The sequence below is a fragment of the Urocitellus parryii genome, chromosome 2 (genome assembly GCF_045843805.1).
Source record: "Urocitellus parryii isolate mUroPar1 chromosome 2, mUroPar1.hap1, whole genome shotgun sequence".
Lineage (NCBI taxonomy): Eukaryota > Metazoa > Chordata > Mammalia > Rodentia > Sciuridae > Urocitellus > Urocitellus parryii.
Genome location: NC_135532.1, coordinates 140,318,765 through 140,462,943, shown reverse-complemented (window position 1 = coordinate 140,462,943; position 144,179 = coordinate 140,318,765). Strand labels below are relative to the sequence as shown.

General features: G+C 36.2%; 1 long non-coding RNA gene and 1 pseudogene across 7 annotated transcripts; both read left to right on the top strand.

The window, feature by feature from the left end:
- Window positions 1-6,957: 6,957 nt before the first annotated feature.
- On the top strand, window positions 6,958-7,227 carry LOC113178447 (non-histone chromosomal protein HMG-17 pseudogene; annotated as a pseudogene).
- A 30,150-nt stretch (window positions 7,228-37,377) lies between these two features.
- LOC113178735 (uncharacterized) lies at window positions 37,378-122,226 on the top strand. 7 transcript variants are annotated; one of them, XR_013343268.1, is made up of 7 exons: window positions 37,381-37,543; window positions 62,935-63,016; window positions 67,339-67,484; window positions 69,238-69,305; window positions 69,778-69,903; window positions 95,428-95,501; window positions 122,016-122,226. It is a non-coding gene; the product is annotated as an uncharacterized LOC113178735 (long non-coding RNA). The 7 variants fall into 7 exon arrangements; XR_013343272.1 differs by lacking the exons at window positions 95,428-95,501; window positions 122,016-122,226 and adding exons at window positions 70,544-70,618; window positions 71,773-74,297; XR_013343269.1 differs by lacking the exons at window positions 95,428-95,501; window positions 122,016-122,226 and adding an exon at window positions 40,071-40,129 and having other exon boundaries at window positions 37,378-37,543; window positions 69,778-69,923.
- Window positions 122,227-144,179: the final 21,953 nt, after the last annotated feature.

Below are 144,179 nucleotides of genomic sequence, written 5' to 3'. Positions count from 1 at the left end.
TCTAGCTATTTCACAAAAATAGAAATGTGTAATATATGATCTTTTATGCCTACCTCTTTTCACTTAGCATGTTTTCAAGATTCATCCTGTAGAAGCACATATTGCTACTCATTCCTTTTTGTCAAATACAGTATACCACTGAATGGGCACACATCATTTTATTGTGATTTGTGTAGAGGAGGTGGACTGATACTGGGGATAGGAGCCCAAGAGAAGCCCAGGTGCTAACCATGAACTCTGGTAAGCTACAGCCTCAGCTCCTTACATCATTTTATTTACTCATTCATCAGTTTACAGGCATTTGGGTCAAATCCATTTTTTGGCTATTAGGAATAAGAAGATTCCTGTACAAATTTTTTTGTATATGACTTTTTGGTTTTTTGGTACTGGTTAAATCCAGGAGTGCTTAACCACTGAACCATACATATCCCAAGCCCTACTTTTTTTTTTTGGAAACCAGATCCTGCTAAGTTGCTTAGGGCCACACTAAATTTCTGAAGCTGACTTTGAACTTGTAATCCTCCTGCCTCAACCTCCTGAGCCACTGGGATTACACACATGTACCACCACACTGAGGGAAGGTCTTTTTTTTTTTTTTAATCATCTTACGAAAATATTCACTATTAAAGTATTAAAAGGAAAAGAAGTCAAAAAACAGAATGCATAATCACATTTAAAATTGTGTGTGTCTATAGAAAAATAAATAGTCTGGAACTTAATATTCCTAATATTAATGATGGATATTTCCATAATGTGAATTCATGGTTGACAAAAAATATATAATTTTAAATTCTTTGCACTTTCTAAATTTTTTGTAATGAACATATCACTTATTTACATATCACTTAATCATTGGAAATTAAGATGTCATTTTTTAAAAACTATACCATGGAATAATCAACAGCCAGTAGAGATTAATTTATAGAAGGTATTAATTTATTATAGAAGAAATGTCTCAGAGAGAGATAGAAAATGTATTATAAAGACTTTTACAGGAGTGACTGTATAGCTTAGTGGTAGACTACTTGACTAATGTGTGAGGTCTTTGGTTGATTTCCAGCCTGGCTCAGGAAAAAAAAAAAGAAAGAGACTTTACCAAGATGTTAACTATGGTTCTCTTAGGGCAGCAGCATTATGAATTATTTTTCTTTGAGCTTTTCTATGTTTTCCAAGTTTTCTGTATTAAAAAGCAGCATTTCAAAAAGAAAAAGTAGCTATGTCTCTCTCTGCAGATAGTCCACATTCTCCCTTGATTGCATATTCTTTGCTTTACCCCAAAGGTGTCTCCTTTTGAGATTGCCCCCATTCTTCCTTGAATGTGTATCTACTTTCCTGAATAAACTTCTGCTATGCCTTTGAAAAAAAAAAAGTAAGAGTTAATAAAAAATAAAAAACAGTATTGTTAATTTTTAAATTATAAATTAAATAGAAAAATATGTTTTAACAATAAAATTAAGCACGCAGTGAAAACTTTATTAAAAAGAAATTACAGAAGACATAGTTTTGGACTAAGCTGCTGCAACAGACCAGACTAAAAATCAAAATGGAGAAACCAATATTACAGTCATACACCCAAACAGACCAATGTCCTGGTTACCAAAAGCTTGGTCCTTGTCCTTGATGTTAATCCAATAATGAGGACATAGTTTTAAGAAGAAAGAAGGCTTACTGCTTTGCTATCAATGGAGAAACTCAGGGGACTCCAGTCCCAGAGGCTGTGACTCAAAGGTTACATTCCAAGTGTTCTCTCTTAGAGTTGTAATTCACTTGCTAATTTGGGAGATAGTCATTTCTGAGATATTCTGGTACCATGCACAAAGTCTGGATTACTACATTGCTATGGTGGGTGGAGGACAGATAAATCTGCCTTGGATAGGGAAGAAAGGTAATCCTATTTCCCCTGAAATTAGGGAGGCGGGAGATTAGGGAGGAGCCGGGAGAGAGGAAGAGAAAGAAACATGACCTTTTTAAAAGTAAATTTTAGTGGCAGAGCAGCAAAGGCTATATTCAATGCATAAAGTAACCTCTGTTACATTAAGATGTGGAAGTTTCTGCTGCTTAAATCCTTTCATTTACATCAGTAATAATGTCAATTAAGACCTTAAAACTAGCTTTTGTAATTCTGGCTTTGTATTTGTTTTTGTTTTTGGTGTATTGATCTGTAAAACATTATTTTGAATATTTTCAAAGTAGTATACTTGAAAAATAATTTTAATTTGTCTAAATTGAGACCAGAGTTTTCCTTCAAGAAACCAAGAATTGAGAATTCTAAAATAACTTTAAAATTTTCAAAAGGCAGTTCCTAGAACAATTCAGTCCCACAAATTGTGCCTCATTTTCTAAATAGTTAATGAGTGAGTGATTCCAGAGACATAATTTTAAATATTTCAAGCCAGGTGCAGTGGCACATGTCTGTAATCCCAGCAACTCTGGAGGCTGAGGAAGGAGGATCATAGGTTGGAGTCCAGCCTCAGCAATTTAGCAAGACCCTATCTTAGAATAAAAAATAAAAAGGCTTGGAGATGTAACTCAGTGGTAGAGGGCTCCTAGATTCAATCCTAAGTATTGAAAAAAAGATTCAGATTCTGAATAGCATCTTTTGTAAAATGTAAAATTTCTAAGCTGATTCTAAGCTGCGAAAGTCTGAGTTAAAGTGTAAAAGACCAGGCATTGTACAGTTTCTAAATGGCAAGGCCTGGGCTAAAAAGTAAAGACTGGGTATTGTTAAAATTCTCCTGCTACCCCCGGAACCTGTAATCCCTGTAGCTGTTAGGACAATACCTGAATTGCCCAGTAAATATTTCTCCTGGTTCCCTGGTTGTTTAATAGCTAAGGGCTCCAAGTAGCTTGGCACGTAAGCATCCAGGTCCCAAAACCAATCAGTTTAAATGTGTACCCCAGTCTTAGTGCCCAGAGTGTTCCTGCCAATGAATGTACTAATCCTGTCTCAGATTTGTTGTTCAGTTTTCCCGTGCCTCATGATGATTTGTTCTGATGTATGCAAAGCCCCCCGCCCTCTCCAAAAAGTGTACTTAAGCTCTGCTTGACCTCTGCTCTGGGCTCTGGGCTGCTCTCCCTTCTTGAGTGAGCACAGAGCCCCAGCGCACTGGAATGGATCCCCAATAAATCCCCTTCTGCAATTGCATGAAGCTAGTCTCTTGTGTGGTCTCTCCCTCCGACGCTCCGCCGGACCCTTTACACTTTGATATTTTTAATCACAGCATGTTATTAGCTATGGAATGTAAGAAATAGTATCGAGGCCTGGCACAGTGGCACATACCTGTAATCCCAACAACTCAGGAGGCTGAGACAAGAGGATCATAAGTTCAAAGCCAGCCTCAGTGACCTAAAGAGTACCTAGGTAACTTAGCAAGACCTTGTTTCAAAATTAAAAAAAAAAAAAATTAAAATGCTGGGGATGCAGCTCCATGGGTAAGCTCCCCTGGTACCAAAAAAAAAAAAAAAAAAAGAAAAAGAAAAAGAAATTAATATTGAGGTTGGGGACTTAGCTCAGCAAAGGCCTTGGGTTCCATATCCAATACTGCAAAAAAAAAATAATAATAATAATACTGTAACAGGCATTCACTTGATACTTGGACTACATATCCCATGGCTTTGAAATGTACATGTTTTTTGTTTTTTTTTTCCCCTAACCTTGTTCTCCCTGACCTTCTTTCCCCTGATATTCTGAGATGCTTTTCCCTAAACTTCTCCTCCCTGAATTTCTTCATTTCCCTGAATTTGTCCTTCCTAATCTCTCCTCTCTAATCTCATTTTCTCTGAATCACCTCTGTAAAAGCGCCCCCCCCCTTCCTGTGAGTAGGCAGAATCACAACCTTTGGGCAGAAGTCCCCTGTGTTTCTCCTTTTCTAACAAAGCAATAAAACTTTTTAAATTTTTTTTTCAAGGCCTTGTCTTTATTATTGGATTGGTGTCCAGGACAAGGACCAAGCTTTTGGTTACAATATTAAGGAAAATTACTTTTTAATTTTGTGTGTGTGTTCAGGCTTTTTTGTGTACAGTGGTGTGTTTTACCACTGAGCTATATCCCCAACCCTTTTTTAGTTTTTTATACTGAGACAAGTTCTCACTAAATCACTGAGGCTGGCCTCAAAACTTCAATCCTCCTGCCTCAGCCTCCTGAGTTGCTGGGATTATAAGGGTACCACCACACCCAGATAAAGTAACCTTAGCTCAGTGATACAGCGGTTGCCTAGTATGTGTGAGGCACTGGGTTTGATTCTCAGAATGTAATAAGAGTTCACTTGATGCTCTGACTATATACCTTGTGGCTTTGAAACTTAAGTGTTTCTTTTCCTTGAACTTCTCCCTGATCTTCTTTTCTCTAACCTTCTCCATCCTGATCTTCTTTTCTTTGATCTTCCCCTTCCTGATCTCTCCTCCCTAATCTCATTTCTCTGAATCACCTCTACAGATAGAATTACAGCCTTCGGGACAGGAGTCCCCTGTGTTTCTCCTTTGCTAGCAAAGCAATAAACTTTTTTCCTTTTTCTCAAAACCATGTCCTCATTATTAGATTGGCATCAGGGACAAGGACCAAGCTTTCAGTCACAAAAAGGTAATCTAGAGACAAAATAGAACACATATGAAAGAAAAAAGGCTATGTTTTGTACCAATGATCTAAATAATCCCATAGGAAAATGGACAAAGCACATAAACAGCTGAGATCAAACTTAATAATGGAACTGGAAGTGTAGCTCAGTGGTAAAGCACTCATCTAACATGAGCAAGGCCCTCGGTCTATAAACAAAGGACTTAAAAACAGCATACTACAGGGACACAGCCACATCAATTCCCAGTACCACAAAAAATAAACAAATAAGTAATAAATAAGTAAAATGATCAAGCTGTGAGTGGTGGTGTTACAGGGCTAGGGACTGCCACAAAACCAAGCCAGCTCATCAGCCCTCCTTCAAACACTGATTCTCCTAAGCAGAGCAAACGATTTCACACAAGTCACTCAGAATAACAAGCATGAGTTTATTAGAAGGGATAGGAAATGGGGAGAAGGTGACACTATCACGGGTGAGATTGGGTCCTCTCAGAGAAAGGGACAGTGTGCCTCTTCTGCTCTCCAATTTCATTAGGGTGTCCCAAGGACATTTCCAGAGAGTACAGCAGGATGACAATAGACTTTCAAGTCCCCATTGTTCATGACAATGCTAGATCACTTTGGCCCAAGCTGACCAGTTCTAAGTGGAAGCTGTTTTTAATTGATTTGATGGTGGAGGGGAATTGTCATTATCTTCCTGAGTTCTGAGATCTGATCTGTCTGTGTAAATGTCACTAAAGTCCTGCTTCAGAGTAGCTTGTGTGCTTATCTGTATTTTGGGACAGCATTTACCCTGCAGATAACAGGTTGTTTGCTAAGGAAGGTATTGTATCCTATGGACTTAAGCCAGGCGGGCTTTACTTTTTAGAAAAGAAAACAAGTGAGCCAGGTGTTGTGGCACACACCTGTAATCCCAGCAATTTGAGAGGCTGAGGCAGAAGGATTGCAAGTTCAAGGCAGCTTCACCAGTTTAGTGAGACCCTAAGCAATTAGCAAGAGAACCTGTCTCAAAATAAAAAGGGCTCAGTATGAGGCTCATTGATCAGGTACCCATGGGTTCAATCCCTGGTATTAAAAAAAAAGAAGAGCTTCTGTAGAGCACAAGGCAATTTAATGACATCTTGAAGATTAAAATTACTGCAAGAATGAAAAAGGAAAACTTAGTTCAGTTGAAACTTCTCACTCCTTTCACATAGAATATTGAAATATTTTTATTTCATTGTACTATATACATTTTTTTTTTTTTTGGTACAGAAATTGAACTCAGGGGCACTCAACCACTGAGCCACATCCCCAGCCCTATTTTGTATTTTATTTAGAGACAGGGTCTCACTGAGTTGCTTAGTGCCTCGCTTTTGCTGAAGCTGGCTTTGAACTTGTAATCCTCCTACCTCAGCCTCACAAGTCACTGGGATTACAGGTGTACACCACCACATCATCCTTAATTGTTGTTATTATTGTTGTTGTTGTTGATTGAAACCAGTAGTAGTAGTACTCTACCATAAAGCCACAACCCAAGTCTTTTTTATTTTATTTGGAGACAGGGTGCCACCAAGTTTTGAGGCTGGCCTCAAACTTGTGATCATCCTACTTAGGGATTCTTTGTAGCTGGAATTATAGGTGTGGGCCACCACACCAGATTTATATACTTAATTGTCTACAACATTTTTGCTCATAATATTTTCCAGCAACCCATATTCTCTTGGAAGTTGTTTGTTTTTGCATTGCTTGGGATGGAACCCAGGGCCTTGCATATGCTAGGCAAGTATGCTACAACCCAGCTCCCTTAAAAAAAAAAATCTAACTGTATTTAGTATTTCATAAATATTTATTGTGCAATTAAGAATTAAGCTTGGGGCCTGGGGTTGTGGTTCAGTGGTAGAGCACTTGCCTAGCACGTGTATGGCTCAGCACCACATATAAGGTTCGATCCTGGGCTGGGGATGTGGCTCAAGCCATAACGTGCTCCCCTGGCATCTGTGCGGCCCGGGTTCCATCCTCAGCACCACACACAAACAAAGATGTTGTGTCCGCCGAAAACTAAAAAATAAATATTAAAATTCTCTCTCTCTCTCTCTCTTTAAGAAAAATACAATTGAGACATAAATTGCTATTAATCTTTAAAAAAACAAAGGTTCGATCCTCAGCACCACATAAATGTAAAATAAAGATATTGTGTCCACCTAAAACTAAAAAATAAATTTTAAATAAATAAATAAACAATGGTATTGTGTTCATCTACAACTTAAAAAAAAAAAAAAAAAAAGAGGAATTAAGCTTGTGGAGCAGTGTGAAAAAGAGGCAAGAATGACCAAGAATGACCCTACACCAACCAAAGCCATGGGCTGCTGCATCCCGGCATCTAGCGCCTGCCTCCCCCAGCCATGCCCAAGAGAAAGGCTGAAGTGGATGCTACAGGAGATAAAGCCAAGGTGAAGGACGCAAAGTTATCTGCTAAACCTGCTCCTCCAAAGCCAGAGCCCAAGCCTAAAAAGGCCCCTGCCAATAAGGGAGAGAAGGTACTCAAAGAAAAAAAGGGAAAAGCTGGCCCTGGCAAGGATGAGAATAACCCTGCAGAAAATGGAGTTGCCAAAACAGACCAGGCACAGAAAGCTGGAGGTGCTGCAGATGTAAAAAGGAGTGTGTCTTTTTGATAACTGTGTCTTTCTGATGACTGTACAGTTTGAAGTACTATTTTTTATCAAGTTTTATAAAAATGCAGAATTCCATTTTGCTTTTTTTTTTTTTAAACTTTGTTATTAGCACACAGAATACTTTGTTCTTATTTGGGGGTGTGGGGAGCATATGTCACTAGTAGAATGTCTCCAAAGCTGGATTGCTGAGGGGGAAAATACCTTTCCCTGCTAGTTTTGAGAGACTTCCTCCTGGCTCCCAGGAGGAGGGATTCCCTGATGTAGACACACATAACAACCTTGGCACAAATGCTTTGTGATATGGAAAACTCAAATTCATCTTTATGTCCTTCTCTCCCCCTCTGCCATCCACATAGAGTTAACTCCCCTAAACTCAGACCTGTAAGGACCTGACTCTCCAAAATTGGCTTTACCAGTGTGTCAGGCAATCTGAACTTTCCATGATATCACTGATATGGTTAGTGTCCCTCAGAAAAGCAGCAGTTCCTTTACATTGTGGATCTTCAGATTAATAATTCTGCCATTTTCAGAAAGTCAAGGTCACTCATGAAAAGTTGTTAAACAACATGTAAATGTGAAATGTCAACCCTCACTCTAAACTTTCGTTACTCAGAGCTTACTCAGTGGCTTTCTGATTTTGGTGGCCTACCCAAGAAGGAATTTTGAAAGTTGTTGTATACTGTTAACAATTGTCTGCCCATGTCTTGTCTGAAATACTATGATTGTTTATGAAAAATACTTTTAAGAAAGCCGGATACAGTTTGGCTTGAAAAAAAAAAACGGAATTAAGCTTGTTGCTAGGCATAGTGGCACACATCTATAATCCTAGTGGCTTGGGAGGCTATAAAGGAAGATCACCAGTTCAAAGCCAGCCTCAGCAACTTAGCGAGGCCCTATGCAACTCCGTGAGACCCTGTCTCTAAATCAAATATAAGTAAGGCATGGGGATGTGACTCAGTGGTTAAGCAATCCTGGGTTCAATGCCTGGTACCAAAAAGAAAAAAAAAAAAGAATTAAGCTTGTCTATTTTAACATTGCTGTGGGCTGGGGATGTGGCTCAAGCGGTAGCGCGCTCGCCTGGCATGCGTGCGGCCCGGGTTCGATCCTCAGCACCACATACCAACAAAAATGTTGTGTCCGCCGAGAACTAAAAATAAATAAATAAATATTAAAAATTCTCTAAAAAAAAAAAAAACATTGCTGTTACATCTGAAATAAACTTTCATGATGTTCTGGTAGAATAAATGTATATTTAGTGAATGGATGGATAGATTTTTTGATCCACTTGGGAAGAATACAATAAGTCACTCTAAAAAATTTGAAATTAATGTATTTCTAAAAGGCAGCTGGAATATAAGTTAAAAGCAAGGATTGTAGAATCAAACTCTCTGGCTCTTCCACTTACTAGCTCTAAACTTGAGCAAATTATTTAAACTCTCAGTGCCCTGGTTTTCACAATAGTGAAACTGGGATAAAAATAAGTACGTTTTACAATATAAGCAGATGTAAAGATTAAATGAAACTACATATAAGGTGCTTATAGTAATGTGTCACATATTAGGTATTCAATAAATGTTAAATATGGTGATGATGATTGTGAGAATCAAGCTCATCTATCCAAACCCAAAGAATGGACTGAGAAACAAAAAGTACACAGAAAGTAAGGCTTTTAATGATGGTCTTGCAAGATCTAGTGTCTGGATGAGTTGGCACACCTAGAGCAGTTACCATCAGCATTTAATTCCCTAGTGCACAGGGTTCCTCCCTTGATTCCTCATTGGCTGACTACATGGGGTGTAGTATCTTCCCAAACATCACCTAGGTTTTTGCTGTCTCCTCTTGGGTTATTTAAAGAAATGCACCTTTAGTTATCCCTACCTCCCCTGTTGTCTTGCATCAGGAAGACCTTCTTCGGGTGAGTGCATTTTGGAACATGTATAGTTTATCTTTTTGGACAGGCTGGCCCCTTCCCTTTTACCTTCTGTTTTTCAAGGGACTATGTATTTGTTACACTCCAGTGTTAACTGCTTATACCTTCCTACTCTGCTCTCCACTCCAGTTGCTTTTCTTATATCCCAAGTAATTTTATTTTATTTTATTTTAAAGAAAATCCTGTATGATTGGAATCTACAGTTCATTTTTTTTTAAAGAGAGAGAGAGAGAGAGAGAGAGAGAGAGAGAGAGAGAGGGAGGGAGAGAGAGGAGAGAGAGAGAGAATTTTTAATATTTATTTTTTAGTTCTCGGCGGACACAACATCTTTGTTGGTATGTGGTGCTGAGGTTCGAACCCGGGCTGCACGCATGCCAGGTGAGCGCGCTACCGCTTGAGCCACATCCCCAGCCCCCCAAGTAATTTTACATTTTAAGCTAAATACTGTATTCTGAAAACGGACCACTGAAATTTCTTTTCTTTTTTTTAATATTTTGTTTATTTAGTTGTAGTTGGATACAATACCTTTATTTTATTTTTATGTGGTACTGAGGATTGAACCCAGGTCCCTGCATGTGGTAGGTGAGCACTCTCCTGCTAAACCACAACCTGAGCCCCTGGATCACTGGGATTTCTATTTCTCACAAAGTCAGTAAATGAACAAGCCATCACATGTTTAGAGATGGGGAGAGAGGGAGACTCTGTGATTACGGTTGAGTTTAACAAGAATTCTGTGTGTCTGTGGTACTGGGGATTGAACCAGGGGCCCTTGTTCATGCTAAGTAAGTGCTCTACCATTGAGTTATATCCCCACCCTTAACAAAATAATTCTTTGTTGTTGTTATTGTTGTTTTAAAAAGAGAATTCTTATCAGTAGAGAAAAATAAAGATTGAAAAATCACAAAAAATGGAAAAAGAAAGTACTGGGGATTGAAATGAAAGAACCTAGGTTATACACATTTATTTTAATTTTTTATTTATTTTTAAAAATATTTTTAGTTGTAGGTGGACACCATACCCTTATCTTGTTTATTTAGTTTTATGTGGTGCTGGGGAGCGAACCCAGTGCCTTGCATGTGCTAGGCATATGTTCTACCACCGAGCCACAAATTCAGTCTGTTTGTACTTACTTCTCAGTAAGTACAAATAGACTTTTAACCGGTTAAAAGGCAAAAACCGGCTAAAAGTCTATTTGTACTACTGAGAAGAGATGAGGAGAAACTGAAGAAATAGTGTGGGTAGGGCTCAGTGGTGGATCACTCGCTTCGCACAAACCATGCCAGGGTTCAATCTCTATCACCATACAAGAAAAAAATATATACTGAAGAACAACAATGAGAACTAAATGATAAGATGAAGTGGAGATATTTAAAATATGGAAGAGATGAGGCCAAGTAGCTAGGGATGTGATAAGAAACGGGGAGAAGCTGGGTATTATGGCACATACCTATAACCTCAAATCAAGGCCAGCCAGGGGAACATAGTGAGACTCTGTCTCAAAAATATAAATAAATAAATAAATAAATGAATAAATAAATAAATAAGTTGATCGGGCATGGGGCACATGCCTATAATTCCAGTGCATGCCTATAATCCCAGCAAATAGGAAACCTGAAGCAGGAAGATTACAAGCTCAAAACCAGTCTTAGCAATTTAGTGAGACTCCAAAGTGACTTAGTGAGACCCTGACCAAAATAATAAATAAGTAAATAAAATGAAAAATAATTAAAAAGGGCTGGATTATAGTTCATTGGTAGAGTGCCCCTGGGTTCCACCTCTATTAACACACATACACATGTGATATCAAGCCAAAGAGACCCCATTTTGTTTAGTAAATCCATTTTGTAAAACAACCATGCCAAGTAGAAGGATCCTGGCCAGGGCAAGATCTTCTTTTCCTTTTGCTATAGAAACCTTTAAGAACACGGAACTACCTAATGGGGCATTGTTTCTGAAACTAGGGAAACAGGGCTCTGTTTCTGTAACTGGGGTGACCGGGCTAACTGTGATTGGTTAGGCTTCCCTCCACTTGACTGCACTCTATTACTTCTGTAACCTGGCTTGCTTGCATTGGCTAGACCCCCAAACTCCCTTTTGCAGTTTTCAGGCTTATAAGGAGCGCCCTTGCTATTGTTTGGGGCTGATCAGGGGAACGGCTTTATGTTCTGGTTAGTCGCCACCTGTGTGCTTCAATAAAAGCTTGATTTGATTATATGTGAGTGGTCTGGAAGTCAATTTATGAAACCTGGACGATGCTTTAACTATAACACACATACGTACATATGCACACACACACACAGTGCAAAAATTACCTGATTGTGTGGTCCTGGAATAGTAATATGAAGTTGAAAAATGTCTTGTCCACTCACCTGAACATTTCTCTACTTCTCTTCATCACCACTGGGGCTACCAGAACCCGGATTCCCAGTTCTATGTTCAATGCATCCCAGTCCTGGATTCTCTGCAGAGCAGACCAGGTAGATTCTCATTCTTCTGAAAAAGTTACTTCTTTCTTTTTCAGTGTTAATTTTTGTACCTTATTAAAGAATCAATTAATTTTCAAGAAATTTTTAGAAAAATTCAAGATCTCATTCCTCTAAATAACCATTTTTCCTTTCCCAGAGAAGAAAGGAAAATTTTTACATTTTCAGCTTATTATTTTTGCTATCTTCCATATATCTAAATAATGTGTGGGCATTATCTATTGACACCCTAATGTAGAAGAAGGGCCCTTTGGTTTCTTCCCTTACTGCTGCTATTTACATATGCATCCTTGCTATTGCTCTTCCTACACTTCACTCATATTGGATTTAGGCTAGATTAGTATTTTAGTATATTCATTAATTCAGATTTAAACCATAAGATAAATGAGGATTACTTCTCTAGAATGAATTTGTATTTTTCCTACAGTTTTCACTTGACTTTTTTAAGTTGGTTAATGTCCTACCTACTTAGCAGTAATACAAACCTAAGTTACTAATTGTCTAAAGGGTCACTAAAGAAATTCATCTATAGCTGGATGTGGTGGCACATGTCTGTTATCCCAGCATCCCAGTGTCACAAGTTCAAAGCAAACTTCTGCAACTTTAGTGAGGCCCTAAGCAAATTAGTGAGTCCCTGCCTCAAAGTAAAAAAAAATAAAATAAAAAGGGCTGGGATGTGGCTTAAGCACCCCTGGGTCCAATCCCCAGTGCAAAGAAAGAAAGAAAGAAAGAAAGAAAGAAAGAAAGAAAGAAAATTAATTCACAGCAAGCATTCTATCAGGGGTTTATATTGAAGAAAAAAATCTATCCCAGAGATTATTGTTGTTATTTATTATTATTATTACTGGGATTGAGCCCAGGGGTGCTTTACTACTGAACTACATTCCTAAACCCTTTCACTTTAATTGCTCAGGGGCTCTCTAAATTGCCAAGGCTGACCTTAAACTTGTGATCCTCCTGTCTCAGCCTCCCAAGTCACTGGAATTATGTGTGTGAGCCACCATGCCTGACTCTCCCAGAGACTTTTTACCTTCTCAAAACTGGTCTCATTACACCCATTTCAACTATCATTCTGATATCTCCCTTAACCAACATCCCAGGAACTTACTGACTTCATTTCTTCTCTTTTAGAAACATTTGTTTATTCCCCCTCTGCACTTTTTGTTGTTGTTGTTGTTACTATTTTTCTGATACTGAGGATTGAATGAAGTGATGCTTTACCACTGAGCTACATCCCCAGCTCTTTTTCCTTTTTTTTTTTTTTTTTTGAGACACGGTCTATCTAAGTTGCTGAGGGTCTCACTAAATTTCTGAGGCTGACCTCAAACTTGTTATTCTTCTGCCTCAGACTCCTGAAATGCTGAGATTACAGGCCTGCACTACCACACCCAGCCAGTGTCCTGGAATTTCCTGATGATGTGCTTTGGTGTGTATCTGATGTATCTATTTTTTTGGCACTAAATGGTATCTATCAATCTAGTACCACATGTCCTGCTTCTTTTTTAACATTTATTTTATTTTTAGTGCATTATAGTTATGCATAATAATGGAGTTAATTTTAAATATTCATAAATGCATATAACAGGGCTGAATTTGTGGCTCAGTGGTAGAACATGTGCCTAGCACATGCAAGGCACTGGGTTCACTCCCCAGCACCACATAAAACTAAATAAACAAGATAAGGGTATGGTATCCACCTACAACTAAAAATATTTTTAAAAATAAATAAAAAATTAAAATAAATGTGTATAACCTAGGTTCTTTCATTTCAATCCCCAGTACTTTCTTTTTCCATCCATCCTCCCTTTCCTGATCTTCTTCTTCTACTCTATTGGTTTTCCTTTTATTTATTTATATATTTATTTTTAATTGGTACATTATATTAATATATAAAATTGGAATGTATTGTGTAGTACTTATGCTTGCACATAGCATGAGTTGGTCAACTTCATTCCCCTGTTCTTTCCTTTCCCCTCCCTTTGACCCTTGCTTACATTCTACTGATCTCCCTTTTATTTTCATGAGATTCCCCATTTTTTATTTCATTTTTCTCTCTCTAGCTTCCACATATGAATGAAAAAATACATGTTTTGTCCCTAGACTTTCTGAGTCTGGCTTATTTCACGAAGTATGATGTTCTCCAGTACCATCAATGACATTTTGTTCTTCTTTATGATTGAGTAGAACTCCATAGTGTGTGTGTGTGTGTGTGTGTGTGTGTGTGTGTGTGTGTATAATATATATATATATATATCATGTTTTCTTTAACCATTTATCTGTTGGTAGGCACCTAGACTGGTTTCATAACTTGGCTGTTATGAATTGTGCTGCTCTAAGCACTTGTATGTATGTGTCATTATAGTATACTGATTTTAATTATTTTAGATTAATACCAAGGAGTGGGATAGCTAGGTAAGATGGTCATTTCAATCATAGTCTTTTAAGAAATCTCCATATGCGTTCCAAAGTGGTTGTATTAATTTGCAGTCCCATCAACGATGTATAAGCATATCTTTTCCCCACATCCTCACCAGCAATTATTATTATTATTATTATTATTATTATTATTATTATTATTTTTAGAGAGAGAGAGATGAGAGAGAGAGAGAGAATTTTTTAATATTTATTTTTTAGTTTTCGGCAGACACAACATTTTTGTTTGTATGTGGTGCTGAGGATCGAACCCGGGCCGCACGCATGCCAGGCGACTGCGCTACCGCTTGAGCCACATCCCCAGCCCCAGCAATTATTATTTTTTTATTTTAAAATTTTTTATTTGTTTTAATTAGTTATACATGACAGTAGAACGCATCGGTGCACTTTGATATATCATACATAGATGGGATATAATTTCTCATTTTTCTGAGTGTGCAGAATCATATTGGTCATGTAGTCACATATATACATACAGTAATAATGTCTGTTTCATTCTACTATCTTTCCTGTCCCCACATCCCCTCCCTTCTCCTCCCATCACTTCCCTCTACCTAATCTAAGGTAACACTATTCTTTCCTAGTGCCCTCCGCCTTATTGTGAATTAGCATCTGCATATTAGAGAAAACATTTGGTCTTTGGTTTTGTGGGATTGGCTTATTTCGTTTAGCATTATATTCTCTAACTCCGACCATTTACTGGCAAATGCCCTCATTTTGCTCTTCTTTAAAGCTGACCAATATTCCATTGTATGTGTGTGTATATATATACCGTATTTTCTTTATCCATTCATCATTCATCTATTGAAGTGCACCTAGGTTGGTTCCATAGCTTACCTATTGTGAATTGAGATGCTATAAACATTTATGTGGCTGCATCACTATAGTATGCTGATTTTAAGTCCTTTTGGTATAAACTAAGGAGTGGGTTAGCTGCGTCAAATGCTGGTTCCATTCCCAATTTTCTGAGAACATCTCCATACTGATTTCCATAGTGGTCGCACCAATTTGCAGTCCCTCCAGTAATGTATGAGTGTACATTTTTCACCACATCCTTGCCAACATTTATTGTTTCCTGTATTCTTGATGATTGCTATTCTGGTAGGAGACAAAATCTTAGAGTAGGTTTGATTTACATTTCTCTAATTGCTAGAGATGTTGAACACTTTTTCAGATATTTGTTGATCAATGTGTTTCTTCTTCTTTGAAGTGTCTGTTTAGTTCCTTAGCCCATTTATTGATTGGGCTATTTATCTATCTATCTATCTATCTATTTATTTATTTTTGGTGTTAAGTTTGTTAAGTTCTTTATATATCCTAGAAATTAATGCTTTATTGGAAGTGCATGTGGTAAAGATTTTCTCCCAATCTGTAGGTTCTCTCATGTTATTGTTTCCTTTGCTGAGAAGAAGCTTTTTAATTTGAACTCATCCCATTTATTGATTCTTGATTTTACTTCTTGTGCTTTAGGAGTCTTGTTAAGGAAGTCAGATCCTAGGCCAACATGGTGCATATTTTGGCCCAATTTTTCTTCTATTAGGGGCAGGTTCTCTGTGCTAGTGCCTAAGTCTTTGATCCACATTGAGTTGATTTTTGTACAGGGTAAGAGATAGAGGTTTTAATTTCATTTTGCTTAGTTTTGTCAATTTTCCAGTTTTGCCAGCACCATTTGTTGAATATGCTTTCTTGTCTCCAGTAAATGTTTTTGGCACCCTTGCCTAGTATAAGATAACCGTATTTATATGAGTTTGTCTCTGTGTCCTCTATTCTGACGTTTGGTTTTGGTTCTGTCACCTTTTTTAAATTTATTTTTCTTAGTTGTTGATAGATCTTTATTTTATTTATTTATATGTGGTGCTGAGAATCGAACCCAATGTCTCACACTTGCCAGGTAAGTGCACTACCACTGAGCCACCGTCCCAGCCCTCTGTGTCCTCTATTCTGTACCTTTGGTCTGCAAGTCTATTTTGGTGCCAATACCATGCCATTTTTGTTACTACAGCTCTGTAGTACAGTTTAAGGTCTGGTATTGTGATGCCTCCTGCTTCACTTTTCTTGCTAAAGATTGCTTTAGCTAAAGCAATTAAAAGACCAATATTCTTGGTCTTTTATTTTTCCAAATAAATCTCATGAATGCCTTTTCTATTTCTATGAAGTCAGTCTTCATTGGGATTTTAATAGAAATTGCATTAAATCTATATAATGCTTTGGTGGTATGGCCATTTTGACAGTATTAATTCTGCCTATCCAGGAGCATGGGAGATCTTTCCATATTCTAAGGTTTTCTTCAATTTTTCTTTAGTGTTCTGTAGTTTTCATTATAGAGGTTTTCACCTCTTTTGTTAGATTGATTTCCAGGTATTTTATTTAATTTATTTATTTTTGAGGCTATTGTGAATTGAGTAGTTTTCCTAATTTCTCTTTCAGTGGATTCATCACTGATGTATAGGAGTGCGTTTGATTTGTGCGTGTTGATTTTATATCCTGCTACTTTGCTGAATTCATTTATTAGATCTGTTCAGTAGTGAGAGAGATGTGTTAAAGTCACCCAGTATTATTGTGTTGTGGTCAATTTGACTCTTGAAATTGAGAAGGGTTTGTTTGATGTACATAGATGCTCCATTGTTTCGGGCATAATATTTGTAATTGTTATGTCCTGCTTATATATACTTCCCTTAAGAAGTATGAAATGTCCACCTTTGTTTCTTCAATTAATTTTGGTTTGAAGTCTACTTTATCTGAAACAAGAATGGAAACCCTTGCTTATTTATGCAATCCATATGAGTGATAAGTTTTTTCCCCATCCTTTCACTTTTAGCCTGTGGATGTCTTTGCCCATGAGGGGAATCTCTTGAAAATAGCATATTGTTGGGTCTTGCTTTTTAATCCAATCTGCCAATCTATATCTTTTGATTGATGAGTTGAGGCCATGAACATTCAAGGTTATTATTGAGATATGATTCGTATTCCCTGTTATTTTGATTTATTTCTGGTTTTTGATTTGTCTTAGTTTCTCCTTTGGTTGAATGTCCCTTTAGTGTAGATCCTCCCTTTGCTGGTTTTCACTTTTTTTTTTTTCACTTCATCCTCATGGAATATTTTGTTGAGAATGCTCTGTAGTGTAGGCTTTCTTCTAGTTGTGAATGCTTTCGATTTTTGTTTATCACGGAATGTTTTAATTTCATCTTCAAATCTGAAACTTAATTTTGCTGGATATAAAATTCTTGGTTGGCATCCGTTTTCTTTCAGAGATTGAAATATATTATTCCAGGACCTCCTAACCTTGAGGATCTGGGCTGAGAAATCAGTTGAGATCCAAATTGGTTTCCCTCTGTATATAATTTGATTTTTTTCTCTCACAGTCTTTAAGATTTTATCTTCATTCTGTGTATTAGTCATTCTCATTATAATGTGTCTTGGTGGGGGTCTGCTGTAATTTTGTACCTTTGGGGTCCTGTAAACCTCTTGTATTTGGTATTCCATTCCATTCTTTAGGTTTGGGAAATTTTCTGCTATTATACATTGAAAAGATTGTGCATTTTTTGGTTTGTATCTCTGCTCCTTCATCTATTCCGATAACTCTTAAATTTGGTCTTTTAATGTTATTCCATAATTCATGGTTTCTTATCATCTTCTCTGCATGTTCAACTCTACTTTTATGATTATATATTTTGTCTTCATTGTCTTCCAAGTGGTCTAGTCTGTTGGTGATGCTTTCTATTGAATTTACAATTTGGTTTACTGCTTACTTCATTTTGAGGATTTCTGCTTTTTTAATTTTTTTTATTTGTTGTTCACAACATTACAAAGCTCTTGACATATCATATTTCATACATTAGATTGAAGTGGGTTATGAACTCCCAATTTTACCCCAAATGCAGATTGCAGAATCACGTCGGTTACACATTCACAATTTTACATAATTTTTTTTCATCATCTCTCTTTATTGAAGTGGTCTTTCACTTCCTGTATTTTTTCTTTAATTTCACTCCTTATACTATCCTTTATTTTACATATCAATTTAAGTATATACAACCTGAATTCCTTTTTGAATATTTCTTCTACTGTGTTATCAGTGGCTTCTGTTGTTGAAGCATCTTGGTTTGTTGGGGTGCTTTATTCCCTTGTTTTTTCATGTTGTTAGTGTGTTTTCCCATCTAAAAATATGGATCTAAGGCAGGATAAATTCTACCCTGTAGACTTATAGTGTCCCTGAAGTTTTCCAGCACTTCACCTTACTGGTGAGAACAATATCAATAGCACCCTATGTACACAATATATATATTTAAACCTAATAGCTCCCACTAAGGTGTCTACTGCTTTCTCATATTAAACCAAAATGATAAGTTTAATAACTATCTATAGTACAAACGGAATATTTGTTAAAACAGTTTACAATTTCGAATGGTAGATGAGAGAACAGAGGTAGTGTAGTATGAAATATTGACTTGGGAGGAAGAGAGAAGCTAGAAGTTAAAATTCACAGGAAGAGTGGAAGAGGAGCCGACAGAGATTGGCTGTTGGTTGGAGAAAAGTTTTAAAGAAAATCCAAGAAACTAGACAAGAGAGAGGAAAAAATGCGAACAAAAAGAGAAAAAATTAAAGACATAGGAATACAACAAAAATGCAAAACACCTTTCATACATCATCGACCTCCACATACTGATGCATAAAAAGCATCCTGTTCCAAATATGGTACAGAGTTCAGTGAATCAAAAAATAAAATAAAACAAATCTTGCTGGAAAGTCGAATTGTCTCTGTCAGTGTTCAACAGTTTCTCAGCCCTGTCTCTGATGTCTCTCACCAAACCCAGATCAGCTTGGATCACCAAACCCAGATCAGCTCTAGTAAACCCAGTCTCTATCCCACCCATTTGGGCTTCAGATACCTCAGGATTGGCCACGCTGCAGTTCCAAGATCTCAATGCTGCTCCTACTTGCAGAGAGACCACCAGCGATACACTCATGCAAAAGAGCAATCCTGAGATGCAGCAGCAAGACAAGGGCCACCAGCACTCTCAGCAGGAAGACCCCAGGCTCCTCCAAACCTGAAGGCACCCTCACACTGGACCTGCAGGTCCCAGCTGGAGTTCCCAGACAGAGGCTCTTGTGGTGGTAAACCTGCTGGCACCCAGGCTCCAGGCCCTGGCTGGTGTCTCAAAATGGGTGCAGCCATGTGCAACCAAACCTGGAGTCACCCCCAAGCAGTCCTCTAGGCTATAGTAGCAGCGGTAGTGGTGGTAGTTGTTAGCAGCAGGCAGCAGGTCAGCAGTAGTGGTGGCTGCAATTGCAGCTGTCGGGGCAGCGTCACCAGGCGATCTCTGGGAGTCAGCAGCAGTGTCAGCTTCAGTTGCATCCAGGGCAGTGGTTTCTTCTGTGGCAGAAGCACCCAGAAAGAAGACCTCCAAAGATCTCAGGCTGGCAGCAGCAGAATCAGAGGCAGAAGCAATAGAGGTAGTGGTGCAGGAGGTGGTTGATTGACTCCACCTGTCTTTCTTTTCTGGGAAATGTTCTTGAACTATTTCACTGATGATTTCTCCTCCTACTAATTTGTTACCTTTTTATAATCCACTATCTGAATATTTTGTCTATTAGACCAATATTCTAATTTTCTTTTATTTAGTGTCTATTTTTAAATATATTTGCTCTATTTTTTAAAGAGTTCCCTAACTTTATCTTTCAACTTCTCCATTTAGTCTTTCCATTTATAGCATATTGCATATTACAAATTTCTACAAACTTTCTGATTTCTAAAATACATAAATATACAATGTATGCCCTTTAGCCAATAAATTTCATAGAATTTTACATATATATGTGAAAATGTATATATTCTGTTATATTTAACAATATTATTGAGTGGGTGGATCTCTTATAAAGCTGTACTCCTTGCATTATTTTTCTGTCTTCTAAGTTAATCCACATTACTGTCTAAACTGATGTTTTGTGTTTTCATTCATGGCCTTGCTCACTGACTTTATTTAATTAATTAATTAATATCAAGGATTGAACCCAGGGAGGCTTAACCACTGAGCCACATCCCCAGCTCTTTTTATTTTGAGTCAGGGTCTCATTAAGTTGCTGAGGCCTTGCTAAATTGCTGAGGCTGGCCTTGAATTTGCCATCCTCCTGTCTCAGTCTCCCTAGCCTCTGGGATTATAGGCATATCACCATGCCTGGTTTCACTGACTTCTCTTAAAAAGGCTCTTTTAAACTGTTGGGAGAGCAAGATTGTGGCATATGAACTCTGTTTAGTTAGTGTTCTCCTTATGAATATAGCAGTAGCAGTATATATTCTTTTCTGTGTACATCTAAGTTTAGGTTTGCTACTCATTTATGGAAACTGAACAATAAAGCCAGGCATGGTGGTGCACACTTGTAATCTTAAAAAGCTTAGGCAGGAGGATTGTAAATTCCAGGCCAGTGGTAGCAATTTAACAAGAACCTGTTTCAAAAATGAAATAAAAAGGGCTGGGGATATAATTGAGTGGTTCAATCCTCAATATTGCAAATAAATAAATTAATTAAATAAAAATAAATAAAATTCAACTAAACAATAAGCTTTTAGAGATGGGTGAGACACTCACTAACACTCAATAACGAAAATCAAGGGCTGGGGTTGTTAGCTCAAAAGTAGAGCGCTCGCCTAGCACATTCGAGGCCCTGGGTTCGATCCTCAGCACCACATAAAAATAAATAAGTAAAATAAAGGTATTGTGTCCAACTACAACATATATATATATATATATATATATATATATATATATATATATTGACATTGAAATTAAAATTGACATTGAAATTGACATTAAAAAATAGCTGTTACTTCCTGGGATTTTTAATCTGGGAAGAGCAGATTCTCAGGCTTCTCAGATATTAGTAAGGCTTTATTTTATTTCAGTATTGACTGGGGATTGAACTCTGGGTGCTCTGCCATATGCCACATCTCCAGCCCTTTTTATTTTTAAGTTGCTGTGGGTCTCACTAAATAGCCAAGGCTGGCCTTGAACTTGTGACTCCCCTGCCTTAGCTTCTCAAATTGCTGGGATTACAGGTATGTGCCCAGGCACTCAGCCTCAGCCCTTTCTATTTTTTATTTTGACTCAGGGCCTCACTAAATTGCCCAGGCTGACTTCAAACTTGTAATTCTCTTGTCATCACCAGTTGATACTACTGAGGTTTTAAATTTTGAGCTAATGGGTTATTAGGTTCATTTTATTACATTTTATTCCTTTTGTTTTCCATACTACCTGATTATAAACCTTTGTGAACATATGATACACTTATAAAAACTAGATGTGCACTTATACAATTAAAAATTTTAAAGATGATTTACAAATTAGAAAAAGGCTTCTAATTTTCTAAATAGAATTTCTTATGTTTTTGGACATTTATTGCCTTTACTAATTTTGATTGCTCCATTTCGAAACGTAACTACATATGATAAAAATTTCGTAGTACTTGCTTAATATATTTGGAATAAGAAGTAATAGTCAGGGCTGGGGTTGTGGCTCAGTGGAAGAGGGCTCGCCTAGCACATGCTAAGGCGTTGGGTTCAATCCTCAGCATCACATAAAAATAAAATAAAAGGTTTTATGTCCAACTACAACTAAAAAATAAATATTAAAATAAGAAGTAAAAGTGCTTTAAAAAACAGGTGAAATTTAACAGTGTTTTCCCCCCAATTCTCAACATAAAAAAGTCAAAACCAAAAAGATAAACAATAAATAACTTTCTTTTTTGATTTTTGGTACTGGGGATTGAATCCATGGGCACTTCACCACTGAGCTACATCCTTAACCCTTTTTTTTTTTTTAAATTTTGAGACAGAATCTCGCTAAGTTGTTGAGACTGGCCTTGAAATTACCATCCTCCTGTCTCAGCTTCCCTAGTTACTGGGATTACAGGTATAAACCACTATATCTGGCAGAAAACAAATAACTTTCAAAATTTTTACTGTCCAATACTTTCAAGAGTTAATAAAGCAGGAGAGGGAATTGGTTTTATAAAACACATTTGTAAACAGGCCAAGTCATTTCATTATGATATGAAATGTGCATCAAAGAAAATTATTCTAAAAGTCTATAAAGCATGGCAGTACCACAGTTCTGGTGGGTTATCATAAGAGGAACTGGCAAGAGCCCATGGAATCTGCATGTGAATTTGATTAAAATGTTTTGCTTTAAATATATACTTTGTGATGTTGAGAGGAGACTACTTCTATATAAAGAACATTAGATCAGGTAGATGCATTTGGTCAATAATGAAAAGAAGACATTTGTTCCAACTGAGAATACGTAAGGATTTTTCTTTCTTATTATTTTTTTTTTTTTTTAGATTTCACGTAGCATATGACCTAGTTTACCTGTTTTGTTTCTTCTTCTTCTTTTTTTTTTTTTTTTTTTTTTAGTGGTGCTAGGGATTGAACCTAGGGCCTAATGCATGTGAGGCAAGCACTCTACCGACTGAGCTACATCCCTAGCCCCTTCATTTTTTTGTGTGTGTGTGTGAGTTTTTCATTCTATTCTTTGTAAATCAACAAATGAATTTTAAAAATTGTAGCAATCATAATGACACATTGCTATCCAGAAATAACAAGAGCAGGGAAAGGGAGAGAAATATCAAATTTAGTCCACTGAATAAAATTTGACTCTTATGCACAAATAAGCTTCTTTATCCTTTGCCAATCATCATCATCATTATTATACCAGAGATTGACTCCGGGTGTGCTTAACCACAGAGTCACATCCCCAACCCTTTTCAATATTTATTTTGAGTCAGGGTTTTGGTAAGTTGCTTAGGGCCTCACTAAGTTGTCAAGGCTAACTTTGAACTTGCAATCCTCCTGTCTCATCCTCCCAAGATGCTGGGATTACAGGTGTGTGCCTGAGTACCCTGCTCTGCCAAACATTATTAAATACATAATTTGACATAAAAAAGTTACCAAAATTCATATTTGGTATACAGATTAAGATTGAAAAGCTTTTCAACTCTTGTTTTTAGATTTTTTTTGAAAATTTTAGTTGTGATATTCTAAATTTAAGAGTAATTCTTATTAAGCCAGTTTTTCATTCACTCATCAATTAATGCATTTCTGTAATGCATGCAACATAATAAGTATTTAATAAGTGCAAAGTATATAAACAGCAAAAAGACATGGATAGATAGAATATTTGCTTATTTATTTATTTATTTTTTAAATTTTTTTGTACTAGGGATTGAACTCAGGAGCACTCGACCACTGAGTCACATCTTTTTTGTATTTCATTTAGAGAGAGGGTCTCATTGAGTTGCTTAGTGCCTCACCATTGCTGAGGCTGGCTTTGAACTCGCAATCATCCTGCCTCAGCCTCCCAAGTTTCTGGGATTATAGGCGAGTGCCACCTTGCCTGGCTTGTTTATTTTTCTGTGGTACTGGGGATCAAACCCATGAGAGTTCTATCTGTGAAGTATATCCTCAGCTCTTCTTTTAAATTCTATTTACTTATTTATTGGTACCAGGGATTAAACCCAGTGGAGCTTAACCATTGAGCCACATTCACAGACCTTTTTATCTTTTATTTTGATTTTTAAAAAAATATTTATTTATTTTTTTTTTAGTTATCGGCAGACACAGCATCTTTGTTTGTATGTGGTGCTGAGGATCAAACCTGTGCCGCCCTATGCATGCCAGGCCAGCGCGCTACCGCTTGAGCCACATCCCCAGCCCCAATTATCTTTTATTTTGAGATAGGGTCTCACTGTGTTGCAGAGGTTGGTCTCAAACTTGCCATCCTGCTGCCTCAGCCTCCTCACAAGCTGGGGCTGTACATTTGTACTACTGTGTTTAGCTTCTATTTTTTTTAACTTAATAATCTTCAATACTGAAAATAAAATGTTTTGAAAAGGAGAAAGAACTCTAATTTTGACTCTTTATTCACCACTTAAGAATTTATTAGACTTCTGTTGTGTGATAGACTGTGCCAAGTACTTGTGGCATATAATGGTGTTAATAATGGCCAGAGTCTCTGTTCTCTAAGGGCTTTCAGTTTATCAGGCAAGAAAGGTGACTGACTAGTTACTTATTGTCATCCATGCTGCTTTGTCCTTATTAAAATATAAATTATTTCTATGATTAAAGAGTATAAACTTGCTTTCAAAGAAAGAAAGAAAGAAAGAAACAAACAAACAAAGGTAACAAGCAATTACAATAAAGTAAGATAGGGTCCAGATGGAGAAAGGACTGGGATCTGTGACAGAGGAGGGTATCATAAGTCACTGAGGACGCAATGCACCATTCCCAGGAGGGAGTATTTTTTTTTTTTCTTTAAAGATCCTAGAAGAGACATTACTTTGGAAGCTGGCCCATTTTATTTATTTTATTTATTTATTTATTTATTTATTTATTTTGAGAGAGAGAGAGAGAGAGAGAGAGAGAGAGAGAGAGAGAGAGAGAGAGAATTTTTAATATTTATTTTTTGTTCTCGGGGGGACACAACATCTTTGTTGGTATGTGGTGCTGAGGATCGAACCTGGGCCGCACGCATGCCAGGCGACCGCGCTACCGCTTGAGCCACATCCCCAGCCCCAGGAGGGAGTATTTTAAACTGCGATCTTACAACAAAAAAATCATACTATGAAAAAAAAAAAAAGGAATCACACTATGCATCTATAATAATAATAATAAGACAGGAATTATAATGATAATAATTACATACATTTTATAAACTTGACATTTATCAGGTAATTATATTAATAAACTGATGTATTAACATGATCATCAAGTCTGCATCATTATCTCCACTTTAAAGAAGAACAAACATGTTTAGAGATGAGAAGGCATAACTGGAATTCTAACCCCTTGAGTCAATGTATATGGAGTTTAGACTTATTTCCCAAAAGTATAAATATATAAAGTTTAATCTTCCCTGCATGTATGTTTACTTTTGGTTTTGTAGTACTGAGGATTAAACCCAGGAGAACTCTACCACTGAGCTACATCCCCAACCCTTTTCATCTTACCTTTTTTTTTTTTTTTTTGCGCGGGTGGGGGTGGGGGGACATTACCAGGGATTGAACTCAGGGACACTTAATCACTGAGACACATCCCTGGCCCTTTTTTGTATTTCATTTAGAGACAGGCTCTTGCTGAGTTGTTTAGGGCCTGTTTAAATTGCTAAGGCTGGCTTTGAACTCATAATCCTCCTGCCTCAGCCTTCTGAGCTGCTGGAATTCAGTCATGCCTCATCATACCTGGCTCATTTTATCTTTTGAGGCAAGGTCTTGCTAAATTGCCCAGGTTAGCCTCGAACCTGTGATCCTTCTGCCTCAGCCTCCCATATCACTGGGATTACAGGCGTGAGCCACTGCACAGCCTCACAAGTTAATTTAAAAAGCATGCTTGTCTAGCACTTGTGAGGCACTGGGTTCTATCCTCTAAAAATAAATAAATAAATAAAAGTATTGTGCCCATCTACAACTAAAAAAAAAAAAAAAATTAAAAACAGAGAGAAACAAAGTTGTATAATACTTAATTAGTTAGGAAATCTCAAAGCATACTTGAAAACATGTAGGCTTGCCGGGCCCCATGGCATTCCCAGTAGCCCCACAAGCTGAGGCAGAAGGATGGGGAGTTCAATGCCAGCCTTTGTAATGGCAAGGCGCTAAGCAACTCAGTGAGACCTTGTTTCTAAATAAAATAAAAAATAGGGCTGGGTGTGTAGCCGAATGCCCTGATTTCAATCTCTAGTACCAGAAAACAAACAAACAAAACAAAACAGAAAACAGGTAGGCTCATTTCATCCATCAAATACATTGCTATTCCAAGACAAAAGGTAAGGGTTTGGGGGTATTGTCCATAAATTTAATATTTCAAAATAATTTATTGATTCAACTTTAAGAGTTTATCTATAAAGTCACTTGGATAAGGTGAAAACTAATTTAAGAAAAAGAAGTTGAAGCCAGACATGGTAGTTCAGGCCTGTAATCTCAGCAACTCTAGAGGTTGAGGCAGGAGGATCATAAGTGATCCTCAGCAACAGCAATTTAGAGAGGGCCTGAGTAACTTAGTGAAATCCTGTCTCAAAATAAAAATAAAAAGATCTGGGGATGCAGCTCAGTGGTAAAGTGCCCCTGGTTTCAATATCCAGTACCAAAAAGGGTGTGTGTAGGGGGGTAAAGCTAGGGATATAACTCAGTGGTAGAGGGCTCCTGAGTTTAATCACCAGTAATGGTAAATAAATAAATAAATTTAAATAGAAATATGTTGGTACTCCACAGTTTTGGCCAAGTTAACTAACCTCATGGCCACAGCTTTATACCACAAAAGATTATTGTGAAAAACAAAATATAACAATGCCCTTTGTAAACTTAAAAGTTATTTAAGTTTATCTCCCTATCCAACTTTCTCTTGCTTTCTGAGGGTTGGCACCATATTTTATTTCTCTTTCTGCTCCCAGTACCTAGAAAATAATACAGAAATCAAGGCATATCAGCCCTATTAAATTATTTCCAATTATATAACAATTGTGCATTGTTGAATGGGGAAGGGGGGTAGTTTGCTGTTACTAGCTTGGCTCCATGATCAGCTCTACATTTCTCTCTTCTCCATTTTAGACTTCATTATGAGATTGATGCAGAGGAAGCTGTTGGTTTTGTACAATTTTGGAAAACTGCTAAAGTAAATTACAACTACTTGACACTAATATTCTCAGGCATTCTGACCCAAATTTACATAGTTCAGAATTAACTGAGATAATGTAGGAAGGCACAGAAGCAGTATTTTGCTTTTGTTTGTGGTACTAGGGCTTCAACCCAGGAGTGCTCTCCGACTGAGCGCCACCCACAGCCCTTCTTTAGTTTTGAGACAGGTCTCTCTAATTAGGTTGCTGAGGCTGATGTTGAATTTGTAATCCTCCTGCCTCATCCTCCCAAATTACAGGCATGTTCTACCATGCTTGCTAGTTTGGTATCCTCTTGAGGCCAGACTTGTCCAAAGACTTGTGGGACCAGAACTCCTTGTGGGGGTCAGGTACATCGGGAGGGCCTGAGTCCCAGGAGCTACATCGTAGCACTTCTTATTTTATTTTGTGATAGGCTCTGTCTAAGTTGCTAAGGCTGCCCTGAAATGTGGGATCCTTCTGCTTCAGCCTTCTGAGTAACTGTCATTACAGATATGAGCCACTGTGCTGGCTAAGCAGTGTTTCTTAGGGATGCAGTAGGTTTATGTTACCTTATGGGTGCTGTGACTTTGAAAGGCTTTTTGTAACCAGACCTCCTGTCTGACTTCAACAACAGTTTTCATAAAGTCCGCTTCTCTGGCAATTGATTTTGTCTAACCTCATAGCACTCCTCAAATTAAGGAACTTTCATTTGGTTATTTTACACAGTGACCAAGCATACATATACACAAAAATAACGACAAAAAAACGTTTCATGAAACAATATACACTTTTCTTTTCTTTTTCTTTGTCCCCAGAAATGAATCCAGGACAGAGTAACCACTGAGTCACATCTCCAGCCCTTTTCTATATTTTATTTAGAGACAGATCTCACTAAGTTGCTTAGGAACTTATTAAGGCTGGCTTTGCTGAGGCTGGCCTTGAATTTGTGATCCACCTGCCTCAGTCTCCTGAGCTGCTGGAATTACAGGCGTGCACCACCATACCCAGCTGTACTTTGATTTTTTTTTTATTCCATACTCTTTCACTGTTTTTTGGTCAATTTTTTAAAATTCTGGAATCAGCCAAGGAAACTTAGCTTCTGATCCATCTGGGTCATGACCTGTTGTTTGGAAAGCATTGATCTTATTAGATTACTAATAACATTCTTTTGTTTAATCTGTGATAACATGCCTACTATGCTGTCACTTTCTGGGTCCATGAAATTTACAGATAATATAAAAATTAAACATTCACAAGCAATCATTATGTGGGAGTCAGAAACTGATTCATAGAAATAAAGTTAAAAAGGCTATGAGTATCTAGAAAACAATATTCTAAGGCCCAATGATCTAGGCAAAGTCAACTAGAAAATTGTGGAACAAGAGTGGTAAAGAAAGCATTGTCCCTAGGAGCAGGGAGGATAAAGTATCATTTAATGAAACAGGAGCAGACTTGGAAACAGAGAGGGAAAGTGGCTGGTTCAGGATATTTGAGATGTGGAATCTGTGAATAGAAGCCAGGGAGAAAGCAATTTGACCTAAACTTGTGGACTTGGAATGACTCAAAACTACTTGGTAAAACTGCAGAATAAAGAAGATAAAATAATCAAGCTAATATAGAGATTTTGAGGTTGAGTGTGGTGGCATACGTTGATAATCCCAGTGACTTGGGAGGCTGAGGCAGGAGAATCACAAATTCAAGGTCAGCCTCAGCAATTTATCAAGAATTTGTCTCAAAATAATAATTAAAATATAGCTGAGGGTTAAACACCCGTGGGTTCAATTCCCAGGTTATTTGTGCATTATCATTATACATAATAGTGGGATTTATTTTGCCATATTTGCATATGACATAACATAATTTGGTCAATCCCATTCCCCAGTACTTTCCCTTTCCCCTCTGCATATTCTCTATTTTACAAATAAACAATAGAGCAAAAGGTTCCATCACCTTTTACCTGTTTGAGTCCCTGACTGAGGATCAGAATGCCTGCAGGTTGACACTGTCCACATAGCTTTCTGTTTCTCAAGGTTCTGAAAGCTACGACTTCCCAGCCTTCAAGCCTAGTAGTGGCAATAGAGCCTCAAACCTTACTTTGCGCTCTGCCCGCCTCCACATGGTTTCCTTGTCTTCTGAGAACTTTTCTTGTCTTCTAATAATCCTTTAAAAATTGTTCCTTTCAAAGTAGCTCCTTAAATTACCCAATATGAGTATGTCATCTATTCCCTGCCAATCCTCAATGATAAGATCCTTTGTGATTCTGCTGTTTTTTTAAGCTTCTCCTAAAGAATTTGCAAATAAATCAGAAATTTTTTTCTAGCATATCCATGATGTATTTTTCCCTAATGTACTGAAAAAATATTTGTTTTCTTGTGTGTGTGTGTGTTTCTGTATTGGAAAAGGAACAAAGGAAGGAAAAGGTGGGTAAAAGAAAGATAGATGAAAATAAAAAACTGAAAACAAACCAGGAGACAAAAGGAAATTAAGATCATAAAGGTGAACAGTGGAGTTCAGCAGTTAAGGACTCCATGTGGTGAACTGAGATCCTCCATGGCCACTGGCTATTGTATGACATTGAAAAAAAATCACCTTCCTTTGTCTAAAAACTGTTGTAAATAATACTTCCTATGTCAAAGTAGTGTTGTAAGGATTCATGAAAAAAAAATTGTAACCATTCTTGACAAATTTAGGTCTTCTGTAATTGCTATTTATTTATTTATTTTCCTTTCCCCCAGCATTATTGAGATTACTAAAATAATGTAAATTTTGTTTCTGTATTTTCATTGACATTAGGTTAATTTAGAATTTGAATGAATGTGAAAATCTCCTAGATGGACTCACATCTGTAATCCTAGTAACTCAGGAGGCTGAGGCAGGAGAATCACAGGTTCTAGGCCAGCCTCAGCAACTTAGCTGGGCCTTGTCTCAAAATAAACATAAAAAGGGCTGGGGATGTTGCTCAGTGGTATAGCACCTCTGGGTTCAATTACTGGTACCAAAAAAAAAAAAAAAAGAAAAGAAAAGAAAAGAAAAAGAAAGAAAGAAAGACATTTTTCTTCAGTAATGTTATTTTGGTTTGTTTCTTCATTCATTAGTTGAATAAATAAAGAAAAACCATCCAGGTGTGGTGCTATATACCTATTATCTAAGAAACTCTGAAGGCTAAAGCAGAGCATCACAAATTCAAGGCCAGCCTCTGCAGTTTAGCAAGGCCTTAAGAAATTTAGTAGGTAGACCCTGTCTCAAAATTAGACAAAAAACAAAGAAAAGGGCCAGGGATGTAGTTCAATGATAAAGCACTCCTGGCTTCAATCTCCAGTGCAAAAAAAAAAAAAAAAAAAAAAAAAAAGGAAGGAAAAGAAGAAAACAACATATGCAGAGGGTATATGTTTATGATGTTTTGACTCATACTTTTTCAACTCCTTGATGATGTGAAAGCAGTACACATTAGTAGAAACTATATTTCAAATTTTAAATTTGGCTCTTTTCCCAGCCTAGCAATATAGCAGTATGATACAGTTTTCTGATGCTGAGCAGTAACAATGAGTGCAGCTCCCAGAAAACCATGAGATAATGAAGGTAAACAACTGATACTCTGTGGTGTGCGATGCTGCTAAGCAAGGGTAGGTCATGTTGCTAAGCGAGGATAGGTCAGTAGGTAAGGTATATTAAATGCATGTTCAACTTACAATTGTGTGTTTGTGTGTATGTGTGTGTGTGTGTGTGTGTGTGTGTGTGTGTGTGTTTTGCCGGAGATAAAATCCAGGGACTCACATGTGCTAGGCACATGCTCTACAGCTGAAGTACATCCCTTGGTCAACTCAAATATTTTCAGTTTGTAAGGAGTTCATCAAAATGTAACTGCATCATGAGTCAAGGATCTTTGCATCTGTATACAATATACAAAGATACATATAAGCTTATATGTAAATATATGTATTTCAGAATCCAGCATTTACAGAGTGACAGGTGAATGAAGGCATGATACAGAATTTATCTTCCTATGTGCAATAGCTCTCTATTACATCATTTATGTTATTCCATTATGTTATGTGTGAGTACTTCCTTCAGTAAGTCCTTCCTTCAGTATGACTGCTTATGTGCAAGATATATACAGCATTTTCCTTTTCTTTCATTCCTCTCTTCTTCCCTCCCTCCCTCTCTTCCTTTCTTCCTTCCTTTTTTCTTTTCCTTCCTCCCCCTCCCTCTCTTTCCCTTCTTCCTTCTCTCTCTCTCTCTCTCTCTCTCTCTCTTTCTACCAGGGATTGAACCCAGGGGGATGCTTAACCACTGAACCACATCCCCAACCTTTTTTTTCCCCCCACTTTGAGACAGGGTTTCACTAAGTTGCATAGGGCCTCCTTAAGTTGCTGAGGCTGACCTTGAACTTGTGATCCTCCTGCCTCAGCCTCCTGAGTTGCTGTACACAACTATATCTGGCAGCATATACAGCATTTTGAAAACTTTGTTTTAGCATTTAAAATCAAATCAAATCAAATATATAGTGCATCATGTAGTAGAGAAAATCTTCCAGTATAAATTTAGGAACAATTAAACGTGATTGAATCTTCTCCGTGAATCGAATGGTATTCATATACATTTCTTAAAGACATTTCAAAAATACTGTTTGTACTCATAAATTTAAAAAATCTGTCTTCTAATTGTGAACCATATAAGCTGCCTTTTTGATGATGAAAAATATTAAATCATTAAAGTGAGCCACTCTTGTAAAAAGGGAAACAATTTTTTAATTAAAGAGAGATTTTGAAACAATCATTTGACCCCTTGGTTTATTCAGTTTCAATGCAGTAAATGCCCCTGCTTTGGAATATTTTCAGTACTTTGTTCAGCAAATTAGCTAAGCCAGTTGGGCTAAGATTCAAAGGCTCAATTCAGTTTGTAATTTGTTATATTCGCATTTCCTTCACAGGTTTCTTCTTCTGTCATCTGATAGCCACATTACAAAAGATAAAAGCTCTCTCAAATGGGTAACAGAAACCATTTTCTGCCAAATCCATATTTCTGGTTTAAGTTTTGTGATTTATTCTTCAGAAAATTTTGTGATATCATAAAATGTGCATAGTAGTCTGTTTATTCTGGTGTTATCTGTCACTAATTCTGTTTTTTTAATTTGTTTTAATTAGTTACACATGACAGTACAATGATCTTGACATATTATACATTTGAATCAGATTCTGTTTTTGTTTTGAGCAAATAAAAACACCTCACTGTCACTTTCCTCAGTTGGGAAAGAAGTTTCCTTTGCTAATTTTTTTCTTCTACAGTTGTTTGATTTAAACTTGAATTAAGGATGTTTCAGCAATTTTTTGAAACCTGTGATAACAGAAGCTAAATGTAAGTTTCATGGCAATGGGAATTTTTGTTTTATTCACTGATATCTTCCACGTATATTGCTGGCACACTGTGAAAGTTCAATAAGCATCTTTTTTTTTTTTTTTTTTTTTTTAAGGTGTAGGCAGTGGAACCCAGGGCCTCAGCTACGCAGTTCTGTAAGCATTTTTTCAATGTAATACTTTTTAGCTGTAACAAATATACATTATACACTTCCGTTCTTTGGCACCAATAAGATTCTTTTATTTTTTTAGTGTCAGAATCAAACCCAGGGCCTCACACATGCCAAGCAAATGCTCTACCACTGAGTCACGTCCCTAGACCTACTTACATTGGTTAGAATGAATCAGATTAGTGTGAAAATCTCTTCTAGATTTGCTAATGCATTTCATTCATTCATTCATTCTTTCTTTTTTTCGATTCTGGGGACTGAACTCAGGGGCACTTAACCACTGAGCCACATCCTTACCCCTTTTTATTTTGAGACAGGGTCTGGCTAAATTGTTTAGGCTTTGCTAAATTGCTGAGGCTGCCCTCAAACTTGATTTTTAAAAAAATATTTTTTAGTTGTCAATGGACCTTTATTTTTTATGTCTTTACACACAGTGCTGAAAATTGAACCCAGTGCATAATATATGCTCAGCAAATGCTCTACCATTGAGCCACAACCTCAGCCTGCTTGAACTTTTGTTTTGGCCTCTCAAATCCCTGGGATTACAGGTTTTTAAAACCATATCCAGTCTACTAATGCATTTTAGAAGTATTTCGTATCTGGAAGTAATCTCAGTGATTTGGGAGGCTGAGGCAGGAGGATCATAAGTTTAAGACCAATCTTAGCAATTTAATGAGACCCTCTGTTTCAAAATAAAAAATATAAAGTGCTGGGGATGTAGGTCAAGTGGTAAAATATCCATGGGTTCAATCCTCAGTCCCAATAAATAAACAAATAAATAAAAAATTCCCCCTAAATTTACTGGGCACAGTAGCAGTAATTCTAATTCCAGTCTCAAGAGGTGGAAGCAGGTGGATCAAAAGTTCAAGGACAACATCAGCAATTTAGCAAGACCTCAGCAATTTAGCGGAAACCCTGTCTCAAAATAAAAAGGACTGGGGATGTAGTTCAACAGCCACTGGATTCGATCCCCAGTATTGAAATCAAAGCAAAAAACAAAACAAAACAAAAAATCTCCCTAATTTTGCAAATGCTTTTGCAAGTATAAATTCAAACTTAAATCAAACTCATTACATTAAGAAAAAAAAGTCATTTATTTGTTTTGGCATTAGGAATTGAACCCAAAGCCTTGTGCATGCTGTGTGTCCTCTACCACTGAGCTACACCCCTAAACCCTTATTACATTTCAAAATAATCTGCAAAGTATGAAGAGGTTGCGTTGTATATTAGTATAAAAATGTGAAAGAGTATAATTTATTTAAGGTTTTAAAAAGATACTGAGATACTCAAGCCAAGTTTATGACCTTCTAAGAAATCTATTTATGAAATAAAAAAAGAGAAAGAAATGTATTTACTGTTTGCAAAGTCCCTGAAGGCTTTTTCTGTTTTCTTTTTGTTAGTGTGCTTCAATTAAACTCAACCTGGTAGGAAATATTGTTTAACAAAAGTTCCTTAGACACGTACACCAAATGTTATTTATTGCTGCACTTGACTGATATCTAGCCTGGCATTGTGCTAATTGGCAACAAATAACAGTGTCCATTCCTTTGCAGGCTCTTGCACTGCCAAATCACGGAGGCCATTTACAACTAGCTGCCTAGGAAGAGCAAGGGCACAACAGCAAACACGTTGACAAATTACTTGAAAACAATTTGGAATTAAAATTTAAATGCATCCTTTGCATTTAAACCCACCTAGAGTGGGTTTTCATGATGCTTGTTGACCTAAGGACTTTATGAAGTTTGGAAAACTAGTAACTGAACTTTCATGCATGAAATCCACACCTAAAAAGAGCAGATCAGGACTCCATAAGAAGTCTAAAAATACTCTCTGATGCCTTTGGACCTTGATTCTGTTACAATATTCTTCTTAGGTTGCCAAATTAAGAATTATTGCTAATGCAGACTAATGTGTGAGGGAGATTTGGTGTCGACATTCCGTTTGTTGACCCATGAACCACAAGGAATATTTAATATCTTATGTAAAACTTATCATATTTCTGCTTCCTTTCTGCTGAATGAGAAAACCTATTTATAGACTACATAACATGAAAGGCATGGCAGAGTTTTCTTTCAGGCAATAAAAATGTAATGCAAGCCTTCCCTTGTAAAGAAAAACAAATGGCTTGACAAGTGATTCTGTAACTGTTTAAAACAGGATCACTTATGAAAACAGATCTTTTAGTCTTCTACTGGGTTGGGAAAATGAGCAACACCTTAGTGGTTGTTATTCCTCACAATTATCACACAGACGCGTTTCCCTGAGTAATGGAAGCACAAGACTGGAAAGGTGGATTCTAACATTGAATAAATGGTTACTGATAGCCACATGTGTGAACAGATGGAAGAAAGGAAGGATGGAAGGAAGGAGGAAGGGAGGGCATAAAGGAAAGAGAGGGAGGGAGACAGAGAGAAAAAAGGAATCAAGGAAAGAAGAAAGGAAGAGCCATAAGGAAAAATTGAAATTATGGCATCTGCAGGAAAATGGATGGAACTTGAGATCATTATGTTAAGTGAAATAAGTTAAACTCAGAAGGTCAAGGGTCATATGTTTTTTTTCTCATATGTGGAAAGTAGAGAGGAAAAAGGAAAAGAAAGGTAGGGAGGAGGAAATCTCATGAAAATCAAAGGGAGAGCAGTAGAAAGAAGGGACCAGGGGATAGAAGAAGAGAAGGAAGGTGGGGAAGCTGGGGAGTGGATATTGACCAAATTATATTGTGTTTTTTTTTTTTTTTAAGAGAGAGAGAGAGAGAGAGAGAGAGAGAGAGAGAGAGAGAGAGAGAGAGAGAGAGAGAGAATTTTTAATATTTATTTTTTAGTTCTCGGCGGACACAACATCTTTGTTGGTATGTGGTGCTGAGGATCGAACCCGGGCCGCACGCATGCCAGGCGAGCGCGCTACCGCTGAGCCACATCTCCAGCCCCAAATTATATTGTTATATTGTATGCAAGTACGAATGTGGAATCACAAATTCCATCATTACAGATAATTATAATGGATCAAAAAATGTGGATAGTGAAACACATTTTTAAAAAGGCAGGAAGGAACAATAAACTTCACCTGAAACCATCTTGCATTCTCAATTAGATTGGTCATCCTGTATATTTGTTTTTTGCAGTTCCATTTTGAAACATGACACATTTGTGAAGGGCATGTTTAAGATAATATCTTTGTAGGCGGTGATCTATTTGTTCAATTGGTATCTTATTATTAATGTGCTAGACAATTCTCTATATGTAATTAAAGTAAGCGATCATATATAGAGGCTAGCTGAGAAAACTTGTGCTAAGCATATACTCTTTGACTTACTTTTAAAAATTTTATAGAAAGATGTGACTAAAAAAAAAGAAAGATGTGACTAAAGGAATGTTTATTATTCATCCAGTATTTTTATTAAAAGCTAAACACTGGAAGGAATCTAAATGTCCATTAATAGATATGATCTAATAAATTCTATGCACTTTACTATTGAATGCTATACAGTTGTTAAATGAGCTTTATAGCTAGGTGTGATGGTACATCCCAGTGACTCAGGGCTGAGAGAGGAGGATCAAGTTTGAAGCCGGCCTCAGTAAGTTAACAAGGCCCTCAGCAACTTGGTGAAACCCTTTCTCAAAAAACAAAAAGAGTTGGAAATATAGTTCAGCAGTAAAACACCATGGATTAAATCCTGAGTACTACTACTTCCAATAATAATGATAATAATAATTGTTATAATAATAAAGATTAGTTGTCTTTTTTTAAAAAATGAGCTCTGTGAAAACTTAGAAAAACTTCAAAACAAATTATAAACTAAAAGTGGGAGTCACAGAACAGTATATATACAATTATTGACTTATGTAACATTTTAAAGTTATAGTGTATGTGTATGCAAATATGTACAAAAAGGAAAAGAACTTTTAGAATGTTTTGTAATATAATATGTATTCATGAGTTACTTACTAACTCGAAAATAGCAGTTATATTTGGGTTCAAATTGGTTCATGGTGTGTTTAGTTTGCTTCTGGGTACAAAATCATTGCCCTTTTTTTGAGTTGTTTTGTTTCTTGTTAGTTTTAAGGCAGATACATTACAGTTACTACCTTAACCATATGAGCATTCCATCTAATTTTTTTTAATTTCCAGAAAATAAAATCTATCAATCTCTGAAAAAAAACTCACTTAGGGAGGTTTAAAGAGAAAAATCTGAGCATTCTGTCCTTGGTTTTGGGATAAGTTTCTCAATACATTTATTTTACATTTTGCAGTGCTGGGAACTGAACTCTGGCCCTTGTACATACTAAGCCAGTATTTACCACTGAGCCACAACCACAGCCCTTAGTACTTTTAAGAATAATTCCTTATTACTATATTTATTCCTAATCCATCAATTCAGTAGGTTTCTGAACATTCTTATGCAGGAAGCGTTTCTCTGAGGCTGTGAAGACACTAAACTTCACCTTCTTAACCAAGACCACTGAAATTTTTTAAAGAGGAGTCAGGCACAAAATTAGCAACTCTCTCCCCATACAGTAAGCAGGATACCAGGAAGAGAAAAATAGAATTTAAGCATCAATTAATTATAATTTTTGTGGGGAGGATGTTATGGGGATTGAATCTAGAGGGCTTTAGCTACTGAGCCACATCCCTAGCTCTTTTTATTTCAAGACAGGGTCTCACTAAGTGGCTTAGGTAACTTACTGAGGCTGACTTTGAACTTGCCATCCTTCTGTCTCAGTCTCTAGAAACATGGGATTATAGGCCTATGCCACCATACCCCGCAGTTACATAGACTTGAACTATCAGTGCACTTAGCTGCAGATAACCTAAAACTATGACTCTATGGACTTTAACAATACAGAAAATGCATAATTCCACGTAGCAAGAATTTTTTCCAAGAGGATTCTCTGGGAAGGTGACAGGGCTCTAACAGAGATTCTGAGAAGTCATCTTTTCATTTCTAGCAGTAGCTAAATAGTGGATCCAGAGCTATAACAGAAGGCAAGACCCATGTCATGAGGGTTGCCGTTGGAAGGGTCCAGCAGGATGGTCTCCAAAGAATCCGTGAAACCATCTTTAAAAAATGACTCAGCTTTACACATCTGCCAAAACCAGAGAGTGCAAAGCCGTCTTAAAATAGTATCAGTCAAGGAAGAACTTTCTGCTTCCCTTTTCTCTCCTGCCTCTAGTGCTCCAACAAAGAGGGGTCAGCAACAGCAGCTGAGAATGTGAGAGGAGTGAACAAACATGAAAGAAGCAGCTCACCACATTGTGTTTTGCCAAGTCGGGTGGCCTGCCCACAGTTACGACCTAACTGCGGAAAGTAGTGAGTGTGTGTGTGTGGGGGGGATCCTGTTTTTAATGAAAGCTGAAATGTTGATTAACATCACTGTCTGGGCTTTGGAGTTTCATCTTCTAGTCTGTGCAATGTGATTTAAAACAGCAATTTAACTTTTTATTTCCTAAGCATGAGGAGGACAGTTAAAGGAGAGCCTAGGTTATTTTCCAAGGACCTTGGAAGAGGTTTCTTTATTAAATATATTAAATATTAAAATATATTAAATATATTTTTCTGAGTGAGAAAGGAAAATAATGATTTCTTAAGTTCTCTGATTAGGCTCCCTCTCTATTTGCCTCTGTGCACAAGCAGTTAAACATGTGCAGTCACCTCTATTCTATTTTTTTTCACAGCCCGTTTTTTGTGTTTTATTTTACTTTATTTTAAAAATTATTTTTAAAATTTATATATGAAAGCAGAATGAATTACAATTCCTATTACACATCGAGAACACAATTTTTCTTATCTCTGGTTGTATACAAAGTATATTCACACCAATTCGTGTCTTCATACATGTACTTTGGATAATAATGTCCATCATATTCCACCATCATTGCTAACCCCATGCCCCCTCCCCTTCCTCCTCTATTCTTAAAAAAAAGAAAAAAAGAAAAAAAGAAAAAAAGAAAAAAAGAAAGAAACAAGAATCCTCCTCAGAACTGGGTGTAGTGGTACATGCTTGTAATCCCAGCAATTTGGGAGACTGAGGCAGAAGGATTGCAAGTTAGAGGGCAGCCTCAGCAATTTACTGGCCCTAAGCAACTTAGAGAGACCCTGTTTCAAAATAAAAAATAAAAAGAGCTGGGGATGTGGTCCAGTGGTAAAGCACCCTGGGTTCAATTCCCAGTAGCAACACCACCACCACCACCATCATTATCAATATAAAACCTCTCCCAGTTCTGATCTAGTTATATTGATGTAGTCCCCTTGCCTTTTTTTTCTTTTGAGAGCAGATTTTTTCCCCATTTTTTTTTTATCAGTGCATTATAATTGTACATATTGATGGGATTTCTTGTTATCCCCCCACTGAGAGTGGTTCAGGAATCAAACCCAGGGTCTCTGGCATTCTAGGCTTGTGACCTGCCACTGAGCTATACCCCAGCCCTTCTTCCTCTTTAGGGTCAAATTTACAGAAAAAAAATTGGCTGTGTGTCAGAGGTCTGTCAGGTCAGTTCCAGAACCGTGAATTCCTGATCTCAGCAGCAGGCACATGATTCTGACACCGCAAATCACAGTGGCCAATATCTATGAACAGCAACTGGTCTAAGGAATGCGCCTATGGCACATGCAGTGACAATTAGAATATTTACTTCAGATTGCTACTCAGAGTTTGGAAGGACTGCTGGGAAACCCAGTTTCTGGTCCTATTACCACAATGAACACACTCTTGTAAGATTCATCATTTCTAATATTTGTTACTATAAACTACATCATACTACAACTTAGTGAGGCCCTAAGCAACTTAGTGAGACCCTGTGTGGAAATATAAAATAGGGACTATAAACTGGGACTATATAAAACTGGGACTACATAGCTCAGCGAAAAAGCACCCCTGGGTTTCAATCCACAGTGCAAAACAAACAAAAAAAAAAAAAAAAAAAAAACAACAAAAAAAAAACCCCAAAACAAAAAAACAATCTAAATCAAATCAAGGGGTCTGGACTGTGGCTCAGTGGTAGAGTGCTTGCCTAGCAGGCATGAGGCATTGGGTTCGATCTCCAGCATAACGTAAAAATACACAAATAAAATAAAGGTATTATATTCATCTACAACTAAAAAATATTAAAACAAACAAAACAGATTTAGCTAGACACAGTGGTTCATGCCTGTAATCCCAGAGACTTAGGAGATAGAGGCCAGAGAATCACAAGTTCAAGGCCAGTCTTAGCAACTTAGTAAGACTGTGTCTCAAAAGTTAAATAAAAAGAGCTGTGATGTATCTCAGAGATAGAATGTCCCTGGGTTTGATCCCCAATACTAAAACAAAACAAAACAAAACAGCAGCAGCACTACCAGCCAGGTTCATTGAGATATAATTCACATGTATCATGTAGTTTACTTATTTAAAGCCATGTAACATTCAATGTGCTTTACTCTATTCATGGTTATGCAACCATCACCGCAATAAATTGTAAAATATTTTTGTCACTCCCAAAATGTAGTCCATGCCTACTAGTAGTCATTTCCCATGCCACCTCCAGTCTTATCTTTTTATTATTGAATTTTAACCATACTTTATCCATTCTGGTTACTAGATCTTTATCAGGTATATAATCTACAAGTATTTTTCCTACTCTGTAGCTTGTCTGTTCATTTTCTTATAGTGTTCTTTGATGCATAAATGATAATGATGATGATAATGATGATGATGATGATTTTGCAGTGCTGAGGATTGAACCCAAGTCCTCCTACATGCTAGGCAAGCTATCTACCACTAAGCTACATCCCCAGCCTCATGTTTTCTATTTTGATGGTATAATTTGTCAAATTTTTCTTTGGTTGCCTGTGCTTTTAGTGTTGTATATGAGAAACCATCAAGCAAACCAATCTGAGGAAAAATTAATAAAAACCAAGGTAAAAATTTTATTTCTATATTTTATTCTAACAATTTTTATAGCCTTTTAAGGTTTTACATTTATACCCATGATACATTTCATGTTAAGCTTTGTAAATGGTGTGGGGTTGGTGTCTATATTCCTTTTAGTACCAAATGGTCTCAGTGCCATTTGTAACTATTTGTTATTTTACTCATTAAATTTTACTCCAAAACGCTTGGCAATCTATTAAAAAGTCAGCTGACTGTAAATGTAGGAATATTTTTCAATGTCAATTCAAGTGGGCCGTTCTGTATGCCTGTCTTTGTTCCATTAACCACACTGTCTTTATTACCTTAGCTTTGCTGTACTAAGGACAAATCCCAGAGGCTCCACTCAACCATTGAGCTACAATCCCAGTGCCCTCACCTTTTCTTTTAAGACAGGGTCTCACTAAGATGTCCAGGCTGGCTTCAAACTTGAGATCCTCTTGTCTCATCCCTCAGATTAGCTGGGATTACAGGTGTGTGCCACCATACCTGGCTTTTATTACCTTAGCTTTATAGTAAATTTCAAAAGCTGCAGGTGTGAACCTTCAATTTTGTTCTTTTTTTTTTTTTTAAACTAAGACTGCTTGTTTATTTTAGGTTACTTGAATTTCCATATTACTTTTAAGATCAGTTTGTCAATTTCTATAACAACTCCAGTTGAAAATTTGATAGGGATTGTATTGAATCTAGATTAATTAGGGGAATACTGCCACCCTAATTATACTGTCTTTCAATCTATGAACATAAGATGTGTTTCCATTTACTTAGATCATCTTAAATCTCTTTCAATAATGTTTTATAATTTTCAGTATCTGTGTTTTAGACTTTTCTTATTATATTGACTCCTTAGTATTTTATTCCTTTTTAAAATATTTATTTTTAAGTTGTAGTTGGACACAATACCTTTATTTTATTTATTTTTTTGCGGTGCTGAGCATCAAACCCATGGCCTTGTACTTACTAGGCGAGCGCTATACTGCTCAGCCACAACCCCAGCCCAGTATTTTATTCCTTTTGATGTAATTATAAATAAAATTGTCCTTACCTTTGTTTCAGATTATTCATTGCTAGGATTAGATACATAATTAAATGCACTTTTTACTTACTTTTTTTTTTTTTTTTTTAGTAACAGGAGTTGAACCCAGGGGCATTTTACCACTGAGCTACATACCTAGCCCTTCGTACTTTTTTTTATTTTTGAGACAGGGTCTTGTTAAATTGCTGAGACTGGCCTGGAATTTACAGTCCTCCTGCCTCAGCCTTCCAAGGAATTGGGATTATGGCTGTGTGCCACTGTGCCCATCCCAACTTACTATATTTTCAGTTTACAATGAGTTTATGGGGACATATCCCCAACCTAAGGGAAGCATCTGTAATGATATTGTATCTTGAAATTGTACTGAACTTATTTGTTGGTACTTGTAGATTTTTAGTGGAATCCTCTGGATTTTCTACATACAAGATTGTATCATCACTGGGTATGGTGGCTCATGTCTGTAATTCCAGTGGCTGGGGAGGCTGGGGCCGGAAGATCCAAAATTCAAAGCGAGCCTCAGCAATTCATCGAGGCCTAAGCAACTTAACAACACTCTGTCTCAAAATTTCAAGATAAATAAAAAAGGGCTGGGGATGTGACTCAGTGGTTGAGCACCCCTGAGTTCAATCCCTGGTACAGAAAAAAGGTAATATCAAATAGAGGTAGTTTTTCTTCTTTCTTCTCAATCTGGATAACTCTTATTTCCCCCCTTCCTTTTTTTTTTTTTTTTTTTTTTTTTGCCTAATTGCCCTGATCAGAGCCTTTGGTTTGATGTTGAATGAAAGTGATAAAAACAGATATACTATCACTTTTTAATTTTTTTTGGTACTTAGTGCGTTTAACCACTGAGCCACATCCCCAGCCCTTTTTGTTTTTTTATTTTGAGACAGGGTTTCACTAAATTGCTGAGGGCCTCCCTAAATTGCTGAGGCTGGCTTTGAAATTGCATCCTCCTGCCTTAGTCTCCTGAGTCATTGGGAATACAGGCATTCAAGACTGCACCCAGCTGTCACTCTCAATCTTAGGGCAAAGCATACAGTCTTTCACCATCAATTGTCAGCTGTGGGGATTTTTGTAGATGCCATTTATCTGATTGAATAAGTTTCCTTCTGTACCTAATTTGTTAAGTGGTTTTATCATGAAAGGGCATTTGATTTTGGCAAATTTGTTCCAAATCTCTTGAAATAATCATGTGGACTTTATTTTTTTATTCAGTATGTAAGTATGTTGAATTTGATATATAATACTAAATCATCTTTAAAAAATTGTAACAAATTATATTCTAAAGAGAAATTATAAAATTTTCATTTGCTCATTACCAACAATGGTTATTACTGATCTCATTTTTCTTTTATGGTGCTGGAGACTGAATCCACAGCCTTATGCATGCAATACAAGCACTCTACAAACTGAGCTATATCCCCAGCCCAGCAATGGTTATTATTAAATACTTGTTAATTTATCAGATTAAAACTGCTTATGTTTTACTTTTAACCACTGGGCTACATCCCCAGCATTTTTTATTTTTTATTTTGAGACAGGGTCTCACTAAATTGATTATGGCCTTCCTACATTGCTAAGACTGGCCTGGAACTTGCCATCTTCCTACCTTAGCCTTCCGAGTTGCTGGGATTGTAAGTGTACTCCACTGCATTCCTATCAGGAATGGAACCAAGGGGAGCTTAGTCACTAAGACACCCCCTTTTTATTATTTTATTTTGAAACTGGGTCTCGCTATGTTACTTAGGGCCTCGCTAAATTGTTGAGGTTGGCTTTGAACTAGAGATTCTCCTGCCTTAGCATACCATGTTGTTGGGATTACAGACATGTGCCAAGGTGCACAGCTTAATATTTTTTTTAATTTACAGATACTCATAATTTTTTCTTGTTAATTGTATAATTGCATAATTTCACTTTAACCTTGTTTGTAATTTTTTGTTAATTTGTAAAACTTTTTATAAATTATAGCTATTTACTTCATGTCATTTATGACAATTAATAGATACTGTGTCAAAGAACATAAAAAGGTATTCTGGAGGCTGGGGCTATAGCTCACTGGTAAAGTGCTTGCCTCGCATGTGTGAGACACTGGGTTGGAGCCTCAGCATCACTTAAAAATAAATAAAGATATTGTGTGTCCATCTACAACTAAAAAAATTTTTTAAAAATTTAAAAAAGGTATTCTAGAGAATACAGGAAATCATTCTCTTTGCCTCATCATGGTGTCAAAATTATTTTCTTCTTAAGATCTTAGTTAAAAGTACATAAAACTCAGTAGCTTTTATTTAGACCTTAAAAATGTCAGATATTTTCCATAACATCTTTGACACATTTAAAATTATTTTCTCAGATTCTACTGATGCCTTTTTTTTTTTGCTAAAGAACTGATCATAAAGGAACTAAAAATTTCTGGGTGTTCAAACTGTCTTTATGACTATGCCCTATAATTTTCCATGCTTGCTTTTTTTTTTTTACAACACACATTTTTCTTTCTTTTTTTTTTTAAGAGAGAGAGAGAGAGAGAGAGAGAGAGAGAGAGAGAGAGAGAGAGAGAGAATTTTGATATTTATTTTTTTACTATCTGGCGGTCACAACATTGTTTGTATGTGGTGCTGAGGATCGAACCTGGGTCGTACGCATGCCAGACGAGCGTGCTACCGCTTGAGCCACATCCCCAGCCCCCCATGCTTGCTTTTGGTTGCTTTCAATTATATGCTCACCTGTTTTTGCCTACTGAGCAGAACTGCCATTTCTGGGAATGCTTTGGTAGTTTGTGTCTCTCAAGGTTTTAATATTTCATTAGAGTTGTAGAATTTAGCAGCACAAAATTGTTTATAATATTTCCTTCATATATATACATCTATATATATTTATTTGTGTGTGTGTGTGTGTGTGTGAGAGAGAGAGAGAGAGAGAGAGAGAGAGAGAGAGAGAGAGAGAGATAGATGCTGGGGATCAAACCCAGGGCTTTGTGCATGTGAGGCAAGCATTCTACCAACTGATCTATATCCCCAGCCTTCCTTTATATACTTTTAAAATCTGTAGAATATTAAGTTAGTCCTGACCTTGGTCATTTGTGTTTTCTCGTTTTTTTTCCCCCTGATCACTATACTGGGATCATAGTTTGTTGATTTTATTGATCTTTTCACATAATGTGTTTCTGTTTTTATTTATTGTTCTTCAATGTTTTTCTTTTTTTGGGGGGGAGGGTGGGTACCATGGATTGAACTCAGGGGCACCCAACCACTAAGCCACATCCCCAGCCCTATATTGTATTTTATTTAGGGACAGGGTCTCACTGAGATGCTTAGTGCCTCCCCGTTTCTGAGGCTGGCTTTGAACTCATAATCCTCCTGCTTCAACCTCAACAGGCATGAGTGAAAGCGCCCAACTGTTTCCTATTTTATTGATTACTGTTGTGGTGTTATTTCCTTTATTCTGATTATTTTGGGTTTCATTTGATCTTTCCCCTCTCTTTTTAAAGATAGAAGTTAAAGCTGGGCATGTGGGGCATGCCTGTGATTCCAGTGGCTGGGGAACCTGAGGCAAGAGGATCCTAGGTTGGAAGCCTGTCTAAGAAATTTAGCAATTTAGCTGTAAGCTACTTTGTGAGACCCTGTCTCAAAATAAAGATTAAAAAGGGGTGGGGATGTGGCTCAGTGATTAAACACCCTTGGTTCAATCCCTGCTACTAAAAAAAAAAAAAAAAAAAAAAGCTAAGCTCATCAATTAAAAAACATTCTTTTTTAAAAATACAGATGTTAATGCTATAAATGTCCTTCTAAGTTTTGCTTATGTTGTATTCCACAAATTTTGACATTTTATATTTATATTAGCTCAATTCAAAAACTTTCTATTGATGTCTTTGACATATTGATTATTTAGAAGAATGATTTATTTTAGCTTCCAAGTGCTGAGGGATTTTTCCAGATCCTTTTTTGTTATTGAAATCTGACATAAAATTATATTTAAGAACATACTTTGTATGATTTCCATTCATTTAAATTTTTAAGTTTTGTCTTTTGAACCAGGAAATATAGCTAATTTCATCAACATTTTGGGTGCATTAAGGGGAGTATATTTTATTGCTGTTGGATGGATTGTTCGATCATGACAATTGGTCAAATTGGTTATTACTGCTGGGTGTTGTGGTACATGCCTACAAGCCCAGCAGCTCAAGAAGCTGAGGCAGGAGGATCATAAGTTCAAAGTCAGACTCAGCAATTTAGGGAGGCCCCAAGGAACTTAGTGAGACCCTGTCTCAAAAAATAGAAAGGGGTAGGTATGTGGCTCAGTGATTAAGTGTCCCTGCTACCAAAATTAAATAAATAAATAAATAGATAATTGGTTAATACTATTGCTCAAGTCTTCTATACCTTTGTTTGTTTTCGTATTGGGGTTGAACCCAGGAACACTTTACCAATGAGCCACATTCCCAACCCTTTTTATTTTTTATTTTGAAACAGGGTCTCGCTAGTTTTGAATTTTCAATCCTTCTGCCTCAGCCTCCCAAACTGGGATTGTAGTGTGTGTACCACCATGTGTAGCATGTCTTCTATAACTTTATGGATTTTTATCTCTTCTTCTATCAATTATTGAGAGAGGGGAATTGAAATCTCTGACATTAATGGTTGACATCTCTAGATCTCCTTTAAGTTCATTAATTTTTGCTTCATGTATACTAAGGCTCTATTATTGGATATGTAAATGTTTAGGATTATTATGTCCTCTTGATGAACTGACTCATTTATCATTGTAAAATTATCCCCTCAATCCCTGAAAACATTCTTTGCTCTGAAATCTGCTTGTCTGATATTAATAAAGTCTGTATAGCTTTTTTTTTTTTTGTTGTTGTTGTTGTTTTCTGATATTGGGGATTGAACCCAGAGGTGTTTTACCACTAAGCCATATCCACAGCCCTTTAAATTTTTTTTTTTTTTACACAATACCTTTAATTAATTAATTTTTATGTGATGCTGAGGATTGAACCCAGTGCCCCAGCTGTTCTAGGCAAGTGCTCTACCACTGAGCCACAACTTGCCACAACACCAGCTCCCCCCAACCTCATTTTAAAAAAGAATTTTGAGACAGGGTCTTGCTGAATTGCCCAGGCTGGTTTCAAATTTGCAATTCTCCTGCCTCAGTTTCTCCAGTAGCTAGGAAGATAGGCATATGCCACTATGCCCAGCTTTTTTCTGTTTTTTTTTTAACATTTAGTCAAATTGTAAATTTGTATTTAAAGTGAGTTCAGTATAAGTAGGACACTTGCTAAATCTTATTTTGTCCAATCCAACAATCTCTGCTTTTTACATGGTGTTTTTAGATAATCTCTAATTGCTTTGAGCATTGAAACATTTGGGCTTAAATAAATCATATTGCTCTTCATTTACTGTTTTTGCTAACATTTTTTTTCTAGTTTACTTTTCCTATTTTGGATTATTAAATACTGTTATTCAGTTTTGTCTCTCTTGTTGGTTTATTAACTATAATTCTTTTTATTTTTGGTAGTTTTTTTTTTTTTTTGCTTTGAGATTTACAATACACATCTTTAATTTACCATGGTCTATCTTTTTTTTTTCTTATGTTCTATGTTAAAGTGATATTAAATCACTTTTCACGCAGTATAATATATTGTAACATTATACTCTCATTTGTTTCCTTCCAGCTTTTGGGCTACACATTTTACCTTTTTATATGTTATAGGCCCCAAAATATGCTGTTCTGCTTTAGCCAGTTAGTTATCACTTAAAGAGATTTAAAAAACAAGTGATAATAACTGTATAATTACCATGCAGTTACCACTGCTGGTGCTTTTCTTTCTTTTGTATAGATAGAGATTTCTATCTGGTATCATTTTCTTTCTGATTAAAGGATTTCATTTAACATTTTATATAGTAAAGTTCTGTTTGCTAGTGATAAATTCTGTTAGCTTTTGTATCTATGAAAGAGTTTTTTATTTCCTTTCTTTTTTGGCAGGTGAGGATGGGGTACCAGGGATTGAACTCAGGAGCACTCAACCACTAAGCCACACTCTCAGTCCTTTTTTGTATTTTATCTAGATACAGGGTCTCATTGAGTTGCTTAGTGCCTGGCTTTTGCTGAGGCTGGCTTTGAGTTTGCAATCCTCCTGTCTTAGCCTCCTGAGCCACTGAGATTACAGGAGTGTGCCACCGCCCACCTGGCCCCTTCTTTTTTAAATTATTTTTTTCCTGTGTATAGAATTGTAGGTCAATAGCTTATTCCTTATAGTATTTAAAAAATAGTCCTACCCTATACCTGTCTTCCAACTTGCATTATCTACAATAAGAAATCTATAATCTTTCCTCTCCTCTTCCTCCTTCTTCTTCTTCTTCTTTTTTTTTTTTTTTTTTTTTTTTTGGTACTGGGGATTGAAGCAAGAGACACCTTACCATTGAGTTACATCCCAAGAACTTTTCATTATTTATTTTGAGACAGGATCTCACTAAGTTGTTTAGTGCCTCCCTAAGTTGCTGAGAGTGGCTTCAAACTTGCAATCCTCCTGCTTCAGCATCTGAGTTGCTGGGATCACCAATATGCACCATGGAACCCAGCAAAAATTCTATAATCTTTAAAAAAAATCTTTATCCCTTTGCATATATCTTTTTTCTTAGCTTCTTTTAAAGTTTTTCTCTTTTCAATGATTTTTTTTCAAGCAATTTGTTTATGATATGTCTTCTATTGTTTTTTTTCATATCACTTATGCTCACGGTTCAGATATTTGGATATATGGGTTTATAGCATTTATGAAATTTGGAAAAATAATTCAGGTTTTATTTCTTCTAAGTTTTTTTTGGTCATCTCATCTCTCCTTCCCTTTGTAGACCCTGATCACTTGAAGCTCTTCTTTAGCTTACAAATGTCCTGTTATTCTGTTCTTCCCCCCTTCTGTATTTTAGTTTCTATTTCTAGGCTATTTCACTCATTAATCTTTTCTTCTGTGCTGTCTTGCTATAGTTAATTTCATTCAGTATATTTTTCACTTCAGATATAGTAGATTTCATATACATTCGATCTTTCCTTAAACTTGCTAAATGTGAAATATAGTTAGAATGCTCGAAATACAGATTTTAATGTCTTTCTGTAGGATTTCTCTCATCTTTGAAAATTTGGGGTAATTTTCTATTAATTTTTCTTCTTAATTATGAGTCGTTATTTTCCTTCTTGTGTGCATGCTTGGTAAATTTTCCCTGTATGCCCAACAGTGGAGTTTTATCTTATTGGGTACACGGATTATTTTGCCATCCCTATGAAAATTCTTGAACTTTGCTCTGGGATATAGTTAAGTTACATGGAAACAACTTGATCCTCCTGGATCAAATTTGGTTAGGTGATATTAGAGTAGCATTTGCTCTAGGACCAATTTTGCCCGACTTCTGAGGCAAGACTCTTCTGAGTACTCTTCCTTATAATTCAGAAATTATAAAGTTTGCCAGTTTGAGCCATGAAAGCAGGAACTGTTTTTAGTCCTATATTAAATCTGATGCTTGCTTATTGTACCTTTAAATCTTTGTTTTTTTTCCCCTGGTTTCTAGTCATTTCCTTACATATGCACTGATAAACTTCCTGAGTTCATTCAATAGAGATCTCTTCTGTCTGTTAATCTGCATTATGAACTCTAGCTTGCTTTGTCCCTCAGATTCTCAGCTCCAACTCTTCAAATCCAGGAAACCACTTGGATTCCTCTCCTTGTGCCACAGCCTGGAAACTCTTGCAGGCATTAAAATGGGCAGTTGTAAAATTAGTTCAGTTTGTTTTCTGCTTCTCAGATAGCACTATCCTTTTGTTACCTAATGTCCAATGTCTTTTAAACAATCATCTAGGGGCTGGGGATATAGCTCATTTGGTAGAGTGTTTACCTTGTATGCATAAGGCCCTGGGTTCAATCCCCAGCACCAAAAAAAAAAAAAAAAAAAAAAAAAAAAAGATTATATCTAAATAAAAGTCTTCTGGGCTTGGTGGCCCATTCCTATCATCCCATCTGTTTGGCAGGCTGAGACAGGAGGATTTCAAATTTGAGGCCAGCTGCAGCAATTTATCGAGACCTTGTCTCAAAACCAAAGAACAAAAATCAACCAACCAAAAACAAAAACAAGCCCAAAGGCTTGAAGAGACAACTTACAATATAGAAAAAAAAATATTTGCAGCCCATACATGAATAAGTGATTAATATCCAAAATATAGAAGGAACTCAAAAAGTTCAATAGCCAAAAAAACAAATAATCAATAGCCAGAAAATAAATAACCTGATTTAAAAAAGGGTAAAGTACATGAATAGATATTTCTCAAAACAATATATATAAAACGTTGGCTGGGGTTGTGGCTTAGAGGCAGAGCGCTTGCCTAGCATGTGTGAGGCATTGGGTTTGATTCTCAGCACCACATATCAATAAATAAAATAAATGTCCATTGACAACTAAAAAAAAATACATAAAACATCCAACAAGTTGCTGGGTGTGATGGTGCCCACCTATAATCCCAGTGACTCTGGAAGCTGAGGCAAGAGGATGGCAAGTTCGAAAGTTCGAAGCCAATCTTAGCAATTTAGGGAGGCCATGAGAAACTCAGTGAGCTTCGTCTCAAAATAAAAAAAAAAATATAAAGGGCTGGAGATGTGGTCAGTGGTGTATATATATGTGTGTGTATATATATATATATATATATATATATATATATATATATATAAAAGCCAACAAGCATATGAAAAATATGAAAAATTGTTCAACATCACTAATCATCATGGAAGTCCAGATCAAAACCACAATGTGAAATCACCCTACATTTGTTAGAATGGCCATCATCAAAAAAACAAAAGATAACCAAAACTGGTGAGAATGTTAAGAAAAGGGAACACTTGTATACTGTTGGTGGGAATGTAAATTAGTACAGCCATCATGAAGAACAGGATTGAGAGTCTTCAAAAAAAAAAAATAGGACTATGATAGGATCCAGCAATTCCCCTACTGGGTATATGTTCAAAGGAAGTGAATCATAATGTGGAAGAGATATCAGTGCTCCCATGTAAGATGTGGCACTACCCAAAACAGCCAAGTGTCTATTAAAGCACAAATGCATTAAAAACTATGGTCTATACATACAAAGGAATATTCTTCTGCCTTGAGAAAAGAAGGAAATCCTGACATTTATAATAATGTGAATAGATCTACAAGACATTATGTCAAGTGAAATAAGCCAGGCATAGAAAGACAAATACTGCGTGATATTGCTTAGATGTGAAATATAAAAAAAGTCAGACTCACAAAAATAGCATAAAATGGTGGTTACTAGAGGGTGGTGATGAGGGTGGGGGTGAGGATGGAGATGCAGGGGAATGGGGGGGTATTGTTGGTTGAAGGACATAGAATTTCATTTATGAGCAATAATTTTAAGAGATCTATTGTAAACCCCAGTGACTACAATTAATAACATACCATGTATTTGAAAATCACTAAGAGTAGATTTTAAATGTTCTCATCACAAAAAATAAGTATGTGAGGTAATGCATATACTAAATAGTTCAATATATTCATTCTACAACGTATACATATATTAAAGCATCATATTGTGCATCATTAATATATACAACTTTTACCAGTCAATTAAAAAATTAATTTAAACAATTCAGTCAACATTACCTGTTGATCCTTGTTGGAAAACAGAATTTGGATATAATATAAACATGGCAGTTTTAGCATGTGATGCATGCTAAAAGTGTGATACTTTTTGTGTGTGTGTGTGTGTGTCACTGCAGATTGACCCCAGGGCCTCATACATGCTAGACAGGCACTCTACTGAGCTATATCCCTAGCCCTAAGAGTAGGAGACTTTTAAAGGTCATTCATCCTTTGACTGGAATCTAGCCAGGTTTTAAACTTTTTGCCTTATATTCTAGATAGTTTATTTGCAAAATTAGGTAAAATTTGGGAATCTTAGGGATAATTCTTCTCAGATGGCATATCTTGGCAAGGTTTATGACATTTTATACCTATTTTTCACTGACATTATGATATCTTGTGAGGTTTTATTTTAGTATTTAGTTTAAAGAATAAGATAAAGACGCTATGATGAATCTCATGAATAGCCTTTGCCTAGAAAACAAACACAGTGATTGCTCTTTACACATAACCTGAAATCAAGAACAATACCAGCATCTAAAGATACAGGAATTTAAATCACAAGTGCATAAGGTTTGAATCCTGATATACCTGAACCATGTTTTGTACTACCTCAGCTTTCAAAAATCTGTAATTTTTCTATTGAATTGGGAGTTATTCATTTTGAGGGTAATAAAGAAATTCCAATTTGAACTTCTGCGTATCTTTTAATCGGAATTTTCCCAAAGCACAAAAGTAAAAAGTGTAAAAGTTGCTGTGTTTCATTAGTTTCATTCTTTTGAATGTTGCTACCCTGAAAGCTCTGTGTGAAATTATTAGAAGACAAGTTTTCAAATGGTGGTAAAAGAAGATGCATATGTGGGGACTCACTCAAAGGGCATTATTTAAAAAAGAAATTTTGTAGCCACCCAGATCTCAGGGTAGCTATGTCCATTCAAGGATAGAGAATCTGCCATCCGTGTGATTATTTTTACATCTGAACTTTTTTTTATACACCAGAGAGACTCAAAACTTTCAGGGTCATTTGCCCAGCATGTAGTGGAATGTCCTGTGCAATAGATTCCAATTAATATGACCATGTTCAATGGCCCTGTATCACCAATGATGTATAACTTCTTTCCACTTGGCTTTATATGGCACTTCTTTGTTGCAGCTGTAACCAGGTCTATCGCCCCTTTGATAAAAATTTCAGTTACCCCAGAGAGAAGCTTTCAATTTTATTAAGCATTGAAGTCCACACATTTGTTCTTTTTCAGAAGAGCAGATCAAAAGCACTCTTTCTAAGGAAGTAATCTGATAAATTAGGATAGTACTGGTGGACTTTGGCAATAATGTTTTTCTGTAATTGAAACCTAAGAACTTGTATAAACTGACTAGACTATCATGAACTTTTTAGCATTTAACAAAAGTTTCTTTCATTTTTTAAAAAAGTAAATAGGGTTCCTTGATTCTATTTAACCAGTTCTTTAGCATGCTGTGTCTTTTTGGTTGTGGTTAGGAAAACCTCAATCTAGGTTTAGTGATAGGGAACTGACAATCAAGGAAAAAAGCAATTAGATCATCAAGTTGTGGTATAGAGAAAAGCCTGTGGTTTTTCAGTCCTATCTTTCACATTAATTCACTGTAAAAACTGGAGCAGGAGACTCAATTTTTTTCTGGGCCACAGTTTCCTCATCTTTGAAAAGGAAGGATTAATTGTATGGTATGTAAAACTTCTACTGAATCAGAAATTCTCTAATTCTAAATGCCATACTTTGTATTTACATATAGCCATTTCTTTTTCCTTTGTGTCTCCTGCCTGCTACAATTTCAGGTTTAGTTTGGCAATGGAATAATATGATGTAGTACTGCTTCACAAAAGAGCCCAGACAGAGTCTCATTTTTTTCCATAGTCCCAAACTGCAAGAGTTTGGAAAAGACACCAGACAGGCTCTTGTTGAGAAAATTCTCTCTCTCATACACACACACACACACACACACACACACACACACACACGTTCACACATATCAGATTTCTTCACAGCTGATGAGACAAATGTTGCCTTCTGTGTAAGTCTGAATTTGAGTGCTACCCCCTGTTATTAGCACCTTCAAAGGTTTAGAATGAGATCTTTAAATTCCAGTTTGTGGTATTTCAATCCTTGGGAGGGGTATCCTGAATCAAAATGCATGCCACACACTGCCTGTAGACTGAATATAATTACTTGTAGTGGTTTGTCAATGGGTGCTTAAAATATCAGCATTACATGTAGAAGTCTTAAAAATATTTTATCACTAAATGGAAACTATTTTGTATATGGATTCTTTCTAAATTTTAAGCTCTGATGATTGGGATTTAGAGGGGATCATGTTCTTCAGAAACTAAATACCACCAATATGGGGGTAACATTATTAGAAACATTTTCTTAGGAAGAAGAAATTTAGAAATCAAGTTTCTAATTTAGACCCTTGCCAATCCATTTCTGGTATTAGGCAATTCTCCAAACATCAACAAATGCTAGTTTGATACTGGAGATTGAATCCAGGGGCACTCTACCACTGAGCTATATCCCCAGACCTTTTTAAAATTTTTAAATTTTGAGCTTGGGATTCTCCTACCTCAGTCTCCAAAGCAGCTGGAATTTTGGGTATGTGCCATCTCACCCAACTCTGTGCTGAATTTTTAAAGGTTAATTGTAATGTGGAATCTGAAACCATATAAATAATTTTTTTCTATAGGATTATGCCAAAATTCACTGATATTTTTCAAACTGAATGGATCTTTTACTCATGCATGATTTTGTAATATCATTCATTTATTATTGAAAAAAAGTTGGTTCACTGACTTAGTTTGATTTTTCTGAATGCTGATTCATTTCATTATTACTATACCAAGAGATCTTTTTGTTAAAACCACCACCAATCCTGTCAGGAAAACCTGTAAATGTGAAGAAAAAAAAGAAAAAAAAAAAAAAACAAATTCATGATGACAGATTAAAGTCTTCCAAATATGTTACTTTTTATCTTACAGGTTCAAATTTTATTTTAGGCAATAAATACCCTTTCTTTTTGTTTACCTATAAATATAAAAAGGTCTGCCAAATACTTGATGTGAGAAATCCACGTTTGTTTACTGGTCTTTTTCTCAAGCAAAAATAATGTTCCATGAAAACAGGTTGATTCCCCCTCTAACTCAATTGTGCCATTTTTTTCCCCAGAGACAACCATGTTACTTCAATATGCAGCAATAGTGTTTCATGAACACTTTTCATTTCATTATGCAGAATGCTAATAAGACATGTACTCAAGGATCTAGATTTATAAAAGTAATATTTTTATTGCTTTTTTTTCTTACTCTTTTTCTTTTTTTTGGCAGGGGCAGGGGGTGGGGTGTGGGGTGGAACTGCAGATTGAACTCAGGGATGCTTTGCCACCAAGATACATCCCCAGCCCTTTTTTTATTTTTTATTTTGAGGTAAGATCTCACTAAGTTGCTTAGGGCCTCACTAAATTGCTGAGACTGACCTCAAACTTGCATTCCTGTTGCTTCAGCCTCCCAGGTCACTGAAATTATAGGTGTGTGTCAATGTTCCTGGCTATAAAAGACATTCTTGAATGAAACTGGCATTTTAGGGCTCTTGTTGTTACTCAGTGGTAGAGCGCTTGCCTGGCATGTGCTGCGGGGCCCTGGGTTCAATTCTCAGCACCACATATAAATAAAATAACTACAACTAAAAAATAAATATTTTTTTTTTTAAAAAGAAAGAAAGAATGGCCTGTGTCCCCTAAGGAAAACCTCCACGTGTGACCCTCAAGGCCCCTGCAAGGGAGGACCATGGGGGTGGAACTGCCACCAGGGGGACATCTGGGTGTCAAAAAGAAAAAAAGAAACTGGCATTTTATTTTTGATGTGCCTGTCTGATGGTGAAGTGTGTGATAACTACCAATGTAGTTTGATATCAGTCCTTGAATCTTCCTAAGGACCACTCCTCCCGCCCGTTGATTTTACACCATTGGTAATTATTAACACAGTGAAGAAAAAAACTAACATCTTAAATTTATTATAAAAATAGCTTTGTTCTTGCAGACTTTTAAAAGGGAGCTTGGAGACCCCAGGAGAATGCAGATTGCATTTTGAGAATTTCTGGACGAGAGTTTAAGATTGTAATGGTCTTGACTTCTCTCTTTTAGTTGTCAGAAGAACGGGTCAGCTTCTCACTGCTCCCTTTGACACAGAATTGTTTCATCAGGAGTAAAGAATTATTGACACTGAGGTCCACTCATTAGAAGAGGGACCTACTTAATGACTGAGGCAAGATGTAAAAGCAGAGGGAACTTGAGCTAATGTAGTTGGTACCAGTAAGCAGCACATAACTGCTCTCTTCTAACTATATTTGACTCTTTCCCCAAGTGGGACAATAATAAACAGACCCTTAAGAAATTCTTGGTATAGGGGAAAGGTCAGAATTTTAATCTGGACTAAAGATAAAGTCCATGTACTTGAACACTATCTTACTCAGATCTCTATGCAACTACTTAGCCCTGAAAACCAAGGAATTTAAAAGATAAATATCTTCCAGAAATGACGGATGAAGCTGCTGGTAGTTGAAACAGACTCTATAGACACCCTTGAAAGAATTTAGTAATAACAAAAGCCCAAAGGATTTGGGGAGAAACTGGAAGGATTTTAATAAATGCAGTAAATGGAGATTTTTTCTAGCCATTTATAGAGCGTATAACAGCCTAGGGGTTAACAGTGCTGTTTTTGAATGATTCCAAGCCTGAAACTACTACCTACCACCTGTGTGGTTATGGGCAAGTTATTTAACTTCTCTGTGCTTCATTGTACACAAAAATAAAGAAAACTGGGTGCAGTGGTGCAAGCCTATTATCCCAGCAGCTCAGGAGGCTGAGGCAGGAGGATTACAAGTTAAAAACTAGCCTAAACAACTTACTAAGCATCTTAGTAAGACCCTATCTTAAAATTTAAGGCAAAGGACTGGTGATGTAACTCAGTGGAAGAGTTACTGGGCTCAATACTAGTATATATATAAAAAAAAAGAATGAAAGAAGTCAGAATGATGAGGGATCATGATAATAATGCTGACTCTTGAGTCTTCTATTAGGATTGGTCTGATAAGGAGTAGAGCACATGACAGGCATTAGTGAAATTTAGCTATTAGAGTTATTTGTAATGCTGGGAACATGATAACCATTTAAAACAATAGGGTATTGTTACTTTCTTTATTTTAATTTGGTACTGGGGATTGAACCCAGGGGAGCTTTACCAATGAGGTACATTGTCAGACTTTTTATTTTTTCTTATTTTGAGACAGGATCTTGCTAAATTGCTGAAGGTCTCACTAAATTGCTGAAGCTGGCCTCAAAGTTGCTATCCTCTTGCTTTAGCCTCCAGAATTGCTGGGATTACAGACACGTGGAACAGTGCCTGGTTCGATTTGTCTATTATTATTGAACACACTGCCCTCTGCATCTCAATACTATCGCAAACATAGCTTTCATTTATTTTTCATTTATTTTACAGATTTGTTGGTTCCCAATGATTTACTGAACACAAACTGTGTAATAGTAGCTGTGCTGAATGATGAACCTATGGTTAGCAGCTCTAATGTAGCTATTTTTTTTTTTTTGTGGTAGATTCTAAGACAGACAATTAGCATAGTGATTTTTTACAGGCTTCCTCAGATCATGCAGCTAATGTCAAGCATTCCACCTTTTTCCTCTATTCATTTTTTTAAAAATTTTAAATTAGAGGCAGTCTGCTGATAACTGTGTCTTGATCTTTTGTCCAGCATTTGACAGTAAGAATTTTTTTCAGTGTTGGGAATCAAACCCAGGGCCCTTGAACATGCTAGGTAAATGTTCTGCCACTGAGCTACACCCCCAATCCAAGGCCAACATTTTAAATCAAACAATAGATATGAAAGTAAGTGTCTTTCTGATATTATCATAAAGGTTTTTAAAATTCAGGCCCAAAACACTTTACATAGGATGTGGTTCTCTTACAAAAGTTAAAATATAAAGTAATATTATGCCAGTGATACAAATAGATTCTTTGATAGGAAAATCTCGATTCATTTCTCACCATGGTGATGTATCTGGTGCTTGAAAATTTCTTAAGAGCTGCACATTTGCAGATGAAAATGAAGTTCTTTGCTCCTATCCTTATCAAAAACAAATTTCTTGAGAAGTTGAAGCTTCTCCCTCAGAACTGAAGAACGTAAGTGCCAACAATTTATTCACTGAAACTGAAAATAAGATTGAAAATTTAAAGAAGATAATCTTTGAGTGGTAGGAAAAGCTAATCGTTTTTCTTTAACAATCCTTAAGCTTCATTCTTCCTGAAAGTTTAAATTCTCCGTAATCTTAGCAAACACTGGAATGTATGAAAATCATAGTACAGGTATACAGCAAATTTGTCTTCAAAATTTCTTGTCTGACAGATTGGAAAATTGAATAATATTTTAAATGCATTAGCAGAAATCCTTACATAAAAGAATCCTAAGATAAATCCTATCCATCCTAACGAATTCTATTATTAACTACAGAAAAATCCTCTCTAAATTATATTTTGAATGTCTGGCTTTGTGTATTTCATGTATTTTAAGGCAAGATGTGTTATAGTAGAAGCTATTATAAATTTTTTTTATTTATCAATCGAGAATCAATCATACGGTGTTATTGTAGAGTAAAGGATTGTGAAGGAAATAAAACTGTGAGGTGGGTCATGACTGAGTGATACCAGTGATAGAATTAATTTCAGTATGTGTTTTCCTGAACTTCTCAATACCCTTCAATGCCACTGGCCACTCCTTCTTTCTTGAGTGTGCTCTTTTGTTGTTGTTTTTATTTATGCTTGTCTCAACTCTTTCTTTTTTGCTTCTTTATTTTCAGGGTTCTCTTCTGTCTTTCCTTTTATGCATTAAGTTATCTGTATCTATGGATAGAGCTCTATTGGTTGCAGTCTTGGGGCTGTCTTGATTTCACAGAGCCAGACTTCATGGATTCAAATCCTGACTATAATGTTTGAACTCCGTATAGACAAAACTTTAACTTCATGTGCGTTCCTTTCCTAATTAAAAAAAAAAAAGAGAGAAATAAAAAATAAAAGTACTTCATGGGGTTATTATGAAGGTTAAGTAAATAACATTTAAGGAAGTTAGATTAGTATTTGGTACATAACAGGCATTCAGTATGTTTGTTTGATTTTAGTACTAGAAATTGAACCCAGGGGTGCTCAACCCCTGAGCCACTTTTTATTTTTACTTTGATACAGGGTCTCACTAAGTTGCTTAGTGCTTCACTAAGTTGCTGGGGCTGGTTTTGAACTCCTGTCTCAGCCTCCCGAGCTGCTGGGATTACAGGCATGTACCACCACACCAGGTTTCAGAATGTTTTAATTCTCCATTAAAAATATTTTTATTTCCTAAGTAAATGCATGAATTACATAGGCTGAAAATCCTAAATTTGTAATCTATAATCACATACTTCAAATTGTGTTTAGAAGTGAAAGTTGTTAATCTACCTTTTTGTAGATCTCTTTCCCATTCCTAACTTGATCCTCAAATCATTCCAATATGAAAACTTCATAAAATATTTTTTTAAAAGAGGGGAAAAAAAAACCTGTTTTCAGCAATTAGCATAGTTGATCTTGTTTTATTTATATTGCCATGCCCAAACTAGAGAGTTTTTGGAAGTGAATCCCAAACACCATATTATACATATATATTTTTTTATGTTATCTATAAAATCATTACTTTTATTTTTTCATTTTTTAAAGACACTTAAAACCTTTACCAAAATATCGTGAATTGCTTCAAAATTGTACTTTATTTGCTGTTGATTTCAATTAGAACCCCAAGTGGCAATGATTGATAAACTTTTGTTCCTCTTCATCCTTCTCATTCTGAATCTTCCCTCCCTAAACATTTTTGTTGAAGAAAGAGTCATTCTCCTTGTAGTTTTTCTCAGTCCCTAGAGTTTCCTGTGAAGTGGTCCTTAGAGTTAAAGTCTTGGCTTGGTTTTTTTTTTTTTTTTTTTTAGGTTATTCTTTGACAAGATTTCTGCATGGGAAATGTTGAGCATTTTCATCAGGAAGCACAGAGGTCTGGTTGTCCTCTCTTTATTTGTGATATTAATATCTGTTTATGGCCATTGTTTAGAGTAGGCCCGTTATACCATTAATTGTTATGAAATGTTAATATTCTTTTTATAACCGTTTCATGTATTAGCTGAAATATTTTTGTACAGAGACTCTGCTCACAAATTTTGGTTACCCTCCAGTACCTACCACATAGGAAAGACAAAATACTCAGTTCTTTCACTTTATCTGTCCCTATCTTCTCACAGTTTATCCTCTCTCTCTGTATATGGTCATTTAAAAACCTTTTTTTTTTTAAGCTTTCCATTAAAAAAAAATAATAAAAAACTTAAAAAAATGGTAACCATAACAGTCCTTGAACTTGTTCTTTTCATTTACTTGTATATCGTGGAGATCACTTTTATAGCAGTGTATAATAACAGCTTTATTTCCTTTTATAGTTTCCTAACACTTAATTGAGTGGCTACATCATGCTATTCAACCAGAACACTTTCTGACGGATGTTTGCTTTGTTCCCCGGTGTGCGCTGATCAGTGTTCCACAACCAGCTCTCTACAAAGGAAAAAGTCCTGATTTGGAGTATTTGCAAATTTCTGTGGTATAAACATTCCCACCATGGCTGATTTCAAGCTCCTACCATGATGCCCCTGAGGTGAAGTTGGGGAGTGATGTACAGTGGCACATCCTTCAAATACAATACATGTAGATTACCTTACTATGCTTAATAAAGCCTAGTAAATCAATTAGGAAATGAGGAATTTTGAATGCTTATTACTTTTGCTTTTAATATTATTTAATTGTTATAAGTTTATGTAATTTAATTTCCAATGCCGGCTGTGTTTTAACAACCAGCTTGCTAAATTACTGACAGTTTCACGGCTGGTTCTCACAAGTGGAGAGAAGCCAGCTCTAGTATTTTCACTTGGTTGCTATTACAAATATTTCTTTGATGAATAGTTTTGTACATGTGTCAGTTTTCAGTCATTGCCAATGTATTGTTGGCTCAGAATCTCAAATGTGGAATTATTGAGTCAAAGGATAAATGTGATACTGTGAAATTATTTTCCAAAAAAGCTGTATCATTTGGCACTTATCACTAAAATTATACAAGAGTGTTTCCCTGAATCTTACTATCAGAGCATATTCTCAAGATTTTGGATTCTTTTCCCCAAAATAGGTGAGAATTGTTATCTCATTATAGATCACATCTACATTTATGTTAGTATGAGTGAGGTTGATCAGATATCTTTTTATATCTGGCATGACTGATACCTTCTTTGCCCCCCATTCCTCATATCTAGCTCATTACCAAGGATTTCTTTTTCTTTTTCAGTCTCAATTGCTACAATTCCAGGTGATGCTACAATCCTCTTATCTGGATTAATAATTAATCTTCCTATTTTTTTCTTCCTGCATCCAAAATTGTTGCCTTCCTTAATTCATTCTTTACAGATCACTCAGTCCAATTTTTCCAAGAAAAATGGAATCATATCACTCACCTGCTCCACATGCTAAAGTAGTTTCCCATCATCCTTTAGAATCCAATTCTTCCTTAATCTGACCTACAGGCCTTGGCAGAGAACTTTGTCACAAAACACACTTAACCATATAGGAAGCTTGGAAATATAGTGTGGAATGGAGGACAAAGAGAATTTTCTTATACTAGCACAGGTTAAATACGTAATTAATTAGACAATGGTTAAGTTAGTTTACAGTTTATTTGGGAAGATGTCTTAAAACAGGTGGTAAACATGAGCTGGTGGAGAGAAAGTAGAAGAATGTAAAAGGAAGTAGCAAGAATATCTTGGCAATAGGAAGCAAATGGGAGAGGTTCAAGGTGCAGAAGGAACTACTGTGTGGAGTCTCTAAGAGGCTCAGAAAAACCACAGCTCTTTCCAATTTTTGAGGTTTCCAGAATGTTATAATTAAAAAAATTCCAAAACAGGGCCTCAAAATTTATGGTGTATTTCAAAGACATCTGTTTGATACTTGTAAGTCAATTTGCAACATAATTCCATCATTCAGAAGATGATTACAGGATTTACAAAAAGATATTAGTTTATAACACACCACAGAAGATGTGCTGTGGCAACAGAGCGCAGGTTTTAAAGTTCTACGATGTATATTTCTTTTCAGTCTTACTAGAGTGTCCTTAAGATGGCGTTACCAGTTGAATTGTGTCCTCCTCTGGATTTGCCAGGGTTCTTTGGAGAAACAGAACAAATAGTGTGTGTGTGTGTGTGTGTGTGTGTGTGTGTGTGTGTGTGTGTGTGGTGTTTATGACTTATTGATTTTGGTATTGGGAATTGAACCCAGGGGTGCTTTACCCTGGAGCTACATCTCAGTCGTTTTTATTTTTTATTTTGAGGCACGGTCTTATTTAGTTGTCTAGGAAAGCCTTGAACTTGTGCTCCTCCTTCGTGGAATCTCAGGTGTGTACCACTCCACCGGTCTGTTTATAATTTTATATAAGTAATTGGTTCATGCAATTATGTAGGTGTCCAAGTCCAAAATTTCAAGTGTGGGCCAGCAGGCTGGAGACCTGAAGTACTTGATGGTGCAGATAAAATTTGAAGGCTGTCTCCTGGAAAATTCCTTCAGTCTGTTGTTCCATTAAGTGATTGGATGAGCCTCAATCACGTTCGGAAGAGCAATCTGCTTTATGCAAAATTTACTAATTTAAGTGTTATTCTCATACTAAAACAATCTTCAAGATGATACATAAAATTAACCTTCATACCCCACAATAATGATGCCTTGAAGTTCTGATCCTCATCATCTCAGAATGTGAACCCATTCTACTAACACCTTGAGTTGAGACTTAGGCACCAAAACTGTGAAACAATAAGTTTCTATGGTTTTTAACCACCCAGTTTGAGTTACATTGACCCAGCAGCCCCAGAAAACCAGTATAGACTGTATGTATGACTTCAGTTGCAGATATTAAAGAAATTTCTAACTTGGAAGCCCTTTATTATAAAGTTGATGTTTGTAGGTCAACTCACTAAAGGTCAGTTTTCTAAAAAACTGTTAAGAATAGTTTAACAATAATCATCTCACCAGTGTCAAGGGCAAGGTTAAGTTTTTCAAAATAGTTTTTAATAGTTTACTAAACTGGCCTACATCTATCCCTTCATGCTAGTAGCTGTACAAGTTAAAGTTCACATCCTACAAAATAAGCATGAGCATTTATGGCCTCAGGTAGCTACAATCCACAGCAGTGATCAGGCCTCCAACTAGCAGTAAATCGAGTTGAGTTCAAGGAACCATCAGTTAATTTAACCAGAATTTTGGGAAGAAAGATTCTGCCTTATGTAGTGAGTTAAACATTCCCTTAAGATTAAAGAAATCCATATGACTTTCTCCAGATCTAGATTCCCATGGATGTTTTCAGTTGTAAAAGTCTGTGTCTTTTCTTCTGTTTGTTAGGGAACACCATAGTATTGTGGATTTTGTAAGGAAAGTTTGACACCAAGTTGGCTCACACTAAGTAATATATATATATATATATATATATATATATATATATATATATATATTTTTTTTTTTTCCCCCTGGTGCTGGTGATTGAACCCAGGGGTGCTTAACCACTGAGCCACATCCCAAGCCCCTTTTTATTTTTTATTTTGGGGTAGGGTCTCACTAAGTTGCTTAAAGCCTTGCAAAGTTGCTGAGGCTGGCCTTGAACTTGGAATCCTCCTGCCTCAGCCTCAAGCATAGTTGTTGGAGTTATAGGCATGCACTACTACACCCAGCCCACACTAGATATTTTTGAAAGAATAACTCGGAACTCTTGGAGTCAGGCTGGCTTTCAACTCCAACTCTGCCAGTTTCTAACTGATAGCGTCATTGAATCTGACTCTCAATTTCTTCTTCAGTGAAATGTGGGAGAAAAATCTCCCAAGTTTTTCCTTCTTTCTATTAGCTATGCTATTTGCAAGAAATCTATTCTACTTTGGTAAATCAGATAAAAGTTAATGTGATTTTTTTTAAAAAGTAATAGTTTTTGTTTTGTTTATCTTATAGAATTGTGAAATCAACATAATACCGGGTATGGTGACTCACAGTTATAATACCAGGACTGAGGCAGGAGGATCACAAATTTGAGGTCAGTCTCTGTAACTTGGTGAGGCCCTTTCTTAAACTAAAACTAAAACTAACTAACTAACTAAATAAAAAGGACTGAGGATGCAGCTCAGTGGTAAAGCGCGCTCTTGGGTTCTATTCCCAGTGCCCCCCCCCCAAAAAAAAAAAACAGTGTGATAGTAAATAGTAATATTGCTTGACAAAATATATTAATATATGGATGTAACAAATTTATCTTGCTAATATCATCAACAGCTTCAAAATAAATTTCTGGTTCAATATCACGAATAAGCATGCTCTTTTTAAGCCTTTAGGTAAGGAAATTAATTTTTGAAATTTGTAACTGTTTATGCATATTTATAGTTTCAAGTTTAGGATTGCTAATTTATTTAACTTAAAAGATAAACTTATGCAATAGAAGCAAATACAGTTCTTTCCAACTTGGCATAACAACAGGTTCACAAACTGGCATCTGTTGCTCCTAAATGCAAAAATATCTTAAAAAACAAAACTATTTTGCAAGTAATCTGTAGTAAAATTTAATTTCAACTGTTTATAGTCAACTTATTCCACTTAATGTGATTATTTATAATGTCACAGAAAAAGTATGTGATTCTTTCTTCCCATACAGAGCTTAAGAAAGATCAAAAAAGACAAAGCAATTAAAGAGTAGTATGAAGGAGATATTTAAGCTGCATATATTTAAGAGCCAAAGTGAGTGTTATTAGGCCAGGAATGAAATAACTGTAGACTTTAGTTTTTTACCTTCTAGAAAGGTGAAAACAATTTTATTGAATGATTGTGAGCTCAAATTTAACATGGTCCTTTTAACAGAGAAAGTACAGTTTCTGAAATAAACTCGATTTTTCTTGAACAAAGGAGAGTAACCTTGATTCTTCAGAACTTTTCTTTCATCAAAGTTGAACCATCGAATAATAAAGACTCTTGTGTCCTGGTGGCTCATGACACATTATCATTTCATGAATTGGTCTCGAAAAGTGTAGGATCATTGTCAGGCTTAAGAAATAAAGAGTTCGATTTTCAGGAGTCGGATTGAACTTAGAATAAGACTCATATAGGGTTCTTGACCTTAATATTTGCTCAGCCATCTTTCAAGGCTCTGATTTGTTCAATCCCATTTTTACAAGGCACAGTTTTCCAACCCTTGGTTACTGCCTGGTCCTGTCTGTTTCAGGCAAGGTCAAAGTACCCTGTGTGAAGGTTGTGAGTGCAGTCCTTGCTGCCAGTATCCTCCATGATGTTTTTCTATTTGCTTAAAAAAAAAGAAAGAAAGAAAGAAAGAAAGAAAGAAATATCCATATTTAATTTAAACCTCAGACTACACATGCAAAAGCTTGGGCACTTATTTAATAATCTAAAACACTTTGAATATTAATCCATCTGCCCTGCCATCCTTCAAAGGTCTTTTTACAATATTAAATAAAGAAATAGTTTTCTTCAGTAAATACTATAGTGCTATCAGAAGACATGACCAAAAGCATTTCCACTGACAAATATCATCATAGGGTAGTGGTTAGAAGCAGGAAAATTTGGGACTGGACTCAAATTCCAGCTCTGCCACACTTTAATAGTGTGGGGCAAATAACTCAACCTCCTTTCTTTACTTTCTCTCTCTTTTCCTTCCTTCCTTCCTTCCTTCCTTCCTTCCTTCCTTCCTTCCTTCCTTCCTTCCTTCCTTCCTTCCTTCCTTCCTTCCTATTGGTAGCAGGGATTAAACCCACAGGCACTTAACCTCTGAGCTACATCCTTAGCTGCTTTTTTATTTTTTATTTTTGAGACAGGGTCTTGCTAAATTGCTGAACTTGTGATCCTCCTGCCTCAGCCTCCTGAATCACAGACTTGCCTCAACTTTCTTATCTGTAAAATGGAGGCAACAATACAATAGATTTTTCTGGGTAATAAATGTAAAACATTTGGTAAGGTTCCTGCTGTTACATGTAAGAACTCGAGAAACATTTACTTTTTGCCATTATTTGCAGTGAATGAACTTATAACATTTGAAAGCTTTTATTTTGCAAAATTTTCCCACACCATATAACCTCTTCCATTGCTGTCTGCTTCAGTGGCCAACACACATGTCATGTTCTAGTGCCTCTACAGATATATATCTCTGGAATCATGTCCTTCAAAATCCCTAAGAATGGTGGGGAAATATCATGTTTAATTTATTCAAATGTCCCTGGCCAGTATGACTGTGATCCAGAGATTATCATGACTGTATCTTTTTGCCTTCTAGTTTATTTTTTTCTCAATCAAAAAAATGTCCTATTAAATACATTTTTGCTGAGTGTGAAGTTTTACTACTTCCATATTAGAGACTACTGGCAGAGCCTATCAGGCCACAATCCTTTAGAATCCTATTCCAATATCCTATCAGTGAGGAATGACAGAAATAAGGTTTACAGATATCCAAACTCTTATGAGACTGAGCATGTCAATTTTCAAAATATGGAGTATTTTGAAATATGCAGTGGCGTCCACCTATGACCCTAGTGGCTTGGGAGGCTGAGACAGGAAAATCATATAAGTTCAAAGCCAGCAACTGAATGAGGCCCTGAGCAACTCAGCAAGACCCTGTCTCTAAATAAAATATGAAAAAGGGCTGGGGGTTGTGGCTCACCCCTGAGTTCAATCTGGAACCATAAAAAAAAAAGTTATGGAGTGTCAAATTTAGACACACTCAGCTGTATGCATTAGACCACACATTTATTCCATTTTTGAGAATATACACAGTATTTGAAGTTAAAAATAATTTCTGTATTTCTCTTGTTGACTACCTACTATATCCTAGGCACTTGAAATAGTTTTTATTTAGGTACAGCTGAGGTACAGTAATCCTCATTCTACAGGTCTGACAAACATACACAAGTGCACCATGACAAAACCATGGGACAGTCCCACTGCTCCAGAACATTGCCCTGCACCCACAAAATCAGCCCTATCCCCTGCAAGACACTGATCTGCTTCCTGACTCTACACCCCAGTCACAGCCATCATCCCAGGTCACTTTATCTAAAACTCCTCTGAGCGGTAATATTACTCTTGTGGCAGAGATAGAGTTGGCTGAATATTTTTTGCCTTAGGTGATAGCTTGTCCGTAACTTTTAGTCTTATCAGCATCAAGCCATATAACAAAGTGTTAGGAAAAAAAATAGCTACTATCAAGTGACTTGTTTCCCATTAATGGAAGCTGATTACTTTCTTAAAGGGAGATTTTCCCCCCTATGTCATTGCTTCTTCTCAGAGTTTGACTTATTATTTTATTTTTTTTGGCACTGGGGACTGAACCCAGGGCACTTAACCATTGAGCTACATCCCCAGCCCTTTTTTATTTTGATTTGGAGACAAGGTCTTGCCAAGTTGCTTAGAGTGTGGCTAATTTGTGAAGCTGGCTTTGAACTTGCCATCCTCCTGCCTCAGTCTCCTAAATTGCTGGGATTGCAGGTGGGTATCACTGCACCTGGAGTGACACTACTTTGTTTTTTCCTGCATATGTCAGAACTTATGGTTTCTTTCTGCTGTAATACTCAAATGAAGATAGAGTAATGAGACTATAAAATTAATTTTAAAGCTAGAAATTGACCACCGATTTTTATAAAGAGCTTATTTGTATTCCAAAATAATTTAGAGGCAATGTATAAACTCTGTCCTTTAAAAACAATTTTTTTGGGGGGTGCTACCCAGGATTGAACCCATGGGCGTTCTACCCCTGAGCTATGTCCTCAGGCTGTTTTGTTTTGAGACAAGACCTTGTTAATTTTCTAGGGCTGACTTTGAACTCAGTATTCTCCCTCCTCACCCTCTTGAGTAGCTGGGATTTCAGGTGCATGCCACCATACATGGTTCACCTCAGTCCTTGATGGCACAAATAGAGCAAAAATTAGCAAAACGCCCTTAAATACCTGGCTCTAATAAAAACCACCAATCCACCAACAACCAACTTATTAGACTCCATCCAATGACAACAGAATTTGTTGTGCCAAGACTACTAACCAAGATAGTATCTTGGGTCATAAAATAAAACTCAGCAAATTCTTAGAAATGAAAATCATACAAAGTATGTTCTGTAAGTATAACAGAATTAAACCAAAATAAGCCCAGTAATCTTGAATTTTATTTTATTTATTTATCTATTATTTACATACAGTGCTGAGAATCGAACACAGGGCCTCATGCCAGGCCATGTGCTACCGCTGAGCCCCAGCCCCAGTCCCAATCTTGAATTTTTTTTTTAAAGAGAGAGTGAGAAAGAGAGAGAGAGAGAGAGAGAGAGAGAGAGAGAGAGAGAGAGAGAGAGAGAATTTTTTAATATTTATTTTTTAGTTTTCAGTGGACACAACATTTTTGTTTGTATGTGGTGCTGAGGATCGAACCTGGGACCGCACGCATGCCAGGCGAGCGTGCCACCGCTTGAGCCACATCCCCAGCCCCCAATCTTGAATTTTAAATGGTAAAGGTAGAGTTTGTAGGTAAGACCTTGGGCTCTGGATTTGAATAGAAAAGAATTTGAATTCTGGTTGTACTTATTAATATGTTATGGAAGCTTGGACAATTTATTAGATTTATAGGTGTTTTATTTTCTAATTTGTAAAATGGGCATAATAATTATCTATGTCTTACACTATTATCATATTTACATAAAAAGAATAAATTGCCTGGGAGAGTTTACCTCTCATGTGTTCGATGTACCTTGGCTATTATATGAGGTTCTGGAAGCCCACTTAAGGTAAGATTGTTGATAACAAAGGCAGGAACCCCTGTTTGGATTTAAAATAAGAGGAGTGTGACGGATTCCTTGACATCGATCCAGCATAATGCATTTTACTAGAATATCACTCATTTGTTGTTTTGGAAATATTTACTGCATGTGACCTGGGTCTTTATTCACATTCTAGAGCCCAAACTTTGCCTAGCACTGGTGAACTGTGTTTTCTGGGGTTGATTCATACAGCCACCCTCTTTACCACCTTCTTTTGACTGATTAATTTTGTTGATGAAAATGGGAACCATAATAGAAAGAATTCATTCATTTAATAAATGATTACTTGGCACCTACTTTGTAGTGAGCACTATCTTAGATAATGGGAAAAAAATGGCAGAATGTATTGTCTAAAGGGGAAGCAAATACAACAAGCTTTTTTAAAAAAAATTTTTAGTTGTAGATGGACACAATATCTTTTATTTATTTTTATTTTTTAATTTATGTGGTGCTGAGGATTGAACCCAGTGCCCCATGCATGCGAGGCAAACACTCTACTTACTGAGCCACAACCCCAGCCCCAAATACAACAATTTATTATTTATTTATCTATTTTTGGGGTATCAGGGATTGAACCCAAGGGCACTCAACAACTGAGCCACATCCCCAGCCCTTTTTTGTTTTTTATTTAGAGACAGGGTCTCACTGAGTTGCTTAGGGCCTCACTGTTGTTGAAGCTGGCTTTGAACCCACAAGCCTCCTTTCTCAGCCTCCCGTGCCACTGGAATTACAGGTGTGTGCTGCCATGCCCAGCAAATACAATAATTTATAATAAGTAATTAGAATAAAAATAGTGAATGCTGTGACTATTGGAGTACAGTTTAATAGACAAAGACACTTGAGTCCAGATCCCCTTTGCAGTTGCTATTCTTGTCCACTCTGTGTTAAGGATAGCAAATAAGAGATATCGAAACTATTGGCTGGGCTGGTGGATGACAGGCAGGGTGGGAAAGGGGGGCACCCCGTAGTGTGTCCTTGTACATTCATGATGGTGTCATAGACCCAGAGAAGATTAGAACACACTGTTATAAGCTCACCTCTCAGATCATCTTTCAAATTCAGAGATGCCAAAAGATCAAGATTCCAAAATTAGGATCTTATGGGTCTTTCCAAGTGAATATGCTTACAGTTTTGCTAATAATGATTTTATGAGTATTTGTCAAAAGCTGACCTGAGGGAAGGCCTATGCTTGTGAAAAGTAGAAAAGAATTTTATTTAAAAGAAAATGATTTTTTATAACTGAAGATGACTGTTGTAAATTGTGGCTTCTAATAATGTACAGGAAACAGGTGTCTTATGAAGCTGTTTGAGACAGAGACAGAACTCAACAGATGAAATGGGGGTTAAATAAAATCTCATCGTCAGCAGGTTTAAAAGTGGTTTCTATATTAAGGAGGGCATAAGGAGCTAGACGGAAAAGGTATTTCAGTGACTAAAATAACTGACTTTTTTGACCACTCTAGGGAGCAGAAAGACTTTAGTTTTGGATCCTTGGGCACGATTACAGAAAGACCAGAGAGTTAAAATGAGCGTGAGTATTATTATTGACTATTTTGTCAGGCTTAGCAGCTTTCTGTACGGGGGCAATTAAATGTATTCAGAAGCTTGAATCAGTCTCTCAAAAGATTTCAAGTAGCAACATGAAATTCCTTCTTTAAGGTAGATCTCTAAAACCATAGGAGCCGTGGTCCAACCCCTTAATGAGAGCAAAGCAATTTTCCTAGGTTGGTAATGTCTCACAAGTTTTGTAATGATTGAAAAACAGAGAATAATTTGTCTGTGAAGCTCTAGGAAAAATGAGAAGATTCTCAAACAGAGAACTGAAGGACTTGATCTGGTATTAGTTAAAATTCCAACCACCTGCTGTAGAAAGTTTTATAAAGTATATATGGTATATTCTTTTCATCTGTACAAAAACTGGTAAGGTTATTTCTTTTTCTTTTTTCTTTTTTACTTTTCTTTCTCTTTATCCCTACTCCCCCCCCCCTTTCTTTCTTTCATAGATAATCAGTCCAAAAGTCAGGGAAATGAAGTGACTTACCCAAACTGCAATTACTGCTGAGTAGCAGACTGAGTACACCTCCTTTTGGATTCTTCAGCTTCATTGGAATAGAACATAATTTGGATAGGTAAATAATCTCTATGAAAATATTGTTCAAAAGATGCAAAAATTTACCACAGGTTTCAGAGTTTCTGTTTTTATGTAAAGAAGTAACTAATGATTTTATGTTGAGTGTGAGCGATACCTTGTTCTCTGTCTTGGTAACTTTAAACAAATTATTAGATTATTAGTTACTATCAATAAATGACATTGTAAACTCTCATTTTTGTTTTACTTACATTTGTAATGTGATTTTATTGTAAAAACATTTTGTAAATAGAGATAAACCAAAATAAAGATTATCTAACTCTCCAATTCTTGACCAGAGAAATAACTGATAAGGGCTGGGGATGTGGCTCAAGCAGTAGCACGCTTGCCTGGCATGTGTGCGGCCTGGGTTCGAGCCTCAGCAGCACATACAAACAAAGATGCTGTGTCTGCCGAAAAACTAAAAAATAAATATTAAAAAATTCTCTCTGTCTTAAAAAAAAAAGAAAGAAAAAAATCACTGATAAGCTTTAATGTATCTTTCTAGTTTTTTTTCTTTGTTGTTGCTGTTGGGTACAGAGATTGAACCCAGAGCCTCTTAACCACTGAACCACATCCCCAGCATTTTTTTTTTTATAACCACATCCCCAGCACTTTTTTTTTTTTAAATTTTTAAATAGGGTTGCTCAGTTGCTGAGGCTGACTTTGACCTTGTAATCCTCCTGCCTTGGTCTCTGAAGATGCTGGGATTATAGGTATTCACCACCACACCCATCTCATCTTTCTAGTTTCATATACTAATGATGGTTCAACTTAGTTTTTCAACTTTATAATGGTGGGAATGCAATATATATTGAGTTTAAGCCGTACTTTGAACTTTAAAACATTTATTATTATTATTTTAGTTGTAATTGGGCACAATACCTTTATTTCACTTATTTATTTTTATGTGGTTCTGAGGATCGAAGCCAGGGTCTCACATGTGGGAGGCGATGCTCTACTGCTGAGCCACAACCCTAGCATCCCTGTACTTTGAATTTTGATCTTTTCTCAGGCTAGTATTATGTGGTATGATGTCTCTTGTGTGATGCGGGGCAGCAGCAAAGAGTTGTAGCTCTTGGCCTCAAAATCACCAGGGGAAGCAGTGGATATGCTTCAGTGTACTGTGTTGCTTGGCTATGATGTCAGCAGGCTAGGTCTACTACATGCATTTTCCACTTATGATATTTTCAATTTATGATGAATTTACTGGGATATAAATTTAACTTTGTAAGCATCTGTGTATATATATATATATATATATATATATATATAGTAAATCATATCCACAAACATATACTGTATAAACACATTTGAAATTTTATATACACACTTAAAATTTTGTACATCTTAAATACACATAAATGTATATATATATATATACATACATACATACAAAATTGTTGAAACTATTCTGCTTATATGTTGATTTTTTAAAAAATTGTCATGTCCATTCATACACTTCTACCACAGCATTTTTATGACAACATTTTTTGATGTTTTAAATTGTCACTATGAACAATACTGAGAGGAACATCTCAGTAACTTTGCCTAAATTTTCAATTCTTTCCTTAAGGCAAATGTCCTGGAGGGAGTTTTGATACATGTTGACAATTGTCTTCCAGGGAGTTATTCCCACCAGCAGTGTATGGGGTTCTTGTTTCCTCACATGCACATTTACAAGGAGGGTTTTCAGTTCATCAGTTGGCATTTACTGAAATTCTTATGTACTCATAGTTCTGTCCTCCTGAGGATATTTTATTCTAAATGACTAAATGACCTTGAGATACCCATGGAGAGTGCAGTGACAGGAAGACCAGCTGTTTGCAAGATTTATTATTTTTAAAAATATTTATTTATTTATTTTTAGTTTTCGGTGGACACAACATCTTTGTTTGTATGTGGTGCTGAGGATCAAACCCAGGCTGCACACATGCCAGGCGAGCACACTACCGCTTGAGCCACATCCCCAGCCCCTGGTTTGCAAGATTTAAACAAGATACTCCATGCCCAGCATGTGGCAGAGTGTCTATAAGTAGTAAATGCTAAGTGTATTGGTAACTATTATTATTGATATTTTAACTTGCAATCTTCCCCTTCATCTCCATTGGGAAAGGTTGTCTTTCAGCCTCCACATGAAATACACAATCTTCTTTTCCGTGTCTTTTAAAATTTCTTCAAGGATGAGTTAGACCCATTTTCTCTTCACCATGTACACTTTATATATATTTCTGTTGTAGGTCATATCATATTGTAACAAAGCGATTTTTTTTATATGGTTGATTTTCTAGGTACATGTGAATCCCTGTAAATAAAGACCGTGTTTTATCTCTGCCACAGCGCCAAGCACAGGTCCTGACATATGATAGCAATGCAATAAATGTTATGAGTGAATGGATTTTTAAAAAAGCAAAAGTGAAAAGGTTTCACTCTTCAAATAGGTGAACTGTGACTTCCTCATGATCCCTTATTATAGGATTTAAGGTACAGAAGAAAATTGATGAGGACTTATGGTCCTAGTTTCCTCTGAAGTTTGCAATAGAATTAAGAAAATATGCAGCAGGGCCACGTGCAGTGGCACATGCCTGTATCCCAGCTATTCAGGAGGCCGTAGGAGGATCTCAAGTTTGAAGCCAGCCTGGGCAACTTACCCAAGACCCCGTCTCAATAAAAATGGCTGGGGATGTTGCTCAGTGGTTAGAGCACTTGGCTAGCATGTGCAAGGCCCTGGGTTCAATCCCCAGCACCTCAAAAAATAAAAGAAAGGGGAAAAAAACTATGAGGCAATTATGGAGAAAACTATGAGATTTCATTGGAAGTTTAGACACAATGCTTGTGATGTGTAGGCAAGAGTGTCTTCGTTTTTTTCCCTGTGTTGTCAGAGTATGTCACTGAAGAAAAAGGAACTTGCCAAGTTTTCAGAAGGAGGGAAAAACTAACAGATTCCTGGGGAGATGTCTGCTTAGACTTTCTTTCCTTTTCCCTAATCCACATGGGTGAGCCGTTTTTAGTACTGTTATCTACTCCTTTCTGGCCATAATTAGTTAGTGGTGGACAATTTACTCAGGAGGAACCAATTCCTTCATTGTACTGAATCAACGAGAGTCTGTCCCTTGGTTCTTAGGGCCAAGAGGGGCTAGTACCGATTAATTGCTGCTGGAGCTGGACCCGAGAGGACATGTAGTGGCACTTAGGGTGGCCATCTTTGACTCTGGGTATGAAGAAGAATAAGCACATCTGCAGAGTGAGAAGAGTGATACAAATGTGCCCCATTAAGCAGAGACAAGAAACCATGCCATCCATAGGGAGAGGGAGAGGGGGGTAGGGAAGAGAAGGAGACAAAGAGCTGCCCGGGCTTTCCACTATGGCTCTGCTCCACTGTGGGTCCTGGTCAGGTTTTGGGCTCTTTGTTTGCAGAGACACCCTTAAGTTAATTGTAAAAACCTTCAATGATGGACTGGGGGTTTGGCTCAGTGGTAGAGCTGAACCTACCAAGGCCCTGGGTTCCATCCCCAGCATGGCAGAAAGGAAACATTTTCTTTTTTCCATTTTTACTTGCTATTGGAGTCTTTTTATCTTTCTTTCTAAACTTCTAATACAAAGAATTTAACCAAAGCAGTAGGTTGTTTATTTGTACAGAAATAGTGAGTGGTACTTTGAAAACTAATGTCCATCCTGGAAGTGCCAGGATTTTGTCCCAAAAGACATGTTAGAAGGTGGTGTGGAGGTAGGGTGTCATGTCACTGTTCCTGATGCTTTATGCATAAATCAGTCCTTATGGGCAGTCCAGCCAAGGGGTCAACTATTTTCTGTCTTGACTATGATCCAAGTGGATCTTGGGATGTACCCTGGCCCCACAGTGACCTGGATACCGTCCTCAGAATTTCTGCACCAGTTTTACCTCTTGGCACATTTATAGAGAAAATGATCAGGATCCTTTGGATTGGAGGCAGGCAGTATATATAAAGGGGAATAGCTGTGAGGCTTGCTAACTTCTTGGGAAAACTTTTAAAAATTCACCTATAGGGTGACTTATCATTCAAACTTTTGTTTGTTTCTGAAGATTGAACCCAGGGGCATTTAACCCAGTACCAATCCACATCCCCAACCCTTTCATTAATTTGGAGACAAGTTGCTAAATTGCTTAGGATGTTGCTGAGGCTGCCCTTGGACTTGTGATCCTCCTGCCTTAGGCTCCTGAGTCTTGTTGAAATTACAGGCACACATCCTCACACTTGGCTCATTCAAACTTTTGAGAGTGAAAGGGACACTATTAATAGTAGAACAGAAGTCAAAAGTGGAACTATTTTTGGCAAATGGTTATATCGTCACCATATCTCTGGTGGTTTGTAAAGACTTATGTATCTATTAAATTAACAAAGGTACTGACTTTTATTTGAGAGTCCTTATTTTTTATTTTGTTTTAAAAAATATTTATTCATTGTAGACAAAATGATGAACTATAGATATACATAAAGAAGACACATTGGGCTGGGGATGTGGCTCAAGCGGTAGTGCGTTCGCCTAGCATGCAAGCGGTGCTGGGTTCGATCCTCAGCACCACATACAAATAAAATAAAGATGTTGTGTCTGCCAAAAACTAAACAATAAATATGAAAAATTCTCTCTCTTTCTCTCTCTCGCTCTAAAAAAAAAAAAAAAAAAAAAGAAGACACTAAAACAAATACCCAGTCACTCACCTCTCAAGGATAATGACTATTACTGTTTTGACACATATCTTTCCAGGTTTTTCTATTTATGCTTATATTTAAATAAAAATTAGACTATATTGTACATATCATTGTATAAATTGCTTTTAAATGTCTTTTCATGTCAATACCATTTTAAATAGTTATTTTCTAATTTACTTATGTGCCATAATTTGTTTAACAATCCCTATTCTTGGCCATTTAGGCATTTTCTAGTCTTGCTAATTGTGCTTTAAAGAGCCACTCAGAATGTTTTAGTGGAGAGGGCTTCTGACTTTTGCTATTTCAGCAAGTTGTTTTATTCATGAACTCTAATTCCATTTACATCAATTTGGGAGCAGTCTATCTTTTGGAATGAGACATCTTTTGCCCAGGGGGAGGTAATCAAATATATTAGTCTAGAGTCACAAGAATAAATTATTTTTTGCTTAAATTAAAACCATATGTTTATTAGACGTCATGTCTTCTTCCCTGTTCAATGGCATGCTAATCTGTTCCTGGTCTCTTTGTGGAATGAAGAATGAATCATGGTTTGAAGAACTGTCATTCTCTCATTTTCTAAAGAAACTATTAATGATGGTTGTTTCTTACTTCTCTACTATTTTTTACCTAGAATTTTCTTTTATTTTCCTACTTCCTAATATTTATTTTGTTTCCTGAGTGTCCAGTCATAATTTTTTTTTTCATTTCCTGCTACTATAACAACTTAGAACATTAAACATGCTCATAATACTTGGGTGGCATTTTATAGTGACACCTTATAAATTCATGTATATTGTTTATAAAATATTTTGATAACCTGCCATAGATTCTCGTTCTGTCCACATGCTTAAAAAAAGGGCAGCTCTCAAGAATAAATATGAATGTTTTTAAAAAAAAATAAAAACCATCCTGCAATATTTTTTTCTTGTGAAATAAACGTGGGGAAGCAGAGGTTTTTTTTGTATGGAGGACCATGCTCTCAGAGACCCCTCAGGTGAGAAACACACTGTAGATTGTATACATAAGCCTATTAAAACATTTTAACTGGTCACCAAAGCAAATAGCATTTTCTTCTTCCAGGAAGACAAAGAAGCGTATGGAAGCAGGGCCTGTGCACCCCCTTGTGTCACCTGGGTGGTATGAGCTGCCAGCATTCCTTCCTTGCATAAAAACAGATCTTCCCAAAGCTGAGGAGAAAGATGGCTTTGCAAAGGACACGGTGATAGATATCAAAACACACAAAAGAGTAATTTGTAATTTGTCTTTATATCTCTAGGGATTTTTGTACCATGAAGTGATCTTGACTTTTGGTACAATTATTAGATAACATTCTCTTTTTACCTTACCCCATCTTTGCTATAATATCATTTTGTATAATTAAAAAAATTTTAACAGTAACATACTCATTATAGAAAATACAGAAAGTATAAAATAATTATTATAACAAAGAAGATGATTATAAGCATTTTTGATGTATTTTCCTCTAGTATTTTCTCTATATATATACACATATATATATATATATATACATATGTAATTTATATAGCAGATAGTATATACTGTTTGGGGGTTGATTTCTTTCTTTCTTTCTTTCTTTTTTTAAACTTGACATTGAATTCTCACTATAGGAAAGTCAGTTTCTGTATCTCTCAGGCTCCATGCTGAATCTCTAGTACCCAGCAAAATACATGGCAAGTAATAAACTCCTGACAAATAGTAATTCAATTGCTGCATCTTTATCTTGTTATTTATGTAACCATTCCCGTTTTCAGGTTTGTTCACTATTGTAAACCACATAATGATGAGCTTCCTTGTGCATACATAAATCTTTTTCCACCTTTCTGATTTCTCCATCATGATATATTTCTCAAATGCAATGATTAGATCAAAGGGAATAAGAAATACCAATTACATGTTGCCTGACTGCCTTCCAATTCACACGACCATCAGCAGGGTCTATGAGTAAATGGCAGAGCGTCAGATGCAACTAAACTTGGGTTCTCAACACTGGGTCCTTGATACTATTCTGTGCTGCCTCTCCATCAATCCAATTAAATAACTGATTGAACATTGGTAATCTAAGGATTCTGATTAATTAATTCTGTCTTACCAAGCCAGTAATTCTGGCACAAAAAAGAAAGGGTTAGTTTGTTGGGGCTTTAACTTAATAAAGCCATTCTGACTCATGATAACAGAACCACTATTAGTCCAAATAGTACCTTTGTTTAAAGCAGAAAAAGATCATCCTTCTCTAAGATATTCAATGCACTGTGTAGGAAAATTATCTTAATGAATTCATCTATGAATACAGAGGTGGGAATTATACCCTCTGCAGCCATAGGACACAAAACCTGGATGACTGCATTTTCTAAGCCCTTGGGTATCCACTGTTTAAACCAGCCTAGAGGGCTGGGGATGTGGCTCAGCAATGGAGAGTTTGCCAACTTGCCCTGGGTTCAATCCTTAGCACCACAGAAAAACAAACAAACATGGGAAGGGTGGAGGAGTGAGATGAACATCATTATCCTACAGGTATGACTACACTACCTGTGTGACTGTACATCATGTTCAGCCAGAGGAAAGAGAAGTTGTGCTCCACTTGTGCACAATGTGTCAAAATGCCTCCTACTGTCATGTATAACTAATTAGAACAAACTAAAAATAAATAATTAAAAACAAACAAAACCCAGCCTAGAATTGTGTGAGGATGTAATGTCAAGTTAAGTAAACCACGGTTTCTGGAAGCCCCTTTATGAAAATTCGGACAACTCTTGCCCTTCTTTTAATCTCTTGACTTCTCTTCCGGTCTCTCTCTCTCTCTCTCTCTCTCTCTCTCTCTCTCTCTCTCTCTCTCTTTAAATGTTTCCATTGTTCTCCAATTTCATCTACTTCTCCATTTCTATTCTGGTATCATAAATTCTCTCAGTTGAGAGTGATGTCAGAAAATATCATTATATAATAAAATAACGCTTTGTGAAATAAGCCAAATCCCCAAAACCAAAGGCCAAGTGTTCTCTCTGATATGCAGATGCTGACTCACAGAAGGCTGGAGGTGGTGTGGGTGGAGAGGAGGAAGGAGTGGAGGCACAATGGGGTGACAGGGGTGAAGAGTGGGAAGGGAGGGGTTATGGGAATGGGAAAGACAGTAGAATAAATCATACATAATTTTCCTATGTTCATATATGAATACACGACCAGTGAATGGGAAGTTAGACTCCATGTATGTATAATATGTCAAAATACATTCTACTGTCAAGTGTAACTAAAAAGAACAAATAAAAAAAGTTCAAAAGTAAAATGATAAAATAATAAAACAATAATAAACCATTCATTCTCAAGAAAATAAAATGACATAACTATGATTTTAGTATTGTAAAAGTAAGTTTCATGTATGTCTTTATTTGAAACATTTTCTCAAAACTTGAATTTATTAGAGAAATATTTTGTTTTTCTAATATGTGGAGTCAGAGAATTTGTGTTCTCCATCTCATTACTTGACCCTTTATAGGATGAGTCTTCATCAATTCCAGAAGTATATTTGATATTCAATTTTGACATCTCAGCTTTCAAATGTAAACTTGTAGATAAAACAATGAGTCTTTCAAGAGATATTATTATTATTATAAAAATTCTCTATAATTAACATATTAACAGTGGGCTGACAAGTTGAACAGTTGTGAGGACATCTGAACATTGTTTTTTTTGTGTGATACTTAGGGATTGAACTCAGGGTCTTCTCTAGACAAGCTCTCTGCCACTGAGCTATGTCTCCAGCTCTGGTATACATTGATTTTTAACTATTTATTTTTGAAATTTTTAATATTATTTTAAATTTTATTGAAGTACGTCCACACCGAAAGTAAAATTTTAAAAGGCATAGTTTATTTTAAACGACATTCTGAGATCTTTTTTACGTGATAAACACAGAAGGTTACATTTCATTGAAAACAGATTTTTCTCCTCTATTTTGTTCTGCTACTGCCATCTAGAGTAAAAGTGAAGCAAAGGACACACCTCAAGCAAGCCACCTAGAGTTCAGATTCAGTCAGAAGCAGAGCAGTTTAGCCAATCAGACCAGCACAGGTGGGACTCCCTAATGTATTTGTGAATTTGGAAACACACCCATCACCTGTTTCAGGCTCAGTTGTGAATAGTGAGTATTTGTCTTGAGTGTTTTCTGTCTTCTCTCTTTTAAAGTTCCTTTTTCTCTTAACACATTTTCTTCTGAAAATATGTCTTTTCTTTCTCATAAAATAGTTCTCTCTGGCGACACACCTGTAATCCCAGTGGCTTGGGAGGCTGAGACAGGAGGATCACGAGTTCAAAGCTAACCTCAGCAACGGCGAGGTGCTAAAAAACTCAGTGAGACCCTGTCTCTAAATAAAATACAAAAATGGGCTGGGGATGTGGCTCAGTGGTCAAATGAACCTGAGTTCAATCCCTGGTACCAAAAAAAAAAAAAAAAAAAAAAAAAAAGTCTCTCTGGACAGGATCTGTCACACTCATACTCAGATGTAAAGGATGAACAAACTGTATGAACTGTTTGGGGGGCATTTCAGCATTAGTGAGTGCTGTGGTTTCAGGATGGTTTGATTCTAAGAAAATTCACGCTTGGTGCCCAGTATAATAGTGTTGAGAGGTATTGGACCTTTAAGAGGAATTCATGCTTTTTTTGTGGGAGTGAGTTCTAACTGTTGCAAGACTGGATTGGTTACCTCGAGAATGGGTTGGTATAAAGTGAGCCTGGTATCTCTCCTCAGTCTCCTCTCACACACGTGCTGTTCTGCACATGCCTACTTCCTCTTTTTGTCACCAGTTGAGCCGCCATGAAGTCTCACAAGAAGGAGGAAAGATGCCATCTTCTTGAACTTTCCTGCTTCCACAACTGTAAGCCATCACAAACCTCTTTCTTTTATAAAGTATCCAGCCTCAGGTATTTTGTTATAGCAACAGAAAATAGACTATAACAGTGAGCCTGCAAGCAGCCATTTCATCTATTTCTAGGTTGGGGCAGTTCAGGATGAATGCATTCATATTCAAGTGGCAACAGAATTATAAATATTTGAGGATTTATCTAGTTTAGTTGCTCAATAGCTGATTTTCAGAAAGACTTTGCCTTGAACTCCACCAATGATGACATCCTATGGGACTTCAATATCAATACATGAAAAGACCTGCTACAAGGGTCCTCTCTGTTGTACTCCCAGAACTTGCCTAAAAGAACATCTTTTTCATTTTATGGAAATTGCTTAATTATATGTCTGTCTCCACTAGGACTTTATGCTAAGGAGACATTCCATAGATGTTTGTTAAAGAAAAAATAAAAGTATTACATTTAACATTTTATGAGTTTCTCTTTGTTCTCAAAAGACTTTAATGCGAATATTATCGTAATGGCATAAAATCAGGCAAACGGCGTAGCCTGCAGCTCAAACTCTACCATGGTGCTGAGACTTGAGTTTGCTATCCTTGAACTGCACTGTGGTGTTGAGACTTGACTTTGCTATTACTACTGTCAGCAACATCACTTAACCACACCTATTACTAGATGGCATATCTGAACAGCCATAATAAAGTTCTTAAGTGCAGGCGTGCTACCAGCATTGAACCTGGGATATCTGTATTCACAGCGTGGAGTCGTTAAATACATGGCTAGTTAGATGATAACAATAGTAACATAAGCCTTTTAAGTGGCACCAATAGTAGAAGAACAACAACGGAAAAAGGCGGGGAGTTAAAAAGCCAAGCCACTGATATTTATTTCTGATAAATAACAGTGTCACATAAGCTATGTTGGCTTAGCGAATGGCTTGCAAATCAGAGGAACAGCAGCTACATGGGAGTGCTAAGGAATGGTTACAGATTAGCTAAATGAAAATAAAATTTATGTGACCAGAATGTCTTATAATCACAAATAGACACAGTGATGGCAATCTTCATTAATAACAATCTTTGACTATGAGGTACCATTAGGGAAAAAAATGCTTGCTAACTAATCTAAGTTCAACAATAGCTAAAAAAAAGCAAACAAATAAACAATAACAACAAAACCCAAACAAACAGAATAGAAACAATAATCGGAATTTTTTCAGGGGTTATTAATAGCACCAATTTAAATGAATTATCACAAAATTTGTTTCCTTTCTTCCTCTCTCCCTTCTTTTTTTCCAAGAAGCTTTGAGGGTGATGTCAATTACTGTTCCACTATAGATTTATTGCAGTTGCATCCTAACATCTACCTTAAATACAGTAACAAAAAAATACCTTCCTAGTTATTGCCCAAACTCCTTGCAGCCACTTTCTCATCTTTCATTGACTTTTTTGGAGGGTGGAGTACTAGGAATTGAACCCAGGGGTGCTTTACCATTAAGCCACATCCCCACCCCTTTCTTATTTATTTATTTATTTATTTATTAAATTTTGAGACAGTGTCTCATTAAGTTGTTTAGGGCCTCACTAACTTGCTGAGGCTGTCCTCGAACTTTCGATCCTCCTTCCTCAGCCTCCTGAGTCACGGGGATTACTGGCATGCGCCACTGCACCAGGCTTCATGACCTATCTCAATAACAATTTCTATCTGTACCTTTCTGATTTGTTCTTACCACCACTACCACCTCATTATTGTTATTATTAATTTGGTACTAGGGATTGAGCCCAGGGGCACTCTACCATTAATACATCCTCAGCCCATTTCATTCTTCTCTTTTGAGATAAGAGTCTTGCTCAAAATGCCCAGACTGGCATCAAACTTTTGGTCCCCTTGCCTCAGCCTCCCCCCCCCCCAAAAAAAAAGTCCCTGGGATTACAAGGGATGCTTCATTCAGCTGGACTCTACACCTTTAATTAATCAATTAACTTACCTTTTATTTTTTACTACATTTATTTTTTAAAATTTATTTATTTTACTATATTTATTTAAATACAGTATTTTACAGTATTATTTTACTGTATTTAATTTACTTACAATGCATTAGGTCGCACAGTACACAAATGGAGCAGAGCTTCTCATTCCTCTGGTGGTACATGGTTTAGGGTCACTCCATAGTGTAATCATACATGATATAGGGAAATAATGTCTGTCTTTTTTACTGTCCTTCCCATCCCTACAACCTCATCCCTCCCCGTATTCCCCTCTACACAGACCAAAGTTCTCTATTCTTCCCTATGCCCCGCCCTCATTATTCTTAATATTGTATCAAAGAGAAATTAGATGACACCTCGCTTATCCCCAAGCGAGAGTATTCAGGCAATTAGTGATACAGCCATGATTATATGTATTCTGCCAACACATATAGTCTATTCTCTAGGCTTATTTTACTCCATTTCCCATTAATACCTGATACTGTTGATCATTCCCATGTTTTTGAAAAAGACTTCCTTTGTAGTCTCTTGCTATTTTCCTACTCACTTGGTGGCTAGTCCTTCTTTACCAGACTACCACATATTGGAGTGTTCAGGGCTCTGAATACAGCCCTCTTATCTTCTTATCTCAATTCTCTGCTTAAATAATTCCATCCAGTCCATTGGCTTTAAATACTATGAATACTCAAGACAACTCTCACATTTTATTATTAATTTCAGCCAGGACTTCATCCCTATGCCATAGGCTCATATAGCAAACACATTTCCTCTTGGGTGTCTCAAACTCAATGTGTCCAAAAGAGAACTATGCATTTTATTCCACTCCAACTCTCATTTTCTCTGTGGCTTTGCCATTACAGTAAATGGTCCCATCATCTATCAATTGTTTGCACCCCAAACTAGGTAGTTATTCTTAATTCCTCTCTTTATCTTCTCAATAGCATTGACTTTGAAATAGATTTTTGAATCTAACCTCTTTTTACCATCACCTCTGCTACAATTTTAGTTCAATTCAGCAACTGTTGGTTAAACTAGAGATGTCAGAGACATCTTCACCTTTATGCTATCCATTAATAGCAAATGAAGAGGTATTTCCAAAGTGAAAATACCATCCTTTAGCTCACTAACATAAACCTTGTAATGGCTTCTGCTGTGGTTTGGATATAAGGTGTCACCCAGAAAGCTCAGGTGTGAGACAATGCAGGAATGTTCAGAGGTGAAAGATTCAATCATGAGAGCTGTAACCTAATTTGATGGATTAATAATCTGAGTGGATAAAAATGAGTGGTAACTGTAGGCAGGTAGGATATGGCTAGAGGAAGTAGGTCCCTGGGGTGTGCCCTTGGGGATTACAGTATCCTTGGCTCCTTGCACGCAAGCGCTCTCTGCTTCCTGGCTGTCATGAACTGACCATCATTCTTCTGTCATATGTTCGGCCTCATTCAGGCCCAGAGATATGAAGTGGACCAACCGTAGACTGAATCTCTGACACCATGAGCCAAAATAAATTTTTCCTTCTCTCAATTGTTCTTGCCAGGTCTTTTGGTCATAGGGATGAAAAGCTAACTAACACAGTTTACATCTGTGACCAGAATAAAATATGGACTCTTACCTGAGGTCTGCATGGTCGGGGTCTTGCCTGTCTCAGGACATAGTCTCTCTCCATTTCTTCCCTTGTTCTCTGTGCTTGAGTCACTGGGCTTCATCTCGCCTCCCAACATTCTAAGCTTATTCTTCCTAAGACGTTTACCCCGATATTCCTTTTACTTGAAACACCCCCTCCCCATCTTTTTTCTTTTTTTCTTTTGCAGTGCTGAGGATTAACATTCATCTTTATATGACATTTAAAGTAATAAAAATGAGGATCCCAAGAGATACCTTTTCTAAGCACTGTAGATAAGGCAGTATTCCACTCCCACCCTCTATCATATCACTTAATTTTATTTTTTTTTAACAATTGAACTTTCTTACTTATTATTTAGTTTATATATATATATATATATATATATATATATATATATATATATATATATATATATATTTCCTAATGAGAATACATAATTGTCTGGAGGGCATCTGTGTGTGTTTGTTCTCCATGCTTATAACTATGTCTACCAATTGTATTCAATAAATTTTATTAATCGATGAAGCACTTATCTGGAGTTCTATTGAATTTATTACATTTGGTGTATATGTCTGTGCTGTAATTGTCTTAATAAATGAAAGCAGCTTATTGTTTTCTGTATAAAATGAAACTTGCTTATTGTGAAATTTCAAACAAAATAGCATTAAGAAGGAAGTCAAAGTTACTAAAAATCTCACATATAGGTAATTATAGTTAAATATTGTACAATGATTGAAACAACAATCAAAAACTTAGCTTATACTGTTTTGTTTGGGTATTGAATTATGTCCCTAGAATGAATTCCTAATTGTGGAATTGTTGAGTAAAGATTATTCTCATTCAAAATGTTCATGTAGCCAGGCACTGTGGGGCATTCCTATAATCCTAACAACTTGGGAGGCTGAGGCAGGAGGATTATAAATTTAAGGCCAGCCTCAGCAATTTAGTGAGATTATCAGCAATTTAATGAGAGCTTGTCTCTAAATAAAAGAATAAAAAATGACTGGGGATGTACCTCAGTGGTAGAACACCCCTAGTTCAATCTTCAGTACCCCCCCAAAAAAAAGCTGATTTGTGTTTTTAAAACTCTTTTAGTTACTTCCATGTCTCCATTTTTTAGTTGCTTCCAAGCAACTGTATGAATTTTTACTCTCACCAAAAGAATATGAATATATTTATTTTCCACATAAATGAAAAATTTGTGCTAATGTGATGAATAAAAGACATTTCTTGGTTTAATTTTCGTTTTCATGATTACTAGTGAGATGGAACATGTTGTCACTGTTTAATAATGAAATAAATGGGTTAAATTCTTTTGCATATAATTTTCTACTGGTGGTATGCCATTTTTAATTGATTTATGGTAATTCTTTATGTATTTGAACAATAATCCCTTTGTATAATATGTTCTGAACATATTTTCTATTCGTGATTTTTCTTTATTCTAGAACCTTACATAACATTTAATCTGAACATAAATGTATATTCAAATTAAATATTATTTTAATAACATTCACATGGCATCAGTTTTAAAAAGTCTCCCTGTCATCCCAACCCTGTTCCCCAGGTACTTGCTCCTTTCAGGAAGCAACCTATGAATATATGTTGTTTTCCTTGTGCATATACGTCTAGAGAGAGTCTCTGCATATCCAAACATATTTCCAAATAGTTGTAATCTATGCACATAGTTTTCAACTTTGCTTTACTTAAAAAATAATCTTTTACATACCAGTATGTAACCTCTTGTTTTTGTGGCTGCATAGAGTCATTAGAGCCAAGTGCAGGAGTCACATCTGTGGTACCAGCTACTCAGGAGGCTGAGGCAGAAGGACTGCTTGAGTTTATAAACGGAATTTGAGGCCAGCTTGGATAACATAGTGAGACCCCAATATATATAAAAAAATTGCACTGCAATTTATTTTACTAGTATCCTTTTGGGGACATTTGGTTTGTTTGCAGTGATTTGTTATTAGAAAAAATTTATGCTAAGTGAAGCTAGTCAATCTTTAAAAAACAAATACCAAATGACTCCTTTGATATAAGGGGAGTAAACAAGGACAGGGTAGGGACGAAGAGCTTGAGAAGAAGATTTACATTAACAGGGATGAGAGGTGGGAGGGAAAGGAAGTGAGAAGGGAAATTGCATGGAAATGGAAGCCGATCCTCAGGGTTATACAAAATGACAAATAAGAGGAAAGGAGGGGTAAGACAAGATAATACAAATGGAAGAAATGATTTACAGTAGAAGGGCTAGAGAGAGAAAAGGGGAGGGGAGGGGAGGGGAGGGGGGATAGTAGAGAATAGGACAGACAGCAGAATACATCAGACACTAGAAAGGTAATATGTCAATCAATGGAAGGGTAACTGATGTGATACAGCAATCTGTATACGGGGTAAAATTGGGAGTTCATAACCCACTTGAATCAAACAGTGAAATATGATGTATTAAGAACTATGTAATGTTATGAACGACCAATAAAAAAAAAAAGAAAAAGAAAAAAGAGGAAAATAAAAAAACTTATGTAATTAATAATCTTGTATTGAAAATATATCCTTTTGCATGGATATATTCCTAGAATTAAAGATGTTTACTACTTGGATGATGCTAAATTGCCCTCTATGTAATGTTCCCCAGTCATGTTTGAGAGTACTGTTTCCTTATAGCATCTCCAAAGTGTGACTTTTTTTTTTAAACCTTTGCCAAATAGGTGAAATATTTTATCTTGGTATAGTTTTAATTTCTCTCGTGAAGAGTGAATAAGCATCTTTCCATGTGTTGAAGAGTGATTTCTATTTACTTTTTTAAAATGTTTTTTAGTTTCCAGTGAATTTTTTACTTTATTTGTTTATTTATATGTGGTGCTTAGGATCGAACCCAGGACCTCACACATGCCAGGTAAGCACTCTACCACTGAGCCACAACCCCAGTTCCTGTATTTACTTTAATATAAACTATTGATGTTCTTTCCTATTTTTCCTTTTGTTATTGAATTATGAAATTTATTCTTTTCCACTGATATGAATTTTAAAGATTTTTTCCAGTTTGTCATTGTGCTATATTTTTCCCATGAAGTACTTTTAAAATTTTGACATTATCAAGCTCATTAATTTTCCTTTAAGGACTTCTGGGTTTTGTAAAACATGAAAGACCATCCTTAACTCTGCAATTATGAAGAAAAAATTCCATTGGGTTCTTATTTCTTTTATATATATATATATTTGATTCTTTATTTCTTACATTTAAACTTCTGAATCATCTGGACTCTATCTTGGACTAGCATGTGAGAAGTGAATTAGGACTTACTCTCCTCCTCCCTATTACGTGCATTGGTACTCAGGTGACTCTCTAGCTTGTTTTTTATCTACTGACTTAAAATGCCACTGTAATCATATACAAAATTTCTTAATGCTTTATGCTATACTTCTGAACTACTTCTTCTATTCTACTGAGTTGTATGTTTATTCATGTATAAATATAACATCCCCTCCCAATTCACATATCAAGTAGGATCACTCTTATCTTTTTCTAAAAAATTTCTGTCTAAAAAAAAAATTCTGTCTAATCTGGCTTCTGTATTTTCTCTGAGTGAATTTTAGCTTATTTTGTTAAAAATAAGCATTAGAATTTATTTTTATTTTATTTTATTAGCATTTATTTTTCTTGAAATAATAATTTTAGAAGAGTTAACCATCTTTTGGAAGTTCAGTATTCATATCCAAGAACATGGTACATCAACACATCTGTGTTTCCTGTTGTTTCATCGATATATTTTAAAATTTTTCTCATGTAGATAGTGCATGTTTCCTGATTTCTCCAATTTATCTTTTTTTTTTTTTTTGGTTGCCATTTGCAACTTGTCTTTTAACTTACTTGATATTATTTTCTGCCCAGCAGATTTCCATATTTATATAATCATGTTTATCAGCATTTTCCAATGTTTTTCTTTATGGTTCTGCAATTCATGGACTATTTAATTAACATCTCCCTATTTCAAGCCTAAATATAATTTTCTTTAAAATTCTGAGAAAATTATATTTGAGAATATAATTAGGTGACTTTTTTCATTTCATACACACAGGGCCTAACAGTTTTACATTCAGTTTGATTAATATATTTAATATTATCTTTTTTCCTTGAACTTTTTATTTTTAAAGATTCAAACATACAGAATATTTTAAAGAGCAGTGCAGTGAACACCTTTACACTCTTCATCAATTGTTAAAAAATAGGATAAAGACTAGGCCCAGTGGCCCATGCCTGCAATCCCAGGAACCTGGGAGGCTGAGGAAACAGCATCACAAGTTTGAGGCCAGCCTCAACAACTTAGTGGGATCCTGTCTCAAAAAAAAAAAAAAAAAAAAAAAAAAAGAGGGCTGGGGATGTATCTCAGTGGTAAACTCCCCAGGGTCCATTTCCCAGTACCAAATAAATAAATAAATAAATAGATAAATAAATAAAAAAGGATAAAAATTACAAAAGAATAAGAAAAAGGGTAGTAGGAAATTAGTGTTTAAAAGCAGTAAATGACAGTGATTCTAAGATAAATTTTCTACCTGTTGGATTATTATTACATATTTGGCTGTCATTATTATGTATTTTAATTATTTTGTTTTTGGTAGTAGGAATTGAATCCAGGGGTGCTTAATCACTGAGCCACATCTCCCATCCCTTTTTTTCATTTTTTTGAGACAAGGTCTCAGTAAGCTGCTCAGGACCTTACTAAATTGCTGAGTCTGGCTTTGAACTTGGTGATTCTTCTGCCTCAGCTTCCCAAGCTGCATGCCACTGTGCCTGGCTTTCCTCAAGTGTCTTTAAAATTGTCCTGTATCAATGTGCATAGCTGTAATTAATTCGTCTTTGTTACTATACAACATTACTATAGCACTTTACTTAGATTTATTTTTTACTTTGTTGTTATTAGACATTGGAGTAGTTTTTTGATCTTGGAGAAGTTAGTCCTTTTAGATACATTGGAACTGGTGATATATTTGAATTTTTAATGGATCAAGGTATGTGTTACTAAGTATTGTCAGTCTTCTCTGTGGAATTTCTCTGCTGCCTGTGCTCTCAGCAGCCGGGTATGTGGCTCTCCCTTTTCCACAGCCTCACAACATCTGGTATTATCTGATTTTCTAATATTTACTGCTATTATAGGTAAAGTATTTCTTTGTTTTAATTTGCATTTCCAAGATAAATGGAGGAGTCTAATGCCATTACTGTACTTCTTTTTAAGAATATAGTTGATTTTATATGTGTGTCAGTCTGTGTCATTATATTCTGAACTATTTGAGAGTAGGCTGCTTACATCATTACCCCTTTACTATCTTAGTATTTCAGTACGTATTTATTGTGAACAATATCCTATTTTTATGACAGCAGTTCAGCTATCAAATGAAAAAAATTTAAATAGATATAGTATTTTATCTAATCTACTGTCTATATTCCAATTTTGTAAACTGTCCCAATATTTTTTCTCTCATGTGCGTGTGTGTATTATTATTATTATTATTTGTATTGGGGATTTAACCTAGGGCTGCTTGACTACTGAGTTGCATCCCCAGCCCTTTTTATGTTTTATTTTGAGACAGGGTCTTTTTAAGTTTCATAGGGCCTCACTAAGTTGCTGAAGCTGGCTTGGAACTTATAAGCCTCCTGCATCAGCCTCCTGAGTTGCTGGGATTAGAGGCGTGCACCACCACGCCCAGCTGTGTGTGTAGCTTTGTACTGGGGATTTAACACGTGGGGTACTTTACTATGGAGCTACATTCCCAGTCTTTTCAAAACCTTTTTCTTTTTAGCTAAGGTATCACTAAATTTCTAAAGCTGTCCTCAAACTTGCAATCCTTCTGCCTAACCTCTGGAGTTGCTAGGATTATAGGCGTGAACCACAGCACCCAGATCGTTCATATTTTTTTATTCTCCAAGAGAGAATCCAATCTAGGATCACATGTAGCATTTGATTTTCCTAGCTCCTAGTTCCTCAATATTTCTCTGTCATTCTTGATTACATATTTGAAGAATATGGCTAATTATTTACAATAAAATGCCTTGATTGGAATTTGCCTAAGATGTCTCTTCTCAATTGGGATTTCTCAAGCCAATTAAGATCTGGAACATCCAGTGTATAGAATGAACTAATTTCTCTCTTATGAATCTGGAATGGAGGATTGAGAAAATAGTCACTCAGGTCATTTTCTCTAAGAGTTAATTCTGCTGTGGAACCCTGGGTGAGAGCCCTGGCAACCTTATGACTTAGTTCAGGTTATGCATTGCAGGCTGGACTACTACATATGTGACATTGTACTCCTCTTAAGATATGACATTTGGAAGCACATATGTCATCCCTCATTGATGTAGATTTTGATCATGCAATTAAGGTGTTGTCTAGTTTCTCCCCTATATAGTAACTGCTATTCTCTTTACAACTAATAAACAGTCTTGAGGGAGACCCTTTATGAGTATATAATTAGCTTGCCCCTTTGTACAATGAATTTTAGGAATTGCTTAAATTTTCTGAATATAAAAACTTTTTTAGTTATATGTGCTGCAAATACCTTAGCCTACTCTGTAGTTTTATTTTGACACTGTATGGTGGCATTTGATGAACAAAAATTCTTGTTTTCTTTTGTGTATGTGCACACACACTAAAGATTGAACCCAGGGGTGCTTTACCACCAAGTTACATCCCCAGCCAGTCCTTTTACTTTTCTTTTTGAGAAAGTCTAAGTTGCTCAGACTGGTCTCAATCTTGTGATCCTCCTGCCTCAGCCTCATGAGTTGCTGGGATTATAGAGATGTGTCACTATGCCCAGGCAAAATTTCTAATATGATCTGACTTATTAATATTTTTTCCTTATATTTAATTTTCTTCATGTCCTAGTAATGAAATAATTCCCTATTCCAAAGTTATGAAGTCATTCTCCTTACTTCTTAGAGCATTTTAGTTTGTTATTATGCTTAGGTTTTTAGTACTTCTGGAGTTGATTTTTGTGTATGGTGTGAGGTAGGCACACAATTTTACTTTTTTTCCATATGTGAGGCCAGGCGTGGTGATGTACCCCTGTAATCTCAGCAGCTTGGGAGGCTAAGACAGGAGAATCACGAGTTCAAAGCCATTCTCAGCAACTGTGAGGTGCTAAGACCCTGTCTCTAAATAAATACAAAATAAGGCTGGGAATGTGGCTCAGTGGTCAAGTACTTCTGAGTTCAATCCCAAGTACCAAAATAAATAAATAAATAAATAAATAAATAAATAAATAAATAAATAAATCCATATGTTTACTCAGTGGGCTAACCACCATGCATTGAAAAAATCTGCAATTTCTACCATGGTATGGAGTGATTCAAGTCCAAGTATTCAAATCCATGTATAGTATGTATGAGCTTTATTCTGTTCATTAATCTGCTTTTTTTGTTTCTGTGCCAATACTTACATTTCTTTATTACATTAATTTTTTCTAAGTTTTGCTATTTAGGTAAAGCAAATTTACTTCGTTCTTTTTAAGAATGTCTTGGCTATACTTGGTTCTATATATTTCTACATAAATTTTAGATTCAATTTGCCTAGATTCACAAATATAGGGCTGGGGATGTAACACAGAGGTAGAATGTTGGCCTAGCAAGTGCCAGGCCCTGAGTTTAATCCCCAGCATCACAAGCACACTCACACATGTAAATAACTCACAAAAATGAATTGAGGTTTTAATTGTTGTTTTATTAAATCTATAAATTAATTTTGGAAAATTTACATCTTTAAATATTGAGTATTCTACTCAATGAATATGGTATATCTCACCATTAGTTTAGGTCTTCCTTTATATCTATTAATACAGTCTTATAATTTTCTCCATAAAAATCTCAAAAACTTCTTTGATGTTAGGGATTTAGTTTGCTTAATACTGTTATAAATTTGAGGCATAGAGGGGTATTACAATTTATCTCTATAAATTGATTTCATTTCAGTAATTCTGTTAAATTTTCCAATTTTAAATTGTCTAGATTTTTGGATTTTTAACCTTGACAATTATATAGCATGTGTGAATAACAACAGTTTTGTGTCTTCCTTTCTGAGCAACTAATTATTAATTCTTATCTTACTTGGCTTTTTTTGTGCCTTGCTGTGCTGGATCCTCATACAGTGTCAAATTGGAGTGGTGATAGTAGACATATTTGTTGTATTTCTGATCAAAGGGGAAACTTTCAAGAGTGTTATACATTTTATTTGCAATAGTTTACTTATTTATTTGTAAATACTCTTAGGTTAAAGAAACTCTCATAATTTTTAGTTTGCAATGTTAAATTTTATCAAAGCTTTTTTTCTGCATTTAGGTAGAAGATTAAATGCTCTTTCTCTTGGGCTGGAGATGTAGCTTAGTGGTAGAATGTCTACTTTGCATGTGAAAGCCCTGAATTCAATCCCTCCCATCACACACACACACACACACACACACACACACCCCAGACAGAATTATTTTTCTTAATTTGTTAATGTGATGAATCACATTAATTGACTTTAGGTTAAAAAAATTTTACATTTGTGGAATTAAACCCAATTTAGACATGATAAATTAGCATTTTATGTGTATTGATTGATTTAGTATGCCAATACTTAGATTGCAAATTTTGAATATAAGGCACTATTATTTTAAGGCACTATGAAAACAAAAATGTTGCCAACTAAAGTATGACACAATACATTGCTTTCAATCTTTTTATTTTATGTTTGTTAGGATAACTCTTTTTTGGCTTCTTTAAGCATAGATTTTATTATTTGTCACTCTTATACACAGAAAAAAAAATAGTATCAAGAAAAATTGGTTAAGATACTCCTAAAATGTATCACAACTGTAGTACTTTAAATTTAAAACCACACCTTTTTCAAAAGTAACTTCTGTATTTCATCAAATCGAGGGCCACTCATCCATAGCCTGTGGTGAAGATATATTCCTCTGAAGTGACTTTACTTTTGCTTCTGTCACTGTGAGGACTAGAATTGGTTTTGCTCAAATACTTGATGTATATTTCTTGGAATCTTATTTTTCATTATCTCTTTTTCCATGAATGCTGTGAATTTTCTTTTCCAACTTTCATCTAGTGAAGAGGCAGCATAGGTTGCAGAGTGGCATACTCTAGGTATGGGAGAATTGCCATCTTCACTGGACACTAACATGCACATCTGGACTACCATAGTTCTTGTCTGGGGACTGAGTCCTCTGCTGCTCCACCTTAGATAACTAGGGGTAGAATAGGAAAAGTTAGACTTACCCAGCTGCTTTTTCTGTGGACTTCTAAATTATCACCTGATGGGTTTCTCCAGGCCTCCTCTAGCTGTCTATTTATACCACTTCTGTCTTGAAACCCCCTTTGAACTGCTTCTGCACATCTTTTCCTTCTCATCGGAGGCTGTAATTTCCTCCTTCAGTACCTACTTTGCCTCCCATAGTTCAGAGATATTATATGATTTCTAGACTAGTAGTACCACCTCTTGTTTTTATCCTAGGCTGTTATGGATTTATTCATATTATTTTTTTATTTCTAGAAATCTGGGATGGGATGTGCAGTTAGAATGTGCATTCAGTATTTTTACCAGCATTTTAACAGTGGTTATATCTGGGTGATTTTAATTAGCATTTGGTGTATTTTTTAAGCTTTTATATAAAGCAGTAAAATTAATTTACTTAATTATATTTTGACTATATTATTGTCATTTATATTGATTGCTTAATTATATTTAATATTTTTTTTATATGCAGTGCTGAGTATCGAACCTAGTGCTTCACACATGGGAGGCAAGCATTCTGCCACTGAGCTGCAACCCCAGGCCTGCTTAATTTTATTTTTAACTACAAACATCATTAAATAATATTTGCACAAAAGTGAAACTATCTTTTCACCCCCTGCCTCTAATCTCACTTCTTATAGTTAATCACTGTCTAGATCAGAATTTCAAAATCTTGGCACTATTGGCATATAGGCCAGATAATTTTTTGTTGTAGGGAGCTCTCCTACCCACTTTAGAATGTTTTGCATCATCCTGATCTCTACCTACACCTGCTAACAGCAACTCCCAAGTTAAAACACCCAGCAGTGTCTTTATATATTACCAACTGCTTCCTGGTGGACGAGATCATCTGTGGTTAAGAACCACTACCCCAGATTTATTTTAATGAGTTTACAAATAAATACACATGGGCATCACATGTGAAGAAAAAGAACTCTTTTTCTTTGGTACTGGGGATGGAACTCAGGGGCACTTGACCACTGAACCACATTCCCAGTTGTCCTATTTTGTAGTTTATTTAGAGACAGGGTCTGACAGAGTTGCTTAGCACCTTGCTGGAGAGCACTCTGTTATGTCTTGTTTCTGTGACTAGAAAAATTAAGCAGGTTCATTGTGGGCAGTTTAAAATCGACAAATAGGAAATTGAAAGAGCACAAAACTCACCTATCTACATTCTAGGTGCCTTTCTCCTGGGTCTCGTGGTGTGGAGGCTGACTTTGAACTTGAGATCCTCCTGCCTCAGCCTCCCAAGCTGCTGTGATTACAGGCGTGCACCACTGTGCCTGGTGAAAAATAACTCTTATCCAGTAAATGATAAAACCTGCTGACTATGAGCCTATAAAATCAATATTTTCCAAAGTGTAGCCTTTGAATATTAGCTTGATATTGAGTGGTATGTGAAAGAACAGTGCTCTGTGATCAACTAATTTTGAGTGACCCTGAGTTAGTAAATTAAATACTTTTCTTTCCTATCAGACTACTCTGAAACTCTTAAGTTATTATTCTCAGGAACTTCTATAGAGATATAATTGTACTATTCCTCAAGTTTATGTGACTGAAGAATTCTTAAAAAGAATTTCATGGAGCATTTCACGGGGCTAATATTCTGTGAAAGCACATTGATCCTCTAAGTATAAGCATGCCCATGGCAGGTTTTAAACAAATATAAAGTTGAAACAATAAAACAATAAAACAGCAGCAACAACAACAACAACAACAACAAACCCAGTACTATTTGTGATGAGTTTTGAACAATGATGAAATTAAAACAATAAAAAAACCACAAAACTCAGAACTATTTTATGTTCTCAACATTCTCCCATCTTCTTATTGTATCTCAAACCACAAGGAATATCAGACCCTGAGGTTAGGCTGATGGACGAATCAGACACAAGCAGACAGATTGCAGGCCCACTTGGCACACAGAGGTACATGACTTTCCCTAGGTGGCAGTTATTTATGGAATACTACAAGCTGTTGCCAAAGAGAAAAAAGTACTAGAATAGTAATGCTCTCCTAGTAATGCCATCCCAGTAACCCTATATTTGGGAGGAGACCTACCTCATGAGTAGCCATTGTGGTTCTTCCTATTTCCCCTCTGCCAAGACTACAGTCTATTATTATCTGATCTTTTGCTTTAAAAAAAAAAAAAAACTAGGAGGAAGAAGTTATTTTCACCAGAATTTTGGTGGCAAAAATATTATTATTTTTTTAACCCTCATTGGATTTATAAAAATTTACGTGGGTCTTTTGATCTTAAACCAAGAAATTTTACTAGAGGGAGACAAAGAAAAAAATCCTTTACAGTGTTTCCTTCAGATTGATAGTCATAGCTCATGTATAGTGAATCCAAGGCGTTTTCTTTGTCTCTGTTGTTAGACAAGACTCAAATTCTAGTGTAGGTCTTGGGGCAGGAGTGCGTTGCAAATAGACACTATTTCTTCAAATGAGGGTAGCCTGAGGTCGGTTGGTGTTGTGTAACATAAAAGACAGCAGGGACATAAAGGAGCAACATCCATGCTCTCTCATCCTTTCGTCTCTTCATGAATCAAATTAAAAAAAAAATGAAAGTAGGCTGGAAAAAAAAATAAAATTAAAGCTGAAGGTAGAAGATGTAGAAGGTCATACTCATGGTATCGCTTTGTTATTTCCAAGATGATTATTTAATATTTGTGAGATAGAGAAACAAATGGAAAAAAAAAATATATATATATATATAACTTCACATGGGCTCATTCAGTGAGACCAGGGCAGAAAGAGTGAAGGCTATTCCATGCCTATCTAAATCATTTCAATTTGCATTTTCTAAAGAAAAACAGCATTATGAAAAGGGGGGTCTGTGTCACACTTTTCTATTCTTATAGAAGTTGTCATCAGAGGACAGTAGTAAATGTCTAGGAGAAGATTAGACTCTAAAATTGACAAAGAGGAAAGAGTACAAGGCCGTAAGCATAAATCTTGGTTAAGTCTATTCATCTGTACTTTTTTATATTTTCAACTAGAAACTGCAATGTTTACAACAACTTTTAAAGGGAGGTCTTAAAGTGAAATTTTTATTATTCCTACAGGAAGATCTCAATTTTCTGGAACATTTTTGGTTTTTTGATGCTGGGAGTGGGACCTAGGACCTCATCCATGCTAGGCAAGTAAAGGTTTCAATTTTCTAATTAAAATACCTTTTAAGTTTAGATGGATTTTTGTATAATCAGTTATAACAGGTTATAATTATAATATAAATCTTAATTGAAAATAAATCTAGTTTGCTGAGATGGTGCACACCTATAATCTCATCTACTTGGGAGATGAGGCAGGAGGATTGCAAGTTTAAGGCCAGCCTGGGACACTCAGCAAGATCCTATCTCAAAAGAAAATTTAAAAGGGATGTAGCTCAGAGGCAGAATGTGCCTGGGTTCAATCCCAGCATCAGAAAAAAAACAAAACAAAAATCCTTCTCTTTGAGATTTAGTGGTGGTACCCGTATTAGCCTTATCGTACCATATGGCTGGAACTTGGCATTTTTCTTAAGCTAGGAGCCACATGCTATCGTTTGACTTCCAGAGTGTATTTTAAGAAAACATGATTTCCTTTCCATCCAAAAGAAATGGAAGGAAGGGTAGATAGAATTGAAATTACGCAACACATACTCCAAAAGGATATATAAATAAATTTGGAAACAGAATGTGGTTTTGTTCAAAACTTGATTTCATAAAAAAATTCATTTTGATATATTAAAAGTATAGTTTAAGTAGTAATTGCAAGTTTACTAATTAAGGTTACACATTGCATGTTTTATCTATTTATTTTCACAAATAAAGCAAGGACAAATTTGAGAATCGAAGGCACTATCATATTTTAGTAAAACAAAAGGAATTAATTACGTGTTCAGGATGTGATGCCAAGAAGACCTGGAGGACTTGCTTTCCAAAAAGAAAGTGAATGGGGTCGGGGTCAGGGGCAGCGTCTCAACTAAAATTGAGAATGAAATTTGTTGAATGTAAACTCTATCAGTCTCAGGTGGTATAGAGACACTCATTGATTTCTCCTGCTCTTTTTTTTCCTCCATTTTTACCATCACAAAAGACATTAAAAACTAAAAGAGGTTCCCTAGATTGAGGAAAGCTTCTCTGCTTTTATTTCTCTGAAGACGAAATCTGAAGCCTGGGCGGTGTAGTTCAGCATAAAGTACTTGCTTCTTATGCACCAGGCCCTAGGTTCCATAAATACATAAAATTGATATAAAGAGGATAGAGGAGAAAAGGCTACCGTTTTTCAACACTGTCATATCTTTAAAGTTACCCATGGTAAAAATGGTGGGCCAACTTTAGCCACTGTATGTATACCTCCAGATCTTTTTGGTCTAAAAACCCACAAACAGTAGCTGGATGTTGATTGACCGTATGTATCTTCATCAACTAATCTTGAGGCATTCACAAGAAATCCAGTCTAGCCAACTCCAGTAAAAATGTTTGCCTCTTTCACTGGAGATCTGTGAACTCACATGAAGGGATTCTTACACAAAAACTCAGAATTTCTCCAGAAGAATGTCCTCATGAACCATTTCTTCTCTCAGGAATTTCCTCTAACTACAAGTTACTCTGTGTATCTTCTTTTCTGTTCCATTCCCTGTCCTGATCTGCTCCAACAAACTTTTAATCATTCTTTTTCTCTTCCTACCACACACAGTTTTATTTTCCAAAGCAGCTTTTTTTCTTCCCTTGAAAAGTAGCATCTCCCCATGCAGACTGAAGCCTTCTCAGGCTTGAGTCTATCCAGAAGTGGGCTATCAAAGAAACCATCTCAATAAACTTGGCTTCCTTGTTTCTTTTTCTAATGTAACTTTCATTCCAGCTACTCAGAAGCATTGCTAAATAAGTAGTCCATTCTCACACAAACAAACAAAAAGAAGAAAAGCATTGTTTCTTCCCCGTGGAGCAGTGGATGAGAAGGTGTAATTACTGAGAATTACTATGGAGAGCATATAACGTTATTGCTCATGAAATATTTTCAAAGACTTAATTTTTTCCTAGATAAAATATTATAAATTTATTGAAAGCTTGATTCTCACCTTCAGTATGCAAAATGTAAACTTGAAAAATGTTTGTTTTTTTAAAACTTTGACAAATATAGAAAATAGAAGCCTCTTTAAGTTTATATTACATATTTATTTAGATAAGCAACTATACAGAAAAAATAACATTGGTTCAGCTTAAAGCATACTTGAGAATAAACCGTTGTATAAATTATTGTACATCTGAAATCACAGCGCATAGCAGACTGCATGGAGGTGTTAAAGTAGTAAACCAGTGGATGCATGGATAAAGAAAATGTGGTTTATATGTACAATGGAGTTTTATTCAGCCATAAAGAAGATCGAAATTATGTCATTTGCAGAGAAATGGATGGGACTTGAGAGCATTATATTAAGCAAAATAAACCAAACTCAGAAGGATGAGAATTGTATGTTTTCTCTCCTATGTGAAACTAGAGAGGAAAAAGGAAAAGAAAGGTGACAAGGGGGAATCTCATGAAAACTGAAGGCAGATCAGTAAAGCAGAGGAAAGGGACCAGGGGAAGAGAGGAAGGGAGATTGGGGAATGATATTGACCAAGTTATATTGTTATATTGTGTGCATCTACAAATATGTAGCAACAAATCCCACTATTACGTACAACTAAAATGCACCAAGGGGGAAAAAATATGTGGACAGAAGGAAAGAAACCAATCAAGCAACACTGATTTTACCATTAACACCTTGGATAGGACTGAGGCTTCTTAACTCCTGAAGAGCAGATTCCTTTCAGATGAAAGAACTCCTTGTGGAACATGCTAGCCTGCAGGTTTGTGGGTTTTTTTTTTCTTTTCTTTTTCTGCTTCTAGGAATTGAACCCAGTGATGCTCTGCCACTGAGTTACATCTCCAGTGCTTTTTAAATTTTTATATCAAGACAGAATTGTCCAGGATGTCCTTCAAATTGTGTTTCTGCTATGCCTTAGTTTCCTGAGCAGCTAGAATGACAGGGATATGCCTCTAGGCTCTGCTTGCTCTGTAGGTTTTTAAGGATTTTGATAGAGTGGAGTTCAATTTCATGGTGTAATAAGTAGTTTTTTAAAAAATTATTTTATAACAAATTACCATGAAGGGATGGGGGCAATGGTGCATATCTGTAATCCCAGCAGTTTGGGAGGCTGAGACAGTAGGATTGCTAGTTCAAAGCCAGCCTCAGCAATGACAAGGCACTAAGCAACTCAGTGAGATCCTGTCTCTAAATAAAATACAAAATAGGGCTGGGGATGTGGCTCAGTGGTTGAGTAAGTGCCCCTCAGTTCAATCCCTGGTACAAAAAAAAAAAAAAAAATTTACCACAAATGTGACACTCACAGTGTCTGTAAGCCAAGAGACTGGATGTGGCTTAGCTAGGTCCTGTGTTCCAAGTCCCCTAAGGCAGCACCCAGTGTTGGCTCGCCCATATTCCTTGCTGGAGCTCAGGGTTCCCTTCCAAGCTCACTTGTTGGCAGAATTCAGGCCACTATGGTTGCAGACCTTAGGTCACCATTTTCTTTTTTTGGCTGTGAGCCCGGGGCTGTCTCAGCTCCTAAAACCTTCCCATAGTTCCTTGAACTTGTCAGTCTCATGCTGGTAAATGAGATGTAACTTCTAGGTCAGAGTTTCAGGAAAGTTAACTCCTCATAGCAATGGTGACAGTCCGATTATCAATATTGCATAGGTTCCCTTGCCCTGGTCCCTGCAGGGTCATACGAGGAGGGCTGGATAGACAGATGCCTGCATATTCAGCAAATGGCATTACAGGTAAAGAATTTTAAGTTTAGGGAAACTGGATCTCACATCGTGCACAGTAGCATGCTTGCTTTTGCCCCCAAGGGAGAGACAATCTCCATCTTCCAAGATTGTTTACCACATAAACCTTTCTGAAAAGATATTTCAAAACAAAGACAGTGCCTCTGTTTAAAAGACATGGAGAATTCTCTCTCAACAATAACCACTGTTCAATTTTCAAAAGCAGGACTTTATTGCCAATCTGGTACTATTCCCTAATCTCCAAACTTTATCAAATTTCATCAAAGTTCTGACTACTCTCCTCTTTCTGCGGTGGGATCACATCTTCTTCATCTTCTTCATCTCCTTTAATCTGTAACATTGTCCTTCTTAGCGTTACATGTCTCAGACATTTTTGGATACAGGCTAGTTATTTTGTAAAAAGCTTCTTGATTTCAATTTGCTTCATATTTCCTCATTATTTTGTCAAAAATACCCAAAAATGTGCTGGTGTTCCATTTTAGTACACTGTATCAGGATAGCATTTTGTCACACTTGCTTAAAATCTGAATTCTGATCTCTTCAGGTGGTGTCTGACAGGTCTTCTCTGTTCTAAGTATAATAGTTCCTCTTTATAATTAACAAATCTTAAACTACAAAAATCTTAGCCAGGCATGGTGGCACATGCCTGGAATCCAGCAGCTCTGGAGGCCGAGGCAGGAGGATTGCAAGTTTAAAGCCAGCCTCAGCAACTTAGCAAGGCCCTAAGCAATTTAGTGAAAACCTGTCTCAAAACAAAAATGCCTGGGGATGTGGCTCAACGGTCAAATGCTGCTGAGTTCATTCCCTGATACCTAAATAAATAAACAAATAAAAAAAGGAAAAAATTACATAAATCTTGTTTTTCATTATGTTTATTGATTTTTGAAAATATTTTTTGTACTTGGACACACTATCTTTATTTTATTTATTTATTTTTGTATGGTGCTGAGGATCAAACCCAGTGCCTCAAACATGCTAGGCAAGCGCTCTACTGCAGAGCCACAACCCCAGCCCTTTCATCATATTTTTGCCCATAAATTTTAGCATTCATTGATGATTCCTGCCTGAGACAATCATTATTCTGTGGTTTGCCAAATGTTTTTCTATTTCAATTTCGCTTTAACATTTGTTGGTGGGATTCTGTCATAAGCAACAACTTTTGCCTCTCTCCCTTTATTTATAAATTCAATTATTTATATCAGTATGACTCATGTATACTTATTTTAATTTGGGAGTTATAGCCCATTACTGTCATTATTTATTTCATTACTCATATTGTTCCTGATTTGGCCACTGGGGATCCCTTCAAAATGGCTTTTTTTTTTTTTAAAGATGGATTATTGCTGTGTTACCACGGTCATCCTTAAACCTTGATCCTTCAGTCTCAGGCTTCAAAGTGGCTGGAATTACAAGTGCACAACACTGTGCCCAGTTCTTCTGTCTCTTTGACAAGTTCCCATCATTTTGAGTAATTTCTAACTTTCTGCTAATATCCATTAGTACTGGGGTGTCATTGCCTCTGAGGCTTCTCAGCAGATGAACCTAGGAATTGGCTGGACCTGTGGCAAATGCCTGCACTCTCAGTGACTTGGGAGGCTGAGGTAGGAAGATATTAAGTTCCAGGTTAGCCTCAGGAATATGGGGAGACCCTGTCTCAAAATAAAAAGTTAAAAGGGTCTGAGATGTAGCTCAGTGGTAAAGTGCCCCTGGATTCAATTCTCAGTACCAATCAACCAACCAAAAAAATCTAGGAATTATGTGTATGAACACACACACACACACACACACACACACACTTATTATTTTTATTATTAAAAACTCCAATTCTACTCCAGACCCACAAAGGTTATTCTAGCCTTTCTTCTTCCTTACTTTAAACAGATTTTATCATTAATAGTTTCCTCATGCTTCTTTGCACAATTTTCCCTCCTCATTCCTTATTTGCACAGCTCTGATTTCTCTTTCTATTCTGGTCTTTCTAGAATATCATGTAATTGTATTCATAGGGTGTGTAGCCCATATATATATATATATATATATATATATATATATATATAGTTTATTTATCTTCTGTACATATTCTTTAGCCAAGTGTTATTCAAAAGCATTTTAAAATTAGGTTGTTTATATTTTTATTATTGAGAGTTCTTCTAGTCTGGATATTTCCTTCAATTTTTAAAGGTTTTTTCCTTTGGTATGTTAAGGCAATCTTTTTTTGCAATAATGTTTCAAATGTTTTTTCCTAGCTTGCCAGTTGTCTTTTGAGGTTACTGATAGTATTTCCTGATAGTATTTCTTGTCATGAAAAAAATTTAAGCATTATTTACATTTATCAAGTTTTAAAATTGTCACTCGATATGACTCACGATTAGGAAATCTTTCTCAACAATGAGATCTAAAGAGGAATCTACTCATGCTTTTTTTTTTTTTAAAATAGAAAATTCCTTAATGTTTGGTAAAATTATATTTAAAATATTTACATTTAATAATTTATGGAATTTATTTAAAAAATTTTGGTACTGGTGATTGAAGCCAGAGGTGCTTAACTACTGAGCTATATCCCAAGCCCTTTTAATTTATTATTATTATTATTATTTAGTCATTTTTTGTTTACTGGTTCTTTTTAATTATATATGACAATAGAATTTATTTTGACATAATTATAAGAGCATGGAATATAATTTGTTCTAATTCAGTCTCTTCTCTTACTAAGTTGCTGAGGCTGGCTTTGAACTTGTGATTGTCCTGCCTCATCTTCCCAAATTGCTGGAATTATAGGCATGCGCCACTGCACTGGGCTGGAATTTAATTCTTATGTATGAGGTCTGGGTTTTTCCTTTAGTAGGTGAGTTTAGTCTATTTCCATTTGTTGATATGACTTGATTACTTTCAATTATTTTTTAAAAATATTGTTCAGTTGTAGATGGACACAATACCTTTATTTTATTTATTTATAATTAAGTGGTACTGAGGATCGAACCCAGTGTCTCAAACACACTACCACTGAGCCACAACCCAAGCCCCCATTGTTTTCAATTGTAATATGAGTTATAATTATTGTTTTATATAATACTCTGTTTCTTCTTGAAATGGGTATTCTTAACTTTTTTGTTTTGTTTTGTTTTCGGCATTTATAGGTATTTATTTTTGTTCTGGTGGTTACCTTTATCTTTTCTAGTACCTTTACTGCCCTATTTTCTCATGGAACCTTCCATTATCTGATTTGTTAGTAGTTACCTTTAATTCTCCCATATTACCTGTGTAGTAGTGATTCTCAATGTAGGTGGTGTTGCCCCCTAGGGAACAGGTGGCAATAGATAATTTTGGTAGTCACAGCTGGGGGATACTACTGGCATCTAGTGGGCAAAGGCTAGAGATGCTCCTTAATGTCCTACCAGGCACAGGACAGCCCTTACTCAAAGAATAAAAGTGCTAAGGTTAAGAGACTCTGCTGAAAGGCTGGGGGAGTAGTTCAGTGCTAGAGCACTGTGTGAGGTGCTGGGGTCATTCCACAGCACAGGGGTGGGGCAGGGAGGGGACTGTGCAATCAACTTCTCTCCTTATCTCCTATTATTTTGCATCACCTTTATTTTGTCACATGTAATGGCTATAATATTTGTACATTATTCCTCCTTTGTTCACATTTTTTTTTATAATTTACAATTATATCAACACACACACACAGACACACACACACACACATGAAATTGTTTTTGCTGGCACCATTTCCCCAGTTATCTCTTGCTTGAGTGAAGCTCATCTTTAGGGACTATGTTGTCTAATATGGTAGTCACTAGCTACACATGATATGGATCACTTGAAATATGGCTAGACCAAATTGAGATGTGGTATAAATGTAGTAGTACAATAAAAATACATAAAATATCTCATTAAGAATTTTTATAGTGGTGATATATTGAAATTGTAATATTTTAGATTTATTGGGTTAAATGACATATATAATTAATATTAGTTTCACTTGTTTATTTTTACTTTTTAAAAAGCAGCAAAGACATTGAAAAAATTTAAAAAGCTAAGTTCATAATTGTTCATTGTATGAAATACAAGAAAAATTGTGAAGATTCTGGGAAAGGGAAACAATTATTGATTATTGGAATCCTCAGACAAGGAGGTGAAGATAGTTTGGTCTTTGAATCATTTCCAAGTTACACGTGCCTCACAATAACACGGTGTTTTTGTGTGGATTATGCCATTCAGCTTCAAACCTACCTTTGCTGTGTGTTACTAGGACTGGGACTCTGCCCTTGCGTTTACTTTGTTAACGGCTCTGTGTTAGTCTCTGCCAATAGGGGGTGCTAGAGGGAGACAGGAAGGCTGGCCGACTTGATGGTTGCCGGTTTGCTTCCTGTTCTGCCTTTGCTTTCTATTCCGTCAGCTGGTTTCAGCAGCAGCTAGTATCACAAGGAGCTGCTGGTTTTAGTTTGCTGTTTTTCTGGAACCAATCCCCAGTGCAGTTTTTCAGACACCATCATCTACTTCCAGAGCTCCCTCTTTAAAGGTACCTGTCCCAGCTCTAGAAGCCTGCACTTGAGGGTCCAGGCTCTCAAATTTTAGGAGTTGCGTCAAGCTTTCCATTGACATTTTTTCTAGAAGAAATCCCCCCAAAGTATTAGCTCTTCTAGAGGGAAAATTGCTGCTTAATATATCGCACAAAATATCATGAGGCAAGCACTTTACCACTGAGCTACAGCCTCAGCTCCAGTTGAACACTTCTTGGTGAAGTTTTATGAATCAAATTTGTATAATGATTATAAAAGCAATTTACGTCCATGCTAAGATGTTCTCAGAAAGTCTTAGGCTGATATATTGTCCCACTTCCAATGTATGACTGACTATCTCAAACTGATAGAATTTTAAAAAGAATAATGTTTAGATTATGATTATGCAACAAATATACATTTATAAGAGAGACTGGAAAATACATAAGTCAGAAGAAGAAAGTTAAAATCACTATGAATTCTAATTCCTTAGATATAAGCACTTTAAGTTTTGGTTTATTTTTTTCATATTCTTAATGTTGTTTTTAATCATACTTTTAAATACATTGTCAAAATGATGCATGTTGGATATTAAAAAAAATCTAATAGTTTAAAGCTTAAAAAAGGAGGCTTTGGTTTTTTCCCATCTTTCCCAATTTCAATTCATGGGCACTATCTTTGCTCTTAAAATTAGCATTATAATATGTTTTCCATGTTACTATAAGCATCAGTAGAAATACCTAAAACATTATAAAAATACCATTAACTTGTTTACAAACTGACAGATGTTTAGGTTGTTTTCATTATTTCCTTATTATAAGTGTGCAGTGAACTTCTTTAAATGAAAGAGTTTTTTTCTGAATTTAGAATTTTCAGAAGTGAAATCATTGAGTTACAGGCCATTCATATAAATAAAATTAATTATTATTAGCCCTGGATCATTCCTCAGATAGAAATGTTCTACATATTTATCTGTAGAGGTAAATAACAGCTTTGACTTAATATGTCCATATATATATTTAATTTAATTTTTTTTTTTTTTTGGTACTCAGGATTGAACCCAGGGTGCTTAAACCAATTGAGCTACTTCCCCAGTCCTTTTTAATCTTATTTTTTATTTTGAGATAGAGTCTTGAAAAGTTACTTAGGGCCTCATAAGTTGCTGAGGCTGTCCTGGAACTTGTTATCCTCCTGCTTCAGCCTCCTGAGTCCCTGGGATTATAGGGTGTGCCACTGTGCCTGGCTCATTCATATTTTTAAGTCTTGAGATTTAATATAAAATTGCTTTTGAAAAAGCTCTTTTCAATTTATACATCCAAGACCAATAGAATTCCTAACACTGGAATTTTGAATATTCTAATGAAATTACAGAAGATTTTCAAGAAGAGGCCTTTCTGTGTAACTGTAAAGTCACTTTACAGAGGAGCCTTTTTTTAGTTATACTAATTTGATTACATGTCCTCCATAATCTGAATATTAATAAAAGACATTTAATCTTTGATAAATCTGTCCATTTTATCCCAGGGAATAGCACGTACCAATTTTTACTCTTTTGGGAGATCCTATTTGTTATTGTCTGAGTGGCTGCAAAGCTCCATTGTGCATAATAATTGCAGGAATGGGGAGAGTGTCAACATGCAGGATGGTCCCCTGTTCTGTAGATCTGAGTAAGTCTGGGGTTGGGGCCTTGGAATCTGTGCCTTTAACAAGGGATTATGAACAGGATGAAGTGGTGCCTGCCTGTAATCTAGTGAATCAGGAGACTGAGGCAGGAGGATTCCAGGTTTTAGGACAGCTTCGGCAATTTAGCAAGACCCTACCTAGGAATGTTTAATGGTGAAGTGCCTCTGGGCTCAAACCCTAGTACCCCTCTATTAACAAACAGGCAAAGGATTCTGGTGTGATGGTCCCTTAACTTGTGAAGAGAAACTCTTCTCTGTGGATTAGTTCCTGGTCTTTGTTTTTGTGATTGACAGTGGTTGAGTGCAAAAAAAAAAAAAAAAAAAAAAAAAAAGGAGTTGAAGAGTAAAAATAAATGTGGGCAATGCTGAGTTAAAACTAAACAAGTAAAAAATATTTGTCTTAGAATTTTTCATATCATAAGATGTTTTGAGACTTTCTGAGGAGGGCTTTTATTTATTGGTAGAATGTTCCAAATGTTTATAATTGACATTGACATCTGTCGTTCCCAGTAACAGTTTGGAAGTTCTGGGTTAAGTGATTCCTATTACAGCACTTTCCATTATTCCTTTAGTACTTGAAGAAATTAATGAACTTCTCCAGGCAAGTAGCTTTTACTGTATAGTTTAGGCAAAACACAATCTTCATATTTTGTAAATGTAAATTTTCAGGGTTGGACTAAATGACTTCCTAACAAACATGCATTAACTTTTTTTTTATTCAAATGCATTTTCTGTTCATTCTTAATAAAGAAGTGTACCAAAGAAACCTGTTTTGAAGCCCTCCATTTCCTATTAGTGCCTATTAACTAAAGTAAGATGTGATCTAGAAGAACTTCGTATAATAGAAATAAAGCCCATGTGACCAAAAATTTAACACTCATCCAACAAGAACTGCTTTAGAAGTGGCAGGGTCTTTATTGTTCAGAATTTCTGATGTTGGAGTTTATTCAAAGGGTTATAAGAAAGGTCTTTTGAAACACTCCTGTAACAAATTATTTTGGCTGAATTATAAATCCTCAAAAGTGGGGTTTTATTATAATGGAAACAGAGTTAGAATAAACTCCAACAGCATTTGTAGGCAGCACTGTGTAATTAGGCTTGAGTGCATTGCTATATTAAGACTGGAAGCGTATCTTTTCACTATCTCAGTAAAGCACTCCTACCTTTTATGCACAGTGTTACTGGTCAAGTGCTCTGTGAGCTTCCTTGTTTCTTTTTCGTCTGATTGTTTAACACATCTTCTGCATATGAAGCACCACAATCTCAGATGACCTTGTCAGGTTTAAATTATTAGCCCTGGATCACTCCTCTGCTAGAAATGTTCTACATATTTATCTATAGAAGTAAATAACAGCTTGAACTTAACATGTCAACAACTTCAAAGAACGTTCTAGCCAACTTGAATGAATTCTATCTTGTTAATACCACTGTCTGAAATTTGGCCGAGAAGATTAGGGAAAATGATGAAGGTTAACTCACTAACTTTGTATTGTTGCTTTATAATTTGCAACACATTTAATATACCTGATCAAAATAGGGAATCCTTGAAATGATCCTGTGAGGCAGATATTGCTACAGTCTTTGTGTCACTCAGCTTTCAATTACTGTAAGAAATTACTGGAGACAATCAACTTCAATAAAAGAAATATATATTTTGGCTCACAGTTTTGGAGTTTTCAGCCCATGATCAGTTCGTCTGCCCGTGGGGAGGCAGTACACCATGATGGGAGAGCGTGGCACAGGAAACTGCTCACCTTGCTGTAGCTGGGAAATAAAAAGAGAGATAGGAAGAGGGTGTGGTTCCAAAATGATTTTTAAGGGCATGCCACATATGACCCAGCTTTTTTCTACTAAGCTCCACCTTCTAAAGGTTTCACCATCTCCCAGTAGCCCCACAGGCTTGCAGCCAGGCCTTTAGCACATGGGCATCTGGGTACACTTAACCAAATCACAGCAATCTCCAGTTACAGAGGTGGGGAGACTGAGAAGCAATGAAAGTAAGCAATTCACTCAAAATATCTTAGTTAAATAATTCATCTAGGACTCAGAGCCAGGTAGTTTGATACAAAACCCCATATTCTTTCTATCACATAAGCTTCATTTCTCCAAGTCACCTTCCACTCAGACTACATAAGCCCTGAGGGGATTTTGTTATTTAAACCCATCCATCCTCCCTTTAAAGATCCTCAAGGGATACAAAAATTTTCCAGTTATAAACCTCTTCCATGTTTGTAGGCAGAGAGGGCTGAGCCACAAAGCCCTACTGTGTTCACACACTTGTCTTTCACATATGGCTCTTATAAAAACAAACAGATGTAATGAGAGTTAGGGAGATCTAGATGGAATAGTCCCATGATGGTACTCAGGGTATCCAGTAGTTTATCTAGAAATGGAATGGTAGTTATTCTTCATCTTATTTGCAGAATTTTACAATGTTGAATTTTACCTGTCTTCTGATCTCGAAAACTAGTGAAGGTCAGAAATGCCATCACTTGTGTTCTGCAAAAAGTCTTAATGTGGCTCTTGAACTCTCTTGTTTATCTATACCAAAGGTCAGCTGCAAACTCAAAATTCCTTTCTTTATCTCATAAATGATCAGCTGAACTGCTTGTCCCCATTGATCAGTTGAAACAAAATGCACATCATCCTCATTTTTCTTAAGCATTTCCCCTTCACCTGGGATGCTGAACTTTAGCTCACCCTCAGAATGAGCAGCAAACACTCCTCCTGAGAAGAGGCTAGCTGTAGGGTCAGACACTGATGTACTTTCCTGTCACATCACCCTTGTATTTCACTTGCCTATACCTAGTTCTGTCTGGCTTTGTTCAAAAGAAAGAAAAGAAGGAAGGAAGGAAGGAAGGAAGGAAGGAAGGAAGGAAGGAAGGAAGGAAGGAAGGAAGGAAGGCCTAACTCTTGATGCTTACAGTACTTATGGTTAGAGCTTCTCCCTGTTGCACCACCCTTTCCAACCCTTGCAATAATCCTCTTCCACAAAGTCTTTCTGAAGTACAGATTTATTTTTATTTGACAAATGTGTAGAAGGATACTCTGTGAAAGTGTTCTGCAACCACTAGCTTATTATCAAGAAGGTTCATAGAATAACTTTCTTTGGGTAGCTTCTTATGATTTGTGCTGTAGCTCATCACTAGTCACTGTGTAAGGAGGGGGCTCAGGTGGATGTGCAAATCAGCAGAAGGGCGGGAGGTAGAACTCTTGCCACCAGTCAGAGCTCCCTTTTTTCCTATTTAAAATAAGCTATAAAATAGCCATCCTGTATAGTCTCTGTGCCTATTTAGGCAAGGATGTTAGAAATATGGGAAAGTGTTACAATGTATTTTTTAAAACACAAGTTTTGAAACAATGTAGAGAATGTGGTCCACTGGAGGTTAAAAATATGTTTGTTCCTATAGAGAAAAGATCAAGAGGTTCTATACTAGTTATAATAGCAGTTATGAGGGGAGTGAAATTTGGGGTAAGAGTTTTCTTTCTTTTTCTCAGAATTTCTGTAGTGGACAAAAATTTCTCCTTAAAAATTAAGTTTTATTTGTTTATTTTAAAGGATATACTGTCTTAGTCCATTCTGGCTGCCATAACAAGATCCAGTACACCAGGTGGCTTAAACAACAGAAATTTATTGGGAGTTGGAAAGTCTAAGCTCAAGTTTCTGGCCACGCTCAGCTCACAGTGAAGGCTGTTTTCCGGGCTTGTTGAGGCTGCCTGGTCTCTGTGTCCTCCCATGGTCCTTCACTTGGGTGCATGCAAGGGGAACAGGTGTGCTTTGGTGTTTCTTCTCATAAGGACAGTGATCCCCTCAAATCAGGGACCCACCCTTGTAACTTCATTTAAACTCACTTATTCCAGATATAACTTACTTATTCCAAATATAACCATGCTAGGGACCAAGTTTGCAATAGATGCATTTGGGGAAAGATACATAAATTCAGAAATAACACACAGACTTAGCATAAAATTTAAATAATACAAACGAGTATATAAGGCAGTAGTGAAAGTGGACTCCTTTCCCCTTCCATCTCCACTCTAGACACAACCATGTTTGGGGGAGGGACACACACACACACACACACACACACACACACACACACACACATACATGCATACCCATAGTCCCGTAGAGTTTCTTGTTTGTTCTAATGGTATCATATACTCTGTATTGTTCTGCATTTTGCTTTTTTCTCTTCACAACATATCCCAGGCAACTTTCCACGTCGGGTCTGTTTTTTAGTTTTAAATCTACTTAGAATCCTTGTTGCTACTATAATTTGTTGAAGGATGCTTAGTTTATTTTCGTTATTTTTGCTCATTGTTACCTTTAAAAAAATTTTAAGCAAAGACAAAATTTAATTAGTACAGTATGAGCCCGGTATGGAACAAATAAAGCATTTACATTAAAAAGGGCTAGAAAGAAATAAATCAAAATACAAGGATGATAATTTATGAATAGTAACAGTATAGATAATTTTGTTATTTTTAAACATAATTTGCTGTACTGTATGCTTCACTCTTGGTAAGGTTACTGAGGTTTTTCTTTTTTTTTCAATCTTCATGCAAAGTCTTGCATCAGTTTTGGAGAGTTCTGTTCTGTATCTCTGCTGCAAAAAGGACAAAACTTCAACTAATGTATGAGTTACTTAGTTTAGCTGTAAACAATAACCAAAATTATATCTGATCGTATCATCATCATCATCACCTCATTTAAATAAAGGGGTAGCTCCTTTTTGGAGAAATCATGAATCAAGGAGAATATACTCTGGGTTTCTCTTTGGTAGACTTAGGTCTTAAAGCCAGTTGAACTGTGTGCCTTGAAAAAGTTCTCTTTGCCTCTCCTGACTCAGTTTCCTCCACTACTGGGTGACATTGCTGTGGCCCTTAGAAATCAAAGGAGCAAGGAGCCGATTGTTTCACTCATGGGCCGCAGTGTTGATACAGCCATTTACTTCTGACTTACACAAGCCAATAGACCAACAGAACCTTTGTTCTTCATAATGTTCTGCCTCTTCTTTGAATCTGTGTGAAATACAGAAGAAACATGTTGGAGCTCTCTTTCTGCCTGCAGTTCGCAGAGTGGCGGAGCCAGTTCTGTGTCATTGTTCCTTACCTTGCTTTCGTTCTGTGCACATTTGCCTTTTTTTCTGTTATGTAAGTTATTTTGAGGGAAGGAAGATAGCTAATTCCAGGTTGTTTTTCAAGAAAACCTCAGGGCAGGTTTCAGAAGACGGGGAGGTTCCTCCCTCCTGGCATCATGGAATGTCTCTGTGGTGCTCTTTCCAGTTCTGCTGCGGAAGCACTTGTGTCCCCATCTGTGGCAATGCCATTTCTGTCCCCAGATTCTAACTATGGGTTGGGCCTTCAGGGGAAGGGGTCCACTTCCTGAATTCTTTTGTCAGAGATTCAGAAGCTACGCAGTGGCAGACCTTTCATATCCCTGCTTGGAACCCAGGATACTCTCCAATTCTTCAAATTAATCTTGGAGAAAAAACTGCTCTCTTTCTGTTCTTTCTTTTTTTAAAAAAATATTTTTAGTTGTAGATAAACACAATAAATTTGTTTTGTTTGTTTATTTTTTTATGTGGTGCTGAGGATTGAACCAAGTGCCTGCCTCACACATACAAGGCAAGCGCTCTACCACTAAGCCATAACCCCAGCTTCTCTTTTTGTTCTTTTTTTTTTTTTTTGAAAGGGAGAGAGAGAGAGAGAGAGAGAGAGAGAGAGAAAGAAAGAGAGAGAGAATTTTTTTTAATATTTATTTTTTAGTATTCGGCGGACACAACATCCTTGTTTGTATGTGGTGCTGAGGATCGAACCTGGGCCGCACGCATGCCAGGCAAGCATGCTACTGCTTGAGCCACATCCCCAGCCCCTCTTTTTGTTCTTAAAGGAAAAAAGTAACACATGGACATTGTAAGCTATTAATACAAGTTGCAAGTGTAAAAACCAAATTCCTGTTCCATATTTTTTCCTCTTCCCACTAATAATTATGATTTATACCATGAACACACATGGTCCTATATATAAAACTCTATATTGAACACGCAGACACACACATCTGGTTGTGTGTGTGTGTGTGTGTGTTTTCTTTCTTTCTTTTTGCCAAAATGGTATCATATTATACACGTATAAGATAGTGAGAGCAATGTAAGGATAGTTGGGTTAAAACTATCAGCGCCCATTTGGCTTCCATTACTTTAAAATAGCAGTTTCACATACCCAAACCTCCTTCCTTCCCCTACTCAGCTTGTCCCTTCTGCAGGTTGTACTCACTAAAATCTTTCCGTGAAATTTGCCAATAATTACTGTGACTAACTTTTCCCTAAATTATAGTTAGTACAGGAAAATGCTCATATTTGCCTACATATTGTCCTTGTCATTTTTTTTCTTATTTCCTCCACTCCTTGAGATACTAACAAATGGAAGGAAAATATTTTTTAAAGAAACAGTAATTTGAGAACTCGTTTTACAAGTCTTTAGCCTTGTCTGTTGGTTTTAGGTCTAATCAAACAAGCTAGGTTCAAGTTGAGGGGCATAGTTCTCATCACAGTATTAATTGAATTCTAGCCTCCCCCATATCCAGGCATTGCAATAACTATATTTAATTTTTTTTCTAAAATAAGTCTCTTATGCTGCAATTTAAGGTTTATGTCCTCTTGCTTTCTGAGGATACAAAGAGCAGTTATTTGTGCTCACAGTTCTTCTGATTAAGCCAATAATTGGAAAATAATCACATCGAAATGGGCTTCAGAATCTTGAGTGGTACTTGTACTTGGGAGCTAACAAATATTTCTCCCCTCCGAAGCACATAGTTTGGAAAAACACTGCACAAAAAGCTTCAGGATGGGTTTTCCCAGCAGTCATCCTATATCTTTCAAGATTAGTTGCTGAGGAGGACTGGCAGGAACACTTTGGTCCTGTGGAGTGGAACAAATAATCAGATTCTGGCACACTGCCAAATTTTATTGATCCTTTAAAAATTACGTATATACACATACGAGAGAGAGAGAGAGAGAGAGAGAGAGAGAGAGAGAGAGAGAGAGTCAAGTTCTGACTTACCACCTATTTCTAAGTTGATCTGTCTTTCCTTCAGTACCTGAGGAAAGGGTTCATGGTGTCCAGGTACAAGGGGTTCTGGACAACCAGTATTTCTCTCCTTTAGCTAGTGGCTATCCATCAAGGGGACGATTGCTCTTCTGCTCTGCTCACAGTTTGTTAGGTCATTGTCCCTGTATCCCAGGTTAGCTGAGGTGAGCAGCAGGATGAAAACAAAGGCACAGCTTATTTTTTTTTTTTTTTGTTTTTTTTTGCATCTGAACTGAACATTATAAAGAAATCACAATGGTTCTGTCTGTGCCCAAGCAGCACCATAACGTTCCTGCAGTGTATTATGTTTTCAAGACCTCTTCATCCTTATGGAAAACAATTCTTTTTTTTTTAATATCTATTTTTTACTTGTAGTTGGACACAGTGCTTTTATTTTAAATTTACATGGTGCTGAGGATCGAACCCAGGGCCTCGCACTTCCTAAGTGTGCTCTGCCACTGAGCCATAACCCCTGCCCATGGAAAACAATTCTTTAGTTGTTTGTTTCTATACTAATGGGCTCCGTGAGAGCAAAACTTTATTCCATTCACTGTTCATTCACTGTTCATACCATGTCTGGCATATGATAGGCCTTTAGTAAATATTCATAAATTGACAATAGATACTATCACTTTATGGCTTTCAAGGAGAAGGCCAAGAAAGAGATTTTAATGTGAAGTGTAGTAACTGCCGTGTTCTTTTGAAAATCACCATGAGGATTCTCAAGTCACATTCCTTAGAATTAATAAACGCCCAGTCTCTTCTATGTGCTTCTGTAAGCACCTGGAAAAGGAGCTCACTATAGTCCCTCAGTGGAGGGAGCTGAGTATGGATTTCTTTCTAGTGATATTTGGTGAGGAAATTTTCAAACTCTGAACCCTTTCCTGCAAGGTGGCTAACAAGAGCACAGATTAGTACCCACTGTTCACAAGGAACCAGGGATCATGAACTTTGGTTTAGCCTTTTTCTTAAATTGGCATCAAAGGAAGCCATCTCTAACTATTCACCTGCACCATGGAGCATCATACACATGTACCACTGCACAAATCCACCCCTCTATTTGTTGTTCTGTATGCTTTGTACCGCAAAAGTCTTTTTTTTTTCTTCACTCTTTGAATGCCTGTCTGTCTTGTTGTGGCATTTTTGTGATAAGATGCAGAAAATTAGAAACAGAGTTAGATTACAAACTGGAATAGGAAAACAGATACAAATTAAGAATGGAATAGAAATTATCGTCTTAGGAAACATCACATATAAAGTGATGGTTATGTGAAAACTATTGTATGGAAAGTTGAAAAATGCAATTAACCTAATGAAATTCAGCTAAAAACAGGATAAATGAGTAAGAGTAAATGTACAAATAATATAAAACCCATGTAGCTGGTAGAATGACTAGATTTTTGGGAATCATTTTGCTGTTCTTATCTCTAGTTTGGCATCACATGTAAGCCACTTGGCCACGTGTTTTCAAATGCTGTATGTAATTTTTGTCTTTCTATGCTACTATACATCTTTCAATGTTATAGTGGGAGTAACAGCCTAAGTGTTATGCATTTCACTGAAAAAAATATATAAGGAAAACTTGATTTGTGAAAGTTGTTTCTCCTCATTCATTTGTTCATTTCTTCTTTGGGTCAGTTATCCATTTATCCTGTTGTCCTACAGCATGCTAGACTATGGCAATACCCTGGGAAAGAAAGTGCAATCTTTCACCTGAAGATGCAGTGAGGACTTTGTTACAAAGAGTTTTGAGAGATTTGGAAATTTTGATAACAGAGTCTGTTCCTCATTGCAAAAGGTAAAACTGTGTAAGCTCATTAAATAGGCTCCTACCTGACCAAGTCACTGAAGCTGGTGGATTCAAACATGATGTCTCCAAAGCCAAATGAATTTGGTCTTCCCAAGGTGATTCTAATGAGATGATGTCTCCAAGAGCATCTAGTTCAGAGTAAATGCCTGTTTATTTCTTTTTTCCTTCAATGACTTCTTGATTCATCTAAATATAGCCTATGTGTTTCTTCCCCCCCAGAAATTACTATTTCCCACTCTCAAGAACTGAACTAGGCTTCTGAGAGCAAATTTAATCTATTTTTGAGAAACGTCAATTAGAGAGTCTAAAATGTTACATTTTTTTCCCTTGGTGCAATTCTTTTCATTTCTAATGTTTGTTTTAATAAAAAACAAAAAACTGAATCCATAGGGGAGTCTATCACAGCATACCTTTATCACAAGAAAAGGTGACAACATATAGGAGGTGTGAAAAAAATTATATTGCAAGGCAAGAGAAAACAACACCCAACTGCACCCTGAATTTGAAAGCCTTCAATACTTTATTGCATGCAAATACCTTATTTCCTGTTCCTCGTTTCGAAAATACTTGTAGTTGCCCAACTAAGAAGGATTTGTTTTGCACAGATTCTGGAAATGGCTAATTTCAATAACATTTGAAAATATACACTTTCCCATACATATGTACATTTATATAGATTCATTTAGAATTCCTCTTTTTCCTCTAGGAATGACTTATATTGTAAACTATGCTACTGAGCAGCTTGTGTTTCCATGTAATGAAGTACCACTGGAGAGAACAGTCACTTGTGGCAGGTAGCAAAGAAATTTCAATAAAGTAAACTCTTGGTATTATCAAAATTATACATTTGGGGCTGTTAGCATGGCCTAGAAAAAGATGAGGACAGGCTCATCTCATTAAAAGAGAAGAAATAGTGGAATTAGCTTGAATCTAATTACAAGCCACACTATCTAATGTAAAAACATGACTGTTTTTTCACTCCCATTCATTTTGACTAGTAATTAGTTTTGGCCTCTAAAATGCCACCCTTTAATCATCCAAACACAGATGTGATTTGCCGTGCAATTTAATCTTGCTTTAATGAAGAACTAATGGACGCATCGCAAATTACTTTCCCTGTTGGAGAAAAATTCTATTTCCTGCTTTTCAAAAGATCAAGAGTATCTTGTGATAATAGCCCAAGCGGCCCTGGCAGCCTCACCGCACAGAGCAAACAAGCTCTTTTACTCAACTCCCAATTCAATGGAGAAAAAGAGGCTACAATTAGCAACAAAGCAGGGGAAACGCAGCATTACAGCCGAATCACTTTCTGTAGCTCAACCCCCAGCAACCACTGGCTTGTTAGAGCCAGGTCTAAAGTGTCAGGCACGAACAATGCGCTGTGATAAATTACTCTCTTCAAACAGCTGCACTGCTAATTTTCAATTATACACACAAATGGCTCTCAGATTGGAAGAAAATGGAGTGCATGGGGAGAACAGTAGTAGATTTCTATGTTTGTTTGGTAGTGAGTGTGGAGGCGGGAGAATGACATCTTGAAAAGAAAGCCTTGGTGAGGAGCGGTGTTTGAACTTCAGAAGATGAGCTGTCCTGGATCTTAGGGAGACCTGGGGTTCCCTCGCCTAGCTCTCGTCTCCAAAAGGCGTGAAATTACGGGTTACTTTCTTTCGTGGGTTGGTTTTCCTGGGTTGGTTTGTTTTCACCCGTCACCCGGTTGATGCTGAAAATTCACTGCGGATCTCGCTGCCCTGTCTTGGGGAGCCTGCTCCCAATCACAAGGCTCGCTGCGTACTCTGGCCACCGCTGTACCAAATCCCCACAAACCCTTCCATCTCCTTCCCTACTTCCTTCGTTCCCCACCAACCCAATTGTGCTGGAAGCTTCTACTCGTTCGCTCTCATTCACCCCATCAACAACAATTCGGGACTTCAGTGCTATATGCAGACTCTGAAGAGAAGCCCCCTCCACCCCAATAAGAAACAGTCTCTCTTTTAGACAAGAGAAAAATTTAAGAAATCTCACTTGTTTTTCCTAACAAGATTTTGCCTTAAGGAATGCTAAAATTTGGTCAGACTTCTTTCTCCGATGAGAATGGACATTGTGAGATATACCTTTTACACCTGGTTTTTGGATGCAGAAACACATTATTATTTTTTGCTTTCTTGACTCATGTGTTCTCCCTGTGGTCCTAAATGTCAGCCTATTCTGGGGCTGATTTGAAAATTAAAGTTCAGGGAGGAACCCACTGCTGGATCACCTCTCAGTGTTTCAGGAAGGATTCCCGGTGGACTTGTACCCAAACCACTCTACCTAGACCATTTAGCACCTTGGTGCTGCACCTTCTGCCCCCACTCCCTGTTTTTCAATCGTGGCTATTTCCCAAGAAACAAAAGGCAAAGGTTGGCTTTTTTTCATAGAAAGAGTGTTGCTAAAGAAATAATTTTCTCATAAGAAACAAGGAAGCCACTTCTTGTTGAATCTATTTCTATCTTTGTCTGTGCAGGAGAAGATAGCTCTAGTGTGCGACATGGGGTCTTCCTTTAGCTAGCTGTCTTGGAAATCAGTTTGTGACCACAGTAGCTGCTCTTTTGTCTCACAGCAGGGACAGTGTTGATGCTACTGCATTTTTCATCTTGAAGATGCCACATATCTCTTGCCACCATTAGTGTCTATTCATTGTGTTTGCTGTGCTCATCTTTTGGGAAGCACCTTAGTAGATGGCTTTCCCCATACATTTTTTTTTTTTTTTTTAACCATGATGATTCAAGCCAGGAGCTTCTTTTGACTTCAACAGAAGATAATAAGTGGGCCTCATCTGCTTAAGGGCCACACATTAACACCACACAATCATTTGGCCAGAAGAGGACAATGGCCATTAAAATGTTCTGATTTCCAACCATTTTTTAGAAGATTGAATGTAGCGTAAATTAATGTTTTTTTTTAAAAAGGGACTTCTAGAATGGAATTTGTTTTAAAAAGAGCAATCATTTTAGAAGGATAAGATTGTGGAGTGTGTGTGGGGGGCTCTTTTAGAGTAGTCTTCTTCACCAAGGAAAAAACTGAGTATTATATATTTGAATCAGAAATATTACCATTTAGAAAAGACTATGTGGAAAATTTAAAATGCTAGTCCATTAAAAGTTACTTTTCTTGGTGCAGCACAGGAAGGCTGGGGGTCGGGGGTGGGGGATGGTTGTGATATTGAGTGGAAATGTGGCACCTTTTTTTCTTTTTTTTTGCTGAAGTGGGATTTTACTCCTTCTACTTTATAATCGTTACAGAAATTTAAACCTCAAACCATTTCAGCCCAAGCTTATACTAAGCTTGTTAGTGGTTTCTGATGCTGTGGACGATAATGCCGCAGCATTACCATAAATCAGCAGAATTAACTATGATCTTCAGAAGCATGCTTGAAAGTGGGTGACAGAAGTCTGCAATTTGGTGCTCTGAATATTATGATAACATTCTATATTAAATGTTCATAATCTACTTAAAGCTGAGCTTCAAGTACATTTTGTATTTGTGCTTTTCCCAATATTAAAAGCCAGTAACAATTATTACAACTCGTGTGAGGCTTCATTATTTGCAAATGCAAAATATAAAAATATATGGTCATATATGTATCGAGTGGCCATTTAATTGATTTTTTAAAAAAGTATTTTTTTCATCTAAATGTGACTTGCTTTGTCCACTTAAGAGTTGGTTTGAAATTATATTTCTGTCACATTGACATTTACAAGAAAAATGATCTATAGATTCAAATGCATTTCAGATACTATATTGCAAACTTCTAAAATATGCATTATTCACTCTTTCTTCAATATCTTATGTCAGTTTCACACAATCTTATGTTTTAAAAGGAAAGGATCAATATTAGGCAAAAGTAATACATTTAATTACATGAAAATTAATACCCTTAACATATTTTTGCAAACACACCCCCCAAGATATATCCTCTGACTTAGTCCCCAAATGACCTAGTTATGAGCAAATCAAGGTTTATTTCTTTATTGTCCTTGTTATTCTATTTTAAATTTCATACATCCCAGTATACTAGAGATACAAAGAAAATATCCAGGCAAATCATTCTTAGTAAATGGATAGAAAATTATTTTTTTTTTAAAAACAGTGTTAAAAAAGTACAATGGTTCATTACTTGACCTGAAATTGCCACCTACCAGTTTAGGTTTTCCCCTAAATAGCACTTACAATAAAGTTTACATGCCACAATCAATTGGCTAATTTAGCAGTAAGCAAGTTAGACACACTGAGGATTTTTAATATGTAATTTATCGGACTAAAATGAAGGTCAAATAAACAATGCAAAAATGTAAATGCAACTTTATTTTCCCACTGATTTTTGTGCAAATGGAAGGAAGATGGAATTTTGATAATACTTTTCATTCACAATGGTTATATAGAAAAGCTCATCTAAACCAGATCCTAAATGGGATTAAATATGATCTATTTTAAGTGGATCATCTCATAAAAACCTCATAAATTTCTAGCATTTAAATTCTTTCAAAGAAGCTCTGCCTTTCAGGTCTTGCCTGGGGATGCAGGAGGAGTTTGAGTCCTTGAGATTCCTCCGTGTGCAGTGCTTTCTCCAGTTCACCCTTGCTTTCTTCAGCAGCAGTGAATGATTGCCAGCAGCCCTCCCTCTTAATGTCCCTGTGTCCAAGAAGAGAAAAGATGCACAAAAGCACTTTGAAAAGAGAAAACTGCTATGCGAATACAAGATATACAGCAGAAAAAAGAATAACAGTGATAACAATCACAATTTATTGGGCACCTACTAAGTGCTTCAATATGTGAATGATCTATATTCAAAATTTTTCAATCTTCTATATGCAAAAATTTCTAAACATCAATGTGGGCAATATAACTTTTAGATAGATGAGGAAATCAAGTCTCCAGAGGAGGACCCAGGATTTGAACTCATGTGTTTGGTTCTAAAGCCAGTAATTTAAATCACTGAACTATCCGGGGTCCAATTACTTAAATATATTGATTGTATATCATCATTATATAAAAATATGTGCTAAAATGCATGTTACAAGTTATGTGGTCATTGTGTTATGTTATCACTTATGAAAAACCAAGATTTTTAAAAATAACTTCCTTTCCCAGAGAACAAGATTTGGGAGACATTTATCTCTAGATTGTATGATTTGGAGAGAGGGAAAGATGCAGAGGACTGGCATTTGGGATCACTCAGGCAGGGGCATAAATGATTGGTATGAGAATGAAGTGACTAAATTTGCTACATGAGGTAACTTCAATCAAATCAATTTTTCTTCTTTTTTTGGCATTATATGCATTCATGATATTTTCATCAGAAGCAGCATTCTTTAAAAAAAATGGGTTTGGCAAAGTTCCAAGAGTAAATGAAGATGTAGGGCATGTACGAGCCCTATGGCACCAATACTTATAATGGTCACGAAAATTTAGAAAGAGAACAATGTTTGGAGACTTGCCTTACCATTAGGAAAGCACATTATGCTAGTCAAGATATACTAATATGAAGACGGGTATTCATGCAGAATAGGCCATGCAATCAGTGGGACAGAATATAAAATCTAGAAAAGATCAATATATTCATGGGGATGTGGTTATGATAAAAGACATTTGAAGTCAGTGGAATAAATGAACTCTTTAATCAATGTGTTGGGACAATTGATTGCCCATTTAGAAAAAAAGATGTGATTAAGTCCCCACTGTTCATAAAAATAGTCCTGAAGGATTAGTGATTTAATATAATAAGCAAACACATAAAAAAACATAAAACAAAGTCAATAAAATAAAACCATAAAAATTCTAGAGAAAAATGCAGGAGAATATTTTTCATGGTCTTTAGGAAAGAAGTTCCTAAGCAAAACACAAAACTGCCAAGTCAAATATTAAGAACTTACAAATTTGACTACATTAGGCTAGGGATATAGCTCAGTTGGTAGAGTGCTTGTGTTGCATGCACAAGGCCCTGAGTTCAATCTCCAGCACCACAAAAAAAAAAAAAAAAAGAAGAAAGAAAGAAAAGAAAAAAATTAGAATCTTTTCTGCCATTAAACAAAAGTCATTTTTAAAAAGTTAAAAGGAAAGCAATTGACTGAATAAAATATCTGCAATACACTATAATAGTCATAATAGTCAAAGGAGTAATAATAGTCACAATATGTAAAATTCTCCTACAAATCCAATGATAAGAGAAAAATATTCCAGTGGTAAGTTAGAAAAGAATGTAGAGGGCCATTCATTTTTGGAAGAAAAATACAACTATGTGGTAAGTACAGATGTATTTCAAAGAACTGTAAATAAGAACAAGTTACCAGTTTGTAGCCATCAAACTAGCAGAATTAAAGGCTGCTCTTGTCCAGTGTTGATGAAGATGTGGAGAGGACACATTTGTACACTGCAGTGGAAGGTGAATAGATAACACACCATCAAAATTAAAAATTCACAAACTGTCTGACCCAGGTTCTCATTATAACATTTCTGGTAATAGCAGAGAACTGGAACCTACTATGTGTTGGTTAATATTAGGATAACAAATATGGTGCATCCACCCATGGAATATTATTGAGAATGAAATAAACTTATAAATGGAAAGAGATCCAGTGATTAATGAAAAAAAGGGTAAATCTCAGAATAGTAGGTGTAGCATAGTCTTGTTCATGCAAAATCTATATATGTGTATACATAGTGCATAGGACGACACTTACTTCAGTTGGACATCTCATTAAGTGAAAGGGCTTTGGAGTTAGGTAAGTGTGGATTAAAATTTCCTTGGCAAATTGCAGGACCCTTGGAGGACTCAGTTTCTCCATCTGGAAGATGGAGTCCTATCTTACAGGACTGTTGTGAGGGTTAATGAAGTCATGTACTTGAATCACAGAGCTCCACATCTGGCCCACAGTCAGCACTTGATGAATGGTGGCTTTTATGTTTGTAGCTTTACAACAACTCTGGGACGTGGTGAGATATTTTAACTCCAAATTTTTACATTTGGAGAAATTTGGGCTCAGAGAGGTTAAGTGGCTTCTCCAAGATCAGACAGAACCTGGGACTAGAGACTGGATCTAATTATTATTATTCTGACTTTTTAATAGAAGCTAAAGAAATTGAAGGTTCCATAATTATTCCTTCAAAAATTTCTAATTTTTAACCTACATTTTAGGAGGTATTACTTTCACCTGTGATATGAAAAAAAATTAACTTGTAATGGAAATTGGCATTGAGGGGACAAATCCCTCCAGTAGCTCTATATCATTTCCTATGAAGTGCCTGGCCTCTAGCATCCAAATATCTGTCATTACTGGTACCTGAGGGCAATGAAATAGGCAGATATCTACTATTTTCTGATTAAAAGGATCTCTTCTCCCATGTCCCCATCTCATCCCAAGAATCCTGCCCATTCTTAGATCTCAGTTTTCCCCTTCAGTTGACATAATGCTCTGGCCTCTGACACATTCCTCTGTGGCTCTGGTACACCTCCCCTCTCTACAGCACCTCTCTTTAAGCTCTTCTCAATCACTTCCATTACTTTTTCTACATTTTTGTTTTTCCTAATAGCCTAGCTCTGAGGAAAGATACTTTCTGTGACAATTTGTAAATTAAAACCAGGTAGACCTTTGAAATATTGTCAGAGATATACAAGAAAATGTTAAAATATGAAATGTTAATATTTTTCTTTAAATTCATTAGTGAATCATTCTTCAAAAGGTGCTCAAAACAGTTTCTGAATGATTTTGCTTTTCCAGAGTCTAATATCGTGCCTGATGCAGCGATTAATGATCATTAAATGACTGGATGATTATGAAGTTTCAGATGTTCTTTGTTTCCAAGGAAGAAATACCTAACAATGAGACAACCACCTGGAAAGATTCAAGGACTGTCTATGAAGACACTCTACATAGAGCTTGAAGCTAGACAAGATCACATATAAGATCTTTGTTTGATTCTGGGATTCTAGGATTTTAAAATAAATGTTTGAGTATCTGCTTTTGTTTAATTTAATTTTGTTTTGTTTTCATATAAGATACTTGAATACTTTGGTTAGGTAAAGCTACTAGCTTTTTCTTTCTTCCTTTGTAGAACTACAAATTTAAAGAATCAGTTTTTGGTTTAGAGATTTGTGAGTAGCTTAGAGTCTGGAAGGCAGAGCACAGGGGACCTGGAAATTCTATATTTCTTTTATACTGGTACAGGCACTTGGAAGAAACTTAGCGAACGGAATACAATGTCCAGAGAGAAGTGAGGCATCAATAGGTCATAATCTGGTTAGATAGCAACATCATACAATAAGAGGTAGATATTCTTAAATATTGGCAGAGAATCCCTGACTAGAAACTGTGAGCGGATTCAGGAGGAAGCTTGAGGCCAAGGTGGAAGCAGGTGGGGTGTGGGTATAGTTCAGTGGCAGAGCACTTGCCTAGCATGCTTGAGGCACTGGGTTTGATTCTTAGCACCATATAAAAATGAAACAAATAAAGGCATGATTGATATCTACAAATATCAATCAATCAATCCAAATTTAAAAAAAAATTGCTTCATTTTTTCCCCCTAAATTTGTTTGTCAGGAGGATTTTTGCAGGTGAAATTTAATTTTGCTTAATGTGAAAGAGATTCAGATAAGCTGTAGTGTCTCTTCTGTTTTAGTTGTCAGTGTTTCATCATTGTGACCAAAATATCTGACCAGAACAACTTAGAGTAGGAAAATTTATTTTGGCTCACAGTTTGAGAAATTTAGTCCATGGTTGGTTGACTCCATGGCTCTAGGCCTCAGGTGAGGCAGAACCCCATGTCGGGAGAGTATGATGGAGGAGCCCTGCTCCATGCAGGCCAGGAAGTAGAGAGAGGGACTGTGGAAGGGGTTTCAGGGAAGATTAACCCTTGCAGGAAACTCCTCGTGACCCACCTCCTTCAGCCAGGCCCCACCTGCCCATAGTTGCCACCTAGTTAGTCCATTCCAATTGGGAAGGACTGATTAGGTCACAACTCTCACGGTCCAATCTTTTCACCTCTGAACATTCCTGCATTAACACAGGAGCTTTGGGGGACACTTCATGAATGTTATTTTGTTTTGTAGTCATTATTCTCCAATTATTCCTTTACTTTGAAACTATTTTCCATGCTAGAACTATTTGCTGAACAATTAATGGATACTTAGGCAGTGAGAGGGAAAAAATTGTCGTATTGATTAATAATACTTACAAAGTTATCATTAGCACAATGCAGTTTTTACAAACCATCATCTATTTTAAATTAGTATTTTTGTGAAGTGGACCTGAGAATTCTATTTTCACAAAAAGTCCAACTAATCAGGGTGATCTGATCTGTATTGAAAAAAAAAAAACCTGAGAAATTTGTGGTCTTCAGCTTTGCACTTGGCCATGAGACTGACACTAGGTCTCCAATAAAAAGTATTTTGAAAGATACAGAGGTAAGCCCCGTACAGTGGCAGTAACCTCAGTGACTTGGAAGGCTGAGGCAGGAGGACATAAATTCTAAGGACATCCTTTGCAATTTAGTGACAGCCTGTCTCAAAATTTACAAAAAAAAGATGGGGAGAGCTGGGGCTGTAGCTAGTGGTAGAGTGCTTGTCTAGCATGCACAAGGCTCCTGGGTTCAATCCCCTAGTACAGCAAAAGCAAAACAAAACAAGGCAACCCCCCAACCCCCACCACAAAATCCCCAAAAGATTCTAAGACAGAATAAACTTTTTCCTGGCTGGCCACTGAAAGATGTCAGGAACCTGCTTCCCTTATATATAGTTTTCTTCAAGACTGTGGTCCAGGATGCCAGTAGGGCAGCATACAAGTTTTATGAGAGCTTTTGATGTCCATTAAGTCTCTCGACACTTCTGGGCGAAGTACGGGAGGGGGTATATTCTGGGAGGAAAATGTGCCAACTGAAGACTATGAATTAATGCTTTTCTGATATTCCTAAAATTAAAACCCCATGAACTAACCATTTTAGAGTATTAAGCTTTGCTTCAAAATGCATTCTCCACAGATGAATCAAAGGGCCTAATGCATTTGCTATTTGGGAATAATAAAGCATGAAATGGGGTGTAGGACTTATATATTTACATAAGAAGAAGGAGCCAGAAAAGTTTAGGAAAAAACAACAACAGAGGAAGGTGCTCTGTGAGACTTGCTCTGAAGACAGCTGCGCCAACTGCTCCTCTTCAAACAACTCCAGTTCATCACATCCAGAGAGCACACAGGCCTTTGGAAGCCTCAACTGTTCCTTTCTCTTGGGTTCCCTGGCACTTTGTCCAGTTTTTGGCACTGCAGTTGCTTTGCTGTGCACTCCTGGGAGAAACAAAGAAACACATGAAAGGACAATGTTTGTGTTTTCCAAGTTTTCAGTGTTGGTCAGGTATCCTGATTGCTACTAGGAAAATAATATCATTTACAATGGAAAAGAAAAAGTCCAGAAACAGAAACTTCAGCAATAGCATTGATCTAAGCCCAAAGTTAACCTAAAATTGAGTCAGAGTTTGCATTCCATGCAAGAAAAAGTTGTCTAAATCACATATAAATGTGCATAATCCCTTTGGCAATCTCCTGTGGAGATTTAATCTTGTGGTTAAGTTGGGTTGAAGAATCATGGAATCACACAGCTTTTGCGGCTGTAAGTTGAACATCTTGTCAAGATAAGTAGGATTTTCAAATTTTTAAACAAAAAGATTGTTTCAGATAGAATCACTTTTTATTTAATTTAGTCATAGCAAAGCAAATTGAGAACCAAGGTCAGGCTGTAGGCAGTCCCTGGGTGAATAGAGGCTCTATCAGTTAAAAACAGTTTGGCTACCTGTCATGGTAGATGGGAAGTTACCAAGCCATAAGCAAGATTAAAAGCTAATTTATTTCTCAAGTTCATTATTTTGGAAGGAGGTAGCCTAGGGTTGATGTGGTGGCTTCATGACATCATAGACTATAATGTTTTATTCTTGTTTCTTTGTCATGGTGAGGTTGCATCATTTCCAAAAATGGCAGTTCTGATTTTAGTCATCATGTTTCCATCCCAGTCCACAGGAATGAAGAGGGGATGTAGAAGATGAAGGGCAAAGGACATTATGAGAAACTGCCATATAGCTCTTCCAGTTGTATTTCAAAAGCCTTGCTTAATTGCATAGTTACAACTAGCTGCAAGGGAGGCTGGGGGAATATTCTTCATTCTGGACTGGAATGTGCCCTCCTGAGCCCTGGAATTTTATTAGCAAGGAAGAAGGTGAGAATGAATGTCAGAGCAAATGGCCATTAGTCATTAGTCTGTGTCTTCATGTCACCTAGATGCCCATTCTAACATACATTGTTACTTTTTGGGGGACGGTACTGGGAATTGAACTCAGGGGCTCTTGACTACTGAGCCACACACCCCCAACCTACATTGTGTTTTATATGAATACAGGGTCTCACTGAGTTGCTTAACACTGCACTTTTGTTGAAGCTGGCTTTAGACTCTGGATCCTCCTGCCTCACAGCTTCTCAAGTTGCTGGGATTACAGCTCATCATTGTTACTTATTTCTTCACTTTAAACTTTACTAATTTTCTTCTGAATGCAGATCTGGAGTACCAGTGCATCAATTACGTTATGCAAAGTTGATAACAATAATTAATTGGAAACACAAGAGGTAAAAATAGAGATGATTTCTAACTTAGGAATAAAAAACAAAAGGGGAAAAAAGGGCCTATCAGGTTTCTCTCTTTCCCTCTCCCCCCACCCCCACACGCACACCAGTTTTACCCACTCTAGTTATTTTTGTTTTTTGCTTATTTCTGGGCTGGGGGGCCTCAATGGATGGTTGAGAATACTTCACATAATCTAAGAAAGAATACAAGGATAGTTATTTGGCTTTTTTTTCTTTGAAGGGCAAGGCAATTCACAGAAAGGACATCTGCTTTGTCAAAGAGGAAAATAAAGAAAATCTTTTTTTTTTTTAAAGAAAATCTTTTATTATTGCTAGCCAAAGAAAGTTAAACATCTTTTGAGTTTCTTTGGTTATTTTAAACATTGCTTTGCATTTGCACTCAAATTTTTGTGAACTGAGACATATTTATTGAGATAACCACTAGAAGTGGTGGGTTTCACCTCTATCACCAACAAAAACAATTTATTTGATATAAAACAATATATTTGATATATAGAAGATTCTTTTGTTGTCTAATTCATTGTCAGGGTATGTGAGTGACCTTATCCAGGAGAGCTATCAAGTAACATTTGAGGACAATGTAGGAGGAAGACTTTATTGTCCAGGCTTTGAGAGTAGGGTGATATAAAAGTCAGCATTATAATCTGTTGTTTGATTAATTAGGTAGATAATGGTAGTGCACTGTGGTAAAAAATAATATATACCTCCAACTTTGGCTCTTAATTTTAGTATGTGTGATAGTCAACTGAGGAGCTTGTTAAAAAAACCTGCTCCTAATCCAATTTTCCAAACTCTCATTTGGTACATCTAGGATAGGTATCAGAATCTGAATTTTTGACCAGCATCCTAGGATCAACTTTTAAGAACTACTGCCCTAGAAATGCAGGAAGCATGAAGGTATTGACAGAATATGAGATTTAATACTGTAAAAACTGAATTTCAGTTATCTTTACCATTTACTAATGGTGTAATCTTGGGCAAACTATGTGACTTTTGAATTTATTTCCTCATTTTTAAAATTGGTAAAACCATAAGAACCTAATACTGATTATTTTTTGGATTAACTGGAAAAAGATTCATGGACACATATTTCTTATTGTTTAATATTCATAAAATAGTTCTTCTATCTTGTCATGATTTAAAGCCCTCCATGGGCCATCTACCCAAAAGTGCCATCCCAAGTAAGCCTCTGAAATTCTTACTTAAGTATCTTTTGGATTAAAATATTATCTTTAGAAAACATTTGTTGCCATCCAAACAGGTCACTAACAACTGCTAATCTTTACCTGTGCTTTTTGTGGTATGTTCTATGGAACAGGGGTCCTGTGGGACATTAAGAGGTGGTATTCAAAAAAAGTTCATGGCCAAAATACCAGATTAAACAAAGTCAATTAAAGTTTCTTTAGTGAAAGACTTCTATGAACCTTAATATATTAATGTACATTTTGCATCTACAGAAGGAGAATTTTATATAAACATTTTCCAAATTTAACAGGGAAATCTTTTTTTCATGAAGCATTCCTGGAGGTTTGGGTCTACAGAACACACTAGGAAACACAATGACTATGTCCTCACACTAAAGTTTTAGATTTGCTAACAGACCGTGCTGAGCCAAGAGAGATGCTAGAATGGTAGTTTGGGAGCAAAGGAGTATGAAAAGTTATGGGACATAAGAGGTCCCTAGTGAGAAGTTCACAGCAGTCAAGGACGTTGGAACACAAGGGGTCCTGGAGGTTGAGGTTGTAAAATGGATTAAGATTTGAAAGTCAAAATGCTTTAGTTACCATTTGTCAAGTACTGTTTGACTAGGGAAACAAGTTCTTTACTTCCTTTCTCTGTTCTTATATTTACCTTCATGTCTTCTAATCTCCCTAATTGAGCTCACCTAAGCGCTCACAAGGAACATTCATCCACTGCCAGATAAACTTTAATTTGGTAGTTAACTTATGTCAGACACTGGGATTGAAGCTAAGAATCCAAGATTGAAGATACTGTTCACGTCCTGGAAGAAGGACAGTGGAGTCAAAGAGAAATGCAGGTGAAAGGATGTGTGTGGTCACTTACTAATGTTAATTAACTTATGAGGATACTTATAGTGAATGAGGGGCAGGGTTTTGGGGAGTGAAGTATCAGGAAGATTTCACAGATAAAGTTGATTGTGCCAATTTTTGAGGGAGTAAGTCTTGAAACATTTGGAAAAGTTTTGAAATACATCCAAGTCTTGAAAGATTTGGAAGCATGAAGGAGAACAGCATTCTAGAAGAGACTCTCATCTGGAAGCCTAGAGTGTGCATATGACTTGATAAAAACACACGGTCCTTTTTATAAGGTAAGGGACTAAGGGTAAATTCTTAAAACCATGCTGCCGAATCTTCCCCTTATTTAAGAGCTAATTTTTCATCCATGATGGTATCATAAATGGATAGAATGAGCCCTTAACAGACTACGGATATGGGAATCCAATAGGCTTCGTGTCACCCTGATGGATTCCCTCTCAACTGGGTCTCCTCAGGAACCCACAATCACTGAGTCTTGACCATATATTGTCTATGCTCCCTGCTCAGGCTAGCTCTTGAATCAAAATGCAATCCATTGTCATTTGAAATCAACCTGCCCTCTAAGAAGTATGAATCTCATGCACACCTACTGTGAAATTTTCCCTGACTTCTGTAGTCTAAAGTACTGTCTTCTTCTTCTTTTTTTCCTTCTGAATTAATGGTGTTTATGGTCTAAGAAGGGCATTAGACACACATTCAACTCATTCAATAGTTTTGCATCTTATATGGGATCTATCCCTGAAAATATCTCAAACCATCACTTAAATTGACAGTACCTGAGCACTCTGAAGTCCAAAACCAATATTGATCTAGTGTTTTTCTTAATTTTTCCTTTTATCCCCCTGTATCTTTTTCCTGGGTCTGTGATAGCAACTTTTAAAGTTTAATTATAGATTGACAACAAATGGGGATTTCTTCCGAAGTCAGGGGGATTGTGTAAAATTTGAGGCCAAGACACAAGCCTAACCTCCCTGGTTTCTAGTATTATTTCTTATTGGTTGGTTTCATTTGGGGAGGGAAGAACTTCTGTGGAATTAGAACTTTGAAGCTAATTTTCTGGACAAAAATGGGTACTTTGTGTGAAGACAGCTAGCCAGTCAGAGAGGCTATCTCCCTGCCTCAGAGCAAGCGTCCCTGACAAACAGTGTCTGTAAGGCACCAAGTATTTAAATATATTTAAAAGGAAAAAAATGAATCAGGTGAAATAAATCCATTTTTCTCTAAAATTCAGAGAGTGAGTTTTAGAGTATGTATAGATAAAACAGAGATCAGAGTCTAGGGACCTATTAATTATTTTTACTTCTGACAGGAGGGGAAAAGGAAAAAACTGTGCTGTTAAGAGCCACCAATGCTCTTTAACAAAACATGAAAGAGAAAAGTGGAACACTGACTCTTTCCAGCTGCTATGGCTTTAGGCAAAACTTTGGCCACAAGGTCTGCTGCCCTGCCTCCCTGATTTTCCTATTTCAACAATTGCACTAAATTCTGGGTAAATTAATTTTCCCTCAAAGTGAAAGGTTCTTTTAATAATCCTTGAATGTTCACATCATTGTCATTAATGGGCTTTGTTCTGTTCACTGTAGGATAACTTCTTTATATACTTGTCTTTTCAAAAGCTTTCTTCCAGTGAATAGACATCATAGTAAGTCACTTGAAAAATCTCCTGTAAATATGGACTTTTTCAATATTATCAACCATTGTCTCATAATTTTCTTTCATAACTCTGACTTGGAATTGCAGAAACCTTGGTCATGAATACTAGGTCAAATTCTATACTCGTAGCTTGTAAAAGCAGTTTGATAATAAATTCAAAGCTTATTGTAGTTAAAAAAATAGTAAAACGTCAATATGGGTTAGCATTCTGCAGAATTTATTTTTTAAGCATCTTTTGTTCTCGTTCTATACTTTGAGGTTTAAACTGATGATAAAAGATAGAAATATGAAGAGTTAAGAGTTCAAGGAAATGTCACTTTTGGAGACCGTATTCCTGAGAATTTTTTTTTTAATTACCAAGAAAGAGATTCAATGTTGATGTATGTGGATTCTAATGACTGATCCATCTGAAGTGAGTCAATTTCTTGGCTTTTTGCTTATTAGAAAGTGACTTTGGTTTTCTCATCTATAAATTAGGGATAACAGCAGCTACTTGAAAGTCTTTTATAAAAATTAAATGAAGTAACACATGTAATGTGCTTAGCACAGTGTCTTAAGCCTGTCAAAATATCTATTATTATTATTTCCCAGTTATTGTGACATTATGTGGAATTTAAAACTAGGAGACCAAATAATCCAAGGAATGAGGATTTGAAAATTTTCTTTACCATGGGGCTTGTTTTCAGGAGTGATAATTCTTTTGTTTGGGGGGAAAGGTGAGAACACAACTTTTCCAGGAGAGAGATATGGTTTTGTGTCTTTGAAGAGCCTGACTAGCCACACTCCCAATTCTCAGCCTACAAAAACAAATCAACAAATGTATTGAGAATAAAAATTTATAGGCACATGCCCAGATGTGTCAAAACACTTTATTTTGGTATAGTCTAAATTAATATCTGTTTCTAGCTCTTATTCTATCAAGAGGCAGGAATTACATTTCTAGTTGCATCTAATTCCTGGAGGGTTTACATGTCATTCACTGTTATAGGTAGAAGTTCTGTGTTATTCACCTTCAAAGTCATGTGTTGAAGGTTAACTTCAATGTGACTGAATTTGGAAGGAAGTAATTAAGGTTAACTGAGGTCATAAGATGGGCCCTGTACATGATAGGATTAGTGTCCTTTTAAAAAGAGGACACATAAGTCTCTCTCTCTCCTTTACACTAGCATGAAGACACAGCCAGAGCAGCCACCTATAAGCCAGGAAGAAAGACTTTATCAGAAACTGAATCAGTTAGAACCTTGATCTTGGGCTTACCAGATACAAAAGTCTGAGAAAATAACTTTCTGTTGTTTAAACTATAGTCTATGGTATTTTGCTTTGGCAGCGTAAGCCAACTAATCTATTCACCCAGGATTTCTGGGCTGTGGCTCCAAGAACTGGGGGCAGTTTGGCTATTGTGAATTGAGCGGCTATGAACATTGATGTGTCTGTGTCACTATAGTATGCTCATTTTAAGTTCTTTGGGTATAGAGGGAGGAATGGGATAGCTGGGTCAAATGGTGGTTCCATTCCAAGTTTTCTAAGGAATCTCCATTCTGCTTTCCATAGTGGTTGCACCAATTTGCAGTCCCACCAGCAATGTATGAGTGTACCTTTTCCCTCACATCCTCACCAACACTATTGTTGCTTGTATTCTTGATAATTGCCATTCTGACTAGAGTGAGATGAAATCTTAGAGTAGTTTTGATTTGCATTTCTCTAATTACTCGAGAAGTTGAATTTTTTTTTTTATATATTTGTTGATCAATTGCACCTCTTTTTCTGAGAAGTGTCTGTTCAGTTCCTAAGCCCATTTATTGATTGGGTTATTTAGTTTTTTGATGTTAAGTTTTTTGAGTTCTTTACTGTGGAACCAACCTAGATGCTCTTCAACAGAAGAATGGTGGTATATATACACAATGGAATTTTACTCAGCATTAAAAGAAAATAAAAATAAGACATTTGCAGGTAAATGGATGGAGTTGGGGAAAATCATGCTAAGTAAGCCAACCCCCAAAAACCAAAGGCTTAATATTCTCTCTGATAAGTGGATGACAATCCATAATGGGGGAGGTAGGGGGGTACAGAGAATGGAGGAACTTTGAGTGGGCAAAGGAGAGAAAGGGGAGTGGAGGAAGCATAAGGGCAGGAAAGATTGTGGAATGAGATGAACATCATTACCCTAGTACATGTATGAATGCACATATGGTGCGACACTACATTGTGTACAACCAGAGAAATGAAAAGTTGTGCTCCATTTGTGTACAATGTTAACTGCATTTCAATGAATCAAAATGCATTCTGCTGTCATGTATAACTAATTAGAATAAGAACTGGGGGCAGGACTCATTCTCTAATCCACTTAAAATATCTAGTACTATTTCTTTCTTTTCCTACTCCTTTATGTTCCCAAGTCCAGACAGCATCTCTTTCACCTTTGAGACAAATGGCATGTCTCTTCGATTTTTTTTCAATAGATGAACTTTATGTCCTGAGTGCTTCAGAGATTAAACTTTTAAAATACGTTTAAATTCATATTTTGCATATAAAAATTTATGTTTCATCATGAGGCCATTAGAGAAATGTGATTGACTAGATGTTTGATAATATAAGGAATTATTGTTTAATATTTAAATGTGATAATATTATGTTCATATGTTTAAAAATGCAATGCAACAAACAGATTAATAAAGAAAGAAGGAATCACAAAAAGGCTTCCTTTTTTAAAAAAATATTTATTTTGTAGTTGTAATTGGACACAATACCTTTATTTATTTATTTTTATGTGGTGCTGAGGATCGAACCCAGGGCCTCACATGTGCGAGGTGAGCACTCTATCGCTGAACCACAATCCCAGCCCAGGGCTTCCTTTTTTTCTGAGATATATATTGAATATTTGTGGGTGGAATTATATGGTGTCTGGGATTTGCTTCCAAAACTTCAGGGCAAAAGAGGAATATTAGGTGTAGATAAATCAGGACTGGTTTTGAGTTAAAGAAACTGAGTGGTGTCTTCTTAGGAATTCACTAAATTAGGCTCTCGTTTTTGTATTTGTTTGATAATTTTTATAATAATATTTTTAAGTCATGAGTACCAAGAGCCCATTATGAGCAATCAGAAAACAAGAACTGAATACCTCTGAAATCTACATATTTTTCCTCTAGAAATAAGGTGTGAAGCTTTAGATGTGACTTATTCCCTCAAAAGCTCATGTGTGAGACAATGCAAGAAGGTTTAGAGTTGACATGATTAGGTTACAAAAGCCTTTATCCATTTAGTGAATTAATACCCTGACAGGGATTAACTGAGTGGTAACTGTAGGCAGGTAGGGTGTGGCTGGAGTAGGTGGGTCCCTGGGGGCGTGCTTTTGGGTATATATTTTGTCCTTGTTGAGCAGAGCTCTCTCTCTGCTTTCTAGAGCCATGTCCCCAGCTGCTTTCCTCTGCCATAATCTTTCACCATGATATCTGCCTCCCCTTGGCTCTGAGTAATAGAGTCGGCCATTGGTGGACTAAGATCCTTGAAACTGAGCGCCCAAAATAAACTTTTCTTCCTCTAATTGTTCTTTTCAGGTCTTTGACCACAGCTGCAAAACAGCTGACTAAAACATAATGCATAGTTCTGACCAATGAGAAGGGTCATGGGGCAAAATAAGATTCTCAGAAGGGAGAAATCTTGTTAATATCTCAAACTTTCATTCTATTATACAAGCAAAACAGTCAACTCAGACTTTAAATGTAGACATATTTAATAATGAAAAAATATGTAAATATGAAGATCCTTTAATATTATTTGGTTATTTATTTACCATGTTAGATGTTCTAGTGATGTGGAAAGTTTGGGATTGCTTAAATATTTTTGTAGGCTTGAGAATTTTTTTTTTTTAATCAACCAGGGATTTGAACTCAGGTGTGTTTAACCACTGAGTCACATCCCTAGCCATTTTTAAAATTTTATTTAGAGACAGGGTTTCACTGATTTGCTTAGGGCCTCTCTAATTTGCTGAGACTGGCTTTGAATTTGAGATCTTCCTGCCTCAGCCTCCCAAGCCACTGGGATTACAGACATGTGCCACTGTGCCAGGCTTCACACTCTCACTTTTGTAGCACATAGGTATTAAGGTGATGGGTAGGAAAATTCTAAAAACTTCATTGGTATTTATGTTGTACTATTTAGGTCCATATAAATTTAGTGTCTTTAAGGACAAAGGGTAGCAAAGATGAGCCACTATAGGATGTTATAGTTCAGTGCATTACTTTTGAAAAATCCGAAATTCCTAGGTAGGTGTGGAAGAAAAGGCGTTTTTCTTCTTAAATCTTTCTTTCTCCTACCCGCTTCTTCTTTATCCACCATAAGCCTGCTAGAATCACAGTGAGAATTATTTTAATTTGTAAAAGGCACTTCTGTGGGAGAGGGGAAAAAAAACGTTACAGTGGAAATAAATGTTGAAACAGGCAGAGTGCCCTCTCTGAAGGACACTGAAGTAGCTAATAGTTTCCCTAAAAGATTATCAGTGGAGTGGTCCTGCATGAAAGAGAGGTGGCATGAAAGATCATTGCTTCAGTTATTATTAATGGATTGCTATTCCCACAAAGATCATCTGGGGAAGGGTTCTGATTGGTTGGCGGGGACCATCAAAGGTAGTTTGTTTAGCTGTGTGACTAATGCCACTGTTTTCAAGGTCTGCTCATGGTACTTCAATTAGATGGAGGCTGTGGCAGTTAGAGTAGCTTTCTTGAACTCTTTGCTGAATTTCAGGAAAGGAAAACTTTTCCATTAACTGTGAAGTTAAAAGAAAAATCCTATAATGTATTTCTTAACCAGATTAGAAACCAGAACCCTGGTAGGCTTTTGTTTAGCTATTTTGCTGAGGGTGTTCTGCTAAGGCCATGCAAAGAATGAATAATTCACATTGAAAACCTTAGCATTTTACTTAAAAGCCTTATTTTCATTTTTGGAAAATGTGACAGCAAGAATTAGCACTGGCACTTCTGTTTCAATAATGGTGGTGATGTTTAAATGACAACAAATACATAATTGGACTTACATGCACATTTATGGACACAAAAATGTCATTACCTATTTTGGTGGAACATTTTATACTTACTCTATAAACAAGAAAAATCAGCTTAAGTTGTTTTTATCTATAAGCAATAAATTGATGTGAGAAACCCTTGCAGCATTCATACTTTGAGAGAAGTATCCCTTTTTTCATTTCCCGATTTTGAAAGGATGAAATTATCTATTTTAAATAAGACCCTTGATGAGTCTTCCTAAAAATAAATGGTAACCCATTTTTTATAATATTCCTAAAGGACTTTTGAAGATCAATAATTAAGCTCCTCCTCAAATTAGGAGATAGAGACAAATTGAAGCATAATAATTCTAATCTTTCCTTAGTTTGACTGAGCTGGAATTGTTTGAATATTACAGTGCATGAGATTTAGCATTTTATGGTGAGAACAGGGAAAAGGGATTAGGAAATTGAATGTTGTGGGTTGAAGAGGGAACCCAACTGTCTTGTGTACCAATCATTTTACCCAAGGAAAACAAAGGATAAATAAAATAATGCAAAACAATGAAATAAAAAGAATAATTCACTATTGCATAGATTACCATTTTGAAAGTAAGGAGAAAACTAACTTAGGTATTAATAAGAAATACTGTTATCTCTCAGACTTGCTGTGAAGTCCTGATTGACTCAACTCGCACAGTAAGACCTGTGTCTTTCCATGTCTCTGTTGAATTATTAGAAACAGATAAGAGTTAGAAATATTCTGTTCCATTTTTTTTGGTCTGCCAGTCTCCTTGCATGATAATGCATGTTTTATTGCATTGAGTTTCTTTAAAAAATATAGTGTCTTGGGACTGGGGTTGGGGCTCAGTGGTAGAGTGCTTGCCTAGCATGTGTGAGGCACTGGGTTCGATTCTCAACACCACATATGAATAAATGAATAAAGATCCGTCAACATCTTAAAAAATTTTAAAAAAATATAGTGTCTTACTAGGACATTTTCCCAGAGATTGGATTAAGATCATAGATATTGCTAACCTTAAAGTTTATAGATGCATATTTCACAGTGGCCATTAAACATTGCTAGGTCTCTTCTAGAGACCATTTTAGTCTATCTACTAGTTGGGACATACGGGTTAACTTTGCAAATTAAGTATTTAACAACTACGTAAAGGTTGACTGTCCCACCTTTAGCATGTATATAGGGTAAAATTTTTCTTTTTCTCTTTTGTAGTGGCTCAGTAAGAATGTGGTTTCCACCGTTCATTATGTTTTCCTGTTTTTGCTTTAGATTCAGGTAATTCCCCAGCCTTGTTTGACCAGTTATTCCACAGCTTATGAACCCTCAGTGACTTCGGCATAGATACAACTCTCATTTCTCCAACAGATGACTCAGGGTAATTTGTGTTAATATCGTGGTTCTGAACAGAAATTCAAGCTGTCTCAAATGCAGTCTACAGTGGACCACTAGCATTTTGGGTTTGATATTTGGGCTTACCACCCTATCCAATCATATCCCCATTTGCCTTGCTTTTCTGTCTGATCTAACCCCAAGAAAAGAAAAATTCAAACTTACAATATGGTCTAAATTAGTTTTATTGTTTGAAGGATATGTCTCTCAGGCATTTCTACAATACTAGCTGACATAGTTTTAGAAAATAAAATTATTCTTTAGTTGTGGAATTTTAGGTTTCAAAAAGAATACTGGAAAAGTTTTTGGGGGCGATGAGGGTGCAGAGTCATGGGGTCTTGTCTAGCACCTCAGAAAATACTCCCGGTCTCTTACTTTGCTTACTTATAAGATTAGTTCTGGTGAGGTATAACTCCCCTTCCCCAAACCATCTCTCTCCCCACCTTTATAGTGAAGATCAGGGAAACCTCCACTAAGAAGCTTTTCTTGATTAGTCTCACCATGCTTCAGCCAGCCTGTTTAAATTCTGGCCTACTGTTATCAGGCTGTTTAAGACCTCCAAGGGACTGGGAGCTCCCACTTTTACAGGCCCTATCCCATATTGTATCCTATCAATATGCACTGATATTCCACATTAGCTCTATATTTGTTTTCTATAAATATAATTTGAAAGAATTTTAATGCTTTTACACCAAAATTATTTGTCTGTGCATGATATTTAAGATTGGCTATAATTTCTTGGTAATTGTGTATTTTCAGAAATTCTTGTGATGAGAAAATGTTCTTTCCATTTTTAATGTGATGCAGATTTTATGAATATCGAATTTTATAAGCAATAAAGTAGACTACAGGAATTTAGCCAGCTATTTATCAATTTATTTTAAAAGGTTTTTTTTGTATTTTATATTGTGTTTATTTATTTTTTGTGTGTTGTTTAGATCTCAACTACACTTTTTTTGAGGTCATGGAAAGCCCATAGACAAGTTTTAGAGACTTCTATGTATCAGGCAATGTTCTAGCCGCTGTATTTACAAGATTGAAAAGACAAAGTACCTGCCTTCAAAGAGTTCAAGATGTAAAAATGATATTGGAGTAAATGTTACCAAAGCAATGTGATAAGTGTATTAAAAAGTAGAATTAGGACCACACAGGCGACTTTTACTAACTCTGCACAGACAAGGTGATGTTTGAGCTTAGAGATGACAGTTTTTCAGTCATTCCTAGACTGAAGAGTATCTAGCTTAGGGTACTTCAAGGATGATTGTCTTGATCATTTCCTTATTCTATTTCTTAGCAAATACAATCTTGAGCTCTTTCTGTAAAAGTCTGGAACATCTGCCAGAATTTGTCTGAAATAGTTTTCAACCCCCAAGGCCACCCTCTGTTTCCAATTCTTCTCCTTCAGCTGTAGAGACAGAGATGAACAGCAGGATGATCCAGCTGCATGTAACCTTCACAGAGACCCTTTGAGGTTAGTATCATTGTCCCATTTTATAGGTAAGAAAATAAAATCTTACAGAGGGAAAATCATTTGCCTAAAGTCAGGTGGGTAATAAAACAATAGAACTGGGATTCAGTCTCCCATCTGGTTAAGGCTGTCTCACAAGCCCTCCACCTCACCACTCACAGACTGGGACATCGAGTAGCGGCTTCTCAACTGTATTCCTGTAGCCACTGTTCTCTAGGTGACCATCTGTATTCATTTTCTTATTAATTTCCTCTTCTGATGATGAAGTATAAAAGGACTTTTGGATAGGAAAGGAAAAATGGAAGGAGGAAGGAAGGAAGAGCAACTCTTGTAATACCTGGAAAGGGGTAGCTCAGAAAAGGAAAAATATTGAGCATAAAAATTATCCCCCAGATACTCCCAGTTTTTCTTCTAGCTTCTTTTATGTGATGAGCATTTTCATCTGAGTTTATATTTTTGCCTACCATAGCACGAAATATTTTGCTTGATATATAATTTTTGATAAGGAAAGATTCATCAGAATAAAAACTCTATTATTTCATATACTTGAATGAATTTTAGGATGGTAGTTAAACAGAAGAATAGAAGAATTCATATTATAATAGCCATTTCTAATGATCCAATTTTAAGATTTTGTTCGAAGTTGAGAGTAGAACCCACACAAACATTGAATTAGTGAAAGGTGCTAATAGCAAAAATTCCTTAGAGCCACAAAGAGTAGTCTTTGCTGTAAGTTAGGATAATATTCTGTTAGAAAAATTCTGACTTCGGTATTGTGTAAGCTGTTTCCTTAATACATATCTACCCTCTGCCTAGGTGATATTCATGAAATAAGGCATAGATAATGCATTTAGTAACACTGAGCTGAATCATGCAAAACACAATTTGTGTGTAATTTTGGGAATATAAAATAAAAGTTGTTTTAAATGTCAGAAAAATTCCATAAAATAAAGCATTCTAATCAGAAAAAAATTCAAGAGCTTCTGTCATAAAGGAAAACAATTTACTTGTGTTGGTACCCTTAATAAGTGCCCCAAAGCATTCCAGGGCTGTTCCATTCTCTAATGATATTACAGTATGTGGCACATCTCATCTAATCTGTTAGTAAAATCCTAAAGTCACTTATGTCAGTCTCTAATGCAAGCCAAATGAGTCTTTCCAGTAATAAGAAGCTTCACAGAATTAGTTTTCGTTTTGCAGAAAATTGCCATTGGGGCTGGCACTTTTATCTAAAAATTTCACTCGTGCATAAGCAAAAAACTCATATATTATTTGGTTACATTCCATCAGTATGAGAAATAACATTGTGAGAATTCTATGCATGCTAATGATATATAGAAATCCACCTGCTTTCAGATAAAATGAGTTTAATTTTCTGTTGCCCACTGCCTGGTTGGCCTTTCATAAATTACTTATGCACAGCTATTATTAAAATAGAGGGAAAGCAAATTAGAAAGTCCTCCTATCTCTCCACTGGATTTAGCCAAGGCAGGGCTGTGACAGCTAGAGTCAGCGTTTTTGAAAAAATTCTGCTCTCTTGAAAAATTTTGCATCTCTATACAATTCTATACCACTGTTGTAAACGTTCTGACCTGCCTTCTTACCAAATTAACCTAAATCCTTTCTATTTTTCAACATTAATGGAATCCTCTAGAGTCCTGCTGATATATATTAAAATATATTTATTGGTTAATTTGAATTCCAGCATTTTGTACCTCATTTCCAGCACTCCTGTTATATCTGAACAGCCTTGAGCTTTAGCATTAAAAACTTACAAATTAAGATACATACAGTACATCTTACAATTATCAGATCAAAACAACTTAACTTTTATTGGAGTAGAGAATGGCAAATTTGACTTCCTGGTAAAACAGAAAATGAGGGCAGTCTGTGTGACATAGTTAATTGGATTTCAAAGAGTGTTTTCCAGCTGATGGGGGTGGGGGATCTTTATTGGTCAATGAATACTTGACCTCTTACTTGAAGAACAGGTGAAAAGTTTTTCTTTCCAGAGAGTTTGGATATCCCAAGTTCCCAATTACTTTAAGATTAATTCCTGTTAATTGTTTTCTTTTGTTCAGTTCTCATCACAAGTTTCCTAGGATGTACCAGGTGACCATGTCTTCAAGGGCTGAATTAGTTTCAGGATGGATGAAGCTCTACTCTTTCAATATCATGGTGTTGAAAGCACTATCAAAACACCATGTTGAAAATCAACTTCAACTGTAGGTCTTACTGAAAGAGATTAAGAAAGTTTTCAAACCACTTCACAAAATTCCCTTATAAGCAGATTGGTTTTTAAGACAATTGCATCCTGTGCGGAGATGATGGGTTATACTATACAAATAGTATTGTAACCTAATTCTGGAAAATAAAATATGTCCATCAAGTTAAAATTATTCTGCATAGCATTTTGATATATGCTTGGTCCATAACTAAATGGAGTATTTAAAAGAGCATCTTGATAGAATAAGTTGAGTCACTGATACAAATAAAATTACAAATGAGGATTTGTGGTGTATGTGTGAGGTGAGAGTGAGGGGGTCTTGGGAAAGTAGGGTGGGCTGGGGAAGGAAGACACATCTCTCTCTCTCTCTCTCTCTCTCTCTCTCTCTCTCTCTCTCTCTCTCTCTCTCTCTTCATCTCTGCCCTGAATTGTAGTTTGGATTTTTTTTTCCTTTTTGGAAGAATCAAATACAGGTTCTAACTTTCAACTTCATCCAAATAAAGTTTATAAATGTATGTGTGGTATTTTAGAATTGATGCTCAAAAATAATGTCAAGCAAATAAACCTAAATTCACAACTCAAAGGTAATATAAAGGATTCTGAAGATGCTGTTGCTATGAGATAGCAAAGGAAAATATCCTTTTCAGATCTGTCCATAGCAATTTTCAAGTAGCGTTGTCTCTTCTCCTGGCAAAGTTTAATGACAGAAATATTTTGTCCTTGTGAGAATCGGATTAAAAAATATTATTTATGTGCTGATATTACTAATTCTAAAATTTTCAGTGTGTTATTAGGTAGTCTTAAGATGCTTTTAAAATAAATATATTCTGAAATTTGCAAATTGAAATTCACTGGTGATGGAGTTTTGTCAATGTTTCAAAAAATTTTGAGATTAGTCAACTACTTGGATCATGATATGTTAATCCTCTGTTTATAAAATACTTCACTAATTGAAGCTTCTTAGGTGTACACTGACCTCAGAAGTGGCATGTGAGCCAAGAAATCCAATGGAAGACAAAAATCAAAATGTCATTTTTCTATAGCAATCTGCTTGTAGTCTAGCACTTTCATGAAAAGTGAGACATTCATTTCTTTAGCTAGTTTAAGATTACCAGTGTGATTGCTATTATGTAGACACAACTTCCTATCACTTTTAATCATGGTGAGATATTAAAAAAAATCTAAATTAAAATTAGGAAATGAATAAAATTATCTGAGTAATTCAGGCAAAAGAAAAAAAATAAAGTTTTAAAAAACAAGCCAATTGCATGCTATCCCTCAAAATCTTTGATTTGATTTTCTTGTCAAACACTTTGTTTATAACACCTTTATAAAAATAGGACAACAATACCATACTTGTAGATTTTTGGGAAGATTGAAAAAGATCTGTATGGATATGATTGACTTATGAATATGTAGGTACTCAAAAAACATCAAGTGTACTTAATCAACAATGGGAATGCAAGACTATTTTTTTGGTATGTGCTTTAGATATGGTATATATATTTTCGTAGTATTATTGGCATGATTTCTACATAAAATTAATCCTTCTTTAGTTGACTATGTGTATGTAAAACTATTTTTTAGTTATTGTGATACTTTAGGTCTTTTATATATTTTTAAAAAACTTTACAATTACACATAATATTGGGATTCATTGTTATATATTCATATATAAACACAACATAATTTGGTTGATTTCATTCCCTAGTATGTCCCTGTTTTCCCCTTCTTCCTCCCTCTGTTCCCCCTTCCTCTACTCATTTGTCTCCTCTATTTCCATGAGATCCCCCACTTTGATTTCCTTATTTCTCTCTAGCTTTCATATATGAGAGAAAACATGACCCTTGGCTTTCTGAATTTAGCTCATTTCACTTGACATAATTTTTTTTGTGGCATATTGGCATGAGCTCCATATATAATAACTCAATGTGTACATTGGTGAATGAGAGAGAGAAGGAATTGTTTGTGAAAACAGTCTTGTTCTCTTAGTTTAGATAATTGTTGCCAAATATGAACACTTGTAAGGGTTTTTGGAATTCAGCATCAAACTCTAGAAGGGCTGCAGCACTTCACACTCCTATAGGCAAAATTCGAGAACATCCTTCTCACCTCCCTTTAATAAATTAAGCACATAATTTTTCAAAACTTTTGTCAATTTAATCATTGAAAATTCAATTTCTACTAAAAGAGTATGAATACCTGTTTCCTTTAAACCTCATCAGTACTGAACAGCATAAACAAAACAAGGTATTTTATTTGTTTTGACTAAATTTATTTTTAAATAATAGGTATGTGTGTGTATATATATTATACATGTAATATATATATATATATATATATATATATATATATATATATATATAACCATGACTTGTATTTATTGCTAGTGAATTTGAACTTTTTCTTCTGTTTATTAAAATTGGAATGTCTGTGGTGAATCATCTTTTCTTATCTTTTTTTTAATTTAACTATCGGTTTATTATCTTTTTCTTACTGAGTCATGAGAACTATTTATATGTTAACATATAATTTCTTTACCATTTTACACTTATTTTTGGCTTTTCAATATTAAAACGTTTTAAAACTTGCATAATTTTCTATGTTCTTTGAAAAACAAGTTCTTTTCCTTGCTTTAATATTAAAAATTCAATACTTTTAAATTAATTCTAAATATTTCCTTCCTAAAGACTGAAAAATTATTGCTTAAATTCATTCTAACTTTTTTATAGGTTTTTTTTTTTATCATTTTACAGAAACCATCTGAGATTTGATTTTGAATATAGGAAGAAGTAGGTTGCTGGTTTTATTTTTCCACATAGTAAGCAACTTTCCCAACAACTTTGTATTGAATAAGTTTCATTGATTTATGACACTTCCTTGACTATTTATTTGGGTCTATTTATGCAATACAAATCTTGGTTATCACTATTTTGGCAATAATAAACTTTTTACAATAAATTATAAATGATGAAGATACTTATTATAATTTTAACCAAGTCAATGACTCATTTGCTAGGTAATGTTGAGTAAGTTACTTATCCCATTTGGAATAAATAAAATGGTTGATATCTTAATAGTCATTTCATCCCAACTCATTTTTTTTTGTGTGTGTGGTACTGGAATTGAATTCAGGGGTACACTATCACTGAGTTACATCCCCAGCCCTTTTTATTTTTTTTTATTTTGAGACAGGGTCTGGCTAAGTTGCCCAGACTGGCTTTGAGCTTGCAATTCTCCTTCCTGCCTCAGCCTCCTCAGTATCTGGGTTTACAAGTGTACACCAATGCCCCTGGCCCATCCCAAATCTTCAGTGGCCAATTATGGTAGTCTTACCACACTTAACAAAAGTTGGTTTCTATATAGTCCTGCCTGTCACTTTGGATGACTAAAATTTGAGAAACCTCTCAGTCAGGTCTTCTGGGAAAAAAGTATCTTACTCTAAAAGGTGAGACGAATAGTTCATCTTTATCTTGCTCTCTGGAACACACATGCACACACACATGCTTTTTAAAAGATGGAAAAGGGATTTTGCTGCCTTGGCTACTACTGACAGTCGTCTTGAGATCATGAGAATTAAAGATGACTCAAGGGAGGAAAGCTAAGAAAATAACAGAGCAGAGTCTGGAGCCCTAATTTCTCTTTGCCTTATGCCCACACTGATGACACATGGCTCTTCTTATTTCAGTTACTTGCAACTGAAATGATCCTGACTGATACATATGACATCATCCAAGCTCATCTTTAAGATCAACCACTCTTGGGGCTGGGATTGTGGTTCAGTAGCAGAGCGCTTGCCTCTCATTTATAAAGCAGTGAATTTGATCCTTAGTACCACATAAAAATAAGTAAATAAAATAAAGGTATTGTGTCCATCTACAATTAAGTATATATATATATATATATATATATGTATATATATATATATATATGAATATGTGTATAGGTGTGTATATATACGTATATATGTATATGTGTATATCTACATTAAAAAAGATTAACCACTCTTTTAAATACCTCTTGGAGAGACTATTAGCAAGCATCTATAATATACTGGAATTTTCATGCTTACTCCCAATCTCACTGTAGATATTATAAAGCCTGTATTATCTAAAGTAATCCAATATATGTCCATTTAGCTCACATGTAGACTATAATAACTAGTGAAAAACTTGCTGATGAGTTAAGGCTTTTTGTCATACCCCTCACTGCTAAAAATCACACATTTCCCTCAACCTGACCTTTTATGACAGGTTGGCCAATTTTGGGTGCCCATGTACATTAATTATTGAGTTAATTTTGTACATCTTTAAGATAAACATAATTTCATAGTTTCTTCCAACATGTCAATGAATTGTCTTATACCTTCTTTTTGGCTTGTGAGTACCCACCTTGGAATTCATTGTTTGGATATATATCAATTGTTGGCTGCTAAAAAAAAAGAAGAAAGAA